This window comes from Hippopotamus amphibius, chromosome 5, assembly GCF_030028045.1.
Source record: "Hippopotamus amphibius kiboko isolate mHipAmp2 chromosome 5, mHipAmp2.hap2, whole genome shotgun sequence".
Taxonomy (NCBI): Eukaryota; Metazoa; Chordata; class Mammalia; order Artiodactyla; family Hippopotamidae; genus Hippopotamus; species Hippopotamus amphibius.
Window position 1 is genome coordinate 17,851,901 of NC_080190.1, and position 144,179 is coordinate 17,996,079.

At 37.3% G+C, this 144,179-nt stretch overlaps 3 protein-coding genes across 7 annotated transcripts in view; 1 reads left to right on the top strand and 2 right to left on the bottom strand.

Annotated features, from left to right (window-relative positions):
* Positions 1–15,910: 15,910 nt before the first annotated feature.
* Positions 15,911–72,141, bottom strand: NHLRC2 (NHL repeat containing 2). Of its 2 annotated transcripts, none has more exons than XM_057734898.1 (11): positions 71,747–72,141; positions 68,601–68,753; positions 53,982–54,437; positions 51,730–51,851; positions 43,307–43,436; positions 31,303–31,402; positions 27,778–27,856; positions 26,294–26,416; positions 25,176–25,385; positions 22,607–22,826; positions 15,911–17,730 (listed from the first exon to the last, which is right to left on the bottom strand). In XM_057734898.1, exons 1-11 carry the CDS (start codon positions 71,922–71,924, stop codon positions 17,474–17,476), a joined length of 2,028 nt encoding a protein of 675 aa, XP_057590881.1. In that variant the 5' UTR covers positions 71,925–72,141; the 3' UTR covers positions 15,911–17,473. The 2 variants fall into 2 exon arrangements, with proteins under 2 accessions (XP_057590881.1, XP_057590880.1); XM_057734897.1 differs by having other exon boundaries at positions 27,625–27,856.
* A 159-nt stretch (positions 72,142–72,300) lies between these two features.
* DCLRE1A (DNA cross-link repair 1A) lies at positions 72,301–95,606 on the top strand. Of its 4 annotated transcripts, XM_057737370.1 has the most exons (11): positions 72,301–72,405; positions 72,930–74,042; positions 75,468–77,162; positions 78,593–78,726; positions 80,140–80,258; positions 83,075–83,215; positions 84,704–84,849; positions 85,663–85,817; positions 90,853–90,994; positions 92,008–92,193; positions 92,663–95,606. In XM_057737370.1, the coding sequence occupies exons 2-10, from the start codon at positions 73,577–73,579 to the stop codon at positions 92,166–92,168; spliced, it is 3,159 nt and encodes a 1,052-aa protein (XP_057593353.1). In that variant the 5' UTR covers positions 72,301–72,405; positions 72,930–73,576; the 3' UTR covers positions 92,169–92,193; positions 92,663–95,606. The 4 variants fall into 4 exon arrangements, with proteins under 4 accessions (XP_057593353.1, XP_057593351.1, XP_057593354.1 ...); XM_057737368.1 differs by lacking the exon at positions 92,663–95,606 and having other exon boundaries at positions 92,008–92,565; XM_057737369.1 differs by lacking the exons at positions 72,301–72,405; positions 92,663–95,606 and adding an exon at positions 72,439–72,499 and having other exon boundaries at positions 92,008–92,565.
* A 31,696-nt stretch (positions 95,607–127,302) lies between these two features.
* Positions 127,303–144,179, bottom strand: part of PLEKHS1 (pleckstrin homology domain containing S1) — a 22,972-nt gene continuing 6,095 nt past the window's right edge. Inside the window, exons 3-13 of the mRNA XM_057736304.1 lie at positions 141,424–141,512; positions 141,206–141,312; positions 140,752–140,886; positions 138,808–138,883; positions 137,790–137,906; positions 135,853–135,978; positions 133,270–133,382; positions 132,563–132,769; positions 131,790–131,891; positions 130,412–130,547; positions 127,303–127,696 (exon numbers count right to left, since the gene is read on the bottom strand). Of these exons, the coding sequence (XP_057592287.1) occupies positions 127,517–127,696; positions 130,412–130,547; positions 131,790–131,891; positions 132,563–132,769; positions 133,270–133,382; positions 135,853–135,978; positions 137,790–137,906; positions 138,808–138,883; positions 140,752–140,886; positions 141,206–141,312; positions 141,424–141,512 (1,388 nt within the window). The 3' untranslated portion in view covers positions 127,303–127,516. The remainder of the gene's footprint in view (positions 127,697–130,411; positions 130,548–131,789; positions 131,892–132,562; positions 132,770–133,269; positions 133,383–135,852; positions 135,979–137,789; positions 137,907–138,807; positions 138,884–140,751; positions 140,887–141,205; positions 141,313–141,423; positions 141,513–144,179) is intronic.

Genomic DNA, 144,179 nt, shown 5'->3' on the forward strand with positions numbered 1-144,179 from the left:
AAAAATTCACTAGATCAAGAGAATGAGAAGTCAAGCGACAGACTGGGAGCAAATATTTGCAAAAGACTTATAAAGGACTAAAAAGTCAATAAGAAAATGCACAACCTGATTTTAAAAATGGAAAAAAACCTGAATAGACACTTCTTCAAAGAAAAAATACAGATGGCAAATAAGTATATGAAAAGATGCTGCTCATTACATGTAATCAGGGAAGGGCAAGTTAAAACAAGAACGAAATATTACTACATACTTATTAGGATGGCCAAAATCTAGAACACCAATGAGACCAAAAGCTGATAAAGATGTGCAGCAGAAAGAACTCTCATCCATTACTGGTGGGAATACAAAAATCGTACAGCCATGTTGGAAGACAGTTTGGCAGTTTTTTTTTTTACCAAACTAAACATACTCTTACCATACGATCCAGAGACTGCACTCCTTGGTATTTACCCAAATGAGCTGAAACCTTATATCTACACAAAAACTTGCACACAGATGTTTAGAGCAACTTTATTCAGAATTGCCAAAACTTGGAAGCAACCAGGATATCCTTCAGTAGGTGAATGGATAAATAGGTTGTGATACATCCAAACAATGGAATATTATTTGGCACTAAAATAAATGAGGTATCAAACCATGAAAATACATGGAGGAATCTTAAATGCATACTACTAAATAAACCAATCTGAAAAGGCTACATGTTGTATAATTCCAACCATATGGCATTCTGGAAAAAGGGAAAATCATAGAAACAGTGAAAAAATCAGCAGTTGCCCAGGGTTAGGTGGGAGGAAGGATTAATAGTAAGAGTACAGAGGGTTTTTAGGACAGGAAACTATTTGGTATGATACTGCAATGGTGGTTACATATCATTACACATTTACCAACCCACAGAATGTACAACAGCAAGAGTGAACCCTGGTGTATGTTATGGACTTTGGGTGATAATGATGCGTCAAAGTAGGTTTATCAATTGTAACAAATGTACCCCTCTGATGTAGGGTGGGAAGCTGTGCATGTGTTGGGTCAGGGGATGTATGGAAACTTTGTATTTTCTGCTTAATTTTGCTATGAACCTAAGACTGCTCTAAAAAATAAAATCTATTAAAAAATTCACTAAAGAAGCTCAACTGTAGATTTGAACTAGCAGAAGAAAGAATTAGTGAACCTAAATATATATAAAGAGAAAGCATGCCAGCTGAAGAACAGAAAGCAAATAGAATGAAGAAAAATGAACTCAGCCTCAGAGAAATAGGGGAAACCATCAAGCACATCCATATACACATAATGGAAATACTGGAAGGAGAGGAGAGAGAGAAAGGAACAGGAAAAAGAAAAACCCAGAAATAAAAAACTTTCCCAATAACCTACACATCCAGGAAATTCAGTGGACTCCAAGTAGCATAAATACGGAGAGATTCACAAATAGACATATCATGGTAAAAATGATGAAAGTCAAAGACAAGAAAAAAAATCTTGAAAGCAAGAAAAAAAAAAAAAAACTTGTCACATACAAGGGCATCTCAATAAGATTAATAGCTGACTTCTCAGCAGAAACAATGGAGGCTAGAGACTGGGGAATATCATATTCAAAGTGCTCAAAGATAAAAACTGTCAACCTGACAAAGTCAGTATAGACCCCACAAATTGAAGGATATGGTCCACAACAAGACTGATCTTATGTCAGATCAACTGAGTGCAAGCCTGGGGAGTTTAATAACTTACCAGGACAAGCCACTGAACTCAGGACAATACTATAGTTACATGCAAATGAAGATACATGTAGCACGAGTTCTGGGAGGACCCCAATCACAGAGCTTCAATGCCTTCTCCCAAGGGCATCAGTGTATCTCACCCTCCTGGCACATTAATGTGTCTACTAAACAGGAAGCTCTACCAATCATGCCCAGAGTTTTTATCATTATATAGGCATAATTTATTGGACCCTGGCCATGTGATTGAACTCTATCTCCAGCTCTTTCCTCCCCTCTCCTCCCTAGTGGTCAGGAGGTCAGGCTGATATCATGTGGCTCAAAGTTCCAACCCTCTAATCACATGGTTGGTCTTTCCAGCATGACCAGCCCCCATCCTGAAGCTACCTAGGGGCTCACTGTGAGTCTAATAACTTGTTGGCATAAACTTAGGTGTAATCCAAGGGGCTCATAAATAACAAAGATATTTCATCACTCAGGAAATTCCAAGGGTTTTAGAAGCTCCATGCCAGGAACCTTGGGCAAAGACCAGGCAAATTGTTTGTTATACAACAGTCATGGTGCATCATTCTTTTTATATGTTGCTAAATGCAATTTGTTGGTATTTTTTATTGAGAATGTTTCCAACTATATTCAGAAGAGATATTGGTTTGTAGATTTCCTGTGATGTCTTTGTCTTGTTTTTGGTATCAGGTTCATAGAATGAATTGGGAAGTATTCTGCTATTTTTTGGAAGAGTTTTGTGAAGAATCGGTGTTAATTTCTCTTCTAACATTTGGTAGAATTTACCAGCGAAATCATCTATTCTTAGAAAATTTTTGTGGGAAGTTTCACAATTAATAATTCAACCTATTTAGCTGTATGACTCTTTTAAGACTTGCTATGTCTTCTTGAGTCAGTGTCAGTCATTTTTGTCTCTGGAAAGTTGTCCGTTTTATCTAAGTTAAATTATTCTTATTATTCCTTCATAATTCTTTTTACTTCTGTGAGTTTAGTAGTAATGTCCCCTCTTTCCTTTCTGCTTCTTTGTGTCACTGTTCTGGAGATGGAAGTAGGGATAGTGCCGTACATTTTTGGAGCGACACTCATGCTTTGTGAGAATGGCACTGGGTGGGGTAGTAGCCTCTGGTCTTCTTAGCTTGCGTCTTGTGCTGTGGAATCTCTGACGAATGAATGAGTTGGGTGAGGTGTTCAGGGCCCCAGTGTTCTTGGCTTGCAATTCCTGGGGTAGAGACTCTACTATATGAGTGGGGCTGGGTGAAAACAGGCAGCCCATGACCTCTTAGCTGCACTCACCTGAAATGTAGCCTTTTCAACAGAGGCGGGTGGGGGCTGGAGAAGAAGAATGCAGGCAGCCTGCCCTCCTGGGGACTTACTGCAGCCCTTACCTGGGAACTGGGGAGAGGGAGTTCAGTCTTCTCATATCCATCTGGGGCAAAGGGAGCAAGGGAATGGGTCATGGCTCTACTGCTGTGGATTCTTGAGGTTTTACTAGATTTTCTTGAATAAATGTTTCTTCCTTTGCTGTATGTGATTGGGACAATTTACAGAGATGGTTATTTATAGATAATTTTCACCAGTTATGGTTATTCACTGGAGAGAGGGTCCTCAGACCTCCTCGTGTGATATTCCAGAAGTTTGCCTAGTCACCAGCATTAGTTTGCCTTTCTGCAGAATGCGCTTTAAGTCTTGGCTTTATAACTTTAGATGGCTGTGAACAGTTCGGGGAGGGCTGGCAGAAAACAGGAGACTAAGAAAGACAACATAGGAAGCATATATGTGGGGAATTTATAGTGAATTGAAGAAGATGTTAAAATATGACATGATTAACTTTGAAAAGAGAAGGTTAAGTTTGTGAAGAGCTTAGTACATGTTCACTGAGCAACACACAGTTGGAATGCTTAAGATGCAGAGCAACACACATAGATTGGACACAAATAATCTGGCAGAGCAAGACACATAGATTGGACACAAACAATCTCTTTGCACCGTTGTTACGTCATAGAACACACTGCCCATAAAGGTTGCTGAATAGCACTTTAAAACGGACTGGATCCTTAATTTCAGATGGTTGATCTTCTGAGTGACTGAAATGCGGCTTCCCTATCACCACATTCATTACAGTAGAATTTGACAGAGGCTTTTGATTGACATAAATTAAAAATAACATCAGTGTTGTGCCTTTGACCTATAACACTGAGCCAGAGCGGAACGCCCACAAATATTTTAAAATTTTTAATAGCAAAGTGCAATTAAACCAAATGAGGTTCAGGGCCACGCGGATGATTATTTTGTTCTTCCTCCAGAAAGTTAAACAAATAAAAGCAGCTGTCTTTTCTACTTGACTTTTGGCAAAAGGCTCAGTGAGGCGTGTTGCTGCCCAGACTGGGGCACAGGGTAAACAGCCTCATTAGATCCCTGGCAATGCTTGGATCCTTAGGGAATGTCAGCTTCCTGAACATGGGTAAGCTATTGTTTTTCCCTTTCCAGGATGAGGAGATAAACTATACTTCAAATATTTATCATCCTTATTTTGCTTACTCTAGTAAGGAAATTGATTGTGGTGTCATTTCAAATGAAATGCCAAATATAGAACAATTTCAATTTAAAAAGATAGATGTTAGTGAGATGCCTCTTTACAAATTAAAATCTCAAAAATATCAGGGGAAATGCATGTTCTCATGTGTTGGCAAGATTATAGAATCTGGCCTTTCTTTGGGATCCTCCCACTCTTCCCATGGCAGTTATTTCTTCAATAAGATGAAGTAGCAAGCAGGTACAGCGATACTATCTGACAGCTTCTCTAAGCAACACAAAATATACAGAACATATATTTAAATGGTAATTTGCGAAGTATGGTTAAAATTACTAATTAAAATTCTGCTCTAAGATACTAGAATTTGACTTTTGGGTCAAAAAAGGGAAAGCTAGGAACTTCATCTGGTGAAATACCCACACACAAATTATACATACTAAATTATATATATATGCCATGGTTATATGCATATAGATAATATAGTTAGACATAGTGAGTGATATATATATATTGAGTATTACAGAGTCCTAAGGCATAAAATGTGGTTTAAAGTTTGTAGAGATGTCTTTAAGCTGAAAAGCTAAATTCTATCTGAGCTAAAAGAAAGCCAAAGTCCTTTGATGAACAGCAAAACGAAGTACAATACTTATTAATGTGAAAAAATTCTCATCTTAGTTTTGCTAAAACCTAATGATTTAAAAGCTGATTTGAAGCAATCCTGTTTTATTTGTTTTGAGGGGTTTATCACCCTCTTAGAAGATAACTAGCTGCACTGACACATCCACGGATGCTGACAAAGGGTTGTTTCATGTACTGAAAGGCAAATTTCAGATTGCAGGAGTTTGGAAATACATTTTCCTATCATTTCAGTTATCCAAGTTCCTTGATTATATCTGCTCCTAAACAGCTGACAAGATAAGAATTGAGCACAAAATATCATCAATGTCTCGATGTATTCCACATGCCATGAAAAAAAAAATCACATAAGAGCAATATGGAAAGCTGTAAAGATCAAGGTCACAAATCTGTAAAATAGCACAATGACTGTATGTTGGATAGCCCACGATTCTCTATACACCTTCATTTTAATGGAGTTTAAAAATATGCTTCGTAAGGTTTCATATACATAAAGGATATTTAAAATATTTGTTGTGGCATATTCATAAGGCAGAAAAGGGAGGGGATGAATATCCAATTTTTTTTGAAACTCAAGATCTTTTTCTTAGTAAGAAATTTCTTACCTAGCTAGGAGTTCAAAAATCCAATTGCATTAGAGATTGGAGTTACACAAAATTATTTATACTAACAAAGTTACATTTGGTTACCTAAAAGTGTTTTAAATAAATTTCTGAGTCCTATTAAGAATTTGTGTATCTTTAAACGTACTGATATTTGAGTTGGTTTGTAGTGTGTGTGTTTTTAATACATTCATTTATTTATTTATTTTGGCTGCATGGGGTCTTCGTTGCTGCACGTGGGCTTTCTCTAGTTGTGGCGAGCGGGGGCTACTCTTTGTTGTGGTGCAACGGCTTTTCATTGCAGTGGCTTCTCTTGCTGCAGAGCACGGGCTCTAGGCTCGCAGGCTTCAGTAGTTGCAGCACTCAGGCTCAGTAGTTGTGGCTCAAGGGCTTAGTTGCTCCTCGGCATGTGGGATCTTCCTGGACCAGGGCTTGAACCCATGTCCTCTGCATTGGCAGGTAGATTCTTAACCACTGCTCTACCAGGGAAGTCCCCTGTAGTGTGTTTTTCATTCTAAAAAATGTTATAAAGTCCTAAGGCAAAAGCAACAAATTATTATTATTTTGAAGTAAAACTAAACAAACAGATTTTTCCATATATAGCCCAAATCAGAGAACTTCAGGTTATCTGGTTTCATTTCTGACCCATTGTGATAAATACTTGATCCAACTGTCTTACAGCCTCTGTTTGAAGACATTCATGGGCAGAGAACTCAGTGCTCTCTATGACACGAGTGACTCAATGTTTGGAGCATGGACTAGTTGTTAGTCACTGGGCTAAGCACTTTTCTAATATTACCATAAAATAATTCTATAAGGTATTAATATCCAGTTTGACAGATGAGGAAACAATGTCAGAGGTGCAGGAACTTGCTCAAGGCCATTCTGCTATCAAGTGATAGTGTCAGGCCAGCTGGCACAAAGTTGGTGTTTTAGACACGACACTATGCTGTGTGGCAAATTGACTCTCATGTTGCATGAATTCTCTTCACATATTCTAAGACAAGCATCGCAGGCTCTCCTCCCTACCGCCCCTCAACAAACCTTTTCTTGTCCAACACGCTTCCTCATATTGCTTCTCGTGACCCTCTGGCTCCCTTTACCAGGATGCGCCCAAAGCTAGCAGTGCGATTGTGGGAAATAGAAGTAATCTTTTTCCCACTTTAATTTGCTCTGAAAGGTTATAAATATTAATTTGCGAGAGTTCAAACAATACAAAAATATATCAGGTCAATAAATACTAGTCTCTCCTTATCCCCTATATAGTTATTAGGAACTTGTGTCTTTCCAATGATCTATGTATTGTTTCTCTCTATATATGTAGGCAGCCCTTGCTTTGAACAGTTCTGATCTGCACAGTTTAAATAACTATGGTTTAAATACCAACAGTTCCCCAACAACTCGGGTCCAGTTTCAGTTATCACAGTATACTAACTGTGAGTAATTACCTATGTACAAACCTCACTGCCAGCTCTTCAGCGCACAGATCACTCTGTAATAACAGGTGTGTCCCATGACCAGTGACTAATAATGTCTGTTAGTGGCTGGTCACTGTCCATGTTATTTAGGTCATGCACAGACAGAAAATCATGTAGTGTGTTGCCTTATTGTTTTCTAGTGATAGAGCCATGTGGCATTTTATAAAAGTAGAAAATCAAAGGAGGGAACTGGCCTACAAGACAAAAGGTACAGCAAAGAAGTGAAAAGTGAAAACACTGGGAGTGAAATTTGAATGAAATATAAATAAAGTTACAGAGCACACAGCTGTCCATGGGAATGTTTGATGGACTCTAGGTACACAACCAGAGAAACTTAGAGTGAACCTAACTAACGTAAATGGGGAAAGTGGCTGTGATGAAAAGAATGATGATGTCTCAGAGGAAGTGACACTGGCAAAAGAAACCCTTCACATTAAAGGAACTCCTGGAGAATATAGCACAGCACTGAAAGGACAAAGATTAAAATGTTGGTAGCTGATCCAAACTTAGAAAGGAGTGTGAAAATTTGCCAGGGCAGAGAAAAGATACTTGCTCTGTCTCATAAATTAATGATGAGAAAAAAGCAAACTGTTCAGATACTCTTTAAAAAAAAAAAATTTATTGGCCGCATTGGGTCTTTGTTGCTGCACACAGGCTTCCTCTAGTTGCCGTGAGCAGGGGCTACTCTTCATTGTGGTGCGCGGGCTCCTCACTGCTGTGCCTTCTCTTGTTGCAGAGCACGGGCTCTAGGTGCATGGGCATCAGTAGTTGCGGCACATGGGCTCAATAGTTGTGGCTCACAGACTCTAGAGCGCAGGCTCAGTAGTTGTGGCACACGGGCTTAGTTGCTCCGTGGCATGTGGGATCTTCCTGGAGCAGGGCTCAAACCCGTGTCCCTTGCACTGGCAGGCGGATCCTTAACCACTGTGCCATCTATGAAGTCCCTGTTCAAATACTCTTGATAAGTTTTCTTAACAAAGAAATAAAAACTTTAACTCTCCATATTTGTAATGCTTTAAATTACAATATGCCAAATCAATATTAATTTTTTAAATTTCCCCATACATTTATAATCAATACTAAGAGTTTTTATCATTTTTAACAAATATTTTTAAAGGTCATAAGAAAATAATACTTTCTCCCATTGATTATTAAGATTGCTTTGCAGTTTCATCTTGCATGTGTGGTCATTTTTATAATCTTGCATTATTGTACAAAGCAAAGACTGTCACTTGTGTGTGTTTGTATGTGTGTGTAAACAAATATGCACCTGTAAAGAGCTAATTTTTTTTAAGCTAGAAGTTTGTACATTTGACCCCCCTTTACCCATTTCGCCTGTCCCTCAGTTGTTCTCTGTATCTATCAGCTTAATTTTTTAGTTTTGTTTGTTCTTAGATTCACACGAAAGTGAGATCATATGGTATCTGTCTGTTGGAATTGTTTAGCTTATCATAATTCCCTCAAGGTCCATCCATGTTGGTGCAAATGGCAAGATTTCCTTTTTTTATGGATGAATAATATTCCATTGTGTTTGTGTATATACATGTATACACACACACAAACATATATATAGATCACATTTTCTTTATCCATTCATTCATAAATGGACACAGGTTTTTTCCCTATCTTGGCTCTTGTAAATAATGCTACAATGACCATGGGGGTCTATATATCTTTTCAAGTTAGTGTTTTCATCTTCATCCGATAAATAGAAGTGGAATTACTAGATCATGGGGTAGGGCTGTTTTTAATTTTTTTAGGAACCTCCATACTGTTTTCCATAATGGCTGCACCAATTTAATGCATTCCCACCAACAGTGCACAGGGTTCCCTTTTTCTCACCTATTTAATGCATTCCCACCCTCACCAACATTTTTTTTTGTCTTGTTGATAATATATGTAGTTAAAAAAGACAGGATATTTACATTATTTCTGTTGATGGACATTTGCTTCCAGTTTTTCACTATTACAATTGTTGACATACTTTTGTGCACATATGCAAGTACTCTAACAAATCAGTTTCTGTTAAGTGCAGTTCCTGGGTCTTGACATTTATGCATTTAAAATTTTGATACATATTGCCAAATAGCCCTTGAAAGAGATGTATAATTTATATTCCTTTAAACCATTATAAGAGTGTCCATTTCCACAAGCCCTCACCAAGACTTCTTAAATCTTGCCATTTTAAGTGCAAAAAGTCAAATCTATCAGTATATCCTATTGGGTTTACCTCCACAATGTGTCAATTCTACCCACTTCTCCCATACTAACCCAACTCATAATTAACTCTTTATTGCTTAGGCTAACAGCTTCCTAACTGCTTCCTCCCTCCCGGCCCCATTTCTCATAATCCATTTTTCACATAGCAGCCATAGTGATCTTTAAAAACATAAACTAGATCACATGACTCCCTGCTTAAAATTCCTTGATGGCTTCTAGCTGAGCTTTGAAAAATTAGAACGCACATCGCTCAAAATCTGGCTGCTGCCTACCCTCTGACATTGTCCCGGACCTCCTGACCCCCATCCAGTGCAGCAAGTTTGTTTCCACTTCACTGTCTTTTGTTTTCTAATGGAATGCAGGTGCACAAATTGTATTACCCATAGTCCTTGGTTTAACACTCAGTAAAAACACTCCTGAACCACTCAACACACCAGCTAGGATCTTGATACAACTCACATCTAATGGTCACTCTCATCTCCTCTCCCTGCCTCCTCCCACCCAAAGTATCCACCATTCTTAATCCGGCAGTAATCATTTCCTTGTTTTTCCTTTTTGACATAATTTTATCTATATGTATCCTAAAATATTTTCAGTTGTTTAAAATTCTATAGAAATAGTATCATGACTTATAGGATTCCAAGCTGTAAAATTATCTCATGATAATACTTAAAACAGAAGGCGTAAGAAAAGAGAAACATAGCTTTAGAGGGAAAATATTTAATCTATTTCATGAAAATAATGCACAAAGCTTGAGAAAAGAGGCATTAGTTTTCAGTATACAGTATAAACATTCTAGTTTCCTATAATCACATGTATTAATCACTTCTTTCGAGTTGGTAATGAAGGCCACTGTGCACTCATTCCAAACCATCTTCTGTTAACACATGCACTTGAAAGAGTCACTGAAAATATGCTTGAAATAAATGCAGAAATAGTTTTGTATAAAAATATATCACTCCATCTACATGAAATGCTTAAAAATGCAGACCAAGTAAATTCTTTTAGAACTTGACCATGTCTAGAAATATCAATATGTGACCCTGTAAATTGGATTTTCATTGCATTTTTTTATCTTTGAAGAAAAAAGATATAATCAAACCCTTGAAATGACAGAGATGAAGTCAGCACAGCAGACCAACTCTATTCCCAAGAATAAAATCACAACTTTATACAAACGAGGGGAAGAGTTTGAGTTTTTAAAATTTGACAAATTTATGAAATGTTACAATTTGAAAGTGATTGTGTGTATATGTATGAACGAGGGTGAGTCAAAAATTATCCACACTCTGGCTGTAGAATTTATAGACTTTTTAATATAACTTGAGTGCAGATAATTTTTGACTCACCCTGCTATATGTATGTATACATGTGTATGTATGTGATATGTACATATCACGAGCAAACTTTGATTTGTCCATAATCCACACATAAAGTAATGACAACAATTAAAACATTTCTAAACAGGCTCTCAATGCACCCTAACAGTGAAACTTCAAACTTTTAAAAAAGATTAACCTATGTATAACATAATTAGAAACGTACACCTCCAAGCAGAGAGAAATTAATTTTAAAGTCATGTAGGGAACTGTTCTCTTTTGGAAACTGACATATTAGGAATTTTAGAAAAAAAAAATTTACCACAACAAAACCAATCTACTCTATCTGTTGTTTGTGGAACCATATAGTCCACTGAAACTTCTACAGAAACTACTATACTTGTTTTCAAACAGAGGGGCCTAAGGTGTGCAGATGAAGCGTCTGCGTATTTTTACAAGTAATTCTGGATGATGAACATCAGAGGCACTTGGGGGAAAGACATTCCAGCTCCACACGAACACACAATTGTTAGTGTTGACCAGCAGCACGTCCTGCACATGCTCACAGAACGAATATATTTCTGGTGGGACTAAGAATAATGACCATAAAACCCCAAAATGGAAGATGGTTCCAAGACTGATCCCTTCTTCACTTTCAGAAAGGAACATGTCTATTTCTACCTTTCATTACCATAATTTATCAACTGTTTTGCCCTATATACCTTAACACATACTTTTCATGAGCAAAGCACACTAGATAAAGAATCAAAAATACTGCTTAAGCTGGTTCTATTCAAATCTGAGGGCTGATTTTTTTCCCCCTCTCAGTATTATGAGGTCTCATTTTATTTCAAATGTAAATATGTAACCAAGTATATTAAAAGCAAAAAGTAATAAATTCTGCTTGTCTATCTAGCTCATAAAAACAAAATCTGACAATTTTGCTTAACTGTATTACTGAAAAACACCAGGTCTGCAAGTTGCTGCTTAAAGGGGAAGGAATTCGTACTGTGCCCTGACATGTTACAAAAATGCTTTTGAGTGTATGGCTGTTCAGCGCTCCACTGTGCTTGTTCAGTGCTTTTTAGTATATGGTTGTTGGTATAGCCAGGAAGTAGATTTGGAAATAATTGCAATTCTTTCCTTTTGGTCGTGGGGCTTTCAACAGAACAAAATGTCCTTCAGTCCACTTGAGAGAGACACGCCAGTGAAGATGCTCACCAAACAAGAAATAGCTACAGTCAGGCAAGTGTTTCACAAGTATCCAGGGTTCTCACTTTCCACCTCCAACCTCTGGAAACAACTAAACCAAATCAGTGCACTAAGAAACGGAGGGGATGCAGTTAGGAAAGCTGACCACGCTGCCTCCTGTTCCGCTTTTCCGAGGCTGTGGTCAGACCGGCAGTCTCGGCCCAAAGCTGCCAGGCTGACCTGCAGTCTAATAACATGTGAAAGGGCCAAGGTCTGCTGGTCATGGAATACATACAGGAGATCAGTCCAGCCTCTAACTCTTTTTTTTTTTTTTTTTTAAATTTATTTTATTTATTTTTTTTGGTAGCCTCTAACTCTTAATGCCATGCTTTCTATTACCCTATTGCAAGGAAATGGGAAAAAAGCAAACTTTTAATTATTCGGGACAAAATCATGACTTACGGTGAATTCATTTAAACAAACTCTGTGCAACAGGAGGACAAAGAGGAGGCAATCTTGGTGATTAACGGTGAATGCTACTTCTAAAGGATGACACTGTCATTACCTTTTCAAGTTGATGTACATTTCATTATGGATTTCAGAAGTGGAATTTCATAACAATATTAACAAATTCTAGTATTTAAATTAGCAAATGATTTAAATAAAAAACATTCTTGTATTTTGATGATGATGAGTTATGTAATCAGTGGCATGTAGCATGTTACTTCATGCCTTTCAATAGTACCTACAGCTGGAATAATAGGTTGACCTGGTGAAAACTTTACTATAATAGAACTGCATATATCTGAGTCTTGGGGGTGGGGGTAGGGTCAGGTCTACACACTGCAGTGTTATTTATGAAGCTAGCAGGCAGACGACTTTATGTGTGTTAACAGACTGGCCAAACAGTGTTTCTAAAGCTCACTTTGGTTATTAAAACAATATTTTCTTAAATATGAATAAGCTTTTAAGGATTTGAGACAGTCCTGTGCTAAGATCAGTTACACTTGTGACAGGGCCTTATAATTACCTTCTGAAGACCAATTAAAATAGCATTGTTGGAACGAACACTGAAAAAGCTATTTAATTCTTTAATACATCCATCTGCCAAGAAAAACTCTGGATAATATCTGAATTTAAGAAAGAATGGTACATAAAATCTTCTGGGAAAAACAATTATACAGGCTGCTCCAAACCCTGAAGGATAACTATGTATAATGAAAAGTCCAAAAAGCTAATGTAATTAAATGGATTTACTTTAAATTTCAAAAACAATCACCACTAGGACTTTTGGGGTTCTTTGGGTTGCTTAGTTACTATATATAACTATGAAGACTTATGCTTAAAAAACAAACAAACAAAAAAAACAAAACACTTTGAGAGGCAGGCACCACAGCATGGTAGCTGAGTAGACGCACACAGGCTCAGCCAGTCCTCAATCACACTGGCGTAACTGCTTATAACTTCTTGTGTCTCAGTTTCCTCATCAGGGAAATAAGGAAAAACGGTACCTCCCTCATAAGGTGGCTGTGAGGATTACATTAGTTAACACACGGAAAGCACTTAGAAAAGTGCCAGGCACACAGTAAACACTGAATAAATTTAGCTATTATTCTTATTACTTAAACACGGCCAAAGGCTTAAGAAAGCATTCACAAAAGTACTGTACTCTTAATCCCAGTCTGTTTTCACTCTGCATCTAGGAGTAGAGCTAGGAATTAGGAGATCTGTGTTCAAATAAAAGGTCCACCACTCACTAGTCACCCTTAGTCATTCAACAAAACTGGCTGAGCAACTGCCTGCACCAGGCACTGCTCCAGCACCAGGTGTTATCTGGGGAGTGCTAATCTTGACACACGTTGTCCACATTCTAAAGCTGCTTCCTCATCTGTAAAGTGGACATAAGCTCTACCTGTCTGATTCATAACATTACTCTGAAGTTAAGAAGAGGAAAAATGCATGAAGGCACTTGGAAGATTTGGAAAAGCACCATCAGAGTATGTTCCAGGAATGTGGTTTAGAGTATGTCTGGACTCTCTCAAAGGAAGTTTATTACTCATAGTTCCAGGTCTTAAAAAACTTTTAAAAATAAAACTGTAGGTATGTTTCTTTATAACATTGTTTATAAAATAGTAATGTGTTTATTATAAAACTGTATTTCTCTTCTTGAATCCCAACTCTACAGAGAGTATTAACATATCAAACAGCTGGCAGAGAAATAATTTCCTTTAGAAACTGCAGTTGCAAAGAAAATGTGAAGCCATGTGTTTATGGTCATGAGTTATTATCATTATTATTAACTAAGCCAATAACTAGCAGTTTCATTATTTACTAACTGCTGTACAAACACTATTTCATTGAGTCATTACAGCAACTCCATAAGGCAGGTAGAGCAACCTCACTTTTTTTATAGGGCAGAATCCAAGCAACTGCAAAGTCTGTGCTCATAAACACTATGCTACATCACACAATAAAAACTCCAACAGAAAAAGCCATAATCATTTCTGTCTTTACCAAATCACACATTTAAAAGAACTGGTAGATCAAAGAGCTCTAAACTGTATTCTGATCTTTGGTAATAAAAGTGAATTCAAAAAAGTTATTATGTAACAAGTCCTTTCTGTTCAGTTCCTTTTAACTCTTTAAAGCACATTCCCAGTTGCTTTTTCTTTTAAATAAAGCACTGCTCAATGAAAAAAAAATACACAAAAGTAGAAATATTCACAATTCCACCATTCATAGTCCACCACTGACATAGTCCTTCTGCATATATTATTTTATGCAATTCATGAGCTACAAAATTTAGTTTCTGATGACTGTTCTTAAACATGATGCCAAATATAATGGCTAGACTGTTTTTAATTGGCAGATACAAACTAATACTAAATGTTGGGTAAGCAGAAAATTATTATATTATAGAGATATGTATTAATGTCTTTCCAAATTTTCCAACTATGGAAAAACAAGCAGAGAGTAACTTATTTCAGTGGTACTAGCTCCAAAGTATATTGGCCATGTGAGAAATTGAGTTGATCTTTGTGTAAGTATATATACACATACATGTATATACATACTCATAGACATATACTAAGCTTTTTTGGCTGTTTTAAGATTTATAAGCTTTCTGCAAGCCTGATAACACTGTAGCTAAATATATCCTTAGAACAGTTAAGGAGAATATTGTTTAATCATTAAACTTTATCAAAGTTACACTTATGAGTGATTAAACTGTAAAGTTTTCCCTTGTGAATAGGTTAAATATTTGCTTGAGACAGCACTTTTAAGATAAGTAAAATTCTTTTCAGAGATATCAATCCTGAGTATAAATTCAGAAAAGAGAATTTTACCATTTGTGAAATGATATCATAAACAGTGGCGGAAAAAATAGTGACAAAGCAGCAGAATAATTTAGGGCAAAGATTCGAGGTATTATGTCTAAGTGCTTGTAATGCCACATTACTGGCACTTTGATTACGGTGACTAACACTGAAATCTTTTTTTAAACTACCACTGAACATAGCTTTTGCTTTTCTTCATGCATAAATTAAAAAATATGCAGAAATACAGAAAACAGAAGTCAGACAAGAATCACAGAGTTTTTAAAAATAAACTTTCTAGTGCTTCCTCTTATGTAAGAGATTTATGTTAGTCATAACTTCTAGGAACCTATTTGTACTGCTTAATAGGATTTACAAAAAAGCATACCAATCCATCTCAATAATATTTTGAATATAAAAAATAATGCAGATTAGTGGCTGGGTAAGAATAAGAATGCTCAATAAAACCGTACTTTGAAAATCAAGACGAGCATAAGCTTAATCCTAATAGAAAACTCTGTCTAGACAAAGTGTACATTATTAACATATTCCAAGAAATATTTTTGGATTTTAGTGTACATGAAAATACATACTGTGTATGTTTGTATATAATACTGAAAAAACAATTACCAGGCATTCCTGAATTAGCAATTTAAAACTGTATATATCCTTCTTTCAGAGAGTGAAATTGTTTATGTCCTTAAATAGGAAAAAAAATTAAGCCAAACTATCCTGTCCACCTGGAAATGAGAACTATTAACAGTAAAATAAGATTAAAAAATGACTACGGCCTATTCTCCATAAAAGAGAATATTAATGTTGTACACCCTTTTATTACAGAGCATTTTTTTTATGGAGAGAAAAGGTTTAAGAGGTACTTATAATTTCAAGCAGAACTCCTTTTAACTTTACATTTATAATCTCTTTAAAAATAGCTTTAGCAGGATACAAATTAAACGAAAGTCATGACCTATGCATTTCCTTACTTCAGATTTAGGTAACCTGAATAAAAGAAGTGAAGAGTATGTTCAAAACTACATTTCAAAAAAATATAAAGATATGGGCAGATGATCATGCTTAAGAAATTACACTTCAAATTGAGCACTGGCTTTGAAGGGAGAAGGCATATTATGCTATATATTGTCTGTAAATATTTAGTGAATAATATGATTCACCTGTTGTTTTTAATCTTGTAAACTGATTAAACTACAAACATGTGGAATCATTTTTAGTAAAAACAAGCAGATGCTTTTACAATAGTTATAAAGAGAAATTATGATAAAAAAATGTTTCAGTATCTTCTGGTGACTATTTCTTTTAAGGTTAAAAAAACCCCACCAAAAACAGTGTCATCAAATCACTGTATGTTTCAGCCTTAGTATTTTAAAGTAATATATTAAGATATACTATACATATTAATAGCATGAAATTTTCACTTTGAAGGCTTGACAGTGATTTTTAAAAACAACACAATAAATGATCATAATTTAAATTCTGAATACGGGAACCAAAAAAAAAAAGCAAAACCCAGCAAATCTGCATTTAATGCTTCAACTGAACCGTAAATTTCTAAGACAGCATACATACCTATTTACATAAGATTCAGCTGCCACCATTATTTCTTTCATCATTACATGGTTTCACAGACAGTAATGTGTCTTGAAGTCCCTTTCTCCTTGAAAGTCCTAATATTTCTGTGGATTCATTCATTATTTGGTAAGACTGTGTTCACTCAGAAATAAGTTAAAGGAGTGAGTCGGTATGTCCCTAGAGACTCTATCTTCAACTTCTAGAAATACAGAAATACATTTTCTGTATATAGAAATATACCAAATATTTAACATACCATTAATGATGGTATGTTAAAATAGCAAAAAATTTATAATAAAATAGACTGTATAAATATATCTCAAATGAGAAAACTGCAGAAGAGAACAAAGAACATTTTTAACACCTAGGTACTCTTTAAGCTGCTACTGTGATGAAAAGACCTTTTTTCTGGCTTAAAAGAGACCTTACACCTTGAATGGTAGATGTCCTTACACCAACCATGGACTGGATCTTAATTTCTGTTTAAAGTTACTGTGAAATTTACACATTCAGATGTGCTGCTTGATAGAGGTGAAAAAGTTAAAATATTTGGTATCATTGTTATCAGTATTCACTGCAAATCATCTCATGATAATATTCTGTCCTATAATGTGGAAGTAAGTCTTATCCAAATAGCAGCAGATTACAGAATCATGGTTCAAATCATGGTCAGTAACTTAGCTGGTACACAGCCAGAATGAAGGAATTTGCCTATAATAAATAAATAAGGAGCAAAGCTTTATTTTAGTATCAGATGCTAGAACTGAACAATGGGTTTCTGGGTTCCCAGAGGCAGAAATAAAGTTTCTTTTCATAAATTACAGTGATGGGAGGGGATGGAGAACAGGCGGCAGTGGTTGCTAGCCAGCTTGCTAAAATATATACTTGAGTTCTACTGGAGGTATGTAGTCTTGTTGTGTATTGGTTATTTGTAAAGGCTGAGTGAACAAAATTCCCTTCATCATACAGGCACTGCCATCTGCGCTACAGTAATAAAGAAATACGCTGATAGACAGAATAGCTTCAAGTGACAAACAATCTCCAGGAATCTGCAGTGAGATTGTTGGCTGATTGGAAATGCTCTCTATCTCTCCAGATGGTATCTGTCCTTGAAGAAGCCATTCATTGCCTAGAAGATAAAAAGGTAAATTATTAAGACTATATAAGAAGTCACGTAGGAAACTGGACAAACCTTATGAACACTAGATTCACTCAATCAACAAATATTTACTGAAAGCCTCTAACTGCCAGGCATTGTGCTCTGTGTGAAGGATACAAAATAAGATATAAAAAGTTCCTAGCCTAATCTTGATATCAAACTAAAATTCTTCCTTTGAAACCTGTAAAATAAATTACAAATTTCTGCTGAAATCAAGATGAATATTGCAAATATGGTTATAGATTTTAAATGTTATAGAATTTAAAATGAAACCTATTAATAAGTTCTAGAAATAAACTTCAGAAAATAGATCATTTTTATCAGATAAAAGTATCTAGAAATACAATATGCAAACTACAAAATAATCTAGGGAATACGAATGTATGTACAACTCTGCAATGACTTTCAAGTTAAGACAATGATGAATTATTGAATATCCAAAGGTAAAAATAAAAAAGCCACTGATTTTTTTAGAAACAAGTTAACACTGAATACATTATTCCCATAGACAATGTAAAAAACTAATAGATTCTGTCTACCTCACTTCAATACATAAAACTCCTCTGAAACTTAAATACATAGATTATATAACAAAAGTCTAAGACCCACTAAAAACCTTTAAGTCTTCTAGTATTAAAGTTTTTAAAATGTCTTTATTCATTCAGTGCCTTCTCTCAGAAGGAACGCATGTGTTATATTGAGGAAGCACATACTTAGGCTGACATTCAGCATCAGAGGGGCTTAGCTATTAAAAGCCAGCGTTCGGGAAATACAGGACATGCTTTCCTGCCATCTTAAATAGAACACACTGAAGGTGATCTAACAACGTTATCAATGACTCAGGATCGTCTATACAAAAACTGGACCTTCTACTGAGTAGTGATGAACTTCTCTGTCTACTTTTAAGCTTTTCCCTCTTTCTTTTGACCTCAGGATGAGTCAACAGCCTAGAGCACCTGCCTCTACTGGTCCTCTTCATCTCTCCTTTAGTTTTTTTGCTTCTAATATTCTGTTGATTGAAAAATTAAATTCGAGAAAAATATATCAAATAAGAATAAGGAGAACGTAAAAAATGAGAATCTAAAGAGTTAAGTTCAGAGCTTTGAAACAATTCTTTTAAAATTCTCTGGACTTTTTTCTTATTCCTGGACTGAGGAATTTGTTTTATTTTAATGTTTAATATTGTTAGATAGCAGATTAGTGGGGGAACTTCTTATATTTTAAATGAAAACAGGAAAATAATAAATTATGCTATTTTAATGTCCAATTCTAGAAATAAAAATAAAACATAGTCTTTAGACAATTTTTAGATACATCACATGTAGAATTTATGAAGTTGTAACATGCTACTGGTGCTTTTATACTGCAATTTATTTATTTACTTATTTGCTTAAAACCTTCATGTAAATGCTGGCAGCTTTAAGATTACACAGACCAAAATTTAGTTAAAAATAAGTGTTATGGTCTCTAAATAACTGGCCAAGAAGAAAAAATAATATCCTTTAATCATAGGCTTACAAATGTACCCTATAAAATAATATTCAAAAAACTTAAGTTATTAGGATTCTTGCCTGAAAGCTTATTTGCCCCTATACAATAAAAATGGAAGGGGGGGAGTCAAGGAAGGGAGGGAATAGGGGGATATGTGTATAAAAACAGATGATTGAACTTGGTGTACCCCCCAAAAAATAATAAATAAAAAAAAAAAAACAAAAAAAAGCCAATATCTTGGACAAGCATTAAAATAGCTGAGAATTTTCTCTCTAGATTTCTTTCCTTTAATACTATCCATATTTTGTATTCCAATAACTTGATATTAATTAACTTGTGTATTTGACAAAGTAGTTAAAATTAACATGTTGATTTACCAATATCCTATTTAAAAAATACTCTGATCTTTAATTTCACACAGAGAAATTAAGTGAACAGTGATCTCCAAATGATGCAATGCTTTCAGACTAATGGACACAGGCAGAACAGTTGAACTAGCAGTCGAAGACTTGCTCTGAACCCACAGAGGCTTGAGGAATGAATGGCCAGGGTTTGAGTTCTTTTCTGCCCACAAAACTAGCTCCAAATATCCTCTAGCACTGCATGGCTCAACCCTCTCCTTTGTGGGGAGTAAATGGGGGTGATTTCCCCGCAGGCTCAGTCAGTCACTCCAGAGCCAGCCAGCTCTAACCCAGCAGTTCCCTCTGGCTAGCCTACCAAGATCACTCTGTTCTTTTGGTGTGGATACCAAGTGGGCAGCTGCAGGACAGTGGCTACTGCCCTGAGAATGTACCAAGGTAAAAAGGCATAAAGCCTGGATCTGGGTAATGTACAAAAGAAAAGTGTGTGAGAGGGCATGAGAGAGGAGGAGTCAGGCAGGAAATTCAAAACTGAGTGAGAACATGTGAAAGAGCGTGGGAGACTAGGACAGAGGAAGATCATTAGAGACAAGTCAGAATTTAGTTCTAGACTCCTAATATTTCACTTTAAAATTGTTGTCTACTCTGTTAGAGATGTTGGCAATAACTGCTATTAAGACAAGCAGTATACCGATTACTAACAAATTCATGAAATAAGTTCACACTGTGATTCAAACACACACCCAAATCTTTACATAATTTATAGTAATTGAATACTTTGAGAATAGACTCAAACAGGAAGTATTCTTAGATTAAAAGATCACAAATTAGTGAGGACAAAAACTCTGCCTAGATTCTAATCATAGTAATTCATTTGTATTCAATTACACATCCTCCTCCAACAATGTTTTTCTTCTACTTGAATGGCATACTTTTAAGCAATGGCTTTGGCATCCATTTTCTTGTAGCAAGCAAGTAAGTTAATGGGGCTCAAATTCTACCTCTGGAATCTCTAGAGAAGAAAACACCGCTTCAGGCTTAATAACTGGTAAGTCAAGTCTTAATGATAGTACTGAAATAAAATGACAGCAATTGAAAGCTCTAAAGCATTTGACAGACACTATCTGGAAAAGTGAAAGATAATAAAATAACCAAGGAAATGAATTAGAAAGTCTGTGTCAAGTTATTTCAGTTAAAAGCAAGAATATATTTTTTTAAAAAAATCATACTCAAGGGGAATATCAATTTAATTCTTTATAATAGAACTGTGAGATTTAGTGCTATAGTGGTAATCACAATTAATACTGGATCAGGACTCCAGAGACCTGCTGATTAAACTACTTAGTCAATACCTACACTTCTGCTCCCTAGGGCCTAATCCTGGCTGGAGAAAAACAGCCTCCATGTGGACTAGCCTGACTTTCAACTCATGACAGCAAGCCTCAAACACAGCCTTCTGGCCATTCAGCAATCACACTGTATTTCCCTCACGTAGTCACCCTTCCACCCTCCTGACCCTCTTCTTTTTTCAAACCTCCAAAACCTTCTCCTGCACCACCTCTCACTCTCAGCTGATAGCTGTGCTTCCCAATATACTATGCAAACAGAAGCAAGCAGAAAAGTGCTTCCACAAGCATCCACCCCATAGCTACCCATCTAGATCTCTGGGCCACACACTGGGTCTTCCCTCCTTATGGTGGAAATGCTGTCCCAAATTCCTGGCAAAGGCCAGCCTTCCACTTGTGCATTTTCAGGTCCTCCTAAAGGATACCCACCCCCACCACATATCATCAATTCTTTTCTCTACTGATCTCTGCCATCAATATAACACTGCTCTCTCAACTCCGTTTTCCCCTTGGCAACTGCTCTCTTTTCCCTTATCTTTTTAGTTAAACTCCTCAAAGAGCTGTCTATATTTGCTTTCTCCAGTTTCTCTTCTTCAATTCTTTTTTAACCTGCTCTAATTAGGCACCTCTTCCATCACTCTGAAATGGCTCTGGTCAAGGACATCAATTAACTATAACATTGAACCAATGATCTATTCTTAGTCCATATTTTACCTGATCTATCAATAGCACTCAACACAATTGATCACCCTCTCCTCCTTAAAACACCTGCTCCAGGAAACTACCCTCTCTTGGTTTTGCTTCTACTTGCTTATTCACTCTTCAGTCTTCTGTGCGGGTCCTTCCTCCCTGCTTTGATCTCTTTGTGCTGCAGTGCTCTAGAACAGTGCCACCAAAGTATAGTCTGTGGACCACTGCTGGTGCACAAACCATGATGAGTTGCGTACATAAACCAAGAGTATGGTTTGGAAACTTCTGTAACATCCACAGGTGTAACTGGTGGCTTTAAATTTTATATGCCTTTAAAAAATTCATTTCATTTTTAGGACTGATACCTCTAGAGCTAATCTGAGATGAAGCAGCCCAATGGAAAAGACACTAAACTAAGAACTAGTAGAGCTGGGTTCGAATTCCATCTTTTGACTTAATTCAATATATGCCCTTAAGCAAATCACTTTATCTTTCTGAGCCACTAGTCTCCTCATTTATAAAACAAGAGGCTTAGAACAGATGGTGTCTTTTGGCGCCTTTCTAATATTTAAGGACCTATCATTCTAAGACCACAGCAGTCTGCCTCACGTGAACTTGCCTAATAGCAAATGGAGGCAATTATGATTAACTCTGGGTGAGATGCACTGTTCTTTAATAAAAGAGAGAAAGAATCTCAAAGACTAAAGAAAACTGCTAAAGGTAGGTCAGATCTGGATCTTTTTGTTTTACAAGACCACCCTCAAATCCTGCCCAACTGTAGAGTAAAAATATCACATAACAAATGAGAAAAATTACGAGGATGAGTCAAAAATTATCCGCACTCCGGTTATATTAAAACTTCTATAAATTCTACAGAGTGCAGATAATTTTTGATTCACCCTCGCAGATCAAATCTCAAGAATTTATGAAATATTCACATTTGCAAGATTATTGTCGTACCTTCAGCTGACAGAAACCAGCAACTGGGTGCTCCTTCAGTTAGCTTTGTTCCTGATGGGAGGTCTAATCTTAGCTTGAACTGAAGAGTCTGTCCTGGAGATGCAGCCACTGGGGAAAGTCTAATGCCTGGAGCAGATTTAGGCAGTCTGGGTAAGGTCCTCTGTTTTTCTGCTAGGAATGGGCCATCCACTGCAGCATTTTCAGATCTGAAGATTGGGAGCTAGCAAGCAAGAGTACATCTGCTTTATAAAGCACAAGTACTTTCTAGTATTATAGAGTGAGAGAGCTTATTTTCAGACTTCAGGACAAAAATGAGGTTCTATGTCAAGGAAACTTAGTTGTCATTCTCTCTGAATCGGAATGTGTTTACTTAGAGCTCCTTATGTAGTAGGTTCAGAAAAATATTTCATCCTGGCCAAAGGATTGTCAACATTTATGAATGAAACTGAATTAAATTAACTGTCTAATATGTTTATAGATAGCAGGAAATTAAAATAAAACTATCAATTTAAGTGTAGAGGATATAATATACACCCTCTTATAATTTTCATTGTCAACTACAAGATGTCATTCATTTTAGAGATGTGAAGAGAAATGACACTTTTGATGGCAATCTGTGTTTTTATTTTAAAACACATCTTGGAAATTTCTAGAATTTTAGAAAAAGAACTCTTGCATTTTTCCAGGCAAATGTGATATATAAAGGGGTAACTTGAAATTTTATTAGAGACCATGTCCATATCTTTAAAATTAGAGGTTGTTTCTTTCAATCTTTTTTAAGTCTTGAGAAATGTGGCTTCTAGAGCTTCTTTTTTTTTTTTTAAAGCTCTTTATTGGAATATATTTGCTTTACACTCTTGTACCAGTTTCTGAGGTACACCAAAGTGAATCAGCTGTTATTTATACATATATCCCCATATCCCCTCCCTCCCACGACTCCCTCCCCCACTCCGTCCTGGCCCTCTAAGGCATCTCCCATCATCAAGTTGAGCTCCTTTTGTTATACAGCAACTTCCCACTAGCTATCTATTATACAGTTGGTAGTGTAAATATGTCTATGCTACGCTCTCACTTCGTCCCAGCTTCCCCTTCGCCCCCCCACCCCAGCCCCATGTCCTCAAGTCCATTCTTTACTTCTGTATCTCCACTCTTGCCTGTCACTGGGTTCATCAGTACCATTTCTTCAGATTCCATATATATGTGTTAGCATACAGTATTGATTCTTCCAATCTAAGAACATGGTATGTCCCTCCATCTGTTTGTATTGTCTTTGATTTCTTTCATCAGTGTCTTACAGTTTTCTGCATACAGGTCTTTTGCCTCCTTAGGCAGATTTATTCCTAGGTATTTTATTCTTTTTGTTGCAATGGTAAATGGAAGAGTTTCCTTAATTTCTCTTTCTGTTCTTTCATTGTTAGTGTATAGGAATGCAAGAGATTTCTGTGCATTAATTTTGTATCCTGCTACTTTACTAAATTCACTGATTAGTGCTAGCAGTTTTCCGGTAGAGTCTTTAGGGTTTTCTATGTATAATATCATGTCATCTGTGAAGAGTGACAATTTTACTTCTTCTTTTCCAATTTGGATTCATTTCATTTTCTTCTCTGATTGCTGTGGCTAACACTTCCAAAACTATGTTGAATAATAATGGTGAGAGTGGACACCCCTGTCTTGTTCCTGCCCTTAGAGGGAATGCTTATCTTTCAATTTAATATGGTGTATCACATTGACTGATTTGCATATACTGAAGAATCCTTGCATTCCAGGGATAAACCCCACTTGATCATGGTATATGATCTTTTTAATGTGCTGTTGGATTCTGTTAGCTAGTATTTTGTTAAGGATTTTTGCATCTATATTCATCAGTGATATTGGCCTGTAATTTTCTTTTCTTGTGACATCTTTGCCTGGTTTTGGTATCAGGGTGATGGTGGCCTTGTTAGAGTAAGTTTGGGAGTGTTCCTCCTTCTGCTATAATTTGGAAGAGTTTGAGAAGGACAGGTGTTAACTCCTCTCTAAATGTTTGATAGAATTCGCCTGTGAAGCCATCTGGCCCTGGGCTTTTGTCTGTTGGGAGATTTTTTAATCACAGTCTCAATTTCCATACTTGTGATTGGTCTGTTCATATGTTCTATTTCTTCCTGGTTCCAAATAATAAAGATTATTTGGTAATGGATTCACCATAGGAAACAAAGATTACCCATTAGTCTAAGAATCATTTAAAAAAAACCTAAAACACCCAAGATTAAACAACCCAACCCACACAGTTTGTGTGTAGTATGTGCCAGTATGTCCATACATTTAAAACCAGATCCGAATTCTCTTTTCCCTTTTCTGAAAGTTCATCAAATTCTCTCAAACTTCTAGTCTCTTTCTCAAACACTCTTGGCAAAAAAGGAATATTTATTTTAAAAATAACAGGATATCCTTGAAATAGGCACTCACTCACTACTCTCCCTACACATTTCACTTTTACCACTAGAGATGACCTAACCAAAAGTGCCTCTGTCATTGCTGAGGATCTTAGAATCTTTCTTAAAAGATGTCCTTTAACTTAAAGATTACTCACCACGGAAACTGTTTTTGTTTCTAAATCCATCACTTTAATTTGATGGTTATTGGTGTCTGCCACATACAATAACCGACCATTCTCTCCAATACACAAGCCTCCTGGTTCATTAAAAGCTGAATCGGTAAAATTGGAACCAATAACATTACTTGCATCTCCAGTTCCTGCTAATGTTGTACAGTTTTTTGTTTTTGGATCCACAAGTTTAATCTGAAAAGACAGAACAAACATTTATATATCTGAAGCTCAATTTTACGTTTGTAGTGTGGAAGAGTATAATATTAAGCAAGCCGGAGAATTCCTGATTGCCATCAGTGTTCTTAACAAACCTCAGAAAAAGAACAGACATTTCCATGTTTCCCTGAAAAACGAAACATTCAAATTATAGTCTAAGAGGAAACAGTTCATTCTGAGAGCTAAACACTATGAAATCTACAGTTACATCCTGTCTTTTAGAAGCAATCTTTGATAAAATTATTTATGGAATTAAAAAAAAATTTGTTATTCTTTCCCCTCAAAATGGGACAGAGTTGAACTGACTTTCTTTTCATGAACATCTAACACTGGCTGAGGATTTGCTACTTACGTTAAGCTTAATGATTTCCCACTGTGTTTCAATTATATTAAATTCATAGGCTCTCATCACAAAATATTAACATTTATGTTCCACTGATTTTATAAAAATAATGCGTAGTAAAAATGCAACAGAGACCAAAAAATGGAAATGCTGTTGAAAATGGAATTATTTGCTAACAGGCGCGGCAACTATGCAAAGGCTGAAAAATGTTCACTTGTTAGTTGACATATTAATTTCCCTGCTACCTGCCTTCTCCTTATTTACTTAACATGTTACTAAGCAGCTTTATTGCCTTGCAGTTCACAATTTTTGGCTATAGTCATTGGGAATTTGTTTAGTTCTTTCCTCAGCTCAGAGTACTATCACATCCTCTCTGCAGGAAAGAACCAAGAAAAGAACAGAAAGGCTTGTGTACAGTTGTCAAGGACTGTTAATCCTTGCCATATTTTAGAGTGGCAGTTGGAGGAGGCTGACAGATCTCTCAGCATTTTAAATACCACAAGTGAAAAGCAGGGTATTATATAATTCTGTCAAGACTCACCTTGTGATTGTAAGAGTCGGCCACGTAAAGTAAATTCCTTTTCTTGTCCCAAGTTACTCCAAGTGGGTGCTGAAGCTTTGCATTGATTCCTACTCCATCAACATCACCAAAAGCAAATAAATTCTTTTATTTTTATTTTTTTTAAAAAGAAAGAAATAGTAGTGCTTTGTTAGGGTATAAAGCAAAAAGATGGCTATAAATGCTACTTAAGTTAAAGGGGAAATGGTCTAATTTTATATAAATAGGGTTGGGAATTTGAAATTAGAAAAAAAATGATAGAATTCTGAACCTGAACTAACTTGTGGTGCTTAGGAATTTTACTCACAAAAAATTGCACACCTGATAGGAACAGGTCAAGTCTACTAATCTGGTGCTTTTTTCACCCTACTGCCAAATATCTAATCTACATTTTCCCCTTGCCTGGTAATCAATATTATAGCCTTCCTTTCTCCCTGAAATCTTTTTTTTTTAAGCTGTTTATTGGAATATAATTGCTTTACACTGTTGTGCCAGTTTTTGCTGTACAACAAAGTGAATCAGCTGTATTTATACATATATCCCCATATCCCCTCCCTCCTGTGACTCCTTCCCACCCTCCCTATCCCAGCCCTCTAAGTCATCACTCATCATCAAGTTGGTCTTACTGTGTTATCTGTTTTACATTTGGTAGTATATATATGTCACTGCTACTCTTTCACTTCATCCCAGCTTCCCCTTTACCCCACACCCCGTGTCCTCAAGTCCGTTCTCTACAGCTGCATCTTTATTCTTGCCCTGTCACTAGATTCATCAGTACCATTTTTTTTTAGATTCCATATATATGAGTTAGCACATGGTATTTGTTTTTCTCTTTCTGGCTTACTTTGCTCTGTATTACAGACTCTAGGTCCATCCACCTCACTACAAATAACTCAATTTCATTCCTTTTTATGGCTGAGTAATATTCCTTTGTATATATGTGCCACATCTTCTTTTACCCATTCATTGTTGGTGGGCATTTAGGTTGCTTCCATGTCCTGGCTATTGTAAATAGTGCTGCAATGCACACTGTGGTACATGTTTCTTTTTGGATTATGGTTTTCTCAGGGTATATGCCCAGGAGTTCTCCCCGAAATCTTGACATTTATATATAATCAAATCAAGTCAATTTACTTTTCTTGGTGGTTTTGTTGCTTGTGTTTCTTTATATTCACATTTCCTTTGGTGTGACTTCCATTTTAACATGGATAAGCCAAGAACTTTCTCCTTCCTAAATTTTATTACTTCACAATTGAGAAAAATAGCAAGCTTGGTAAGTGGGCACACATAGCAAGCATGAGTGCTTTCATTACCATGGGATCTCTCTCTCCTCCCACAAAGTGCTTCACTGCTCCATCTTTCAGCGAGACGGTTCTCACTGTACTGCTCTCACTATCTGCCACAAACAGGCAACTCCACGGATCCTCTGAGGCCAGAGAAAGACCTGAAGGTTGGGCAAAACCTGCCTTGTGAGGATATGCGTTATTTCGATTCTCTTCATTGCCACTTCCAGCAAATCGAAGGCAGGTTCCTTTTTTTAACTCACTAAAAAAAGACAGATTCATAGGTGAGGTCAACACTGTTATACTGTGCCAATTTAATTATTAAACAAATGAATGTAAATGATGAAGTCAATGGCGGTAGCATTATATATATATAAAAAAAACCCCAGTGATCTTGACCTAGTTAAATTGTGCAAATCACCTTTCACTGCAGTTCTTCTAATCATTAACTTATTTACCCACCATGTAAGGACCTTTCTACCTTTTTTTTTTTGACATACACAAAAGTGAAGCTATTCTCAATGGCCAGACAGGAAAACACTGACGAAGTTAGAAATAAAGCTCATATCATTGATGGGATAGTTTTTTTTTTTCCTCCAAATGATCAGAAATAGGTACAGCTGGATCCCACCTTTACTTCCTGACCTCTTCTTACCTTCATGCATTATTATATTCTGAAAGGGGATTAAAAAGATCTAGGTAATCTCTTCTAGATCTTGACAGTTTAAAGCTTAAATTTTCATTAAAAATGCTTTATTTTCGGGACTTCCTAGGTGGTGCAGTCGTTAAGAATCCGCCTGCCAATGCAGGGGACATGGGTTTGGTCCCTGCTCCAGGAGGATCCCATATGTCACAGAGCAACTAAGCCGGTGCGCCACAACTACTGAGCCCGTGCTCTGCAACAAGAGAGGCCACGACAATGAGGAGCCCATGGACCACAATGAAGAGTGGCCCCTGCTCTCCTCAACTAGAGAAGGCCTGTGTGCAGCAACGAAGACTCAACACAGCCAATAAATTTATTAAAAAAATGCTTTATTTTCTTGTATATATGTAGAGACTAGCAAAAAGAATTAAAAAGGCTAAAATTTGTGAAAGATAGCCAGGTACTCATTTTAAGACAATAAGATGATTACATTGCTTTTACTAATCAATTGTACAAATCCTATTTCTTACACTAGGGAAATTTCTATTCAAAGGACTATTATTTTGTAATGCAGAGAAAGTTTTATACCTTGGTTTATAAGTTTATGTCAGAGGACTACCATGTAAGAAAGACATGGTAGTGTCCTGGGTTGAGGGAAGGGAAGAAACTGACTTCAGATGCAAAATAATTAGAGACTATATATCATTTCCTAATAGGGCACAACATGCAAAAGTCTAAAATAACCATCAATCACTTACTGGTTGATATGACCCCAATGCTAACTTAGGTAGGGAGCAGGGAGTGGAGGCAAAGGGATACAAAATATATATATATGGCCACTTATTCAAGGAACTCATAAAAATAACCTAGTCAGAGAAACACATGCAATAATGAGTAGCCAGACAAATAAAGGAGTTATAACAATTTTAAAAAGGAGTTCCCTTAATTAAAAGGTAGAAAGAATGTGGAGAAACAATAACTTCTAAAAGCTCAGGAGTTATTACCACTTGCAGATCAGTAACCAAGAAAGTTAAAGCATCTTTAAAATTATAATATAGGTCAATGTGATCCAAATAGACACTTTCCTATTGTGAACGAGAGACAGCTCTACTTATGTGGAAATTTAGTCCACTCTTGACCATCTAGGTCCAAAGCAGCCATCACTTAGAACAGCATATTCTGGTCATCTCTGCTACTTCGTTTTTCCTCATATGTTGTTGGTCACCTCAATGTTCGGGCTAGTACCACCTCTGGCCTGGATAACAGCAATAGCCTCCTCACTGGATCTCTGTCTCTAGTACTGCCACACTCTAAATGCTGTCAAGTGTTTTTTCACAAACACAAATCACTTTTCATCTTAAAACTTTCTATAAAGGCATGTAGAATAACATTCACATCTCTTAAAAAGACTCACAAGGCACTTCATGATCTGGCTTCTACTGATGTCACTACGGTCATTTCTTGCCTGGAAAACCTCTACTCTTCCGAACTCCTTCCTACTCCTTATTAGGTTTTAGTTTAGTAGCTTCTTCCAGGAAGCCATCCTTGATACCTCAAATCTTATTTATATCAGATGTTCCTCTTATTTATGTAAGGGACAACTTCAATTTAAAGGACTACTGCAGTGATTCCTTTTACACAAAGCATCTGTACTCGTCAACTATTTTTTGTTTGTTTGCTGATCTGATTCTTCCTCTCAAAACCCACTGAGGACAGTAACCATATCTTTTTATTTTATTCTTAATATAGTAAACATATCATTTCATCCCTACTGCCAAGCACTGTGCCTAGTTTGCTTAATAAATATTCATTAGGTGAATGATTAAATGTTGCAAAACATCATACAAAGCAACACACTATTTAGAATACCTGATAATTTTGACATATATACACTAATATATAAAATAGATGACTAATAAAAATACTTTATAGAAAAATTAAAGAATAAAAAAACACTAAAAAAAGAATATCTGATATTCTGGATTATCTAGACAACTGCTCCTTTCTACTGATAAAGGTGACTGGCACTTACTAAGGTGATTTGACAGTCTTTATGTCTATGACTTTCATTCATTTATTTCTTCTGCAGACCCTTACTGAGCTCCTATCATGTAACAGATACTGTGCTAGGTACAGGGGACACAAAAGTGAACGAGAAAGGGTCCTTTTCTTTAAGAGGCAGTCTAGTAGGAGAAAACAGTTATATAAACAAATAAGTGCAACCAAAAACATAGAAGGTGAGAGAGAGAGGGGTGAGGGGTGAGAGGGAGGGAGGAAGGGAGAGATGGGAGGGGAGGGAAAGGAGGGGAAGAGAAAGGCACTACAGAAAAAATACAAGAAACTTTGTAGAGACACTACTTTTCCATCCTTATATCCGTAACAGTGGCAGTAATGCTACCTACATTTACTGTACATGCCAGGCACTAGGCTAAGCCCTTCACACATATTAATTCTCAAAACAAGACTATGACGTAGATATAAATAAGGAAACTGAGGCTTAGAAAGTTAAAGTGACTCTCCTGAGCGCATGTGGATAATAAGTGGCAGGGCCAGGACTCAACCTCAGGCCTGACAACAAAACCTGAGCTGTTAACTACTCTGCTGTGCAGTCTTCAAACATCTGAATTCATCAGGAAAATTAGAAATATGTGTTGCCTTTGCCATTCTGTTTGTGGATGTTTGGTGGGACTATTCTTCCCAAGCTCCTCAAGGTTGGGCGTGGTCATGAGCCTTACTCAGGCTGATGAAATGTGAGCAGAAGTGATGTGTGTCCCTTCTGAGGAGAAGTTTTAAGAGCCACTGAGTGACTCACCACCTCTCTTGCTGCCAGGACGACTGGCAAAGCTCCAGGCGGTGGCTGCTGCATCAGCTGGGTGGGGTGGCAGAGTAGTGCTCCCTCTCAGCAAACAAACCTTGTCTTAAGCCATGGAGAACCTGGGCTGTTTGTCATGGGAGCAGAGCCTAGCATATCCTGCCTAGTACAGTGGGTGTTATGTGGATAGGGGCTTTGGGAAAAGGAATTCTGTGAACTCCATGTTTACCCAAAGAGAGATGTTCCCACTTACTTTTTCTTTGGTAATCTGCTGCAGTCCAACAGGAGTGCCCATATCTGATGAGTCCCTGCCATGGCTATCCACAGAATGTCATCTTTTTGGACCTCTGAACCTTTATGAAAATAAACAGTAATTATTACATATGTATCTGGTTAACACAAACACTCCAAATGGTTTCAGAAATTTAAATTAAGGGAAGACAGTAGTATGTCTATAAATTATCTGATAGAATAAAGTAAAAATATTTGCAATGTTTTAACTCATTTTGGAAATTTTTCCATTTTCTTTGTGAAAGGTTTACTTCTTTAGACTTCTAAATTTACATTCACAGAAATTCAAAGTATTCTTAATAGCAAAATGTCCCTCTGCATCTCTGGGCACAGTGGTTTTTAAACATTTGATATTTTATTTGACAGAAGAAATGGGTTGAAACACACTGTCCAAAGAAACTCTGACAGTCAAGTACCTAAGTTACATGCTTTAGGAATACACGAATAGTTCTTTGAACAATTTCTCATGAAAGATCTGTGTCTTTCAATAGTTTAAGAAATGTATATTTCCACCAACTAGCTTTTAGACTTAGACTCTCAATACTACTGCTATTTAAAAATCTGTTTAATTGTTGTGAATCTTTTTCAAAAAGATATAGTTGACATGCAATGAAGCGAAGAGTACAATATGTTACAATATAGCTGTTTTCTAAAATTAGTAATTTTCCTTTTTTAGACTGATATTACAACTTATTATAATGTGACAAGGCTCTATGTCTCAAATTAATTCTATTGTTAAAATATTTAATAATTTTAATTTAAGCTGTATCCTGAGACTACTTTTACACGTAGTTGAGACACTTTCACTAAAATAATGTGGTCAGACATATATGCTAAAAGAAATATCTTGGTAAGGCTATTTTATTTGTACTTTCTTTACCTTCAAGTAGTTGTGTCCAGTAGGAATTTTTCTTCCTTAACTTGAATTACTTTCAAGTATCCTTCAATTTAACAGCAACAAAACGCTGACGGGTCAATAAACTGTGGCTGCTGTGTGCCAAGCACCTTACAGAGATTAGCACTGAAATCTTCTCAAAAGGCCCTTTTTACAGGTCCTTTACAGAAGAAACTGAGGCTCAGAGAGGTTAGGTAACTGGCCAGGATCACAGAGCTAGTAACCTGGGCAGTCCAACAGAAAAACCTATTTAACATGTTGCCTCTTTTGCTGTGTTAATTGCTATCATATGAAATCTAAAGGAAAGTAAGCTTATTTCAATTTAATTTTTCATAGTCAAATATTTTCTAAACATAAATTGTATTAAAAGTGACAATGGCATCCAGATATTCTGGGGATCAGTCTCTACTTAGTTTAAAATTAGATCAAAAACTTTTCATTATTATATTCTTTTATTTTATTTTGCCCCTGCCATGTGAAGACAAAGCTTGAAGGTGACCTTCTACAAGCCAGAAGAGAGCTCTCACCAGAAACCAATCATGCTGGCACCTTGACCTTGGACTTCTAGCCTCCAGAACTATGAGAAAATAAAACTCTGTTGTTTAAGCCACCCAGTCTGTGGCATTTTGTTATGGCAGCCCGAGCTAAGACATTCCCCTGAGAACAGAAATGAGACAAGGAGATCTGCTTTCAACACTTATTTAGCATCATACGAAGGTCCTAATTCATACAAGTAAGAAAAAGAAGCATAAAGCATAAAGATTGGAAATAAAACTGTAATCATTAGAAGATGACATGGGTTTAAAGCCTCTCTACTTTGCCAAAGAAGAGCTGTGTTGGTATATACAGGAGTGAAAGACTAAATCAGGTCTCCATTATCTACTTCTCCAAACAGGCCAGTCTAGTTCAACTAAGGTCTACATATGAGGCCAAAGCTTTATAATAATATTAGTGTGAGCACCTGTTTGGTCTTGGTCTCTGTGTACTTTTATTTCCTTTAGAAGCTAGAGGTATGAGAAACAGTGTAGAAGCAGAGGCTGTATCAGGTCAGGATGCAGGAGTTTATGGTTCTACACACCAGTTGATGAGGATGACGATGATGGGGGCATGGTGGGGAAAATGGTAACTATTCAGAACACTTCCTATGTTTAAGGCACTGAGCTAATAATAAGCACTTTACATGGATTATTTCCTTTAATTTAACAACGTTAGCAAGTCTTATCACCTCCATTTTATAAAGAAATTGAAATTCAAAGGAGTTAAATAATTTGTTGGTATTCACACACCTAAACCTCGAATAATAATCTATTAGTGAGTCCAATTCCACACTGTTAGTGTTCTGATCAGAATGAAGGAACCACAGAAGTGATCCTGTACTCTTCTGGCCAATATTCTGTTTGACCCATTCTCTTTTTCCTCCCTTCCACTCCTGCCCCATGGACTTAGCTTTGGCTTCAAGTTCCCAAGTGCATTTTAATGTGTGATCAGAAATTGAGATCTGATCTAATGTAACCATGGCTTTCTACTCCAGTATGTGTGGCTAGGTCACTCCTTCCGCCCTTTTTCTTGTAGCCTCAGTAATAGCCTATGGCCAAATAATCTCTTTTAAGTATTTTTTTCCAGTCCCTTGCCTTTCCATATTTGGTTTGGTTCAGCTTATCAACATCTCCTTCTGATTTTTATAATGAGAACTTATAGCAAACAATGATAACAGACACTTATATAGTACTTTCTATGTGCCAGGCTTTCCATATATTAATTCTCATAATTCTTACAACAAGCCTTTGAGGTAGGTACGATTAGTATCTCCCATTTAGATGAGGATTGAGGTATCAAGAGGCTGAGTAACTTGTCCAAAGTCACACAACAACTAAGACGTGAAACTAATTAGAACCCAAGTGGTCTGGCCCCAGAGTCCAGGCTCATCACTTCCTTGTTAAACTGCCACTCAGAAGTTTTTACCCTGCCTAACCATTTTACTGAAGGCTGAAGAGTTTGTTCTTGCAAATAAAATGGGAGTGAAAAAAAAAGGGGCCCCCCCCTTTTTTGTAGTAGTCTGACATTTATAATGTCTATCAAACTAATGAGAATCATGTTAATACTTATACTGTTCATCCTGGATTTTTAAATCTAAAGTATATAGTTGTATCACCAAGTATGGGTATTAGTTCCTTCTAACAAGAATGTGGCAACCATGAACATTTCAATCTTAAATTAAGAGTGCGATTAGAAAAAAAAAAAGTGTGCACTTAGAATCACTGACTTAACGGTCACAAATTAAAAATAAAAAAAGGACAATGCCAATAGCTAAAAAGGTTCTGGGAGTTAAGTATTTTTAAAGGCAAAGCCCCTCATAATTATCAGTTATCAAGAAGGATTAGTGAATTAGTTTCAGAAAATAGGAACAAAATCAGCAAATGAAATATGAACATGAAAACTACCTCCAATACAGCTTTTAAAAATTCTGTGTATTTTAAGCAACTATGATCAAAATAGATCCCACTGACTAGAACCCTCTTAATGGCATCTGTGAAACCATCCAGTAGTGTAAATGGTTTTTTTCTACACAGCTTCTAAATCTGCCCTATAAAGAAAGCCTTAATCCACTGGGAAAGAGCAACAAAGTCTGTGACTGCCAGAGCACAGGAAAAGACCAATTATAACTGCAGAGGGAAGATGAAAAAAAAACTCTCTACCTCTGGGGGAGGGGCAAGGAACTATCTTTGGCCAAAGACCCCATACTGACACCAAGTAGAGATTTCCCACTGGGGGAGAAGCAGCAAACTCTTCAAAACCACTCACAGACATAAGACAGAGTTTAGCTGCCAGAGAGAGAAGGAACAGGATTGATGAAAAAGCCTCCCTAAGACTGAGGCTGACCAGAACAACAGAGAACTCTCCCTTAGCCCCAGTGCAACCTAGTACAGAAAGACAGCAGCAGCCTATCCCTTGGGGAGCTGAAAGAGTGTGGCTCAGCTATGTGGGGTGACTAAAAGCTGAGGGTGGAGTACTAACACTGAGAAAAAGTCTCTAGCATCTAGGCCCCTGGGTGTAGGCAACAGCCCACTGCTAGAGCACTGTGAAAGCTATGGTGAACTGACACAACTCAGAGCAATAATAAAATCCAGATCCAGCCCAGCTTCTTGACTCAACCTCCCATAATGACAAATATTATTGATCTCAGTCTCTGTAGTTCCACACATGACTGGAATTTAACAAAAAATGAGAAGACACATAAAATTAACCAAAACAAAACAAAAAAACAAAAAATCATTTTCAAGAGACAAAGCAATCAACAGAAACAGACTCAGAGATGACCTGAAATTGAGATCTATGACATAGACTTTGAAATCACTATGCTTACTATGGTAAAAAATCTAGAGAAAAAGATGGCCAACATACCTAAATCGATGGGGAATTTGAGCAGATAGATGAAATCTCTAAGAAATATTAAAATGGAAATACTATTAGAAAAAGACTAGCATCAGAAATGAAAAATGCCTTCAATAAACTCATCAGCTGACTAGACACAACTGAGGAAACAATCAATGACCCTGAAGATGAGTCAAAAGAAATTATGCACACTGAAACACAAAGAGAAAAAAGGGCAAAAACCAAAAAACGAAACAAAAAAACCCCATAATATGTAAGAGTTGTTGAATGTAACATTAGAATCTAACATATGAGTAACTGAAATCTCAGAAAGAAGAGAAAGGAGCACAAAAAATATTTGAAAAGATAATGATTGAGAATTTTTCCAAATAACGAAGGACATCAAACCGCAGACTCAAGAATCCTAAGCAGGGGCTTCCTAGGTGGCGCAGTGGTTAAGAATCCGCCTGCCAATGCAGGGGACACGGGTTCGATCCCTGCCCCAGGAAGATCCCACCAAAAAGGAAAAAAAAAAAAAAAAAAAGAATCCTAAGCAGGATAACTCCTAGACATATTAATCAAACTGCCAAAAACCAAAGAGAAAATCTTGAAGGCAGCCAGAGAAAAAAATACATTTTTTTATACTAAGGAACTAGGAAAAGAATTAAATCAGACTTCTTGTTTAAACTATGTAAGCTATAACACAGTGGAATGACATCTTTAAAATATCGAAGGATAAAAAAAGTCAATCCAGACCTATTTATGGAGTAAAAACAGCTTTCAAAAATGAATGCTAATTACTTTTTCAGACCCTCCTCCTCCAAAAAAAGGGCCAATAGAAATCACTGTTAGCAGATACGTGCTACAAGAAATGTTAAAGTTAGTTCTTCAGGCAGAAGCAAAATTATTCCAGAAGGACATGGGATTTTTAAGAAAATAGCAACTTTGGGAAACAGTTTGGCAGTTTCTTATAAAATTACACATACATTTATATGACCGAGCAATTTCATTCCTAAGCATTTGCCCAAGAGAAAATAAATGTATGTCCACATAAAAACCTGTACACAAACATTTACAGAGGCTTTAATCATAATTGCTATAAACTAGATACAGCTGAAATGCTTACCAACTGGTGAATTAATAAACAAATTGTGGTACAGCTGTACAATAGAATAATCCTCAACAATAAAAAAGAACTACTGATCCATGCAACAACACGGATGAATCTCAAAAGATTATGGTAAGCAAAAGAAACCAGACATAAAAGACTATACTGAGGAACAAAAAATAGATCATTGTTGCCAGTGGATGGAGTGGATGGTGGAGGTGGTAGGAGGGAGACTAAACAGAGTCATGAGAGAACTTTTTGGGGTGATATAAATATTCTATATCTTGATTGTAGCAATGGTTATAAAGATGCTTCATAACAGAACTTACACCTAATAAGTGTAAACGTTATTTTCTGTAAATTATCTCATCAGACTAAAAAAAACCATATAAGCACCAAGTCAATGTGATGTTATTCAGATATAAAAATACAACTTTTTTAATTTTGTTAAAATAAAAATACACTAGTCACATTATATAAAATTTATTCCTCAAAAAAATTCTGTATCACCTGATTAGAGAATAAATGTATTTTAGAGCATATTAATGGAAGTCAGAGAAGCATATTATCTAAGCTGTAGATTACCAGACTAGCATACTAAATAGCTGGATTTCAATTATTAAAGGTCGAATAAGTACAACTAAATTTCTATCTATAGAAATGCTGATTAAAGGGCCAAGGAAGGTTAATGGAATTCGGGCACATATCCTTTCTGTAAATGATTTTAAATCAGGTAAAGTCTGAAGTACTTAGAGACTAGCAAGGGTTCTGACCTTTATGATAAAAAAATTCTCAGGTTATTGTCTGGCATTGAGTGGAGTCAGCACAGACTTGATATGCATTTTAGAAACATGGCAATGTTTCTGCCGGAAAAATGAATTTATTGGAGTTGTTTTTAATTATTTATAGTGCATTATAAAGTTCTGATCATATTTAGAATTATAATCAAAAATGAAAAAAGATGAAAATAAGCTGTAAAAACCACTTTATATGAATTATTTTCATGCTTTTATCACTGTAATGGCATAATTAGGTTAAATATTCAGGTACTATTGGCGGCTTCCCTGGTGGCGCAGTAGTTAAGAATCTGCCTGCCAATGCAGGGGACATGGGTATGATCCCCAGGCCAAGAAGATCCCACATGCTGCGGAGCAACTAAGTCTGTGTGCCACAACTACTGAGCCTGTGCTCTAGAGCCCGTGTTCCACAACTACTGAAGGCTGTGTGCCTAGAGAAGCCACCACAATAAGAAACCGGCGCACAGCAACAAAGAGTTGCCCCTGCTCTCCACAACTAGAGAAAACCCATGCACAGCAATGAAGACACAATGCAGCCAAAAAAATAAAAATAATAAAAATCATTAAAAAAATATTCAGGTACTATTTAAAATACAAACACACACATTTACATATTACATATATATATTTTTAAAAATGAGAGGTATCTTGAGTCCCTTTCCCTAATCTCATTTTGAAATATACTGTTCACTATCTGAGTTTATTGGTGGGGTATATATTCAACCGGATGTCTTTGTTATTTTTCACTCCCTTTAACTGATTTATTTTGTTTCCTTTTAAGGTTTAATTTTTACTCAAATATGCATACAAATGGATACATGTTCTATATAAAATTTAAATAATAACTAAACATCCACGTGCATGCCACCAGCTCAAGGGAATATTATTTGAAAACTTTCTGCATCCTTCTATGAGCATATCCTCCTCCTCTTCCCAGAAGGAATTACCAGTCTAAAAATCTGTGTTTTTTGTTTTTTCAATTTTTAAATTTTACCATGTCTGAACGGATCTCTCAATGTATACTTAGTCTTATTTGCTACTGAACATTCTATAAAAAGTGCTTTTTCCACTCAACAAATTCCCTGATACTTCTCTATGCTGTTAGCTGTAGCTGTGGTCCATTGTTTGCAGTGTAGAACAGCTTAATATATGAAGATACCACAATGCCTTATCTATTTTTCATGATTTTCTTCTTGTAATTCCATCCTCTCTCATATTCCTATGGTAGAATTTCATAAATATTCTATATAATTCTTAAAATACAAAGAACTTAAGTGTTTACAAGAACAATTTTTCCTAACCACAGTCCCCTTCAAGTTGTATTTAATCCCACATCTTTTTAAACCAGTTGTACAATTACATAAATATAGAGAAACCAATTTGATATGAATGCAAAAAGGAAGTTGTTTCTCTGAAAAACAAAGTTAATACTGTGGAAAGACTCAATAAAGGCAAGTACCTAAGTCAAATTATTAGTGAATCAGATGTGGAAAGACAATTGCAAGGACTAGGTTTTAAAAATTTCAGCCCTCAGTTTTCATTGCAGGTGTTTTAAAAACTCTCATCACAGTTTAAGGAAACCAAAACAACACATTGTGAGTGGTATAAGACAGTAAGGGTACACATGAAGAAAAGACACATTTCTACATCAAAAGACTGGTTAAAAAAATGTACATTTATAGTTCTTAAATTAAAATAAAACATTTTTAGTTTTATGATTCTCAGATTTAACAGATTTTTTTTTTCTATACGGATCGATTATCATAGCCAATCACTTCAGTAAAAGATTCTACTGGATTTATTTACTTCTACTTTTATTTCACAAAGTATTCAGGTAGTTTACCAAGAAAGAAACTCTAGTAAGACAGATAAATTTAAAATAAGAAAACTGAAGCAATAGGTAAATAGAATAGAAAAGAAAGATGCAGCCATACTAATATTAAAAAAATAAATGTCGTATTTCCATTATACTTTGCTAAAGACAAATCTAAGTTTCCTAGCAATCAATAGAACAATGCAAACACAATCAGTTATGATATTCAAATTATCCAGGAGCTTAAAAACAAACCTGGTACTTAGAAAAAAGTATAATTATCTATAACAGAAAAAAAATTCTCTAGTAGATAATTAGAGAGGTTATTTATAAGATAACTGAAATTGACAGCAAACCCTTATAGTAAAAACAGTTATTAACAAGTCCCCATAGGCCTGTGTTTCGATGAAATGCATAATTTGAAACATATACACATATAAACGAGTGTAAGATATGCTGATGGGTCAATAATTTTTTAAATGAATGACATGATGCCAAAATATAGTTTAGTAAAAACAATTGTAAGGAGAGCAAATATTCTATGATCCAATTTCCCCACACTGACAGTATACATTAATCCAGGATTAGACTTCAGAGTGATTTAAAGCAGTCACTCAAAATGTTTCGGGGTAGTACAGCAATTTGAAACTCTGATGAGAATCTGACCAATTCCCTCAAACCTTAAATAGAATTTCTGAGAAATTTAAGTACTTCACAAAATCTAACCATGAATGCCTAGGTTATATAACTCAAGGTTAAAAATTGTTGTAGTCATTGTGATTATAGGTTCTTCATATAGTACTTGAAAACTACTTTCTCTCAGCATTTTGAAAGGTGTTGAGCTTATTTAAGTGCATTCAAGATTACTCCTCTTGCCAAGTACCTGGAGTGAAGCTACTTTAAGCTGTGAGTTAAATGTGGAGCCATATGCTTTTAATTTTAATGATCTGTTGAGTTAAGGTAGGATTCACTTCCTTTGCTAAAAGCTGAGCTTAATAAAGACACAAGCCTCAGCACATCACTGCAGTTGGAAGCTGAAGTACTTGTCAACAGAGCCAATATTTTCCTTGGAAAGCAATTTGGGTACACTTTCAATACGAGACAAACAACCAGAAATTCCATGCCATAAAGCATGTCTGAAAAATTTTTAGCTTAGAAAAATATGTAAGTACTCTATTAAATAAATCCAACTTAGTAAAGCATCTGGTAAAGTACACCCTGTTTTTAAGCAATGTAAATTCTGATATATGTAACAGACTGAATGACTGGTCTCAAGTCTTTATTCCTTGTAGTAATATACAACCACACCTTTGCCGTGGCCACATTGTAGGCAAAGTGCATATCCCTGCCCCGTGACTTTGAGCTTAGTTATGTGACTCGCTTTAATGACAGTAGGTAGGCAGACACGACATGAGCAAAGGTTTTAAATGTGTTTAACTGGACTTATTCTCCTGTGGTCCTGCCTTTTGCCAAAAGAATATGCCTCAGTCAGCTACTGGCTCAAGGAAAAGGAGAAACAAATGGAGCAGATCTCGACCCCCCAAAACAGTCTGGAACCAAGCCCAGGCTCAGCCTTGATCAACTGAACCCCAACCCTGTATGTAAGTGAGAAATAAAGGTTTAGGTTTATATGAGTTTGGCATGATTTCTTACGAAGCTTTACTGTGGCAATTACTGACAGTAAATACAGCCTGTAAGATATAAAATATAAATATCAATAACTAAATTGCTATATGAACTATTAACTATAAATCATTGGGGGCTTACATACTAAGAGCAGAATTTTTTTTTCCTTGAGGAAAGGTAATAACATATCAAAATAACAATTCTCATCCACTTTGACTATTTTACTAATAGATATATTTCAGACTGTTTTTCCATCTGTAAGATTATGTTCAAATAGCTCAGATGTGTATCAAAAGCAGGGAGGCAAGACCGGTTTAAATCCGGATGGGGATGAGTATTTTTAACCCTGCAATTATTTAGAATTGCTGGTGCATGCCGATGAAAAGAAGATTGAGGTGTAGTTGGTTTTCTTACTGTTTTAAAAATCTCTCTACATATAATATATCCCCTTATTGTTTGCTCTTGGGACAGACTTCTCCTTCTACCTTCCCAACCCCTCCCCACTGTGAGCCACTGAAACAACTCATCATTATTAAGGGACCAAATTCCAAAAATGGAATTTTCAGAATTAACTTACACAAAATACCTAAATTACACATAATTAAGTGCAGGTAGTACCAGAAGTTCATTCAGTTATTTCATAAATATTAAAAGCTTTATAAAAAGTTAATCACAATGAAAAAATTAAGGTCTCTGAATTATAACCAAATTGGCATCATAAAAAAATTATTTCAAATGTAAAGTCATCCAACTAAGCTAGTGCTTAAGTCACTCTATAAGTATATTAAAATTATACAAACCATTTAGCCCCAAGTTCCATTTTCAATATAGTCTATTAACTATTTCTTCATTACTCTGGTTTTAAACATGTAGATAACCATGTCAGCAATTCTGAGGGCCAACGAAAAATAAGTACTAGTGCTCCTGGATTATCTTTTAGTCAATTAATATATAGGTAATAAAGATTGTAAAAATAAGGCAGATCTCATTCATTTTCAATTATCTACATAATTCAGTAGGATACAGTTTTTATTATTTAAATTGTTTTATTTTTTAATTTAATTTTATCTTTTCCTTCCAGTTTTATTTATATAATTGACATATATAGCACTGTATAAGTTTAAGATGTACAACATGATTTGACTTACATACATCATGAAATAATTACCATAAAGTTAGTGAATATCCATCATCCCATATAGATTAAAAAATAAAAAATAAATATTTTTTCCTTGTGATAAGAACTCTTAGGATTTACTCACCTTAACAACTTTCATACACGCATACAGCATTGTTAATTATATTAATCATGTTGTACTCTATAGCCCTACTTCTTATGTATCTTATAACTGGAATTTTGTACCTTTTGACCACCTTCATCCAAATCCCCCACCCTCTGCCTCTGGTGACCACAAATCTGATCTCTTTTTCTATACGTCTGTTTGTTTTTTGAAGTATAATACAACACTGTATTAGCTATTGGTACACAACAGTGATTTGATATTTCTGTACATTAGAAAATGATCACAAGTCTAGTTACCATCTGTCACCATACAAAGATATGACATTATTATTGACTATATTCCTCATGCTATACATTCCATCCCTGTGACTCATTTATTTTGTAACTGCAGGTCTGTACCTCTTAATTTTCCTCACCTATTTCACTCATCCCCACCACCCGCTTCCCTGTTTGCTCTCCGTATATGTTTGCTCATTTGTTTTGTTTTTTAGATTCCACATATGGTGAAATTATACAATACTTGTCTTTCTCACCCTCTAGGTCCATCCATGTTGTCACAAATGGCAAGATTTCATTCTTTTATGGCTGAGTAATAGTCCACTGTATATAAGTAAAGTTTTTTTTTAACCTACTCAAAAGAGGCTATAATAATTAAATAAAAAAATTATTGATAATAATCTAAAAAAACCCCACGGCCATTTCTTGATTTGTTTTTCACACCAGAGTAAATAAAAAGGACATTGTTCAACAGTATACTGCATGAATAATCTTTCAAAATTCTGAAACTAAAACCCTTCCAATTTAAGAATATCCAGAATTACCTTAACTGGAAGCAGCAACTAAGATGAAATTCTTTAACATTACAGAAATATATACTCTACCTTGTGTATAAAATATAATGTGTATGTAATGTGACATGTTATATATAGTGATATATTTATCTTCTATATATTACTGCTGGCTTTGTTTTTATGCAATTAACAAATCCCAAGTCACTGGTATAGAAGCATAAAGTAATTAGCAATAGAATTAATCCAAATGAATGTTCCCATATCTTAAAAATCTTTTACTTAGCAAAATTTACTTATATTTAATATCAAAAGGTTACATACCTGACCTTCCAAAAACTACATCCCAAGGAGAACTAATGGGCTGTTCTTCTCCTTTAGCTCCACCTTCTTTATCTGTACCTTGAATTCCAATGCCAGCGACAGTGCTCACCATCTCAGCTTCTAGGTCAATCTATAGAAATTAATACAGGTTTTATGCAATGCATCTATTTCCAATAGAATATATAGATAGAAAACATGTGCTTTATTTAATTATGTATGAACTTACTATACATTAATTAATATGAGTGGTTTTTAGTGTGTTAAAAAAAAAAACGTGCAACCTAAATACTTAAAAAAAAAGCTAATCAAGTACATGGTGACTTTTACTGAAATGCATAACACTCAGTCCTTTCCATTTCTCCATCCATCCATTCCTCCACTTTCCTCTTACCCCCTGCCCATCATGCCTCTACCAGAACTGTTGATCTCAACTATAAAATATTTTTGAAAATTTAAAGCAGAATCAAGAAAAACACTCGCTTCTTAAAATTGAATGTGTATATTTCAATTATGCTTGCCCAGTAACTGACACATATAGAGCTTAATATGTGGTAAGCACCATCATCCATCCATCCATCCATCCATCCATCCATCCATCCATCCATCCATCCATCCTAATAACCCTATGACTGTGATTTTGATTATTTTACAGGAAACTCAGGCACAGATCATTAAGTAAGATCCCAAGTTCCCACAGCTAGTAACTCTAGGAACTTGGATTTGAACCAGTTCTAGCTCTACCACATTATATTGTCTCTGCTTCATAAACCAAAAAAATTAATGCATTCTACTGAAAAAAAGATGCTCTGGTTTCATCTCCTGAGACACTTTCAATATTTTATCATGAAAATTTTCAAACAGAGAAAAGCTGAAAGTATACTGCACCAAACATTTATATACCCACTACCGACTATTAATAGTTCACTGACTTGCTTTATCTCATATCTTATGCAGCTATCAATCCTTCAATCTATTTACATTTTTTGATCCATTTCAAAGTAAATCATAAACATCAGTATGCTGTCTCTAAATATTTCAGTAGGCTTATCATTAACTAGAGTTCCTATTTTTTCAGAGCTCCTTTTTCCTTTTTTGAGGTAAAACTTACAATGAAATGCACAAATCTTAAATGTATCATCTGATAAATCCTCATAAATGCATAAACCTATGTAGCCCCAACTTACATAAAGATACAGAATGTTACCTTCACTCCAGAAAGTTCCCTCATACCTCTTTCCAGTCATTCTTGACCCCAGTGGCAAACAGTATTAATTTTTTTTTCCATCATAGATTAGCTGTAACTCTTCTAGGATTTCAAATAAATGGAATGACAGTAATGAACTCTTTTGTGTGAAGCTTCTTTCATTTAACACGTTTGAGACTTATTCATGTTCCTTTTTATTGCTGAACAGTACTCCATCAAAGGAATATATCACAGTTCATTTATATATTTTCTTACTGACAGATACCTGCGCTCTTTCCAGTCTGGGGACCTTTAAATAGTTGCTGTTAATATTCTTTATAAGCCTTTTTTGTGGACATGCTTTCACTTCTCTTGGGTACATACCCAGGACTACAACTGCTTTGTTACAGGGCAGGTATATGATTAGTTTGATTAAAAAACTCCCAGAAGGTTTTCTCTAGTGGTCTACCATTTTCTATTCCCACCAACAATGTATGAGAGTTCAAATCGCTCCATGCCCTTGTCAACCTATGGTGTTATCAGTCTTTTTAAATTCTAACCATTATAGTGGACACACAGTGGTACTTCACGGTGGTCTCAAGTTACATTTCCTTCTCAATTCATGGTGCTAATCCCTCTTCTATGTGCTTGTGGTCATTCCTATATCTTTTTTTTTTTTAAGGAGAATTTTTAAAAAATTTATTTTATTTATTATGTTTTGCCTGTGCTGGGTCTTCGTGTGTGAGCTTTCTCTAGCTATGGTGAGTGGGGGCTACTCTTCACTGTGGTGTACAGGCTTCTGTATGCGGTACCTTCTCTTATTATGCAGCACGGGCTCTGGGGTGCATGGGCTTCAGTAGTTGTGGCTTGCAGGCTTAGTTACTCCTTGGCATGTGGGATCTCCCTGGACCAGGGATTGAACCCTTGCCCCATGCATTGGCAGGTGGATTCTGTGCTACCAGGGAAGTCCCTAATACCTTCTTTTGAAAAATATTTAGATCTTTGGCTCATTTTTTATTAGGTTGTCTTCTCATTTTTCAGTTGTAGAAACCTTTTTATTTCACGGATACCAATCCCCTCCATAGATGTGTTTTTGTGAATTTTTGTGACTATTTTCTGACAGCCTATGGCTTTCACTTTAACTGTAAACTTTAATAAGTAGAAGTTTCATATTTAGATAAATTTGAATTTATAGTTTTCTTTTATGATTGTTTCTGTGTCCTGTCTTGGAGAAACCTTTGCCTATGTGCAAGTCACAAAGATATTCTCATGTTTTCTTCTAAAAGCTTCATAGTGCTAGCATTTACATTTAGGTCTGTGATGCATCTTGAACTGATGTTTGTATACAGTGTGCGAAGTAGCGATCATGTTTATTTTTTCCCCATGTTGGTATTCAGTTGTTCAAGCAAAATGTGCAGAAATGACTCTCCTTTCTCCCCTGACTGGCTGCTTTGATGCTTTTTAGAAAATCATGTAATTGCACAGGTGTGAGGTTACTTCTAGGTGCTGCATTCTTTTTTACTGATCTATATATCCTTATGAAAGTAACACATTATCTTGATTAGTATATAGTACAGCATTAGTAGACGGTATAGCATTATAGCAAGTCTTGAAATCAGGTAGTATAAATCTTTTAACTTTGTTCTTTCTCAATAGTTTTAGATATGATAATCCTTTGCTTGCATTTCCACATAAATTTTGGAACCCATTTGCTAATATCTACCAAAAAAGCATGGTGGTGTTGTAACTGGGACTGCATTGAATCTATAGATCAATTTAGAGCAAACTGAATTTTAATATTGAGTTTTGCAATCCAATATCAAATTAATTTTTCTCAGCAATTTTTATAGTTTGACGTATATAGTACTTATATGTATTTTTTAAAACTTATTCTAGGTATTTTATTTTGGTTGCTAAGTAAACAGAATTTTAAAATTCTATTTCCAGTTGACTATTACTAGTATATAATAAATATAAGTAAAAATAAAATAAAAATAAATAGTTGATTTTTTTATATTGACTTTGACTTTGTACTTTGCAACCTTTCTAAATTCACTTGTTAGTTAAAGTAACTTTGTACAGATTTCTTAGAATTTTCTAATTACAAGATGTCACTGACAAAGAGTTCTTCTTCCTTTTCATCCTATATATCTTTTATTTCTATTTCTTGTCGTATTATAATGGCTAGGACTTCCAACACAATGTTTAATAGGTGTGGTGAGAGTGGGGATTCTTGCCTTTTCCCCCACTCTTGATGGGAAAGTATTCAATACTTTGCATTAAGTGTAGCTGTAGGCTTTTTGCAGATGGCCTGATTTTATCATATTGAGGACATTCATTTCCAAGTTTACTAATTTTAATATGATTAGGTATTAAATGTTTTCCAATGTTTTTCTGAATCTAGTGAAGCATCATATGGCTATTATCTTTTATTCTGTTACTATGGTGAATTATGTTGATTTATTCTAGTGATATCCTCTTGCATTATTTTTAGTAGCTGCTCTATAATCTCCTGAAATTGTAAAGAATATTCATCAATGTAACTTTATATTTTTCCTGAACTCAAAATCTGCAAAATACAATCTACAAAAATCCAATAGGCAGTGGGACTTCCTAGGTGGCACAGTGGTTAAGAATCCACCTACCAATGCAGGGGACATGGGTTTGATCCCTGCTCCAGGAAGATCCCACATGCCACAGAGCAACTAAGCCCGTGCACCACAACTATTGAGCCTGTGCTCTAGAGCTCGTGAGCCACAACTATTGAGCCTGTGTGCTGCAACTACAAGCCCGCCTAGAGCCCGTGCTCTGCAACAAGAGAAGGCACCGCAATGAGAGCCCGTGCACCACAATGAAGAATAGCCCCCTGCTTGCTGCAACTAGAGAAAGCCGCGTGTGCAGCAATGAAGACTCAATGCAGCCAATAAATAAATAAATAAATTTATATAAAAAAATACAATAGGCAGCTAGGGATGGGCCCTTGAAATAGATCTTGATTTAAGAAATGTATCACAGAAACTGATAGGATAGTTTAAAAATTCCTCTTGGAAAAAGCCCTGGGCCCAGGTGATGTTACAGGGGTTTTAACAAATATTCAAAAACCATTAATTCCTATGTTAGACAAATTATTCCAAATAACAGAAAAAGAATGAAAACCAGCTCATTTGATGAGGTTAGTGTGACCTTGATTCCAAAATTAGGTGAGAACAGTACAAGAAAATATAGAGCCATTTAACTTATGAATATGAATTTTAAAATATCAAATATCAGGTAATCAAATCCAATGCACTTCAAAAAAAAATTCATGATTAGGTAAGGTTTATCCCAGGATTAAAAAGATGGTTCAACATTAAAAAATATCTATTTATATAATTAATCACATCAGAATACTAAGGGCAAAAAAGCTACACAATTATTTCCATAAATGTAGAAAATGCATTTAATAAAATCATATAATAATTCTTAGTAACTAGGAATAAAGAGTAAGTTTCTTAACTTCATAAATATTTTATTTCCCAAAGCTATGGAAAATATGAAACTTGTGGAGAAAGTTTACATGCATTTCACTTAAGACTATGAGCATGACAAAACACCCACTATTACCATAATGCTTAAAAGCAATATAGTAAAAGGAAACAATATAAAAATGAGAAGGGAAAAGATAAAACTGTCATTTGTTTTTTCAAAAAATATAATTTACTTACATGAGAAAGAAACAGAAGTTTTTGTAGAAGTGGATAAATTGATCCTAAAATTCATATGGAGTTGCAAGGGATTCAGAATAGTCAAAACAATGTTGAAAAAGAAGTAGAAGGATTCATACTTTCTGATTTCACAACTTATTAAAAGTTATAGTAATCAAAACAGTGTGCTACTGGCATAAGGAGAGATATATAGATCAACAGAATAGACTTGAAAGTCCAGAAATAAACCCATGCATATACGAATAATTGATTTTCTAATGGTTGCCAAGACTACTCAATGGTGAAAGAACAGTCTCTTCCATAAATGGTTCTGGGATAACTGGATATCCACATGTAAAAGAATGAAGCTGGACCCTTACCTCATACACATGCAAAAATCAACCAAAGATGGATCCAAGACCTAACCGTGAGAGCCATAACTATAAAACGCTTAGAAGAAAACATAGGAATAAATCTTCATGACCTTGGATTTGGCAATGGATTTTTATATGACACCAAAAATATAAGCAAGGAAAGAAACAGATAAACTGGGAATCATCAAAATTTAAAACTTCTGTGCATCAGAAGACATGATTAAGAAAGTGAAAAGACAACCCACAGAATGTGGGAAAGTATCTGAAAATCATGTATCTGGTAAGGAATTTGCATCTAGAATATATAAAGAATTCTTATAACTCAATAATAAAAAGCACAACCCAATAAAAAATTATCAAAGAATCTGAACAGGCATTTCTCAAAGGAAGATAAACAAATGGTCCATATGTATAGGAAAAGATGCTCGACACCATTTCTCATTACAGAAATGCATATTCCAAATTACAACAGGCCACTTTACACCTAATAGAATGCCTAGAAATTTAAAAATGTTAAATGATAAGTAATAGTGAAGATATGGAGAAACTGAAACCCACATACATTGCAGGTAGAAATGCAAAATGATGCAACCACTGTGGTTTAGCACGTTCTCAAAAAGTTAAACATAAAATATAAAACATATGAATCAACACTTCCAGTATTTACACACCCACCCAAGAGAAATAAAAATGTACATCCACACAAAACTTACATGTGAATTATTTACAAATAGCCCCAAACTGGAAACACCTTAAATGTCCACCAACTGGTAAATGGATAGATAAAATGTGGTTTATACATGCAATGGAATGCTATTCAGCAATACAAAGGAATTAATTACTGACGTGTTGCAGCATCAATGAACCTCAAAAACATCGCACAGAATGAAAGAAGCCAGACACATAAGACCATATATTGTATGATTCTATTTATATGAAATGTTCAAAAGAGGCAAGTTTATAGAGACAAAAAATAGATTAGGGCCAAGGGTGGGAATGGGGATTAACTATAATTGGGCATGAGGGCTCTTACTAGAAGAACGAAAATACTCTAAAAATGAGTTATGGTTATGGTTGTACAACTTGTTAAATTTACTAAAAGTTCCTGAATTATGTACTTGAAGTGGGTGACCTTTGTACTATGCAAAATATATCCCAATAAAGTTGTTAAACACACACACACACACACACAACACTACATTTTACAAGGTCACAAACAAGAACATGTGAGTTAAACATATCAGAAAGGCTGCCTATAGGTGTACTTATGTACAGGGAATGGCAGGGAAAATGGGAACGGAGGTGAAGAGGAATTTACAAACTAATAAATAAGTTATTCTAACAAGAGACAGCTTGGCATGGAACAAGGACGCTTGTGAGCTACGGATGCAGGAGTATGATCAACTCTCTGCAAATGAGACCTTAAACAAATGTAAAATACAATAAATTTTTTATATTTTTAAAAAGAGAGGAAGAAATCATAATTCTACCTCATTTCCATTTTTGTGGACACTTAACTAAGTCATAAAATATAAAAATGACTTCAAGTAACCTATATTTGTTATGATGATTATCCTACTTAAAAAGTATTTGAAATGCAGTCAGTACCCCAAAACCCACTAAGTCCTAAAGCAAGAGAAATAACATACAATCAAAAAAGGACAAGTACTCCTTGTTATGTTGTGGGCTAAATATCTTACTATTTCAATATCCTGTTAGATATCTATAACACTATGATGAATTATAGACGCATAGAACCCCAAAAAGATAAGGATAAAGAAATACTGACCTTTAAGGAGTTAGTAACATAGAAACACTTTCCCAAAGTATACAACATTATTAGTCCTATGAAAAGTTCTGCTTAAAAAGGGCTCCTTGGTCAAATAAGTTTAGAAATACTGCACACACCCATACCCACTAATGTATTCACAATATATTAGCATATTAAAATCCCTAAGAACAAAGTCTCCAAGATTTTCAAAAATTAAATGTGCTTTAATTTATAAATCCACAAAATCCTTTTCTCACGTAACATCTTTTTATATTAAGATGAATGTACGCTTTAGAAAATGCTTCATTCAACAGATGTTATTTGCTCATCAATGCATTCAACATATATCCATTAAACACCTACTGTGGGCCAGGCACTGTTTTAGGTGCTAAGGATTTCAGTAGTAAAGAAAACAAATTTTGTGCTCTCATGGAGATTTATATTACAGTGGTTATTATTACATGTTCTATATATGTTTTTTCCTATTATATGTATATTAGTTGATAATTTTGTCATATAAATGGGCAAAAATATTAAGAGAGAAATAGCAAGAAAAGCAAGGAAGTACCTGAAACAGTATGTCCAGACAGAATGGGTTAGATGAACTTAGTTACTTATTTTCCAAATAGATAGCAACTTAAAGACCAACAGATTACAGCCAAAATTCTTATCAATAAGAAATGTTTAAAATAATTACGTAATACTATGCAGTCATAGTCATGACTAACACGGAAAAAAAAAGTTATAAACAGAACGTAGAAATTATGTATGTATATTATGATTCCATTTGTTTAAAAAAGATTCTCTAGAGGCAATCCTTTCAATATAAATTGTATATGAGCAGAAAATTTCTGAAGACACAAATTTTAACAATGGTTGATGACCCCTGGGGAGCCTGAATAAATGATTAGGAGACTTTTTTACCATTATGTATTAATTCACTTTTTTAAAAACAAGATCATATATTACTTTTATAATAAGATAAAAGAAGCTTTAAGATTAATTGACAGATAAGTATTCCCAGACAAAGCATAAGAGCTGAAGGGAGGCATGAGTGGTATGCTTTTTTTTCCTGTTTGAGAAAATTTAACTGAAAAAGGACAAAGCATCACTTTATAAATAGTAGTTAGGAAAATACCTCAAAATGAGGAGCTTTTGGGTGATTTGGCACATGACTTTAAAATAAAGGATTCAAAAAACGATTTGATGAGTTTGTCTTCTGTGACAACTATAGGCTGACACACAGAAAAACAAGATACCTAAGAATAAAGTTAAAGCAAGTACCTCTGAAAAAAGCTGAATGAGGATGATCTGAAGTATTTAAGCAACACCCTCTCACTTCAAATTTTATATAGCAAGTAAATGTTTTTCTGATCAGAAGGATTAAAACTTTATTTAAAATGGAAAATTACCTTTCTTATAAGGTGGTTTTCTGTATCTGCCACATATATGATATTATTCATTATGGCTACACCTTGTGGTGAGTTAAAAGTTGACTCTGAAAATATTCCATCTTTTCTTCCAGGGTTAGGTCCTAAAAGACAAGATAGCCATAAGACAAAATTTTTCAACCTAAAAAGTTATCTCAAAGTAAAAGCGAAAAAATAAAATTTGTATTTAAAGCTGAGATTTCAATATAAATAACTTGATATTTCTATCTAAAAACTAAAATGTATCCCAAGATACCTGTTTTTCTCAAGGGTACGTTTTGCTCATGACAGGGCTTACTAGATAATGGTTACTAATATACTTCAGTAATAAAAATCAGAAGAAATTACTTTAAAAAGCATCTGAATTACCTATTACCTAGACTAGAAAGAATTAAAATTAACTCAAATGTTTTAGCATCTAGATGAATGATTTTTAACAATTTTGGAAGATAAACTCCTTTGACTATAACAATGAAAATTATGAACCCTTTCCTTACAAAAATACACATGCCCATAAAACATCACGAGCAATTTCAAGGCGTTCCTAGATCAACGAGGATCATTCAAGAGTTTCTTAATAGCCCATGAATCCCAAGTTAACAGGCCTCACTTAAACCCTAGCTCTTCCTAGCTGATGATCTGGACAAGTTCTGCGTCTCAGTTTCTCTTTTGTAAAATGGAACTAATAATATACCTAACTCATAGCACTGTGAGGCCTAAATAAGTTAATACAGGTAAAGTGCTTAGAATAATGCCAGGCATGTTTTTGTTTGCTATTATTACTATTATTAATAATACTATTATTGTTGGTGATGAGAGTTCCCTGGGGAAAAAAAGGGGAGAGTACTGTGGTCACTTCAGATAGGAAAATCCTATATACTATAACCCCCTCTCATATATTCACGAGATACATTAGGCAGAGTAAAAGATCTGAGTACAGTGGCACCACCACCACCAAAAATCTTTTAAAGTACATCTGACCAGTATTTCCTGCGTGTATCAGACCACAGAATTCTTTTTTAAAAATTGTAGAATAACTATTAATTTATCACAAAATAACAGTATTCCTAGAAACATGCTGCTGGTTTCTCTGTTTAACAAAGGAGAATATCCATCTAAATTATTCTGAAAATTTCAAAATCTATTAAAACCTTTTAACCATTGAAATGTAACTTGCTATAACATACGCTTTTTGAGTAAGAATTCTCATAACTTCCTGTTTTAAACCAAATACTAAGTTGCCAAAGCAAAATAAACAACATAGAAAACACACTCTAACAGAAACAACAAACATGAAACAAATGAATTCAAGAGCTAAGGGACTAATACCTTGGCATAGTAAGAACAGCCCCAGGGCTTAGGAATATGATTAGTTTATCTGCATCAGGAATGTCAATAGATATCCCTACTTTATGTACTAACACTGCATGTGTGACTAAAACAGGGCTGCAAAGAGATGAATTACTTTTCTCTTTGACTAATATGTTGTTAGATGTCAGTTCAGCCTGGATGAGCAGAATTAATAATGTACTTAACAGATTTTATTGATTAAGATGTCAATAAGGATCGCTTCTCGGCCTTTTGGCTAAGATCATGTGAAGATGTCAATAAGGGCCCTTTTTAGATGAGGACTAGGGAGATATGGAAGAAAATAATCTATGCCTGCAAGATACTTCTATTTTGCTACACACAACCAAAGGGAATGGATTCAGAAGTATGCTTAAGTTCTTACTGAAGGAGAGAAAAGTATAATGATATACAAGTCCTAGGTTATTTATTTTATAATCTAAGTCTCAAGCTCCTGGGTATTATCCTGGTCTTAAAAAACATATGGCTATATTTTGATGGGACGTGAAATACAATACTTCCATTTAAAATGCCCAAAATCTAAAATGTATACAATACTTTCATAAGATACAATAGTGTCGCAGTTTTTTGACAAAACAAGATGGTTTATATGAATATACTTGAAAATTAGACAAAAGATTTCCTCCTTTTGATCCTAATGGAGTTTTTTGGTTAGTTTTGTTTGTTTCTGAGGGAATGAGAAGAAATTAATTCAGACACCATACATTTAATTAACAAAATAATTCTGATGAAATTAAAAGTCAATGTATATTGCCCTTCTATAATTAGTTCTTATTTATAAATTTCAGTTTTTAATACATTTCCTTGAACTTTTTAAAACATGTATAATGTAAATTACATTATATATCATAATTAGCAAACTTTACCTCCAATGCTGTACTGAATTTGTCCATTCTTCCAGACGACCAAAATTCTATGATGTCCAGTGTCTGCTATTACCAATCTATTAGAAACATGGTCTACTGTTACTTTGCCAGGAAACAGCAATGGTGAAGGTGGCAAAGAATCTTTATAGAGTTTTATTCCAATTTTATTATCTCTGATTTGTCCCCTGTCTTTGTAATACTTTAAAGCTATTGAAGTATATAAAAATAATTTCTCTCTATCTCCTTCTCCAATCAAAGAAAACAACATGTTTCCACGGGGTCCAAGTATGATCAGAGTTGGCCAGCAGGAAACTTCTAGTTCTTGCCAAAGGCTGGCATCCGCATCATTAACCACAGGGTGGGTGATGTTGTATCGAAGAATGGCACTCTTAACATTATCCAGGACTTTTTCATTTGGAAACTTAGCCGAGTGAACACCAACAATCAGAAGACCATCTAAATGGAAAAAATTATAAGTTGAACATTATGAAGTATTAGTTTGAATATCACCATCCACATATTAGGTTTGGGGTCACTAATATGTATAAATAATCAGATTTAAAAAGAGAAGACAGAACTAAATTAGTATCTTCCATTGCATTTAAACTCATGAATAAAAAATTGACATTTAAATCTAAATTCAAACTTATACAATCAAAATCATGTAGCTATTTTAAGTTTAAAATTGTCCTTTATCTAGATAGATGTTTAAAAAAATATTCTTTATTTTCTTAGATGATGTTGAAATTTTGTAACTTTTTTCTACCTGTTTTAAACCCCTTTGAAATTCAGTTACCATGATTGCTTTTTGTTGGTATTTATCGTCACATTACCCTCTTAAATTTTTCTGACCTAACTACATTATAGATTAACAGAATGAATATGAACAAGATGTTTCCATAAGCTCTTTGATTTAAAATTCCTATTGTATAGTTCTTAGAATAAACCTTATTGTAGACAGCACAACTGCTGAAAACTGTAAACTAAGAACAACATATTTCTTTTACCTAATCAACACAGTATGTCAAGAAAATAATATAGGGGGAAAAAAAGTATGAAGTGTTAGGCTGGATTCAGAGAAAAACTCAATATCAACTACCAAGGTGGTAGAGGTAATAATAGCCATGTAAATTAGAATCTCCCAATACACCCATTAAAAACTATACAAAACCAGCATGAAGAAAAAATAAAACCACACAAGATGTAAGTACCTGACAGCTTATCCTTCCATTACAACTAGTATCTCTAAACCAAAACACATACACGCACACATACAAACACACGCCTGACAACTCAGGAAAGTAAACAAAAGCAGGTAGATTGTTAGAGCGGGGTCAGAACTTGTAAAAGCAAGTTACAGGAGGGCGAGTTTCCGGTTTTATTTTGTTTTGTTTCCACTTCCATGGCTTTGCACTAAGGATGGGTCCCAGTGAACCTGTGGAACAATTTCAAAAGATCTACTATACATGTATCTAGAATCCCAGAAGGAGAGGAGCAAGAGATTGAGGCAGAAAAAATATATGAATAATATCAGAATTTCCAAAATTTTTGTTAATAAATTCACAGAATTCAAGAAGGTTAGCACACCCTAAATAAGATAAACCGAAAGAAAACCATGTCTACATATATCATAAAGTGCTGAAAACCAAAGATTAAAACAAACAAACCCACAAACATCTTGAAAGCAGCTGAAGAAAAAAAGACACAGTGATGAGCGGTACCTTGGAGAACTAGGTAGAAAGGCAGTAGGGAGGAGTAGGAGGGACTGTGCACTTAAAATACGTGTAGTTTACTGTGTCAATTATGACACAATAAAATTCTTCAAAAAAATAGAATAAGCTCCCTGTATTCAAATTTTGGCTTTACCACTTGCTGAGTTACCTTGCGCATCAGGTTTCTTATTTATAAAATGGGAAAACAACTGTAATTGCCTCATAGGTCAGTTTTGAGGATTTAAAGAGATAATCTGTATAAGGCATTTAGCACAGTACCTAGTATACTTGTAAAACTGCAAAGAATGTTCATTATTATTACTTTTTAAAGTTATAAGTACAAAGATAACCAATACAAGAGAAATACATTTTGTATATATCAAAAGAAATTAGTAAAGTAAAACAGCAAAAAAGCACATCATGTTGAGAAACAACAAATAAAACCTAATACACAAAATAACACAATAACAATGCATAATACTTATAAATGTGAATGGGTTTAACTCATCTACTAAAAAGGATTCGGATACATTCTGTTCATTAGAGACATAATGAAAAAGTGAATCTGAAAAGCTAAAAATAAAGATATGGGTAAAAATACCTGGGCAAATGAAAATGACAGGAACACAAGGTTGTGATCCTAGTAGGTAGACTCTACCTGACAAGGTAGATTTCAAGCCCCAAAGCATTAAACGTGACAAAGGAAGAAACATTTTAATGTGAAAAGTATTCACAACAAAGATAAAACAATTAGAAATATCCACGTACCAAGCAATAAAGGAAGCAACTTAATAAGTCAGAAACATATCACTCTCAGTGCAACCCAAATCAGGTAGACAAAAAATAAGATACAGAAGGCCTAGTTACCATAATCAGTGAGGTAGATCTTATTGATACATATCAAACTACACTCTAGTAAGAAATATACCTTCCTCTCAAGTGTACATGGAATATTTATAAATACTGATCACAAAGAAAGCATTATAAAGATTACACTCTAACCACAATACAGTAAAACTGGATATTAATAACAACAAAAAAAAGTCTTTTGTTTCGGAAAAACTCATACTATTCTTGCGTTTCTCCTTTACCCTTATACTAATACCACTCACAACACTGCTAACGCCAGATGTGTGGGTTTTTTTCCCCACACTAAGCAACTGTCTACAACACCAGCTGGGTGTCCCACAATTCTGATGCCAACTATAATTAACACAAACCCCATGGGTTAAGGATAGTCAGTCACAAGACTGCCCTCCCACGTCCAACGCCAACAGCAAGTAGCAGGTCCCCAAGCTACCCACACTTCTATTCAACTTGGCTGCAAATCAGATTCCCATGACCCTTCCCTTGGATTCAATTATTTGCTAGAATAGCTCACAGAACTCAGAGAAACACTTATGTTTACTGGTTTATTATAAAAGAATATAAAATATGTGTATGAACATCCAGAGGCAAGAGATAATATAAAGCAAGGTATGTGGGAAGAGGTACAGAGCTTCCATGCCCTCTCCATGCCTGCCACTATCCCAGCACCTCCTGTGTTCACCAACTTGCAAGTTCTTTGAACTCTATACCTTTGGGAATTTTATAAAGGCTTCATCACAGAGGCATGATCCAACATTAACTTCATTTCCAGGCCCTTTCTCCTCTCTGAACATTCCAAGCTTCTACGTATGGCTTGGTCTTTCTGGTGACCAGCCCCTATCCAGGAGCCCATCAAGGATCACTTCAGAACAAAAGACAGCCCTATCACCCAAGAAATTCCAAGGGATTTAGGAACTCTGTCAGGAACTGGGGTCAGAGACTACATATTAGGGCAAAAGATGTTCCTAGTGCTCTTATCACTTGGAAAATTACAATGGATTTAGGAGTTCTGTGCTCAGGGCAGAGACCTATGTATACAGATTTTATATTATCTCACATCTTTCTACTTAGAAATTTTAAAACCCTCTATTTATCAACTTGAGTGAAAGGTGAAAAAAAAATTCAAGATTACAGTATTTCTAAAAAATAATAATGAAAATACTACATATCACAATTTATGGGATATATTTCATTCATTGACAAAAGAGAATTCAGAGCCTCTACTGACAGCCTTAAACATTTATATCAATAGAAATTAAAATAGATGAATAAATTCTCCACTAAAAAAACTAGGAAAAGAACAACAGAATAAATCAAAAGAAAGCACAAGGAAGCAAATAATAAACCAGGAATTCATGAGATACAAAATTAAAAATCCAAAATTCAGCACTCATTCCTGACAAAAACGATAAAGGAAAATAGGAATTGACAGCTATTTCCTTTCAATAGGAAAGTTAACCTTAATTACATTTACTGATGTGATGATTTACCGATCAATTCTTTCATATTACTCTATACTGTAGTTACTGTATATTATGTTACATGGACAGAGTTTATTTTGTGTGCCCTTTTCTTCTTTTTAAAGATTTGGGGGGGAGGGGTTAGAAAGATTTATGTTTTTGTTCCAGTGGTTATTTTCTATTAATACTTTTAAATCATTTTATAAAGTATTAATCCCCATTTTTCATAATCTTTTACTATCTGGTCTATCATTTTTAAAGCATCCTTTACCACTTATTACCTATACAATAATCAATAGTCTTCTATTTACCCTCTCTCCCTCTTCTTTCCATCTTTCTTTAGTTGCATTCTTTCTAATTCTGTCAGAATATATAACTTGGATTTGTATTTTGTCGATTTAACTAAGCTGGAATTGTTTTCCAGTATTCTATTTCCTGCCTAGCTCTAGGTTATCCTGAACCATGAAATATTTTGTGAGAGAACTGGACGGTGTTAAAGGCAGCAGCAGCCATATTCTCTCCTGTTGGAAGACTGGGCAGGGCACCAGGTGCTACCGCAGTTCACACACTCTGCAGCTCCTCTGCTGGCTCACCTGAATGCTTGTGGGGTAGCAGCTGGGCCCCGGGAGCTACACTAGCTCCTCCCAGATATCCTCCCTCAGCTTTTCCAACTCCTGGGCCAGGTGAGTTTTTAGCTCCATGATGAAGGGAACAAACTTATTCTTCTGGTGCCCTCATTATTCAAAGTGGAAGCTTACATGGGTTCCAGTTCATCCTTATGGGTTCTAGTTCATGAGTGTAGGTTGTAGGTTCCCCTTGCTCTCCCCTACTTCTTATCCATCTTTCCTTTTCAACTGCCTGAACTTCTGACTTCAAATTGAGGCATTAGACACAGAAGCAACAGCTATATACATGTAGACTAGTTAACCAGCTCCCACAATTACACAAGGTCAAGTGCCTTTAACAAATCCTTATTATTTCTCATTACTCCTAGTGGTCCTTCTCCATTGATCAAACTCTGATTGATTCACCAAAACTCCAAGTCCTCGTTGGCTGTAGCTCTACAAATACATGAATGATGTCTTCATTCATCCATGTGGAGTTTCCTTAGTCACACCTGGTTCTAATCTCCCTCAAGTAGATTCACCAGAAAGGGCACAGGTGCACAGTATTCTTTGAGTTCCTGGACATTCACAACTGTTCTTCTATAACCCTGATTGATACTTGAAAGGCAGCTGCTTAGATATAAAATCCTTGGTTTGTACTTCCTTAAGATTTTTAGAAATGTTGCTTCACTGTTGCCTTGGTTTGTATATTATTTGTGAAAAGTCTGTCCAGTCTAATTTACATGTCTTTCAAAGTCATCTTTTCCTAGAGGCCCTGAGGACTATTTTTAAAAACATCTTTAAAGTATACTAGTTTTACTATGATACTTCTTAGGTTGTTCTGAGTCAATGTGTCCTGGTATCTAGTAGGCCCTTTCAATATGCAGATTTAAGGTTCCTTTTATTTCTGGAATGTCTTCTTGAATTCTAATTTTAGATATTAGTTCTGGTCAGTTTTGTTTTTCTTCTTCAGTCTCCAAGTTGTCTTATGTTGGACCTCTCCCCCTAGTCTTCCAATTCAATCATTTCCTCTCTAACCCTTTTCACTTTTTTTTTTGAAGCTCATTTTCAGTCTCTAAATCTGTTTTTATACCCTGCTTTAGCTCAATGCCCCTTATAACATTTTTATATGAATTTATTATCCCTTGCACACCCTGTAATTTAGTCTTCATTTCTAATATAATTCTGACCTTTTCCTTCTGTTTCTTTTCAGGTTCAATCAACACACTGCTTTCCCCCCCCCCCCCTTTTTTTTTTGCGGGGGCGGGGGGTCCATTTCTATTCCCAGTTTTTAAATTTCTGATTCAAGACTTTTCATTATTTCTAAATACTTCTAGAGGATATGTTATTCAATATGGAGGACTGTGTTACAGTTTTTGTCAACTTTTTAATTCAGTGAGCATTTCATCAGCATTTCAACTTTGAATCACATTTTCAGCTTTTTACAGTTTTATATGGATGTGATCTGCTTTTAAATAATCCTAATCATTTTTTGGACAGAGCTCCTAGTTTAAGAGTGCCCTCTTCTGACAGTCCCCCTTTTCTGTGCAGTTTCTTTTCAGATAGCACTGCTGGAAGGAGGAATTGATGTATATATTCTTTTGTTTCTGCAGCATCCTTAACTTTTCCCTCTTATTTTTTCTTTCCCCACAGTAGACTATCTCCAAGGGAAACAACATACACCTTTACATATCTGATTGTCTTCCAGAAGCAGTGCTTCTCTGAGGCTTCTGTTCCCAGTCCCACACTCTTTCAAGAGCTAAAACTATATTCTAGTGTATCCAACCCTGTGCTCAGTATTTTGCACTTAGTGTTGGAGTTTCTCTTTCTGCAAGTAAGGGGATTACTCTGTGCTTTGCCCAAGTCCTCTGAACCACTTTATATTTTTCATGGAGTCTTTTAAGTCTCCCCCATTCCTCTTCTCGGCACCTGCAGGCTAGTAGCAGGAGGATCTTTAACAGAGTTAAGTTTATTTCACAACTGAAAGCCATGATATTCTCTGTCTCCTAGTACTGCTGAATGTAGGATCAAGTGTGGTTCTATTTATTCTCCCTGTTGTTTTTACATTTGGGGAAGGGGGGAAAGGGACATGGGGAGATTCAAAATTAGATAGCCACCATTCTCCTCCAAACCCAGAAGTAGCAGAGATAGATTTTTGTTTTTAACATCAGGTTTATTGAGATATAATTCAAAGTAACTTTGTATTTTGATAATTTGTTAATTGAGTAAGTAAATATAACGGAGTCCTAAAACCAGCCTCCAACTTAATGGAGAAAAACTAGAAGTTTTCCAATAAGATAAGGAACAAGGCAGAGGTGCCCACTGTTTCCACTACTATTTAACAGTAAGTGGGAAGGGTGGTACCAGACAACAAAATCAGACAAGTCAGTTATAGGCATAAGAACTGGAAATTTTCTTTGCAGATAATATGATAGCATGTTAGGGAAACTCCAGAGAATCAATTATAAAACTAACCCAAATAATAAAAGATTCAGGAAGTTACAGAATATAAAATTAACACACAGAAATCAGCAGACTTTATATAGCTACCAGTTGAAAGATATAATGGGAAACAAAACCCCATGTAAAATAAACAGCCATAAACATATGAAAAGACTTGTTCAACTCCACTCTAAATGCAATTTAAAACTACATCAAGGAACTTCCCTGGTGGTCCACTGGTTAAGAATCTGCCTTCCAATGCAGGGAATGCAGGTTCAATCCCTGGTCGGGGAACTAAGATCCCACATGCCTTGCACACTCTAGAGCCAGTGGGCCACAATTAGAGAGAAGTACATGCGCCACAATGAAGAGCTGGCGCAAGGCAACGAAAGATCCCGTGCTGCAACTAAGACTCGACACAACCAAATAAATACATACATATTGTATTAAAAAAAAAAAAAAAAACTACATCAAGATACCATTTCTCATATACTAAAGCAGTAAAAATGTAAAAGTATGTCAACACATTTTACTGGAGCAGCAACGGGAAAAGAGACACCATACACTGCTAGTAAGAACGCAAAATGGGGGAATTCCCTGGCAGTCCAGTAGTTAGGACTCCACAATTCCACTGCAGGGGGCCTGGGTTCCATCCCTAGTCAAGGAACTAAGATCCTGCAAGCAGCCTGGTGCAGCCAAAAAAAAAAAAAAGAATGCAAACCTGGTATGGAATATGGCAATAACAAAACTATATATAATTTAACTTTGACCCAGCAATCCCACTTCTAGAAATATACCCTTAAGATACACCACCAGCAGTACAAAAATGTATCCACAAGATCGCTCACTATTTGTAACTGTTAAATATTAGAAACAATGTAAGGGCCAATACATAGGATAGGAGAGTGGCTGAATAAATTATGGTACACACACAAAGTACTACACAGCTATTAAAAATAACCAGGAAGTTCTCTATAAACTCACATGGAGTGACAGCCAGGAAAACTGTTACATGGTAAAAGTGAAGTGCACAAAAGTGTCCATATGTCAGCTTTTATGTTAAAAAAAGAAAAAAACTTAGAAAAAAGAATGGGACAGAAAGAATGAGAAGATAGGAATGGGCAGAAGAGATGGGTGGATGGAACTATACTTTCTGTATAGTACTGACTTTCAGATCATGTTATAATTTTGCGTACTCGAAAACATATAAAATCAACAAAAATGGAGAAAGGGGGCCTAAAAATACAAACAGAAACAAAAGAATTTAGCTGTACTTCAAATGAATAACATAACCTCATGGGGGGTGGGAGGGACTAGTTTAAGTAATTTTTAAATTATTTGAGAGGGACTGGAAGCAAAGACACCCCAGTAGCAAAAAGCACATCTAGTGCCCAGGTCTTGGTTTCTCAAAACCATTCCGAATATTCAATACTAAAGGGAATCAGAGCTCCTTGGAGAAATGGCTGATTCAGAGATGGGGTTGGGAAAGTACACGATGAACATGGAAATATTTTGTTGTGACAAGTAAAGAAATGCTCAGAGAATGATAAGGACACGTCAAAAGGACACAGGTGATAGCTCGAAGGGGGTCCCATTAGTGAAATAGGGACAATTTGAAAATCAAAATAATGGCAGTGATGATTTATAATAGAGTTAAATAAGAATCCATGAGTTGAGTCCAAATATATTTTATATATATATAATATATATATACAATATATATCATAATATATTACTTCAAAAAATGTTTTTTTTTTTCTTTTGGTCAATATACCCCAACACTTCTTTGAAAAAGTGATGACTGAGGTGACATCCGAATGATTAGAAGAGGTTAACTGTGTAGAGAGCAATGAAGGAGATTCCAGGGAGAGAAAACAACACATGCAAAGGAGGGGGCAAGACAGAGACTGAAGAAGATTAATGACTAAACACAGAGAAGAAAGGGGAGCATGGGACAAAACGAGGATAAGCATACAGATAGGATCAGTCTCGTAAGTCATATTAAGGATTGAGATCTTTTCCTTGAAAGCAATGGAAGGCAGATGGAGAATGAACTATGTCTCAAAGATACTTCAAACTAAATTCATGAACTTCCCCTCCAAATCTGTCCTTCCTATAGCATTTCCTGTCAGTGAATGGCACCAATATCTTTTCAATTATACAAGCCGGAAACCCACCTAGGATCTCTCTGCAATAACCAACCAGCCCTCTCTCATCACCCATAGTTAATCCATGACCAAGTCCTATTGATCTTATCATCTATAACTGGCTTCAAGCTATTATGGTGTCTCACAGGGAACACAATAGCCTTGTCACAGATCTACTTCTTGTCTGCTAATTAGTTACCCACCCAGGAGATGAACCTATCTTTAAAAAAACCACAAATCTGATCACATCACTCTCTGGCAGAAAATCCTTCCTAGGCTTTTCCAATGAAAAACCACATGCAAAAACCACATCCCACCTCTCCAGCATCTTCTTTCACACACCCTTCTTCCCTTCTCTCAGGGTGCTGTAGCAACCAGGACTTTCTTCAGTACCTCAAGAATATCATTATTTCTCTTGCTTTAAAGCCTTGACACATAGTGTGTCACTGCCTGGAATGTTCTCACCTAATAATGTCATACCTGTGTTTTAGATCTCAGCTCAATTTTTACTCTTTAAAAAAGCTTTCTTTAATTCTTCCAGATTAGAGTAAACCTCATTAATTTGTTTTCATAGCACTCTGTAATTTTCCTTCTTAGCACTAACCAGAAACTATAAAAATATTTGTGTGGTTATTTGATTATAAGTCTTCCCCTTGTTAGACTATAATTCCTATTAATTATTTAGAGACCATACACTATTTTATTATTTACCAGCACAGTGCCTAGTACACAGTAGGAAATGAATGGACAGGACATAAATACTGAAGAAACATATCGGTGCAATACATAAATCATATCATATTATCTAAATAGAATATGTATATTGATCTACATACAACCGCCAAATAGCTATGCATCTCATTTTTTCAGTGTCAACAACCTTAAAGTAAGTATACAGAAAGTTTTCTTAAAATATTTTGCTTGTTCTATTAACCGTACACAATAAAAAAGGACATAAAAGATTCTCCCCTTTGTGGATCTTTTGCCAACACATGGATCAAAACTACTACATTTAAAGTGCAACATGGAAGGAAGAAAAGAGAGGGAAAAGGAAGAAAGAGGAGAAAGGGAGAGAAAAAGAAAGGGAAAGAGGAAAGGTGAAACCAAATAAAAAGAATAACAGCTTCTCAAATATTGGTTATAAAATAGCTTTTTAAAATCATTTAAAAAACTTCAGGGAATTCCGTGGCAGCCCAGTGGTTAGGACTCCACACTTCCACTGCAGGGGCATGGGTTCAATTCCTGGTCAGGGAACTAATTTCACGGTCTTATTTTTCAGAAATGTGTAGACACACAGATACAACGATGCATAGTAGTATGTAACATTTATATATACAGTATACAGAAGACAATATAGTTTAATCACAGGCAGTATAACTTAGCTCAATGCAAAACTAAAAATATTTAAGGAGTTTTAGACGTTACAAAACATATAGACTGAGACACTTTGAGATCTGAGAGACCGGCATGACTTTGCTAGGCAAGAAGGGGTGAAGATAGGCCAGGGGGGGCTACAACACCCTGAGGGAAGGGAAGAAGGATGTGGAAAGATAAGACTTTAGGTATTATACTAAAAGCAATGGGAACATGAAGTGAAAAAAATCAAAATCACTCAATACTAAATTAAAGCGGAGACTAGAAGCAAATTTGAATTTTTTTAAATTTCAAAACCTTACATTTCCCTGTGTCCACATTAAACACTCTTAAAGTTTGCCATATAAATTAGTCAACATTTTCATTATACTTTATTTAAGAACAAAGAATAATCAGTATATGGGCTGCTGCAAAAAGAAAGTATGAAGTGTGTACAAAAAAGAGTTAACATAATAGCAAGCCCCACTGCTACTCTTTCAAAGGCCTGCTTACAGGGCTGGTCATTGCCTGTATTTCGGGAGTGTTTCCATCATTCCCAGAACTGATAAGAGTAGCTCGTACGGCCTAAACTATTTGTACAAATAATTTGGTTTATGCTGAAGTCTTGCTTTCCTTCTGAGAGTCTGGAATTTTGGTACATGGTGCCAGGCAGAAGCTGCCTATGTGGTCAGCCCCCAACAAAAACCTTGGGTGCTGTCTCTAATGAGCTTCCCTGGTTGGAAACATCTTAAACTTGTAACAACTCCTTGCTAGGGGAATTAAGTACATCTTAGGAGACTCCACCAAGAAAGGACTCTGGAAGCTTGCTCCCGGCCTCCTCTGGATTCAGCCCCATGCGTTTTTCCCCCTTGGCTGATTCTGCTTTGTATCCTTTCGTTGCAGTAAATTATAGCCATCAGTACAACTACACGCTGAATCCTGTGAGTCCTCCTAAAGAACTATTGACCTGGGGTGGTTTTGGGAACCCTGACACAGTAAAATTGTACACTGACTCATTAAATGGTTTAGTTTCACTATAAAATTAGAAATATTCTAATTTTTAATAAAGTATAAAACAGAAAAGTAGCATATACATAATGTGAATACCAGCGTTTACTCAGCAGTATTATGGCATTTAGGTTTTTAAAGTCTGATTTAATTATACACTAACATTCACCTAGCAAGCACATTTTAAAATATGCCAAGTTTTCCTACTAGATGTTTTCTTATAAAACAAGTGCTTTTCCTTAGATGATATCCATCGTGCTACATTTGGGTATTATATAATAATATACCATTAATGTATCCAGCATAGAGGTCAAAAAAAATTAGAAACCCTCAAGGAGAAAAGGAAAAAAAAAAAACAACGAGGTACCTGTCAGTTTGATACAAATATATGTTAAATCATAATGAATTAATAACACCTTATGGCCCAGCTACATTCTTAAAAAATGTCTGAACATCAGAACCATCCATTACTATTAAGTATCTTTTTACTTTTGCTTTAGATCTTTGGCATGTATAATTTCTTTTATGCTATGTGAAAGTGATACTGGTCACCATCACAAACCCGACTTTAAAAGCTGTTTTACAGAGGAAACAGACTGAGCATTAAACTCAGCCTCTTTCAGAGTGTTTTTGAATCAAAACGCACTGCCTCACTCAGCTTAGCATCTCTGGCTTACTGATAAAATAAACTGAATATTTCATGGACTAAAACAGGCTATTGACTATCTCTTCAAGAACATAAGTAGCATTGCTGCAGATAAATTCAGAAACATATCACATAGTAATGAGGTAAGACACAGCAGCATGATAAATTAAGAGACTGGGATTAACATATACATACTACTATGCATAAAATACCTAACCAACAAGGACCTACTGTACAGCACAGGGACCTCATTCAACATTCTGCAATAACCTACATGAGAAATGAATCTAAATAGGAATGGATAAATACGTATAACTGATTCACTTTGCCGTACACCTGAAACACAACATTGTAAATCAACTATACTCCAATAATTCTTTTTAAAAAAAGACAAGAAAGCAAACTAATTTAGTGACAGCTTAATGAATGAACTTCCATGTGATAATCTGAGTATGCCTGCTTTTGTGAATATGAACTGAACTTATCTTCTAAGCAATATAAAAATCTTTTATTTCTAAGTTACCAGCATTTTTATATAGTAGCTTAATACTGAAGTAATGTTTCTTTGAAATTACAATGTTGAAAGCATTTTACTTTTCACAAGTGTATTTACATGTAAAAATAGTTATTTTTTGTCATGATGTGTTATAAAAATATTTTCAGTAAACTAGTAAAGATTGTAAGGATCCATTCTAAGAAGCCACTGAATTTGCTTCAGGTATGGGGTTAACCAATTAAGTTAACCAAACAGTCCATTAGGGGTGATCTTAGGTAGGAAACTGTTAACTTTGGGATTTTTAACCCAGTCTGTAAGTGCCATTCTGAAACACAAACATTATCGTCATCCTCCTATTAAACAAATAAATCAAAAAAAACCTTAAACATCTCTGTATTTTCAATGGATGAAAAAGTCCATTAACTTAACCATTAAGAATGTTATACAAAGCCCTTCATAACTCAGTCTGAACCTAATCTACCTTCCTCTCCTTTCACTTTTCCCAGGGGCCTCTACAATCTTGCTACACTAAACTATTTACCACTCCCCAAACCTACTCTTCTATGCTTCCCTGCTTGTTTACCTGTCACTTCCTCAGCCAGGAGTGTCCCTCCTGCCCCATTTTCATTTTCAGCTACAGTCCTGCTCATTTTTCAAGTTCCAGCTTAATTGTCTCCTTCTCTGAGAAATATTTTCCAAAGCTTCTAGGCAAAGCAAGTTAGTCCTTTCCCCATGTTCCACAGTGCTTTAATTCAACTGTTACATATTTCCTCAGCAGTTAAAGAGTACTCTGCACATAATATACACTCAATAAATGTATTTGTCACATAGACTTGAACAAGACACACAGGCATCCAAAACCTAGGAGATAATGAAACACTCATATTTCTTAAATATAGATGAATTTCTGAAAACATGATTTAGCTACTGGGAATATTTGAGTTCCTGGTAAAATCTCATTGACAGACAATTTCAAGATACAGTCCACTGTAAGTTAAAAGCATCTGAAGTTTCACTCACACTGAAGATTTTATCCAACACTCCTTTTTTTAAACTAAGTTTCAAGATATCCTTCATTTCTGTACATGTATACTGTATTTTCATCTTTACTCTCAAAAGATCAGTGATCCCCCCGTTGTTTTTAGTCACTGCAGAGGACAGCTTCAGTTAATTTAAGCCTAATTAAATGGAAACTTTAGTTTCATTTACCCCATATGCTCTCTTTTTAGAAAGAAGTAAACAAGAAAAAAATCTGAAAAAATGTCTAAGTTCTAAAGAAAATACTAAGTATAATCTCTTACATTTTCATAATTTGTAATACCATAAAAAAGTATATCCTAGTGTGCTTTGGAAAACATTAACCTTTATAAATATTTTTTAAAAGCAGGGTCAAAGAAAAAAGTATCTGTTATAATATTTTGCCTTCCAAAATACTAGTACAGGTAGTAGTTTATGCCATTTGAAATTAAAGGAAGCCTACTTGTATTTCCTAATAAGAATTTTAAACCTTTTTATGATAGCGAAAAGAGTATAAAATTAGTCACACATTTCATTCTTTTCTTTTTTTCATAGAACAAATTTAGGTAAGTCCAAATATACAAATTGACCTTTCAAAAATACTTGATCATGAAAAAGGTAAACTATGTCCTATCTTTAAAGAAAAACCGTATACTAAATGCTGGTTCTTTAGGAAAGCAAATCATTATCACTAAGCTTAACTCTTCATGAAAAGGTACGTAGAGTCCTTAATTCATAGATTAGAAATTACTTTTAGAATCACTGAAGTCTTGCCAAATGTTCATTCTCCTATGAGCAAAATGAGTCCACTACTCTTCCAGTGACTATGCCAGGACAGACTTAGAAATCAATTAAAGGGCAGATACCTTTATCTGAGTATGTGTGTTCTAATTCATGAAGATCAGGCAATAGGTGAATACAGTTTATGCAGCAGTAGGTGAAGAAATCAAGGATGACCACTTTTCCACATAGATCCTTGTAGATAGAAATAGATTCTTCTGTGTTCAGCCATTCTAATCCTGAAATTTACACAAAATAAATAATAATTAAAACTTTCCATTAAAATGTGAACCAGTATTATTTCTAAGGAAGGGATTGGGGGCAACAAGGGAGTAGGCAGCAGGAAGGGAGTGGGGTGGTAAGAGATGGGAAAGCTACTATTATGAGACAGTCTGCAAATATAGTAAGAAAATGCTACTAAATTCTTTCAGAAATGGTATATTAGTCTGTGACAGGAAGTAAGATCTACATATTTAGGTAAAAACGAGAGGAAATATTAAATATTCAAAGGACCTAACTACATCATTGGGTGCAAATGGACTACTGAGAATGAAGGTCAACCTTAAAAATAGACTAAATATCAAAAACGGACAGTGTTAAAATAGAAGGATAAACACACAAAATACCTAAGCCAATTTCATAAGAGAAAGAGCTGAAATGCTCTAGATTTGAGTGAGACCTTAAATACAAAATATTTTAAATGCAAACTTAAGCAAAACATGCTGTTATTATTATAGATTTCATGGAGGCAATATTAATATTGATGAAGAGCATGCTCCCTTCCCTCCAAAGAAAAAATAGAATCTCATTAATGTGTGCTTTTGTAAATCAAAATTTGTAATTACTTGACCATGATTTACAATTTTAACTATGCACTAAGAAGAAAAATTTTGTTAAACAAAAGCAGATTAAAAATAGAGCATCTTTGTTTAACCAATTTAAGAAAACAAAGATAAAGATAAGTTTGTTGCTTATAAGTAAATAAATGCAGCTGCTAAAACTATTAATTATACCTTGAAGCAGGTATTCGGAAATATTTTATAGAAACTGAAAGCCAAAGTTGAGTGGAACAAGTGAATAACATCTAACAACTAATAACAGCAACTGAAGTTATTCAATTAAAACAAAATTCTTAAAAAAATCTGCAAATTAAACTAGAATTTCTGCCAATTAGTCTGACCTAGTGAGGTTTTTAGGTTACAGTGAGGTCTTAATTATCCATTTTAATGAAGTGTTAATTGTATGCAAGATCAAGTGACAGTATAAAACTTCAAACTAATTATGTATATTTCAAATCCTAATTTTAAAATATTTATGAATTTGTCTCAAATTTATTTTTGCTAAATGGTCAAGTGATTTAGATTGGGGAGGCAGGTAAAGTATAATTACATGTCAGTTATTGTGCTAGGTGCTTATGAGACTTAATAATAATAATAATGCACTTTATAATAACAATATAACAAAAAGCTGCTAACAATAACATTTACTGAGCTCTCCTATGAAGTAAGAACTTTAGATATATTACCTCCAATCTACACAATAAACCTGAAAGGTAAATACTGCTTTCATTTTATAAGTGAGAAAAGTAAGGTTTGGAGAAGTCAACTAACTTGCTCAAAATCATGCAACTAACAAATGGAATAACTGGGATTTAATTCCAGGTCTGTCTGAATCCGACCATTATACCACACCGCTTCCCACAAAACAGGTTTCTTTGAAGAAATGAACAAAACACAGTGTTTCTGAGAGAGTTATGTTTATGATTTCCTGATTACAGTAACTGATAAAGAAACCAAGAAAAAACTCACATCTACTATTCTGTCCTCAATAATCAGGTCCAGCAGAAAATTTGACTATGTCAAATAACGAAGCCTGAATATTTTGTTATACTATGTATGAGTCACAGAGATCAAATCTCATAGTAATAAAATACACTCATTGTAAATACAAAGAAGAAAATAAAAACACTGGCCCAAATCCTAGTGCTGGCAGGCTCGTTTATGACAGTGTACTATATATAACTAACTTCTTACAGACTTAAAAAAAAACACATTCATGTATATAAACTTTTAAACTTATAAACTTCGATGGGATAAGCACTAAATATTTTTAGTGCTTTAAAAAAAAGCATTCATGTATATAAACTTTTAAACTTATAAACTTTGATGGGATAAGCACTAAATATTTTCTTATATAGATTAATACATTCAATTCTTTTGACAGATTTCCACAATAACTCAAGTCCATTATAGGATTAATAACAGAAAAAATAAGTACTTTTGAAGGCGAGAGCAAAAGGCTTGGAAAGACACGAGACTGTCGTCAGAGGCAAGGTTCCGACAGACCTCCCATGAGATACTGAACCCTGCCACATCCAACCAATTAACTATACATGTGGTTTCAGTGTCATGCCAGGAGACACGCCAACACCACCAGGCAAAACAATGCCAGTCCCAACCAAAGAAGGTAAAGTTTAGTTTCGTTTATCATAGCAAGATGAGCTTCACAAATAGCACTGCTGGGAATATCAGTTCCCTCGTGCTCCAAACATTCAGAGCCAGGATTCAAACCTGGAGACGGGCCATAACTGAGTCAGATTTTAAACATTAAAAGTTTCACGACTTTGAAAGGAGCAAGTATGGCACAGTTAAGAAACCCGCCGATGGGGGCGGGGGGGGGGGGTTGTCTGTATAATTCAACTCCAGGCGTTCTCAGTTGTGAGGCCCTCGGCAAATGACTTAACCGCCCTGTCCCCGTGCCTCAGTTTCCCCATTATAAAACAGGGCTAAATAAGAGCACCTCAGTGGTTCGCAGAGAGGATTAAAAATACCCTTGTGTTGAGGCCCGTGTGTGGCCCATGAGAAGTGATCAGTAACTGTTTGCTAGGATGATGCACAGAGAGGATGACGATGCTGGGCAACCAGGCGGAGAGGACAGGACGGCAAGGACACTGGAATCACTGCCAACAGGGGCCACGAAACATTCGGGGCAAGTCCACCGAGTTAACACAAGGCCCGGGCAGCTACGCAGGACACAGAGACGAAGATGCAGGTCCCCGCCCTGCACAGACCCCCGGTCCGCCGCCGCGTGGGGACGGAGGCTCGGCCGGGCGCAGCGCCTCTGCCCGGCGCGGCCGCACCACCCCGCCTCGCCCACCGCTTCGGGGGAGGGCGCCGTCCCCGAGGAAGGGGAGGTTCCGGGAGGGGTCCCCACCCCGAGGCCAGCCCCTCACCTTCCGGAAACTCGGGCACTGACAAGTCCTGCTCCCGGCCGTCCACCTTCTGCAGATACTGGTAGACCAGGCTGTCCTTCTCCTCCTGGGTGACGGCGTCGAGCAGGGCGTACTCCAGCGAGGTCTGAGCCGGGAGCAGGCCCGAGAGGCTGCCGCTCCGGGCTCCGGGCGCCGCCATGTTCTCTCCGGACGGTCCGGAGGCGGCCGCCGAGCCCGCCGGACGGTCTCGCTTGGAGGGGGAGGAAGGACGTGCTGTCCTTTGGTTTCAAAACCTCACATTCGCCTGACGGTCGGCCAGCCGCACTCCACGCTAACAGCGCTTCTTTCAAACGCTGAAGTACAAATCGACGCAGTTCCCAGGCGCGTAATTAAACTACCCCGCCCCTTCTCAATCTGCTCGCCACAGCCGAGCCTGGATGTTCAGAACACCAGATTCCACACGGAAAGGCCTCCGGGCCAGCGTGCTAGAGGCTCCAAGAGAACAATTCCCCACCCTTCACTTTGGAAATTAGCAGGTGTTAGGACTAAAATAAAACAGAATAAATTCGTAGAATTTAAAAAGGCCCTTTTTTTCTTCTCAAAGTTCCCGTTTTAGACCAGCATCAGCCGATTCGACACGACACTGGTAACACGTAGCTGTTCCCGCCAAGACGCGAAAGGTAAAAGGTTTTTAAAGTTGGGAGTGACTAAGCCAACGGTCTTGGCTTATGCACAAACGCAGCACTGTGTTACCCCGCAGTGCTGAAAATGCAGGTGCGACTAGATTGTCAGCCAAGCAGGGGGGAGGGGGGCGCGAGGGGGGCGGACTCAGCTGGAGCTGCTCCCGGTGGCGGGGGGGAGGGGGGCGAGGGTGGCAGGTGGGCGGCCGCGGGAATCCTGGCTTCTGGCTTCAGGAGGGGAGGGCGCTGATGGCGTTTGCGGAGTGGGCCGTGCTGGCAGCGCGCTCGCTCCCGGCCCTGGACGGGGTGAGGGCCCCCTCCTCTGGCCTTGCAGCCTGTTAACGCCCAAAGAGGAGGTCGAGCCGGTGGGAGGCAGGAGGCAGGTGAACCTCGGTTTTGAGGCTGCTGGAGACAGGGCAGATGGCCGCAAGGCAGACCACCGCTGCGGTCTGGCGTTAGGAGTGTGGGTGCCCCCAGTGCAAGCACAAGTTCACAGACCTGAATTTTGTTTGTTCACTGTGCAGTGTTTGTTCATTGCCGCTGGAGGAAGATAGCTGGACTGACCCGGGAAACTGAAGTTGTTGAATATCCACGAGTCATGGATAAGCGCCATTACGTTTTTTGCCAGTGACACGCATTTGATTATGGTGTGACTAGTGTTACTAGTAAACTGAAGTAGCCATTAAGTGTTTGGAACACCTGCTGAGCCTGTTGCCCGGGAACTGTGGTTGCCTTTGTGAACTATTTGCACAATGGTCCAGCTGAGAGAGAACTTACAGGAGCTTTATGACAATGTTAAAAAGCTCCTTTTAAGAGTAACCTGTTAAACCTATACTTCTCATTAGGGCTTAGTGTTCAAAGTATTAATCTTATTTTTATGAATCAGGTCCTGGAAAAAGCCAAGATACTTGAATGAAGTATACACAGTTGAAAACTCAGATGCTACCCCTTTTAATTTTATTGTGTTATAAATGGAATGGCAAGTGTTCTCAGGTATAAGGTTTGTAGTTTGCCCATATATTCATTACCAGAACTTTAGATTCCCATCAAGTTAGTGGATTTTTTGTTACCTTTTTTTTTCTCAGCAAAGTAATTCCATCAAAAATTTTTGTAACGAGACTGTCAATTTACTCAAGATTAGTGCTTCTTTAATGATCAAAATCATTTTGCCATGTTAGAAGACACTTTTTTGGAAGAAGACATCTGGGAATACAAATCCAAAAGAAAACCAAAGGCAGTACATTCAAATAATTGCTCTGAGAATATTCCAGAATCTGTTGAAAAAGTAACAGATGAACAAAAGCAGTCAAAACGAAAGAGAAAGAAAAAAAGAACTGTGGAAGCCAAAAAGAAGGTGAAGGCTCCTGAAGTGTGCCTTGGAGAAACAGACAGTCAGACTTCTGTAGCTTCTAGTCAGAACTCTAGCTGTGGAGATGGTACTCAGCAGTGTCAAGACAGGGAGGCCACTCCAGGAAAGCACTGTAGGACTCCCAAAAACAAACATGTGTCTCCAAAGATACGACCAGTTTATGAAGGGTACTGTCCAAACTGCCAGATGCCTTTTTCCTCCTTGCTAGGTCAGACACCTCGATGGCATGTTTTTGAGTGTTTGGATTCCACACCAGTCTCTGAAACAGGTAAGATTCCAAAAAAGATAATGGACTCTAAATAGTCAAAAAACCTGCATTAGGTCAGACGTATCAGTCCAGTGAAACAGGCCAGGTAAGCAGTAAACCAAAAGTGAAATGAGACACTTTTAAGTATAAATGACTTAGCCTAGAAGGAAATAAGGTAATGCATTGTTACCCTTCTTGAGAAGGGTAAAAAGATAATGGTATAATTGTAGAGAATGTTGCAAACTTGCAAACAGTTTAAGTGGAGAAATCCCTGACTGTCCAGTGGATAGGGCTCCCTGCTTCCCCTGCAGGGGGCACAGGTTCCACCCCTGGTCCCTGGTTAGGGAACGAAGATCCTGCAAGCCGTGCAGCCAAAACAAAAACCCAAAACAAACAAAAACAGAGTTTAAATGTTTAAATGCGTTTTATTATTTCATGAGTCCCTAAACATCTGATTTTTTAATGTCAATTGAGCACATACTATTCTAGATACTTTCACCTGCATAAGGTAGGTGGTATTGATATCTAATAGATGAGGGTTCTTAAAAGTTAAACAACTTGCCCATTTTGTTATCTTTTATGAAACAGACTTTTAGAGAATCATGCATGTAGTCCAGCCTTCTAAGTATGGCTGTGTTGGAGTCATTGTGCTAATTCATGTACAGAAAGAAGAACCAGGACAGGCCTGGAAATTAACATGCAAGGAGGGGGGGTATGCCAAGATGGTTTACAGATTTTCTCAATCATAATGGTATGACAGGGAATAGTTTCCAGATTATTAAAATCTTACTATTAACCAGTTTATCAAATCGAATTTCAGATCTTAGAACAGAGCCTAAAACAGCTGTTCAGACTTAGAGGGTATGAACAGCTCTAATTGAGATTATTATTACTGTTTTTGTATACAGTGTGAATATTAAATAGTGGAACCTAATTTGGCACTGCAACTGTTACACATTTGTGTTGCCTGATTAGTTAAAAATTGAGGTAGAATTTAGTCTGTGAGAGACATACCAGCCTTCTGTACTCTTTATTGCCTGAGCAACAGTGACATAGTGAAACTGATGGGATCGATTTGTAGCACCTGTTTAAGAAATTTTAAATACCTAGTGCAAGCGTGACACGCATTTTGGAGGAGCTCATATTTGTGAAAGTTTTCAGTGGGGAGAAAAAGGTATTAGTCTTAGTGTTTTTTTTTTTTGAGAAAAGAGTATTTGAAAAGAAATTTAAAAGAATATTTGATTTTAAAATTATAATTAGCATCTTGCAAAACCATATGGATTACTGTTATTGTGTGTTGATTTTTTGTTTCTATAGTTATTGTCCTAAGACCTCAAAGTCGGACTGATGACTTTTCCACTTACGTGTTAATTTGTAGTGTAAGACTGTCAACGCTTAGTCTGTGTTTTGATAAGGTAATACTTTTTTCTTTATTAAAATTTTCAGAGTGTCCTGATGGTCTTCAGTGTTCCTCAACAATTCCTTCTCATTACAAGAAATACACTCACCTCCTGCTAGCTCGAAGCAGGGCTAGCAATAGTCCTTTCCGGGGTCTATCCCATGAGTCAGGTGGGAGTTTCAATGAGATTAATTCAGGCTTTCTTTGTAGCCATAAGGAAAGATGGTCTCCATGTCAGAAACAAACAGAAAACTTTAAAAATATTTCAACTGATCCCTTGTTAGTGACACAATGTCTAAGAAAATCTCAGTCTCCAACTGAAACTGATAAAAAAATTTCCTCTTTGACAAATATCCAAACTTTTCAACAAGCTTCGCAATTTACAGAACTTGTTAATAATGGCAAACTGGTAGGAGCTGGTTTGCCTCTTGCTGAGGAATTAAAGAGTCAAAACGACCCAGAACATATAAATTTGCCATTGCCAGAAAATGACTTTAGCAACTGTGAGATCTCCTATTCTCCACTTCAAAGTGATGAAGACACTTATGATACAGATGACAAGCTGGATGATTCACAAGAACTGTTTTTTATGGAAAGCTCTAAAGATGGCAGCCTAGAAGAAGATGACTGTAGCTCCACTTTGTTTACAAAACTCCACGACCCCTTGCTGAAGGACCAGGAGAAGAGCTGCCTGAAAGTGGACAGCTTCTTAACTCAGGACAAGTACAATGAAGAACTGTATGAATGCAGCACTCCCTATGATTCACCTCAACTTACTTTCCAAAATAAGAGTATTGTTTCACCCAATGATCCCGCATGTACTGATGATAATTTTATGTTGTTTCCACCTGCATTAGCAGAGAGGTTTGCTTCTCCTAGTTACCAAGGCAATACAGCAAAACCTGATGAGCCAGGACTTCACTCACCTCAGTCAAATAAAGAGAAACAGGTAACTGAAGAATCTGCTGTTTACAACCAAACTTCTCTTCCGTTACCTAAGAGTAAAATGTCAAAAACTTTTGAAAGCCAGGGAGGAGGGTGTCATTCTTTGCACCCAACCCAAAGTAAAACTAGAGAATTACCAAGTAAGAATTTCAGTGCTAAGGACAATACGAACTCAGCATGTTTCTGCAGAAAGGCGTTAGATGGTATGCTAGGCAGTAAAGTTCCAGCTTTAAATACAGAGACATTTTCTAGTACACCTACTGCTGCTGAGTCTTTGAAAATATTGCCATCTGGCCCTAAGTGTAATGCAACACAACTTTCTCCTAAGGTAATGAAGCAAATGGATATAGGTGTGTATTTTGGATTACCACCCAGAAGAAAAGCAGAGAAATCTCTGGAAGAAAGTGTGTTAGAAGGGATGAACGTAAATACAGTTGTAAGTCCTAATGAAAAGACATCCCGGCAGTGCAAGAGGAAAGCAGAAAAATCTTTAAGTGACTTAGAAGTAGAGGCAAAGAATTTAAGTGAGAGTCAGCCCTCTGTGGAACTTTCCAGTAAGAGGTCCCAGCATCAACGAAAGAGACTTAAAAAGTCAGATTCACCGCAGGAAGGAGTACATCAGAAGAGTTCAGGTCACCTTAGCAAGACACAACCTGGAACAGTCAATTTAAGTAAAGACAAAGTCTTCATAAAATCGGCGCATGGCAGGATTCAGAGAGGGAACATGAAAACCCCAGAGTCATCTAATACGAGAGAATTACGGAAAAGGACATGTCCATTCTATAAGAAAATACCTGGTAAGTTGAACTATCAATGCTTAATGTATCTACAAAGACACAACTTTTTTGAATTTCATATTCATTGCCCGTGTTGTGTATGTGTGAAACAATTTGTTGTGTTTCCTTTTTTATACCTCATTGACCTGTAACAGATTTTTTTTGCCTATTGAATCTTTTTTGCTCCATTCAATTCAGCAAACTTTTATTAAACATATTCTATATACAAGATACTGTACTAGTTAGATATTACAGATTTGGCAAAGATTAGTATAGATCGGCTTAATACAGGAGGAAAGGCTCTCTGTAAGCAACCATCGTTAACAGTCTCAAAGCACTTATCAAAAATGCAAAGTACTAAAAAGCTTCAAAGAAGGAAAGTGTCACAGGTTATACAGGTCATAATAAATGCTAAACGTTCTTAAACCATATCATAACTTAGTTTCTCAGTCTTTTCATATTCTTATAATTTCTAATGCTTTCATAGATAAGTTAGTAGAAAAATGTGTCCTAAAATGAATTTTATTATTGAAGAAACCAGGTACCCTTCTTCTGAGAGGAACATAAAACTGCCCAAATATACTTGGTTTCAGAAAGATTTTTTTTAATGTGCTTTTTTTGATACTCTATAATTTGTTCAAAATATTTATGTAAAGAAAACCATTTATGTACATCATAGCACCAGCTCTGTTTTTAATAATTATTTTAATTAATTTTCTGTATGGTGAGTAAGCCCAGAACTAGTGGGCATGTGTGAGCAGGCCTCTGTAGAACTGTGGAGGTATGCTGATTTATCTGCATATCCCAGTCAGCGCACTTGCTTTATCTCGTGAACAAATTTCGGAACAGCTCAATTTTTTTTTTTCGTTATTGCTCCTCTAAGGAGCCTTTTCAGGCATTTTTTTTCTCTCGTTTCCCTTCCTCCTCCCCACCTCCTACAATAAAATTCAAATACTACAGATATGCTGTTTATCTGTTACTGTGCTGTGGCCCTTTGGAGGGCTAATGAGATCATTTGGGTCATCAACCATTTTTGCCCGCTAGAAGCATATCAGTATCTCCTCTATTGAGAATTCATGTTTTAGAAGAAAGTCAGCAGTCTGTCTCCTTTTGCTGTTTTGCAGAAGTAAAGGATTTTAGGTGCCCAGTAGGTATTGTGAAAACATTCAGCAAAACAAAGAAGTAACTGGTTTGTAGCTTAGTATTTTTGTTTTTGTTTTTTGTACAGTTATTCATTAAAAAAGCCTATACTGGGATATTTAGTGGAAACTTCCAAGACTCGTTTTCATCTCTAGTATCACCTTTTGCTGAATTATGTGGTATAGATTTTTAAATTGTAAAGTTAAGTTAGAAATGAGCTTTAAAGGTGTCAGAGGGTTTGCTATGTGAGCAAACTGGATAGCTTTTACTTAACTATTGCTCAAGCAGCTGTGTTGGTGTTTTTGTTGTAGGAACTGGCTTTACAGTCGATGCCTTTCAGTATGGATTGGTTGAAGGTTGCACAGCCTATTTTCTCACACATTTCCATTCTGATCATTATGCTGGATTGTCTAAAAACTTCACATTTCCCATTTATTGTAGTGAGGTAAGTTTTAGTATTCTAAATCCGGAATTTGTAGAATGCAGCAAATTTCTAACCAGTCTGGTTTAAAGAAAAGTGATTAAGATTGTAAGATCTATCATTCTTCTAGAAAATATATGAGAAAACAGACTCCACATTGAGATTCTAAAATTAAATGAGTTATTGTCAGTAGTTACAATAGATTTTTTTAAATATGCTTTATTATGTGGAAACAATAGATGAACTATTGATACTTCATGATGTACTGAAACATGTAAGTTTCATTCAGTAAATATTTACTGAATGCCTAAAAAGATACTCAAGGCAAAATACCTAACTTCAAGGAGCTTTCAGGCTGTGCATTCACAAATAGTACCCCAATAGGATCCTTATTGTAATAGAAAAGTAAACAGAATGCCTGTAAGTGGGGAGAAGAGGGCTTTACCGTGTCCTAGGCTAAGGTTAGAAAAAGTTTCACAGTGAAAGAAATACCTTGAACTAGTTATTTAAAGGTGAGCATTTTAATGTGTACTGCTAAGGGCTTTGGCTAGAGTTTGATTTTATTCTCAAGCGTTCTTGAATTACCCTCTTTTTATTAATGAAGCAGCTGAGGCTTGGAGAGGTTAAGTGGCGTGCCCCAAGTCACAGAGCTAGTAATCGCACAGTCAGAATTTATTTATTATTTATTTAGCTCTTTATTGGAATATAATTGCTTTACACTCTTGTATCAGTTTTTGAGGTACACCAAAGTCAATCAGCTGTATTTATACACATATCCCCATATTCCCTCCCTCCCGCGACTCCCCCCCACCCTCCCCGTCCCGGCCCTCTAAGGCATCATCCATCATCGAGTGGATCTCCCTTTGTTATACAACTTCCCACCAGCTATCTGTTTTACAGTTGGTAGTGTAAACATGTCTATGCTACTCTCTCACTTCCTCCCAACTTCCCCTTCGCCCCCCGCCCCCCCAACCTCGTGTCACAGTCAGAATTTAAACGCAGGTCCCTCTGATTCCAGAACCAGGCAGAGGAAAGAGGAGAGAGCCTTCCAGGTAGAGAAGAGTTTGTGTAAAGGCACAGATACCTGAGAAGTATGCCCAATCCAGGAACTTTGGATAATTCAGAATCATTAAAGACAAGATAGGGAATAACAGGAGATAAATTGAAGAAATGGGCAGGGGCCAGATCATGAAGGGTTTTGTATGTCATGCTGGGGATAATGGACTTTTACAGGTGAAGGAAGGTCAGTGACAGTGTTTAAGCAAAATTGTGACACAGTCATTTTAGATAGTTCTTCTTGGCATTCTGGAGGGTTTACATGAATATAAGTAGGAGAACCAGGAGATTATTAAGACGATTGGGTTCTAAACTAGATATGAAATAAAAGACATATTTAATGTTGTAATGTATCAGCAATAAGCACATCCTGTTTTGCAGATAACTGGCAATTTGTTGAAGAGCAAACTTCATGTGCAAGAACAATATATCCATCCATTGCCAATAGACAGTGAATGTACAGTGAACGGTGTCAAGGTTGTTTTGCTAGATGCCAATCAGTAAGTATTAAAGTTACTGTACTAATATCCTATTTTTAAATATTCAAAAGAAAAACACACTGCATGGTTATTTAAGAACTTTTTCTTGGAACTATTATGGTTGATATTTCATAAAACTTAAGTAAAATGTGTTTCTCTTTTTGAAAAAAAAGTACCCAATTACAGAATCAAAGATTAAATGTAGAGAGATTCTCTGTGTTCTCTAATCCACATTTTAATGCAGTTTAAATTACTATGCTTTACATATGAGACTGTATCTTATTTTTTTAAATCTTTTAACATAATCTTATTAAAAAAATATCTTTTAACATGTTTTTTAAGAGATAACCTTTTGCCATTTTCTTTAATATCATATAAATTAATAGCTGGTACTCCATTCAGATTCTAGAGGGGAGGTTTTTTTTTTTTTCTTTAGGAAATCCTTTAGGTTTTTGATACTAAAGACTTGGAAGATTTTTTATTGGAAATTGTTTTTCTTTTTCCCTCATTTTTTTTTTTAATGTAAAGTACTGTCAGGATTCACATTGCACCAAAATGTAACTGTCAGTCAGCTATGCGTCTTTATACTTTCCATAGAATGTTAGCCTTATGTACCTTAGAGATCATAGATGCCTAGAGAATTAAAATTAAACTAAACCTAGGTCTCCTAAAATCCAGGCCAGTGCTATTTTTTCAGGTTGCCTGTGAGTTTTTGTCTGCTAAATTTGCTGCTGTTTATTTTTTTAATCACCAATTATGTAACTCACATTCTGATTTTTTTTGGGGGGTCAACTTTATTGAGGTATAATTTACATAAATAAAATGGACCCATTTTAAATCTTTGCTGAATTTTGACAAAAGTAAACACCCATGTAATTCCCACCACAATAAAGATATGGAAAACATTCCCCACCACAAAAGATTTCTTGTGCTCCTTCCCAGTCAATCCCCAGCCCCAACTCTGACCCAGGAAACCATTGATTTGTTTTCTATGACTGTGGATTAGATTTGTCTTGTATCTGGCTCTTGTCACTCATCGTGCCTTTGAGATTCATCTGTGCTGTCGTGTGCTCCTTTTTATCACTGAGTAGTATTAATCGTATGGACACAATACAGTTATTTTATCCATTCACTTCTTGATGGACAGCTGATTTTTGTTTATTGACCTTGTATCCTGAGAACTTGCTAAACTTGCTCTTTAGTTGTTAAAGGTTTCTTGTAGATTCTTGAAAATTTTCTACATGTTATCCACAAATAAAGACAATTTTGTTTTACTTCTTTCTTTCCGTCTAGAATTATATTTTTTTCTTATTTATTATGCTGGATTAGACTTTCAGTACAAGGTTGAATAGAAGTGGTGAGAGCAGACATTTTACCATCTTCTTGATCTCAAGGGGAATGCTTTCAGTCTTTCTCCATTAAGTATGGTGTAGCAGTAGGTTTTTCATAGATGCCTTTTATCAGGTGGAGGAAAATCCCTTCTAGTCCTAGTCTGTGGGAGTTTGTAATCATGAATGAATGTTGAATTTTGTCAAATGTGTCTTTGGCATCTATTGAGGTGATAATACAGCTTTTCTCCCTATAATGTAAATGTGGTCAATGACAAAGATAAACTTAAACCAGCCTTGCATTACTGAGATGAACCCCACTTGGTCTTCATGTATTACCCTTTTTGAAAATATATAGCTGGATTTGATATGCTAATATTTTGTTAAAGGATTTTGTATCTTTTTTATAAAGCATATTGGCCTATAGGTTTTTTTGTAATTACACTTTTGTCTTATTTTGATATCAGAATAATACTGGCCTCATGAAATAGTCCCTTCTCCTCTATTTTCTGAAAGGTGTCCTGTAGTAATTATTATTATTTCTTTGCTACGTGTTTGATAAAAAACCTCTAGCAAAGTCATCAGGGCCTGAATTCGGGGGTCAGGAAGATAAGGGGAAGTTTTTAATTACAATTGTAATTATTTCCTGTGTTTTCCTAGAATTTAAAATGAAAGTTCTCTGTGTTTTGGCAGTAATTTCCAAACCCCATTATGTCAGGAGTCCCCAAGACCACTTTGAGGCTCAGTGATTCACTAGAAGGACTCACAGGACACAGAAAAGCTGTTTTATTTGTGGTTACAGTTTATCACAGTGAACAGATACAGATTAAAATCAGCAAAGGGGAAAAGGCAAATGGAGGTGAATCCAAGAGAAACCAGGTGCAAGTTTCCGGGTGTCCTCTTCCAGTAGAGTGACACAGATGTGCTTAATTCTCCCAGCAACAGTGTGTATCAACACATAGGACATGTGGCCAGATAGGGAAGCTCAACTGAGCCTTGGTATCCAGGGTTTTTACCGAGGGTCAGTCATGTACACATGTAACACCCATGCCAACTGACCTGGGCTACTCAGCCTCCAGTCCCCTAGAGCAGGAACATGTATTCACCATAGATCATACTGTTAATGTAACTATCTTATCAAACTAGTAACACATGGCCCAACGTGTCAGGCATACAGAAACACTCTTAGCAGGCAGAATATTCCAAGGACTCCAAACTTATCTCCCAAGGGCCAGCCAGCCAAGGACTATTCCTAAAGACAGGCCTTTCTTGGGGACCTGTGGAGTTTGAACAACCCTGGCATGCTGAATTATCCCTTTCCTGCAGACCAGTTTTTTTGTGTGTGACATAAATTTCCTTAAGTTAAAATGCTACATTCCTCTGTAGTACAATACTGTGTCACTGTGGTCAGCTAATAAAGTATATTAACTTGTTGATATTGAAATGAACACTCTTTCTTTAGATGCTTTGCCTCTGTTAAGAATATTCCTTTGAAATGTTTGTGTTCAGTTGTCCAGGTGCTGTCATGATCCTTTTTTATCTTCCTAATGGTCATGTCATGCTACACACCGGAGACTTCAGAGCAGATCCCACCATGGAACGTTCTCTTCTTGCAGGCCAGAAAGTCCACACACTTTACTTAGATACAACGTAAGAGAAGCTTTGTTTGTGTACCTCTTTTTTCCATCAACAGCATTTGCCCTGCATGTCATGAGTAATTTGAGCTTTTGCTTAGGTAATCAAAATGCTGACTTGTTGTCAATTCTCATTTTAAGTATTTATCAGAGGGATGCTGTTTGAAAAAACTGTATGCTTGCTTAGAAACAAATTTTAGATTGCATGGCTTAACTGACTGCAGCTCAATTTTTCTGTAATAACCTTTTGAAAATATGGTTTGTGTAAGAATCTTGTTAGTGAAACAAGGAAGAAAAATTTGGGAGCAAACTTTAGGAAAACATCCTTTAAAGTTATCCTTTCAAAGTATCTGTGTAACTATTAAGCATGACTGTGAAGAAGAAAACAGAATGAGATTCTGTCTGAATATTCAAAATTACTTTGTTCTTTTCTCCAAAAGGTAATCTATAAGTGACAACCCTGAATTCCTATGTGCTATAAACATGATGGTATAAGCTATTATCTTCTTTTATATATTAAAATACCTCATCAATTGGTCAGAAATTATGTTAACCATTTCAACCTGTTTCAAGAAGAAGTGAGTTTGCATGATGTATCTTAGAAGAGATGGTCTTTCCACAACCAGTTTTCTAATACTATAGTTAATTCTTCCATTCACCTAAATACTAGAAGAATTAAGAAAATAAAAAAAAATTTTTAACTTTTTTTTTTGTTACTTAATTCTATTCTACATACAATTCTGAATTTCTTTGTGAGTTTTTATAGGAAAAAAGACTAAATTTTTTCTTAGCAATAAGAATTGTGGCTGACAAGCAGAAACAGTTTTGAAAATTGGAAAAATATTTCTTTGTACTTGATGAGATTTTTAGTGAAAAAGTACTTAATTTTCACCTCAAATATATATAACTAGTAGTCTTAGGGTTAGTTTTTCATTGGGTGTTATTGTATTGAGGTAAACCCAACTGGATCTGCTGTAGTACTGTACATATTTCTGTATCTCCTAAGAAAAAATAACAACCAGGTGAATATTAACTGTTTGATTTAATGCTACTTCATTAAAGTCATGTTCAATTTCATTATCTTAAAAATTATATATTTTTACCAAATCAGAATTCTTTAGTTCAAAAAGATAATCCCTATAAATTGTATTTTCTTTCATAGGAATTGGAATTAAAAAAGAAGATATTAAGGTTTATAATTCACAGCTAAAATAGCTACCTAGAAATATTCTTGAAGGAAAAAAATATAATTTCTTTATTTGAGGGTGATAAAAGAAATATAATAAAAAAGTATATTGAAAATGTATAACTCCATCATAAATAATCAATAGCTGGTAACAAATATTTTAACCACAGGCACTGGTGGGATAACTGCGGTGGTGTTAATATACTCTACTGCTGTTGTATGTAATTTTGCTAAAGCTTGTTTTCTAAAATAGCACTCAACTTAATGCTATGGCTTTCTTGTTGTTCTTTTAATAAATACTGTATTTCCATATTACAGATATTGCAGCCCAGAATACTCTTTTCCGTCTCAGCAAGAGGTTATCCAGTTTGCCATCAACACTGCCTTTGAGACTGTAACTCTAAACCCACGTGCTCTTGTTGTCTGTGGCACGTATTCTATTGGAAAAGAGAAGGTCTTCCTAGGTGGGTGGTAGCTGTAGCAAATTTACATTACTGTAAGGTAAAGATCAGGTTCTTTTTTTGCATAAGGCCCTTTCTATTCTTGCACTTGATATTTATTTCCTGAAACGGTTCAATATTGCCTTTGAAGTTGAAAGAAAAATTTGATAGAGTTAGATTCATTTAAACTTTGAAAGGCTTAACTTAATGGAAACATTTGATAAGTATGTTTATGGTAGCCTTTATATCTACAAAATGTTTATAGAGCAAAAGTCCATGCTACATTAGTATTTTAGTAAACTTTGAAAGATGACTAGTGCATAGTTCTTTCACTGCATTCTTTGATGATAAACACCAATTAACTATTTTAGAGAACAGTTTTAGTTTTTGTTCCTAAGTAATTTCTGGATATGTAACTGTAGTTTGTCTAGATAGTATTGTACTATTTTGCAAAGTACTTCCATTTCTTCTTAACTGTGGTCCCATAATGTCAAACATTAAGATGTGAAATGATAAAGCCAAGGTCTTAACTCCTCCAAATTTTGTTTTTTCCCTCCTTCTACCTCTTTCCATACATCTTTTGTAATTTTTAAATACTAGAGCTTTAAAAATAAGTTCTTGACTTTCTCACAACCTGTTCCACATAGTTAACCAACTAAAGTATTCAGCCTTTTTGAATAGTTTGGTTGGCAAAAGTACGAATCTTTTTTTTTTTTTTAGCGTGAATGTTTTGAATTTCTTTTAATTTGGTAAATTCTTATTTTAAAGTTGATTAAGTTGTAATTTTTTTTTATAAGCTGTAATTTTACTATTTTTGAACTTTTCCTTTGCCTGTAGCCATTGCTGATGTTTTAGGTTCAAAAGTGGGCATGTCCAAAGAAAAATATAACACATTGCAGTGCTTTAATATACCAGAAGTGAAGTCCCTCATCACTACAGACATGTGCAATTCACTGGTTCACCTTCTCCCAATGATGCAAATTAATTTTAAGGTAAGCATTCAAGAGATATGTCTTTTTAGGATGAACTAGAAAAGGCAATCTGATGATTGTAAAGTAGAATCCTATTTTACTTGCATTTAACTTAGAGGAATTCAGTTACAATGAAGTTGAAGTAAACTTTGCCCTAGAAAATCTTCTAAGTGGAATTTTAAATGTCTTAAGTTTTTGTGTCTGTGCAGCTGAATAGAGTAACTCATTTGCCCACCAGGAGGTTAGCAGCTAGAGAACTGTCATAAAGGAAGAAACAGGGACTTCCCTGGTGGCGCAGTGGTTAAGAACCCACCTGCCAATGCGGGGGACACGGGTTCGATCCCTAGTCCGAGAAGATCCCACATGCCATGGACCAACTAAGCCCACATGCCACAACTACTGAGCCCGTGTGCTGCAACTACTGAAGCCCGTGCGCCTGAAGCCGGTGCTTCACAGCAAGAGAAGCCACTGCAATGAGAAGCTGGTGTGCCGCAACAGAGTAGCCCCCGCTCACCACAGCTAGGGAAAGCCCGCGTGCAACAAAGACCCAACACAGCCAAAAAAATAAATAAATAAAAATAAATTTTAAAAAAAGGTTTAAAGAAAAAAAAAAAGGAAGAAACAAAAATAGAAAAGCATGCAGCTCTCTGGTTGTTCAAACCTTCTGATTTTAAGATTGTTCTCCAGTTCTTCCTGGATGAGTATGGAAATGAGTAAAGAATTCTGAGGAGTTCTTACTTTTCTTCAGGTCTATTCTGTATAATATTAAGCCACTATAACATTGATACATGTTGAAAATATACTTGTGAGGATTAAATGAAATAGTAGAAGTGTATCTTAAGAGAAAGTTCTAGTTCTGAGGTATAAATTAAGATACATATGATGTGACCTCCCTGTGATTTATGGGGGCTCATTTGTCAGATTTATTCAGATCCTAAGTTCATTCCATTTACTAACATTTTGACACCTTGCAATGGAATACATCAAACCTATGTATTAAAAGCAATTCCGAACATCATGTACACCAAAAGATATATTTTTAATTTTGCTGTAATGTTTATGAAATAACTTTTAAGGAGTTTTTTGAAATAGCTTAGGTGTTGATTACTGTATCTGTCTTATAAATAATAACACTTATATTGTGTAAAGAAAATTCATATTTTAGTTCTAACCCTTGAATAAGGAAATTCTCACTGGTGTAACTACTCTTTTGTTCGTGAGAATATGGTAAAATTTTTATAGCCTATTTTCGTGAGTATATAATTCATAAAAATGTCAAGGATAATCAAGTCATAGTGTTGTCCCTTGATGTTTGAGCCAGCTTTGCAAAGGGGATAAGTTAAATTTGAGAGGCATCCAGTTTGCATGGGGGCTGATGTGAATGTTGCTTAATCATAAAGTGAACACTGATACCCTGAGGAGGGTGTAGCACATTTTTATAATTTTTATCTTATAGTCTTATTTCCTGCTAACTTAGTTTCATTTGAACAAAGTATCCATTTATGGGGACAAAGAGGTGGGAGTCAGAATATTGTGGAAGTAAAGGGACTAGACCTTTTCAAGAAAGAGTATTTAAAAGTGCCATGTGCTGCGGAGAGCGCATATGAGAAAGAATGACCTGCACAAGAACTGTTTCAGTGAAGTGATGTTGGAGGAAGCCAGGGACAGCAGAGGGCTAAGGAATGAATGAGAGAGTATACAGGTGGCCAATAAGCACATGAAAAGAGGATCAACACTGTTAGCCACCAGGGAACTGTAAAACAAAACCATAGTGAGATACCACTTTACACTCACAAGGATAGCTAAAGGAAGAAAGATAGGCAGTGCCAGTTGTTGGTGAGAATATGAAGAAACTGGAACCCTCATGCACTGCTAATGAAATTGTTAAATGGTGCAGCTGCTTTAGAAAGCAGTTTGTTAATTTCTTTAAACGTTAAACATAGAGTGACTATATGACCAGCAATTCCAGTCCCAGATATATGCCTAGGAGAATTGAAAACATAGGTCCACACAAAAACTTGTGCACAGATATTCATAGGAGCATTATTCATAATAGCAAAAACTGTTTTTTTTTTGGGGGGGGTGATGAAAATGTTCTGAAATTAGGGAGCAGTGATGATCATACAGCTTTGCGACTATACCAACAACCACTGAACTATATGCTTAAAAAAAAAAGGCAGTTACCTGCTTTGAAGACAAAAAAAAAAAAGAATATTTGAAATCATAGTATTATTTCCATTATTTGTCATATGTTGTTGGTATTGTTCAGTAGCCCTTCCTGTTCCTCCATTAAAGCGACCAGATATTAATGACATTTTTTAGTTTTGTATCTTCAAAACACAGAATAGAGCAGAAGCTGATGGTTACCATCAGGCTATATTTTAGTTAGTACTTGAAGCCAGTTTTTTACCAGCCAAAAATAGTTTTATTGCATCAGAGCTAATGGCTTTTTGTGAAAATATAAACCTGATACAATTGTGAGGGTTTCTAAGGCAGGTTTGAAAGACTTACAAACCCTGTAAATAATGCCTAGTTCAACATCCTACTTCGTTCAGCATCCAAAGTTCATATATGTAAGTATATAGTTGACTACCACTTCTGATTTAAACCTGATTGATGGGGACTTCTCTGGTAGTCCAGTGGTTAAGACTCTGCATTCTCAATGCAGGGGGCCTGGGTTTGATCCCTGGTCTGGGAACTAGATCCTGCATGCTGCAACTAAGGGCCCACACGTGGCAACGAGGATCCCACGTGCCACAACTAAGACCTGGCGCAGACAAATAAATAAATCAATTAAAAAAAAAACTGATTGATGGGATATGGTAACACAGAACAATAATGTTATTGTTATAGATGATTATTTGCATACTGAAAAAATACTTTTAGTGGCAGCTACTGAAAGCACTTTTATCACAAACTGGTTACCAGTAATCAGAGAGAGGTCATAGGTAAGGGACTTTATGTTGACTAAATCATAATAAAATTCCTCATGATAGTAGTTCTCTAGTTGTGGTTATGTACAACTAGTGGCTGTTGGCAATCTTTTCTATGTGTTTGGCTTATATGATAATATCCTATGTTTTTGTTTGTGGCACAGGTTAATGATGTTTTCATGGTGACTAATTTGTCTCATGAAAAGCAGAAATTACTTCTGATTGGGTTCTCCCAAGTGTTTTTACAGAGACATTCCTATTTAGGAATGTATAAGTTTGACGACCTGTATAAAAAGTTGGATTCTCAGTTTATAATATTACATGTATAATTGCTCTAAATCTGTTTCCTATTATTTCCTTTTCTTTGTGAGGACAGGGGAGCGAAGGATTAGTAATTAAGCAAATAGTATTACAATAGATCCTAGGCTAAGCAAGACAAAAATCTGAAAATTTGCAGGGCCAGGGATATGGTAATGAAAACTTACTTATATATTCATAACTTAAACTTTTTGGGGAGGACAGTCTTTGATAAGAAATATGACTGTTTAATGGTAAGTATACATATTAATAAGAGATCATTATTTGAGGCAAAAGAAATCAGGTTTATTAATTCACCAAATGAAATCTTAATGTCTGATAAACACAATAAACTGTTCAGCCTTTAAGTAGTAATCAAAAAGAAAAATTTGAAAAAAAATTGGTTTGTCTTCTACCAAATTGGTGTACTTTTAAAAAAGGTAATATTCCTATGCTGAGATTCAGAGAAATTGGTGCACTTCATCCTCTTGGATAGTAATGAAAAAGAGGGTAAATCCTCAACAATTTCCATTTCTAGAAATTTATACTAAAAAATGGGTCCTTTCTGAAGAGATCAATCTGTGAGTTCCTAGGTGCTGGTGGTGTAGTAGATGATGAGAGTTTTAAAAAGTTAAGAAAGGGCAGATAAAAAAAAAAAAAGACTCAGAAGGTGGTGTTTATTGATGTCTTCTCCTTAGGTTATAAGCTTCCAAAAGGTGAAGGCTGTGTCTCACTGGCTACTCTGCCATCAGCACGTGGCGTTAATACTGAAACAAATATTTATTGAATAAATGAATAGGTGGATGAGGGAATTTGTCTTTATGATTTCTTCAGAACTTCCTAACAGCATCTTATAAAAATTCAGTAGTTTAGAGTATGTATGGTTAAAGAAGGAAAAGAAGACTTTTGGAAATCCAAGATGACACTATATACAGTTTAGGCTTTTTATTTTAAATAAAATTAGAATTTTATTGTAAATTTACACTAATCCTTTGACACTCTGGGTTGAGTCCTTAGCCCAAAAGTATTAGAGGTTTTTGGGTTTTTTTTGTATCCTTCCTGCATTATTATCTTTATCTGGATTTCACTTATTTTTCAAAGGTTGAACCTTCGTCATTGATTTTCTAAGAATCTTACCTAATGTCCTCACTAATGATGACCTTAGTTTGGAAAGTTCTATTCCACTCAAGGTTTATTAGCATTTTACTTCTAACCAGAGCAGCCTGAAAAGTTTTGAAATTATTCCAGTTCATGTATAAAGGGTGGAAAGGAGTAAACACTTGGAAAGGGAACTACTAGATACTATGCATCTTAAAATGTATGTCTGTGTTGAGTTTAATGCCATTATAAAGTTATTTCCATCTTTCCATCCGTCAGTCCTCTGTTGGTTTATATGCATGAGGATATGTTTGGACTGATGTTTACCAGTGTTAATATCAGTATCTCTAAAAAGGATAGTATTAGATACCAGTATCTCTAATATCCTAGTAACAGTAGGATTTGGAGAGATGTTTGTTTTGTTTTTTGTTTTTGGTAGCTATCTGAATTATAATTTTAAAGCACATGATTACTTATCTTTAAAGTTGCCTCATCTTAGTTTTCTTAGACTGTCCTTAAGCTTGTTTAACTTTAGATAAATAAAGGAGAAAGTTTTTTTTCAGTGATTTTATTTCTGGGAGGAGCACAGCACTAGGTTTTCCAAGTTAATGCTCGCCAAGTGAAAACTCCCAGTGACTGTGCTGTTGTAACATTTGAATCATTCTGTTTTATTCCACATAACCCATCTTCATTGACCATTAAATAAATATCCTGTTTTTATTTAACAGGGTTTACAGAACCATTTGAAGAAGTGTGGTGGGAAATATGATCAGATTTTGGCTTTTCGACCTACAGGATGGACGCATTCTAACAAGTTAACTAGTATGGCTGATATTACTCCCCAGAGGAGAGGAAACATTTCAATATATGGTATAACTATTCAGTTTTTTTACTCTTAAAAAATGTTTGTAATTACTTTCATTTTTTTTAAAGCAGTAAAATTAAGATCCAAGGAAAAAGAGGGACCAAAGAATCTTTAATAATTTAACAGGTTCAAATCATTCCTCGTGCTCTAAACCTGTATCTTTAGTATGTTGTAAACTCATATAAAGGAGTATGACTGTAGTAAACAGATACTAATACAGATCAGTCCATATGAGTGATCCGTGATATGTAGGGGAGATTGTAGGACTACTTGAAAGGAGGGGTGTGTAGTGCCATTGTGTCCTGGAAGTTTAAATGACTCTATGACACTAAGAGCAGGAAGACCATGTATTAGATGTGATGACAGCAGTAGTTACAGACTTGACTTTAATTTTTTTCATCTTTGGAGGACATTTACCATTGTCCTCAGAAATTGGCTTATTACAATAATGACTGAGGGAAACATTTTTGAACCCCAGTTTACTCAAAACAGGACTCTTTCTCTGTGGTATTTGATCTTCAGTAAAGAAAATAAAGAGATTTTTTGTACTTAATTTTTTTTTTTCCCTTTTTATGTGTACAAAGCTTGGGGATGGAATCTGCTTATTTGCTCTGGAAATCAAGTCTTCTGCTTGTTACCCTTCAAATTTTGCTCATTTTTTTTTTCAGAATTTTCCTGAAATCAATAGCTGGGCAAAGTGCTTAAAGGAAATAATTATTTAGAAAGAAAAGCCTAATTATAAATAGGATTCTATAGAAATGCATATTGTTGTGTCTACATAGAAAAGTAATAGAATTTTTTAATGTTCAAAAGTTTTTGTATCATTTTAATATTTTAATCTTTATTATTTATAAAAAACAAAAAAAATACTAGCAAATTTTGTTACCAGAAAAAAACCACCAAGGATTTTTTGGCAAAAATACTCCAGATTGCTTTCCCTTTCTCTTTTATTATTCTGGGCTTGTGCAGTTTTCTTTGTTAGTTTGATTTTTAGTAGGCACTGTCTTTTGTGTTGCAGGGATTCCTTATAGTGAGCACAGTAGCTACCTAGAGATGAAACGTTTTGTTCAATGGCTGAAGCCCCAGAAAATCATACCTACCGTGAATGTTGGCACCTTGAAATCTAGGCGCACAATGGAGAGATATTTTGAAGAGTGGAGATTGGAAGCTGGATATTGATGTTACCTCAAAGAACTCAGAAGTAGTTAAGTAACTTAGGCCTGGTTTGTTAGTAGTTAAATCTTCAGTGATATGAAATATACTTTATGTGAAAAACCTCATGAAGGTCACTCACAGTTTGTTTTCTCATTTACGTTTGAATGACATGTTCATGGTGTGGAGGGCCCCTCAGCATCATCAGTGATAACTGAGATGGGTCTGCCTGGTACCCTTGTTTCTTGCCCCTCCCTGTGGGGCTGTTATATTCTGCATCCAACAGTAGGAGGGGAAACAAAGACAGGTTTGGGGACCAAAGGATTCATGATAATAAGCTAGATTGAAAGCATTATAAGTAATTACTTATCTTTAAAATTATTTAATATGGGGATATTTTTATGAAATAAAACTTTTCTATGATATGTATACTTAAATAAAAAATAATCTTAAATTTGCTGTAGTGTTGTTTGGTTTTTAGGATTTATAACTGACGCTTATGCAATTTTATAAAATTTCAGTGACAGTAATTGAACATTTGACTCTGAAGAAGATGACTCAAAGAGCCTAGATAATTATCAAGTAAAGGATGGAGAAAAGTTTGCGTGAATAGTGTTCATCTGAACTGTTTACTCAAGATATCCGATAACTAAAAGTTTAGATTGCAGTTTTTTTTTAAAGTGAGATTATGTAATTTATTTTGAATCTTGATGTCTCCAACAGAGATTAAGTAACTGATCCAAAATGAAAATTTGGGGCAATGCATGTTAAAAATGTTTTTATGGGGTTTAAATAAGGAAACGGCTAGTGTAATAAATGTGTGCATGTGTTTATATGTGTATTCTTGCATTGCCTCTAACAATGAAATTAATTTAGAGCTTCCTTAATAAATGTTTTAATGGGAAGTTTTCTGTGACGATTTCAGTCACCAGAAGGATAGTACTCTCCATGAACTTTATTTTCATAAACTTGGATTTTACTTTGTAATGGAGATAAGGGTTTGTAGGAATCATGTTTAGGGGAGGAAAAGCTTTGGGGCCCCAATAGTAATAAATCCAGTGTAACTGTGTTCTCAGTTGACTTCAATTACATATTTAAAATATTTTGACTTCTCTGGGCTTAGTATTTTAAACTTTTTATAAATCATTAATTGAGTTATAATTAGAAAAACTATATATAGTCTACAAATATAGGTATTTTTAACATAAGGGAGATGGCCAAATCATTTAAGGTAATTTTTTTTATTATTTGAGTAATAGTTTTTTCTAGAATTGTCATTTTTCTTTGACAAAAAGATTTTTCATGATTTTGAGTGTTTACTTTGGAAATCCAAGCATGTTATTTAAAAGCAGCTTCAGCCATCTTATTTTTGAATGCAAAAACATTTTTCTATACAATTAGCACCATTTATAGCAGCTTGGAATGATTTTGTTTTGCTGTTTTGCAGAACATGCAAAACCTCGTTTAGAGACCATCCCAAATATGGGATTTATTTTAAAAATAAGTCGCAACAACCAGATTTTTCAAGGCTCTGTTGAGAACTGTATATGAAATTCTTAGTTCCAATAACCTAACACTTTGGTAGGTAAAAATTTTAGATTTTAAAACAAAACAAAGGGAGAAAACAATCTACAATCAACCCAAAATAAACGGATGGCAGCTCTTGAACATCCTTAACATGTATAGAGAAGGAGAAAGAGAATTAAGCCAACAGAGGGGAAAATGCTTTACTATACATCACATGTACTTGGAACTCTTCAGAAAGCTCCTTTACACTCTTACCTGACATTGAACATCGATTTACCAGATGCAGTGACACTTGACAGGCTGTTTTCAAGTTCTCATGACTTTGATTTAATAGGAAAATCTTTTCCACTTGATGCCAATACCTTTTATTTCTAAGTTATTTATCACTTACCCTGTATTTATTAATGTACCTAAATAAGAAACTGGTTTTCAGAAAAACTAATATAAATTACTGCTTTATTCAGTTATTGAGTTATATTCCTGTGAACCAAATGCACTCGGAATTTCCTTATTTGGTCCTGAATAATCATCTCTACTAGACTAGAGAACTCCAAGTACTAATACCCAAAATTATCTGTCTTGAAAGACTATTGATATTGCCTTATAAATTTTCTGGTTGTTTTATTAATGTTCATTTAGTTCATTTGGTATTGATCTTAGAAAAATTCCAAATGTTATTTGAAATCAGCAAAATCATAAATTAATGGTTATAGATAATAATAGAATGGTTTAGGTATGAGAATTTCTCCTAGTCTGAATAGTTGGAAGCTTTTAACTTGGTAATCATTTTATATACTAATTATATTTCATCTTTCCCTTAGTATCTACCCCTTCTCCAGAAAGTAGACACACTCTTTGCTTAGGAACTCAATCCCCCATGATTTCACAGCTTTATTTTTGGTAAGCCAGAAATAATTTATGAAACACTTGTTATGGAGTGGACCAATTATACAACACCAAGCATAACACAAAATTATTCTTTTCCTAAGTAGTCATAGCTGGGCCAGAACTAGGGTGAGGCAGGAGAGATGCCTAGGATGTAAAATTTAAAGAGGCAAAAGTTAAAACTCCTTTTTAAGCCTGACCTTGCACTTGCATGACCCTGAGAGTGAGTGTCTCTTTAAACTTGACACTAGGCTATCTCTCTTGCCTCACCCTAGTTCCAGGCTCTGATTGGTAGCACCTAATTATGTCTTTTTGCTATTTTGGTGAATCCAAAATGGTTTTCTAAATAGAATATTATTATAGCTTTGTTTTTAATATACATTGAAACAAATATTGTATTCTGAATTTAGGAGAGTACATTTTCAAGAGTTTCCAGATTGATCAATATAGAGCTAATTATATCAGCACTAAAACCCAGATTCCTTTGAGATCCTTCCCCTGGAGTATAGTAAACACTTCCAAGGCAGGGCCCATATCTTACTCTTTTTATGATCTAGTACCTTTTTTAGTGTCTGGTCTGGTCCAGAGACTGTTCTAAGAGATAGTAAATGATGGATGGACCTAGAGACTATCATACAGAATGAAGTGAGTCAGAAAGAGAAAAACAAATATCATATATTAACACATATGCGGAATATAAAAAAATGGTACAAATCAACGTGTTTGCAAGGCAGAAATAGAGACACAGATGTAGAGAACAACCGTATGGACACCAAGTGGGGAAATCGGGGAGGGTTGGGGGAGAATGAATTGGGAGATTGGGATTGCCATATATACATTACTAATAAGAAAAAAAATACCAAATTGTACACTCTAAATATATGCAGTTTATTGTATGTTAACTGTATCTCAATAAAAGTTCTTAAAAAAAAGAGAGAGATAGTAAATGCTTGAGTGAATCTTGCATAAACAATGAAAAATCCATCTACATTCTAAGAATTTGACTTCCGAAATTCTGTTACATGTTTTCCTCAGGTGAAAATAGTGTGATTGCAAAAGAACCACTGAAAATAAAAATATAGTGAAACTACTCAGTTGATTGTTTTGGTATATTAATATGTCCGTTACTTCAGGGTCGGGACAGTTTAGAGAATAAACTATTTTTTGTTGAGATCTATCACCTTCATTTGTCACTAAAATCAGTCACTGAGTATTTGAATCCTCCCTCCCAGACTTTATATTCTATTAATCAATATTAGTTGTTGATTATCTGCTGTGTGCCCCACACTATTCTTGGTGTTGTGGGAAAATTAAGCATAATTCAATCTAACAAGGATTTATTGAGTGATTATTCTGTATAAGGTGAGGGGAATACAAACATGTTCTTTGTTCAGGGATTCACACATAAGTAAAACAGTCTCAAATGTCAGGAAAGTCGTATTAGGAGAGAAGGACATGTTGCTAGGCACTGTGTAAGCCCAGCCGTGATAAGTGGTATAATACCAAACACTTCAAAGGGAGAAATTAATTCTGATAAGGAAGAGTCCATAGAGAAAATGTCTTTTTATACAATCCTTAAAGATTAACAGACTTTTCATAGACTGGAGAGAAATCTAAGAGACAGCAGAGTCCTGGAGGTGTGACAGTATAAGGTGTGGAAGAGAAGATTTGAGCAATTGATGTGTTGCCGTGTGAAGCTCAGACTAGAAAGAATAGGTAGGGGAAGATGGCATACAATTCTGATAACCCTACTAAGGAGTTTGGAGGTTATTCTGAAGAAAATTGAGAGAAGATTTGGGGGCAGTCAACACATCCTTATGTGTTGGAAATGGAGTAAAAGTGAGATGTTGATATATACACACATATACATATATACAAACATATGCATATATACACACATGTGTATATAAGCAACATATACAGCTTGACAGGATAACTGGGATAAGCCTTGAGAAACATTATAATTATGGGTATCTGAGGTGTGGACATTTAACACAGAATCCTTGCCTTTGAGGAGTTTAGCATTTCCAGAGGGGGTTGGGTAAAAAGCTAATAAATGTAAAATAGTTGAGATAAATGTGTGTGGTTTTTATCTTAAGAAAGGAGAGTTTGGGGTAGGTTGGAGTTGTATGAGCTAGTTGATTAGGATACACGTGACACTCATTTAGAAACAAAATAGCATGTAAACAATTCATGAGTGATCAATTGAACTGGTCTTTAAGAAGCACATTTAAATCAAATTTGGTTTATATAAGTGCTGCTCTTCTGTTTGGGACTGCATTTTGTGGTTTAAATCCCTGTAAAGCTATTGTAGATAACACAGGGATTTAAAAACACCCAAGAACACTATTTGGTTTGTCCTACATATGATAGACTTTTTTTTCAATGAAAAAAGAAATTTCGTAAAGTCAAATTACATTATCTGTATAAGCCCCTCTACTATTTCAAAATGGAAAGCAAGCTTAAGGTCATAAAGTGATGCTCAAAGCAGTACTCTAGTACACTGTTAGATAATGTTATTAAACTGTTTTTCTAAGTTTGTCTGAAAGAGCTGTTGTGGACTTCCTGCTGAGGCTCTGAGCTCTGATTACATATCACAAGAGATAAGCAGATAAAACTGTAAATGAACTAAAAGCAACAGTGTCTGGAAGGGAAATAAAGGCCAAACACCCTTGTTTGGCTAAATCAGCCAATTTTTTTTTTATTGGTGTCTTTTATCCATGCAAAGAGTGCTAAACTCTGTTTTGTTATGTTTTTTTTTAATAGCTTTATTGAGTTATAATTCACATACCATATCATTTACCCATTTAAAGTGTGCAACTCAATGGGTTTTGGTATACTTACAGAATTGTGCAACCACCACCACAATCAATTTTAGATTATTTTTATTATTCCCAAAGAAATCCCATGCCCGTTAGTAGTTACTCCCCAAGCCTCTCCTCCCTTCCCCCCACCCAACTGACTACCACCCGCCCCCTCATCCTAGGCAACAACTAACCTTCTTTCTGTCTCTATTGATTTACCAATTCTGGTCATTCCATATAAATGGTATATAATACATGATCTTTTGTTATTGGCTTTTTTGACTTAATGTGTTCAAGGTTCATCCATGTTGTAGCATGTATTAGTACTCCATTCCTTTTTATAGCCAAATCATATTCCAGTGGTTGAAAATACCACATTGAGTTCATCCATTCATCAGCTAGTGGATATGTGGGTTGTCCACTTTTTGGCTATTATGATTAATACTGCTGTTAACATTTTGTACAAATTTTGTGTGAACATAATGTACTCATTTCTCTTGGATATATACCTAGAAGTGGAATTTCTGGGTCATATGGCAACTCTGTTTAAACTTTTTGAGGAACTTCAAATTGTTTACCAAAGTGCTTCACCATTTTACACTCCCACCAGCAAGGTATGCAGATTCCAACCTGTCCACATCCTCACCAACACTTGTTATTATCTGCCTTTTTGATTACAACCATCTTGGTAGATATGAAGTGGTATCTGGTTGTGGTTTTTATTTGCATTTCCCTAATGACTAATGATGTTGAACATCTTTTCACTAACTCTGTCTTGAAAGAGTACACTGTACAGAAAGCTCAATGAAATGGCTGTTCTAAAATATATTATTTAAACCTGAGCAAAATAGTCAGTTTTATATAGATTGTGGCCTTGATTTGTTAGAAGATGATGATGTTTAATAACGACAGGCATATAATTTTGGTCTAATGAGAATTGTTTGACTTACATAATAACAAGATAAATTTGAAATGCATAACAGCATCGCGGATATCATGAAGCGGTTATATGCAATGCAGGTAACACAGACTTACTGCCTCAGCTTGCAGAAAGGAAGCAAAATGATCTTCATAATTATAAGTTGGAAAGGAAGACGAGATAAGAAGATAGGAAGTTTTCAAATTGTGGTCGGTAACAGCAGCTGACCTTGAATAAACAATGCAATTTGTAAAAATGGTCAACAGTGTTGATGTGAATATGTAAATGTAAATCTTTATCCAGTTTTTAAACTTTAAAGTTTGTAGCATGCTATTTAAGATCTTTTATGAAGGCTAGATAATGAAATAACTTGTGTCCTGTTTAGTCTTAAATCCTCTAATTATATAATTCCTGGTTAACACCCAGGTTTTTTTTTTAAGTACATAATAAAAGCATAGTGTTTTAGGCAGTTCAGCTATTCACACGTCATGAGAAAATCAGCCAAGAAACTTATCTTTTTGTTTCAAAGCTGTTGACGTTTATATAAGAAGTCTTTCCTTATCCCAGGTTGTGTCCTAGTAATTTATTCATATGTATTAAAATTTTTAACAAGTTTCTGACAAAGAACAGGTGAGATAAGTCAGGAGTCATGAGAAGGTCAGCATAAAGTTCTTTTTGTCACCATTTGAAATCCCCAGACAAGAGGAAACAGATGGGTTTGGTTACATTATCCTTGCTGTGCCAGATACACAATTACGGAAAATGTTAAATATCCTTTTGCTACGTGTCTGTGTCTAGGCTAGGCATGATGCTTGATGTTAACAATGCTGGCCTTTCCAGCTGCTCAATATTTAATGGTAGGTAGAAGCATGAAAATCTTTTAATACATGGCATGAAAAAAAAGTTCATTTGAATCCTCATTGGATGACTTAGTTTATTCATTCAGGAAACATTTCCTGGGTGCTAATTATGTGTAAGACATCGTGCTGGGCAGAGGAAGGGGCTTGGATTCCTTAGGGGGACCAGGTAGCATTTAAAGTGGATTTTCAACATGAGTACAATTGGGATCCTCATAAAAGATAAATGCTCAGAGTGGAATTACGTCTAAAAAAAATCAAAGATGGCTGTGAAAAAGTTTCCACTGAAGGAAGAGGTAGGTAGCATCCCTATACCAAAAAACGTTTAAGTGTCCATGAAAGGAGTTCAGGCAGTTCAAAATAGAGCAGTTCAAAAACAACCAAAAAGACAGAGATAGCTGCCTTTTTACAGGGCTTGTGGAATATACAAAGTAAATGGAAACTCATAATATTGAATACATTATAGCAGAAACAGGATGGTGTGGGCAGAGACAGTATCCAAGCTGGGAGCTGAAAGATGAGGAGCATGGCCTGATTGTCCCCTCCTGGCTTTCAGACACATTCAAAGGAACAACTTGAAAAAGACATATTGGAAGCCTTTTGAATCTTCTGTAGTCTCACAAAAATGTCAAAAGAGGAGTCTTATTTTCAATGTATGTTTCCAATTTAAAAGTCATTGTAAAAGGAGAGAATTTTTTTTTTCAATAGCAATGTTTGGACTTTATTTGGGTCCAGATTTTACTAAACAAATATTTATAAAATAATCAGGGAAATTTGAACACTAACTGGATTTTTTTTAAGCTCTTTATTGGAATATAATTGCTTTACACTATTGTGCCAGTTTTTGCTGTACGACAAAGTGAATCAGCTGTATTTATACATATATCCTCATATCCCCTCCATCCCACGACTCCCTCTCACCCTCCCTATCCCAGCTCTCTAAGTCATCGCCCATCCTCAAGTTGATCTCCCTGTGTTATGCAGCAGCTTCCCAATAGCTATCTATTTTACATTTGGTAGTGTATATATGTCAATGCTACTCTCTCACTTTGTTCCAGCTTCCCCTTTGCCCCACCCCCTGTCCTCAAGTCCATTCTCTACATCTGCATCTTTATTCTTGCTCTGTCACTGGGTTCATTAGTACCATTTTTTTAGATTCCATATATATGAGTTAGCATACAGTATTTGTTTTTCTCTTTCTGGCTTACTTCGTTCTGTATGACAATCTCTAGGTCCGTCCACCTCACTATAAATAACTCAATTTCATTCCTCTTTATGGCTGAGTAATATTCCTTTGTATATATGTGCCACATCTTCTTTGTCCATTAATGTGTTGATGGGCATTTAGGTTGCTTCCATGTCCTGGTTATTGTAAATAGTGCTGAAATGAACATTGTGGTACATGTTTCTTTTTGGATTATGGTTTTCTCAGGGTATATGCCCAGGAGTGGGATTGCTGGGTCATATGTAGTTCTATTTTTAGTTTTTTGAGGAACCTCCAAACTGTTTTCCATAGTGGCTGTACCAATTTACATTCCCACCAATAGTGCAGGAGGGTTCCCTTTTCTCCACACCCTCTCCAACATTTATTGTTTCTAGATTTTTTGATGATGGCCATTCTGACCGGTGTGAAGTGATACCTCATTGTGGCTTTGACTTGCATTTCTCTAATGATTAGTGATGTTGAGCATCTTTTCATGTGTTTGTTGGCCATCTGCATGTCTTCTTTGGAGAAATGTCTATTTAGGTCTTCTGCCCATTTGTGGATTGGGTTATTTGCTTTTTTGGTCTTAAGCTGCATGAGCTGCTTGTATATCTTGGAGATTAGTCCTTTGTCAGTTGCTTCATTGGTAAATATTTTCTCCCATTCTGAGGGTTGTCTTCTTGTCTTGTTTATGGTTTCTTTTGCTGTGCAAAAGCTTTTGTTTCATGAGGTCCCATTTGTTTATTTTTGAATTTATTTCCATTATTCTAGGAGGTGGGTCAAAAAGGATCTTGCTTTGATGTATGTCATAGAGTGTTTTGCCTATGTTTTCCTCTAGGAGTTTTATAGTGTCTGGCTTTACATTTAGGTCTTCAATCCATTTTGAGTTTATTTTTGTGTATGGTGTTAGGAAGTGTTCTAGATTCATTCTTTTACATGTAGCTCTCCAGTTTTCCAAAAGGAGAGAATTCTTGAGCTAAAATGTTGATGGAATTTCAATGAAATTGGCAGATAGATCACGTTCATTTTTCTCCTCTCTATCCCAAGATTCATTAACATGGTAGTAAAGGTATTAAAAAGAAATAGATTCATAAGAGTGATCCCATCAGTGGATGAGAGATTTCAACAAGAAATTTCTGGAAGACAGGAAGAAGTCAACTGGACAGATTAGATAACAGATGTTATGATAGAGATTCTGGAATGAATTGAAACTGTGGATTTGTGTGCATATGTGTATAATTATGTAAGAGAAAAACAAATGATCCTATTAACATGAGGCACACCGAAAGCTATACTAGAAAGGAAATGGAACCTCAGTTACGCGGCTTGGTTCTGCAGTGAGCAATATTTACATACTCATGATGATGTGAACAGTGATGATGATTTGGTCGAGGTCAGTGATGTAAAGCTATCAAGGGATGGAAAAGGCGAGGATGTGAAAGAGAATGGTCACATCAGTTCCCTGCTGAACAGTCTCCCATGGATTCCAACTGCAATTAGAGTAAAAGTGAAATTCCTTACCATGCTTTAAAAATCCCCACAGCCTCTAGGTCCCTGTCTGCCTCCCTGTACCCACATCTTCCCATCCTCCCCTCCTGAACCATCGTTCAGTGACACTGGCCTTCTTTTTCTTTTTTCAACAAGTCAAGGTCTTTCCCTCCTCAGAGCCTTTGCCCTTGATCTTCCCTGTGTGTAAAATATTCTTTTTTCAGAGAATAAGTTGGTCCCTGTTACCCTCTCTGTTCTCCCACAGGAATAAAATTTTAGCTCAGTGCATGGCTGCCCAGAATAGAAACCACATTTCAAGTTTCTCTTGCAGCTAGCTGTGTCTGTGTGACTCAGTTCTGGCCAAAAGTATGTGAGCAGAGGAGATGGGAAATTTTTGAGTTGTGGCCTTATAAAGAAGGGATGCACCCTTCTCTTTCTTCCATCTTGCTGTTTGGAAGACGAATGTAGTGAAGATATCTTGGACCTTACAGAAGAGGAGCAAGGAAACAGAAGGAGCCTAGACCCCTGGCTGGCCTACCCTCAAGCTATTACATAAGGCAAAAAAAAAAATCACTTGTTTAGGCCATTGTTATAGGGTCTGTTGCATGTCTGACCCATATCCTAATTAATACCGCTCTTGCTCTAGGTCTTCATAATACAGGTTCAACTGAAATGTCATTTCAGAGGAACACTTCTTGACCACCCTACCTGACGTCATTCTTACGTACATTAAATTATTGTATTTAGTTATTTGCTTTTTAATTGCCTTTCTTGTAGAATTGAGCTTCACGAATGTAATAACCTTGTCTGTTTTGCTTGTTGCCTGGAACAGGGTCTGGCACAGAGTAATGAGTAATATGTAATAGTTGAATTATTGGCTCCATCACACTGCAAGTCAATAGATAAAATAGATAAATCAATACAAAGTGGCACACCTATATTATTTGGAAATCTAGAGATCAGTTAGGAAAAACAACAGCTAAAATTTTCTTAAACGGCTGCTTCTGGGGACCAGGACTGGAGGGAAGACCATTGGCACAGGTTGCTGTTGTTTTTTAATTATAAGCCCTTTAATACTATTTGATTTTTTTTAACTTGTGCATGTATCACTTTGGAAAAGATCAAGTTTAAAAATAAACAAATCAATAAAACACTGTGCAGTCATCACAGGGGTAGAGAAATGTTTAATGACACAGAAGTACAAAAATAAAAAGAGTAGGTTATATAACATCAATATATAGAGCAGGATCCATTTTTGAATATATATGAAGCACATATGCATAAAAAATGCTGAGTTATAGTCAATGCATATGGCAAATTCCTAACTTTAGATATAAATGGATATTCAGGTTTTATTATTAGAATCCGCTTTTTCCTGATTAACAATGTGGAATGAATATTTAAAGACTTTAGATTTGAAGAGACACCCTGTTATCGTCCTTCCTAGGCGTCCTACAGGCCACTTAATGAGCCATTTCTTGAGGAGTTTTACCCTAATCTAAGAGCAGTGAGGAGCCACAAAAATGTGTTAAGCAGAGGTGGCATGATAAGATGGGTTTCAGGCAGGTTTCTCCCCCTGTGTTGTGGAAGCGGTTTGAAAAGGCAAGCCTAGAATCAGAGCGATGATTTAGGAAGTACTTGAAGCCATCAAGGCAAGAAATGATGGTTCCCTCAAGTGGGAAAGCAGTGGTTGAGTTAGAGAGAAGGACTGTCTCAAGAACAACAGGACGATGTTAGCAGGATCAGTGAGAAGGAGGCGTGTTCACCGCTATAAGCTCCGTAAGGTCAAGGACCATTTTTACCACTCCATCCCAGGGCCAACCTAGCAAGGTTGCTGGTACATGTGGACTCTCAGTGAATATTCGTGATCTAAAGTAGAGGAAAGAATCAAGGGTGAGCTCAGAAGTCTGACTAGGTTACCTGGGTGACTGATGGGCTGTTCGCTGAGCAGTGACATGAGGGGCAGTGTGGATAGAGGGAGACCAGTGAGTAGCTTGGACTTGTTGGCTTATAGATTCCTGCTACCCATTGATGCAAAGGCAGTTGGGGAACATTTTGAGCTCCAGGGCTAGAGGATCTTGGCTAGAAATAAGTTTGAGAGTCACCAGCATACAGTGAGGAATGATGCCAATAGAGCATTAAGATCAGTTCTGAAAAATGCCTGTTGTATTTAGAACAAAGAGGTCATGAGAGATGATCACTTGGGAAGCTTAGGATATACGAGGAAATAGGGACTAGGGACCATTTTACTGTGTTAAGGAGGCAGATGCAATGAGCTACCACCTTTTCCTCCTTTTTATGGTTTTCCCCTTTTAATTTTAATGCTTCTTGAACTTGTACCCACTGCTAAATTGTCACTTTCTTATCAAGTTCCCAATGACTAATTTGGCAGCAGGCAGGTTTTTCCACTTGGTCACATTTGTAATCAGTGCACTATCAGTGAGCTGACAGCGCCTTGTTTGTGCTGGTTCAGAATGTGGCCCCGCAAAACTGGTCCTCCAAATGCTTGGCTTTTCCTACTTCACGATTACATTCACAGTTCCTGTCTGTCTTTTTCACTTTTCCTCAAATAACAATACACACACACTCAAGATCAGAAAAAGATAATAGATTTTGTAACTTTACAAGTTATGCTGCTGTCATATTTTTGACTATTGATTGACATTTGGATTGTGTATTTTTCCAAATTTTCTTGACTAAGGATATTCTCAGCACATGAATATTGTCTCTTTCCTCTTTTTTTGGCCATGCCGGGCAGCATGCAGGATCTTATTTCCCCAACCGAGGATCGAACCTGTGCCTCCTGCAGTGGAAGCTCAGAGTGCTAACCACTGGACCATCAGGGAATTCCCACATGAATATTTTCTGAATACAGCATTTCCCTCCCCGCCGCCTTTTCTTTTTTCCCTCAAGCCACTATTTCTCTTTCAGCACAGCTTCGTAATATTATTACTTTTCCTTTACAATTAACCAGCCATGCTTCTTGCTTCTACTTAAACAATGTGAAATCTCTCTTTCCCGCCTGTATTTCATGATTTTCTTTTTATAATAACTCTTGTAAGCAATAAGTGACTTGGCAAATTACATAGGAATATTAAGGGCATGATTGTTTTGTGGTAGCTTGTGCTGTGTTCAAACAAAATGTCTCTAATTGTAGGCCACCTGTTTTGTTATCAAAACATTTACTCAAATACTGCTCAGCGCCTTCTCGGTGGCAGGAACCATGTATGTGCTGTGAATGTCGATAGCAAATACAGGCCGTAGAAGCTATTCAGTAAGTCTGGGAATGAACAAGAAACCTCAGGCAGTCACTGATAGAGACAGGTGTTTGTGGGGAAGAGTATGAGATGAGATTAGACCTCACACTTGGATAACCCTGTAGATAAAGCCTTGACAGCAAGGGTGGTCCCTGCCATAGCGGCTGAGACAGGAGCAGACAAAATGATGGATGGAAGTTCTTGAGTCCCTTTTGGAGATGAACATGGGCTCTCACTCCCCATGGCTCTTTGATGATGAAAACCTTTTGGTTGGAATGGCCACCAACCAAAGGAAGAAGGAAATTTTTCTAGCTCCAATTAAACATGGTGAAATTAGCCAAGGGACCTGAGAATACTAATGTCATTGCTCAAAGGGCTCAGGTGTTAGCTCTGCAAAAATGCCATCGGTATCATCATCATACAACTTATAATTAATTTACGATTCTTTGAGAAGAGATATTGCTGATGCAGGAGGTATAGTAATGAAAAATTTTGGCTTAGTGTCCAGAGACTATAATTTAGGTCTGATTCTGCCACTTATTTTGTGACCTTGGGCAAATGAATTCACTTCCCTGAATTGCTGAAACGAGATCTGTTTCCTCTACTAGGGTGAGAGAACTGATAGATCTCTGGGTCATGGCTCTATAGTTCTATGAGTCTGTTAGCTCAGTTGCTATTTTGTTCAGAGTGTTTCATGCTTTTCCAGGACTTGGACATGATGGTTTTGGTCAAGCTTCTTATCACAATATATATATTCTATAATATTAAAATATATCAGATGAGAAAATGTTTTAAACCAATTTATTTTGTTTATTATTTAATTTAAATACACACACACACACACACACACACACACACACACATATAAATATATAAATGGCAGAATTTCCTCCCGTTTAGATTTGGGGCCTTGAAGGTAAAACAGTGGAAGAACTGATCCCTTATAGTGGTATTAACTGAAATGGTTGTATTAACTCTAAAATGGGGCCAGGAGCCAATAGCAAGAGACCAGCCCGTCAGTAAGCGAATGCAAGAGTGCGTAAGCAGACACATTCATTCTTCTGCATTCTCAGGGGCTAGTGAGCACACAGGAGCAGAGCAAATTCCCAGAGGCCGCAAGTAAGATGGATACAAACACACCAGCATTTAAACCCCACTGGTAACTGTTCACCCATTTTGGCAATGCCTATCTTCCCGACAGCTAAATAATCAAAAGATAATAAGAATTACCCTCTGTTTATCCTTAAAGGAGTCCAGGGAGACAATTTTTTCACCATTTCCTGGCTTGGTGAGAGAGGATGTTGTTAACCAACCGCCATTGTACTGGTCAGATTACAGTGTCAAGACTAACAGGGCAGCTGGTTTGCTTCACCGATAAAAGAACTAAAGACTTTGCTTGTAAATAGCTTTGTCTGTGTTAGCAACCTCTTAAATTAGCCTTGCTACCCTCGCATTCCGCAATGGCTACTTCAAAAGCTCTGCCCCTTCTTAGGCTGTGAGTCACCCTGGTGACTAATCTTGATAATCAGTTCCTGGAGGTTTGCATCGTGGCAGAGTCTTAGTGCCTGTGTGTGATGGCTTTGAATTTGGTGGGACATGGTGACTCTGTGTTCTGTGTCTGCCTGTTCCTGGTAATGGGAGTGTTTGTTTGGAGTGGGATGGGGGAGGAATGCGCCCTTGCTAGCATCTGAGCAATGGCATGCTACTGAGTTTCTCCACCACTTTACACACACCTATCGGATTCATCCTAAAAATAAGAAAGGTAATTTATTCCCAACCAATGCCAAGACTCCGCAGAGAGTGGCCTCTCCGCCTTTCAGAAGTTCTCAGTCTCACCTGTAAGTTCTGCTAGCAGTTGATACTTTCTACCTACTCCATCTTCTTAAAAATAGTCACCTGACAGACTTTGCAACAGCTTGTGGAAAAGGAGGTTGGATAGTGAAAGGAGAAAAGAAGGCAGTGCCTAAATGAGCCAAAGAAGAAGGAAGAAGAGCAGGAGGAGGGAGAGAAGAGACAGGGGAAGAGGAAGGAAAGAGGTGGAGGAGGGTGGGGGATGATGTGGAGGAGGAGGAGGAAGAGGAGGAGAGAGAAGAGGAAAAAGAAGAGAAGAACAGGAGGCGGCGGAGGAAAAGCAGGAGGAGGGGAGAGGGGAGAACAGGAAGAAGAAGCAGGCAACCAGATGATGAAATAAGACCATTTTTTGAAACAAAGCATTTGCCTTTATCTCTCTCGAGGTATCCAGAAACTTCCCTTTGTGGAATGTTCAATTCAGTCACATAAGGACTTTTTAACTTCTCATGGGTTTCTTTCTGAGCTTAGAGATCACTCGGATGACAGCTTAAAAAGGGGGTGAGTGCTGTGAAAATAGCTCGCCTTCATTCCAGGGTTTCTCAGAATATGATCTGTGGACATTTCTCGGAATCACCTGGGGTCCTAGTTTAAGAAAAAAAGACAAATTCCTGGAGCTAAATCAGTATCTCCAAGGTGGGGGGTGGGGTGGCACTGGGGATTTACACTCTGCAAGGGTTTTTTTGCTTTTGTGTTTAAGGAGGAAGGACCCAGATGATTCTTAATGCCACCAAAAACTCGTGAATCACTGCTTTAATCCATAGGACTCAGAGCTCTATTTTTCTCCCTGTAAAGGATAAAATTTAACTGTTTTTTAGCACTTGCACCATCAGCCAAGAAATGTGGGTGTTGCTTAGCTCTAAGCATCCTGAAACATTAAAGAAATATGTGTGTACAAATACTGAAAGAGAAAACAGTTGCTGCATTGCTATGACACATAGTCAGATATCATGAAAGATATCAGCATCATAAGTCACAATAAGAAACTGAGTTAGGAAGCGCATCTGGTGGCTTAAGAATGTAAGTACTATGTACAAGGAAAAAGATGACACACCTGAAAGCACAGATTGAATGAGGAAGTGGCTTTGTTAGGGATCTCTCAGCAGACTTCACTGCAGTGAATTTCTAGCACAACTGCCTTCTCTCCGCGATGGAGGCATTTTTCCCTGCCTCGTGGCGAGCACAACAGCTCATTACCCACAGTTTGCATGTTGTGGGGCCAGGAAATGCAGCTGACTTTGAATAGTACTGTAATCTGAGGTGGAAAAACATTGAGATCTAGTGCCTGGCCAGGTAGCTGGCTTTTCCCTGAAATGCAAGCCCATGTTTCTGGGTTTTCTCTGCTGTGGACTCAGTGTGCAGGGGCTTCCAGAAGATAATTAGAAATGACCCACATAGGGGAGGAAAGACAATCTACCTCATAGTGGTAGATAAAGAATCAGGTACACCTGAAAATCTGGTATCTGAGAATAACCCAAGACACAAGCAAACAAAGAACAACCTAAAAAGCCCCTATGCTTTCCATTTTGTATTCTGCAATGACCTATCTCTTAAATTTTATTTCATGGACAAGAGTAGAAGAAAGAAATTCTTGTATGTGCTTAAACTTACACCAGTGACTTCCCTGGTGGTCCAGTGGCTCAGGCTCTGCACTCCCAATGCAAAGGGCCTGGGTCTGATCTCTGGTCAGGCAACTAGATCCCACATGCATGCTGCACCTAAGAGTTTGCATGCCACATCTCAAGATCCCACATGCCGCAACTAAAGAAGCTGCATGCTGCAACTAAAGAAACTGCATGCCACAAAGAAGACAGAAGATCCCTCGTGCCACAACTAAGAGCCGGCACAGTCAAATAAATAAAATTTAAAAACTTACACCAAATTAACTCTATCAAAAATAGGATCACGTTAAATAAACAGTGGGATTGCATGGAACATTCTGAGAAGAAAACAATAATTACAGTTTTGGGTGGTCAGTAATCCACTCTGAGTGGATTAAATGAACATTTTGTGGAATGATGAATTGGATAGAAGACAGTTTTCTGATTTTTTATGTATTTATAAAGGTTTATGTTGCTAAATTAGGGAGTTTTTCATTTTTATACAATCCTTACAGGTTTTGACAAATACTGCTCACCTATTGACTCCTGTCAACCTCAAACAATAAAAGAGCTAGTTATTTTATCAGCAAAACAAGTTTATTTGGGAGCAGCAAAGAATTGCAATTCGGGACATGCAATTATGGTGAACCACATGCAAGTCTAGTAAAACAAAATAGAGGAAACTTTTATAGAGGAGAAGGGGAAGTTGGGACGGGCTGTTAATAAACAAAAAATCCATTGGAAAAAACTGGGAGTTCCAGGTATAGCGGCTTTTCATTGGCTGATTTGTAACAGTTGTCATTGATTTCTTGTCATGAATCAAGTAACAGAGCTGAAACTGACATTTAAACTTTGTAAACGTCAAGTGCTGGAATGCCTGAAATCATTACATTACACAAGGATTATTCGCAAAGCTGTCCTTCTGTCCTTGTGTTTTGTCAGCCTTTGAAATAATTAGCATGTGTGGATTTGAATCCAGTAAAAGATATGTGCTTCCTATTAGAATGAGAAAATAGTGAGAGGACGTCACTTGTATCAAGCTGGGACTTTCCTGTGATGAAGGGAACAAATATGGCCATTCTGCATCGTAAAAGCTGAGACTGAATTTTGTACCGTTCTTGGTACTGTTTCCTTCTGACTCCAAATTTTGATAGTACAAATGAAAGCCATGCCTTTTTTGGATTAAAATAAATGATATACAATAATTTCCTTTTGCTTGTCTAGTGTTTTATTATTTACAAATCCCTGTCCCACTCCTCTCACTTACCCAAATCCAGACCAATATATGAAGATGTCCTGAAAGTCCTTACTTAAAACTTTGGTTGTCAGTTTGTTCTCTTTCAAGAACCAGGTCTGGACAAGCTGGGAAAGTTCCTGGAGATAGGTTGGAATAGAAGACCCCTCCCACTTTTGTTCCACATCCTTATATCCCTCCAAATCCCACCACTTCTGCTTTTGTGTGTTCTACTCAGATTGGTAACCTAGTGTGTCGTTCCATCTTAGGGGACCTGGAGAGAGCAGAGGCAGGGGTGTGGGTAGGGGGTAGAGGCAGGGAATAGAAAGACACCACACTTTTTATTCCTTTGTTATTTCTGGCAGCCTTTCAAACCATCAGATCTTCTATAAGATATTTAGTGCCTCTTACCAATTCATCCTCTTACCAATGAATCTGGGGGTTAGGAGTGCTAGGTTGAAGTTATCATTTCGCTGCTGAGCTACCATGAGCATATTTTTTTGACTTTCTGGAGTCTTTCAACCTTACTCTGAAGATGAAACTGTTAGATCAAATGGCCTCCCATACTCCATCCAATTCCAACACTTTTTGAATGATGGAGAATCTTTGGGTGTCTGCTGTGAGTGAGACATACGAAACAGTGAGGAGGGTCAGGAAACAGAAGTCCTGGTACCCGCCCTTCCGTAACTACAGTGCATTGAGGGGTTAAGGCTTTCAACCAAGAGTCCAGTTATCAGTCCAAGGCTATGTGTTATGAAATGCACAAGCAGCTGACTGCTGAGGCTCACAATTCTGATTGCAAAGCTTGAAAATAATACTGGATACAGTTTGTAAACAAATCTGTGAGCTCTTGGGAGGCCAAATATCATCAACAGTCTTTTGCAATTTATTGGAGTAGCGACAGGCATCTGCAAATTGTAGATATTTACATAGATGAAATGCAATACTCAAAGGGGATTAGACTGCATCTCAGTAAAAATGAAATGTCCAGTCACCATATTGTAAATTTAATTCCAAGCAGAATCTTTATTAAGCCTTTTGGGGCAGGAGGACATGGGGATATAAACATTTTAAAACTCGGCTGTTCTCCAGAAGCCAGCACTCTTTCCAGTTGCTGAGAAGAGAATGTCCTATTTTAGTCACATTTAAGTAACTTAAATTGAACTATTAACTCCTTATTAGCTAGTTTGAGACACTAAGAAAAAGTCATGTACAAGTATTTAGAACAATGGCTACTTTTGTGATGAGTATTCTTAACCATACTTGGTAACAAGTCAGAGTCTTCATTAGATCAAAGCCCCTAGTATAGGGCTCTGTAAATGGGAGACCCTCAAAAAATGGTAGCTGAGGGATTGGCCTTGAAATTCCAAAATACCCGAAAGCCAACTTTAAAGAAAATAATTAGCACTTGCACATTTGAAAATTTTGTGCGGGGTTTGCATTTCAACTGTTTTTCAATCTAAGCCATATTTTTCAAGTGAGGAAACTGGGGGTCATGGAGATTAACTTGCTCAAGATCACATTGTCATGGCATCAGAATTCCTTTGCCTTTTTTAAATTCCACGGTTCTTTCCAGAGTCTTGAAAGTTTAGAATATAAGCACAGACGTAAATATAGATAGATATAGATATTTCTCTCAATAACTTTGCATTTTTTGGAAAAAAGAAGTCCTTGAGAAAGAAACATCTTTTATTCTGCGATTTCTTTTCCTCCCCTTTCCATTTTCCAGGCTTTCATATATCTTGCCTTGGTTAAATGTGTTGAACTTTCCAAATATCAGACCCAAAGATAAGTTTCTGAAAAAGTAAAAAAAACACAACCTTGAGAATAATTTTCAAGAAGTCCTCCAGTCTTTAAAGATTCTTTTTGGTTCCCAGTGTACCTTGGCTAGGTCTCTTAACCAGGGCTGGCATCTGGTCTGGTGTTTTATTTCCCTCTACTGCTACCTGCTGGTAGTAGATCTGCAATGGCATCGTCTAGACCATAGACCACATGATCGCTCATGTTTTTAGAGTCAGATTCTCTGTAAATCAGTGATTCTCAACTTCAGCTGTATATTAGAACCACATGGGATGTTTTCAAGAGTATTAATGTCCAAGCCTCAAGCCTAGAGATTCTGATTCAGTTTGTCCTGGGAAGGGGCTCATACACTGGTATTTTTTGAATTCTCACCAGAGAATTCTAAATTGTAGCCAGGATTGAGAAACACCTCAATCAATCAAATGTCACTAGTACAGATAATAGGAAGGTTAATGTAACTGTGAAAAATATGCATTCAATTTTGTCGTATTCAGCCCAGAACTCTAATTTATTTCTTACCACTAGTACAACTCATTTCAACTCTAGGTGATTTTTATGGGATTAAAAAAAATGAAATCAATTATTTTCTCTGCAAACTTTCAGGATTTTCCTCATGACTAAACAGGAATCCAGCTTAAAATAAGTTCAGCTTTATTATTTTACTGCATTTCATATTATAAGCTATGATATAAATGAATACTAAAGATAAAATGTTATGAAAAATGTATAATTCAGAAAGAGGTGGCTTGCATTTCATATTAATGTTCCTGTAAGCTTAGCATTCCTTTACCACAAGTCCACGTTAGACTAAGTCAGAGGCTTTCTTACAGTTTTAAGCAGGCAGATTGAAAAGGCAATTTATTTGAGATTGAATTTCTGTCCAATTATGAGAAAAACTGAAAATTTCGGTAGAAAATAATATAAGCTTTACACACACGCATACCCCCACATCATGTACAGATCTTATACATCTTCACAAATTACAAATGAATGGGAAAAGGAGTTTGATTTTCTTGGAAGTGATTTAATTTAACAGATAATCCAAAGAACATCTATTAGAGTAAATAAATGTTTATCCTGTGTTCTCAGGAGGTATTCCATAGGCCTGCAGGTCGGGAAATGTTTCCACACCCTAGCCAATTCCAGTCTCAAATAGCCCAAAGGAAAATACAGCATGTTTATCCTATAGATCCTCATTATTTCAGGCATGCTTTATATCTTGTCAGAACAGAATGTCAGAATCTGTCATCACCTGTACCTGTGAGGCCTTGGCACTTTGGCTGGACTTCCTGGCATTTGGGAAACTACAGCTGTGGCATTTTTTCTTTAGCTGTGTGAGCTTTCTGGAAAAAAGCCAAAATCCCAAACCAAATCAACCAACAAAAAACTCACCTGGTATCTTTCGGCCTTTAGGCCTTTCCTTAGGTTTAACATTTTTTTAAATACACACAAAATTTACAATCTTTTTAAGGAGTGTTTTCTCAGACTGATGGGGGAGAGTTGCCAATGTTAGCCTCAAGGGTAATTTTTATGGAAAAAAAAATTACGTAATGGAAAACAAACCATTACTTAACAAGAAGAATCTGAAAATCTCACTGAACTTAAAAGATTTCCAATAAATATAGCCTTAAAAAAATAAGGACATGTGAAAGAGAGGCAGAGTAAATTCATTTGTTTTTAGTCTTACTGCCTGATTTAAGTTCTGAAAATATTGTGCAATTATTTATTTCCATGGCTGAAGAAAGGAGTTACAAAACTAGGGAGATGTGATCTTGAAATCGTTTGAAAACAAGCCACCAGCCCAGTCTCTCACCCTTGTTTTATCTAGACGATTATAGTCCCATGAATATCCCAGCATTATCAATTTGGATTTAGCCAAGATTCCAATTCTGATCATTCAGAATAGATCTGGGAGCAGGGGGAGAGGGGTTAATGTGATTTTTACATTTCTATTAAAATCATTTTGTACACAGAAGGAAATCATTTCAGTGCCCTTTGATACTGAAAAGGAGACTGGCAGTTCTCAATTCCTACGATTAGTGTCAATGTCAGTCAAAATGTTATCCTTAAGATGGATTGTTCCACCTGGTTCTATTTAAAACTCAACGGAATTACTCACAGAGATCCAATCTACTTCATCAAATTGTTTGGGAGGGAAGGCTCTTTATTTGGGGGGAGGCCAGATGTGGTTTACACTGGAGAGGGATGGGAACCCAGAGAACTTCTCACTCATCCATGGTTGCACAGGGAGCCATGGTGAAGGTCAGACTACATCCAGATGTTTTGCTGTCCACCAGCACCCCACTGCCTTGGGAACCCTACTGTCGAATGCTTTGGCGACATTACTCTGTTTTGATAAATGCAAAGCTCTGCAAGTTCTTAATTTCTTGCTTTTTCCAAATGGTGCGCTGTATCATTGGAATGTTAAATTCCAGACTTTTTATATCCAAAAGATGTTGCTAGGAAATGTCTGATCCATTCCAACTACCTTGCAAATGCAGCAAAATTATGAAGTGAAAAATATTTGAGGCCTTTACAATGATGCACATGTGGGATTGTTATGTTTCAGGACAAAAGCAAGTTACTCAAGAGATTTTGCTTGCTGGGAGGGGAAAGGCAAGAAACCGCAATCTGGCAACACCCAAGATCACGGCAAATTCACGGAGGTGTTTTGATATTGTCAGCATGTTAGGTGTACTTAAATTTTTAAATGATTAATTAAAATATGTGTATTTAATCGATAGCTTAGTTATACTTAATTTTAGGGTAAGTACATTATTTTTTAAATAAGGGTATAATTAAATAGTAACCAGTATGCATACTGTGAAAGAAAATTCATATTTTATGGCAAGACAAGAAAAATTTAGACATAAAAATGTTTCTCTGCCCTTTGGCCTCCTCTCTCCCCACTACTGTGCATTGTGTATGTGCATTATACCTCGACCAAACCTCCCCATCGGCAGAAATACCTGCTTAACTGTAAAGAGCAACATTCTCCCAGCATCAGGACAACTCCTTAAAAGATAACATTCCTTTTTAATCTGGTAAGGGGCCACAATGACACTAAGATCTGGATTGTGTAAACTGTTAATAATATGCCATTTAATGCACAGCCCTCTGTCTCAAAAAACTTATATAACTGTGCCTTGACTTCTAACAGGTGGAACAATTCTCAGAGCTTTCTGAGACACTTTTCTTGGGTTAAAATCATCAAATTTGGCTTGAATAAAATTTTCCATTTCTTTCTTAGATTGCCTGATTAATTTTTCATCAACAGTATTATTTAGAAGAGTTTTTTTTTTTTAAACAAGAGAAAAACAAATGGAAGTTTATTAACTTGTATACTTCAGGTATCCAAGGGGCACCTGAATTTTCCGAGGGAAAATCAGAAGAGTTTATTTTCAATGATGTCAGTCAATAAAAATTCTTCCTAAAAAATATTGGCAGAAAATACATACTCTCTGTCAACTTTGTATGGAAAACACATCTATTATTATAATTTCTATGCTGGAGGTGATGATTTTACCAAAATGTAAGCTCTAAGAAAGCAACAGTTTGTGCTTCTTCTGTTTATGGCTACAGCTCTGGCGCCTGGAATAGTCCCTGGAATGTAATAGGTGCTGGAAATATTTGTTGAACCAATCGTTTTTCATAAACAAACACAAATTGGACAGCAGCTAGCCAGGACTGGAAATTTGGAGGATTTACCAAGGCCAAAGAGCATTTAATACTTGCTTCTTATTCCCATTTTCAGGTTGAGGTTGGTCATTGATCTGGGGATAAGGACAGGATTTCGGCTTTGACTTTGATTTGTATTTTTCAAACTTTCAGCCCGTGTGTTTGCAGCCCCATGTTCACCTTGCCAATCTGTGATGCCTGAGGTGGCAATAGAAAGAAGGGTTATATTTCACCCACTTTTATATCTTCAGGATGTCTTGCACATAGTAGGTTTCCAATACACATCTACAGATTTGCATTGAACTATGCAACTTCAGTTTTAAGAGTAGCTTTCTATTTTTCTTGGCAAATGTTAATCTGGGAAAGTATCGACATAAGGACTGAGCGCGTAGACATACTGTTATTCAGTCCTGCCGCAATGATTAAGTTTGGTTTTATTTCCAACCTGAAATGAAAAGCAGTTCACATATGAGAAACTGCTGTCCAACTCCTCTCCACCTGCCAGTCATTTTTTAAAAAGTGTTATCTGCATAATTCTCCATGTTGTTTTCCAATGGATTTATGTCTTATTAAGATACTTTGATTAAGTATTTCAATATGGGGGTCCAGGTAGGTGGCCAGGAAATGGCTAAGCTTGCTCTGTGCTGCCCCAACCTAATCAGGACTCACAGTTGGGGGTTGCGTGGTGGAATTTTCATATGAGGGCATCAGGGGGATTTGGGCACTCAAGGAGAGGGGACAGGGAGTGGACTTCCCCACCTCCTCACCACACCTGCCTCTGTCCATTTATATTCCTCAGAGTGAGAACAGTGATTATTATTTAATGCTGACTTTCAACACACTTTACTTCCTTTCCAAATGGTAATCGTCACATCTAGAACCATGGGATCCAGAATTTTTCCATCTGGAAAAACTTATCTTTTGCTGGGTATTCATTTTGGTCTTTGATAATTGGCATCCTGAGAACGTCAATGCAATGTGTGATAGCAGTTTTGCCTGATGGTCACTGACTCTTCAAGTGATTGCTGCATACTCTGGGCACAAACTCCCACCAAGTGTTGGGGGCCCCAACCTTGAAGGAACAACATTTATGCCCTGAAGTTGGATGATAGGTTGACTGAGCTCTTGCCATTGCAGATGAATGAAAGCAGATGTGGATGCTTCAGAGTGTGATGGTCCTCTAAGAATAGTCCTCTCTGAACCGGAAAGGACCAGTGGTCAAAAATGGCTGAATTTGAAGGCAGATCACTTCTTGACCCCTAAAGCCACATAGTCATAGCGCTTGATTCTTCTATTTTGTGCAGGGAAGTGAGAAAGTGACTTCTTATATCATGTCACTTCTATATTGGAGGTCTAGCTTTAAATTCTTGAATTGCTTAGAACACAAAGACTGAATATATGATCGAATCAAAGCCTCTAGAGAACCAAATTCTCTGATACACTAACATGTAGAAAGAGTTGTATTTGTTAAAGAGCTCAAAGAGAAGAACCAAGAGCTACAAGCCTGGGAGAAAAAGATAGAAAGAAAAAATATCAATAGGCACATGAAGAATGAATTTAGAAATTATAGTGATAATAAAAAAAGCTGGCACCCTTTGTTAAATGAAATTAAAAGAAATTTGGACTACAAATTTCTATCTTCCTCTAAAGAATCCTTGGGAACTGTGTCTCTGTGAAGCACTTCACCTGGCTGCCAACTACCAGATGGAATTAAAGATATAAATCTGCTTATTCATTGTCAATCTCTCACTGTTGTTTTTTCAATGTGGAATAGTAAAGTTATTAAGTAAAAAAGTTATTAGATATTAACTTTGAAAAAAGGAAGAAAAGATCATTTTCAAAAGGGAAGAAAAGTAGATACAGGAAACCACCTTGATTTTATGATGATATCAGGATAAACAAACAAAAATGAAATCTATTGACATTGGCAAAAATACAGCGATGCAGTGAATACCCGGAAAAGCTCAAATCAAATAAGTTGGGATTGTTGTTCCATCAAAGTGTAGGAAGTTAGGGGAAACTTAGGGGAGATATCTTTAAGGTGTTGCATTGCTTAACATTTTGTGGGTAAAATTAGTTCACATAGACTGATAATCTCAGTGACTACAGAGGCCATGTGGTTTTCCATAGTCCTCTGAATAACCTCTCTTTAACATGTGCCATCTTTCCTGGTTAGTCAAGAGCATGGAGTCAGACTCCTGGTTCTACCACTTAATAACTGCGTGACCCTGGGCAAATCACTTCATGTCTCTGATCCTTAGTTTTCTCATCAGTAAAATGGAGATACTCAAACAGCTAACCTCATAAAATTAGTGCGAGGATTAAATGAAGTACTGCTTACAAAGTGCTTGGCACACTTCCTGCTTTGTAATAAACGCGCAATAAATAGTAGTTTTCTTTATCTTAATGTGCACTGCTCTTTTCACTATGATGCTCATTTCAAACTCATTTTTCTTCTTTTGTTCAGTCTGCTCTCTCCCTTGTCTTTCCAAATCTCATTCATCCTTTTAGTCCCAATTTATCCCTCTTCTGTTCCAAGGGGGCTTCTCTGAGAACATTAGCTTACGTGTATGTTATCTTCCTCTAAATTCCTGCAGTACTTCTTGCTTATACAGTAGATTTTAGCACTTAGATACAGTCTTTCTCATGTTACACAATACATGTTTCATGATAGCCACATCTCCCCAAGTGGATTTAGAGTGACAGGTCTGATAGGGTTACAAGGGTTCCTTAAAAGATTAGGCTATCATTTGTCTAAAAAAGGTGGTATCATTCCCATTTTACAGATGTAGTAATTGAGGCCAAGGAGGTGAAGCGAATGTTCCAGGCCCAAGGTCAAACAGAAGCTAGGTGACAGATCAGTGGGACCCCAAAGACTGTGCCTCATAAGGTGGTAGTGGGTTTTGGAGTCAGGTCACCTGGATTTGAATCTGTGACCTTGGGACAATTACTTAACTTCTTTGAGCTTCATTTTCCTCATCTTTAAAATGAGGTTGGTAGGGTTGTTGAGAAGATTAAGTGGCATAATGCATAGAAAGCAGTGCCTAGTGTTGTTGAATAGACAGATGCTCAAAAAACAAGACCCCTTTCCATTCCTTTCTACAGCTTAAAGAATAAAGTAGGTATCTTCTACAACTGCTAAGCTCCGAATCTTATTAAGCAGCACTGAATAAATACTCTTTCATTGACTCAAAAGAAAAGTGGAGGGTTTCTGCTGATGACAAATATTAGAACTCTATCATCCCTCGCATCTTTGAAGTATCAGCGCTAAGAGCTCATGTTCATAACCTAAACCAAGTGGAGACTTGGGGTGCTGCGGGCATTGTAACTGCACTTTGGGGAAGGCTCCGTATTATGAGACTGTAACCTCATATCTCACTTTAATTCGACATGCACTTACTATTCTGAGCACTCTTAAAGATCCTAACAATATAGAAGTGACCAAGATACAGCTACACTTACAAAGAATCCACAGACTTGTATGGAATAACAGATATGTTGACAAAAGGAGTAATAGATTCACATGCTACAGAGGAAATGAATACAAATTGATGTGGAAACATGGATGGGGCAATCAATCCTACTTCAGAAAGGGAGGCAAAGAGAGAGAGTAGGATGACATTTGAGCTGGACCTTGGGGGTAGAGTGTTTTCCAAGTAAGTGAATACTGTGTTGAAAATACTCACAGTGCTGTGATTCGCTTTACTCTTACTTTGCATTTAATTCCTGCATCACAGAGAGTTAACCAGGCAGTTCTGATGTGGTTTAAATGATCCGGATTGTCGTCTATACTCTCAAATTCAGCAAATTAGGAGAGAAGGATTGCAAGGGGGAGGGGATGGGGGAAAATGCTTTGAAGACGATGAATTCTGTGCAAACGTCTAACAGCCAACATGTGAAGAGGAGCATCTTTCCTAAACTGATGGTGACACTAGTATCAAGTCTATTTATACAGCTCCGTAAATAAATACTGCATTAAAAATGTTCACAGCATTGCCTAATAAATCCACAACCCAGCTCAAGTTTGGCTTATGTAAGCTGAGCGGAATCCTGGCAGAGCTTTTGTGATTTCACCCACTTTGTTTGGAAGTGTGAGATATTAATTAAAGAAAAGCTAGATTACAGCATCCAGGCTGATTTGAGCTGGCAGCATCTTGCTAGCCATCTGTAATTGATTAAGACCAATTTCTTCCTAAATCTCCCTCTTCTTGAGTTCAAGTCCTACTCCTCCTCCACACGCTCATTCCTAGAGCTTCTGATCTCCTAACTGAATCCTCTTGATTTGGGCATTGTTTAGGCTTTGGGAAGACCTTTTTACTACAGTGTTAAATTTTGTGTGATTTTTTGTGGCAAAATAATGGGATTGCAAAACAAATTATGAGACAGCAGGTTGGATTAGCATATAAGGCAAAAAAACATTTGATCAAGGAGTTACCTTTCCTTGGAGCACACGAAAATCCTGCCGGCCCTAAGTATGACTCTCAACAAAAGTTCAGAGTTATGTTTTCTCAGCAGTTCCTAGAAGAAGACTTTAGAGGAGGGAATAAAATTTCTGGCCCCTTTAACCAGTATCAGTAGCTACTTTGATAACTTAATTATGTTGTTTGTTTTGTATGATTTATTGTTATCTTTCCTCATTTTCTGTAGTTTAGCTCTGCACATCCTGCCCTTCTAAGCACTGAGTGCATTCTTGTCCTCTCTCACCATCCTTCTGCTCTAAGACTTGTATAGTCATTTACACCTTAGTATGAATGAGACTTTAAATGTGATTCCTGGTCCTTGAGGTACTTTTATCTTAAGATTTGATGGTAATAAGAATTAACACCTATAAAGGAATTAAAGATTATTGTTAATCAGGTGATCAACTGTTTCTTACAACGAGATACACTTATTATTTTCATGTGAAGCAATGTTTTAGAAAAGACTGCTTAGTCAGTCATGGGAAAGGCTGCTCCTGCTTTATTCTCCATCAACTATAAGTGAACCCTATCTTCAAGGTTGGGGGGATGCCTTGATATCCAATTTCCCTACCCTAGTTTAGAGCCTATGAGGGAAAATTTTCTTTTATATTTTTAAAATTGAGATATAATTTGTACACCATAAAATTCACTTTTTTAAAGTGTACAATTCAGTGGTTTTTCGTATATCCACAGAGTTGTACCACAATCACCACTATCTAATTTCGCAGCATTTTCACCTTGAACCCATTAGCTGTCGCTCATCATTATCCCTTCCCCCCGTCTCTTGGCAACCATTCATCTACTTCCTGTCTTTATGGATTTGTGTATTGTGGACATTTCACGTAAACAGAATCGTATAGTATGTGGCCTTTTGTATCTGCCATTCTTCACTTAGCACGTTTTCAAGGATCATCTATGTCACAGCAAATATCAGTTCTTCGTTCCATTTTATGGCTAGATGATATTCCATTGTATGGATATATCACATTATATTTATTCGTACATCAATTGATGGACATTTCCACTTTTTGGCTGTTACGAATAATGCTGCTATGAACACTCATGTTCAAGTTTTTGTGTAAACATATATTTCAATTCTATTTAGGAAAATTTTATCCCTAAGCAATTTTTACTCCCACATTCTTAATTAGCCTATCACCTCCCTGAGGGAATGTATTTTACTCCTGTTGATATCACCAGCGCTTAGTACAGTTCTCTGAACCTAAGACATGCTTAAAAAGTGCTGATGGTGACAATTCAAAGGGCTTGGATAGTGTAAGGATTAAGGAGTTCTACAAGACCTTGAGAATTTCTTTGGTCCTGCCAGTTACATTCTGAGGTCTATGCACTGGTGGTTTGGCCTGTTCTAGAAAATCAAGTAAATTTCATTCATTCTTTCATAGGTAAAATTTCACCCCTCACACCACGTGATAAATAAATAAATAAATAATCACCCTTCCTAGGAGGCTTTCCCCAAACCAACCAAATGGGATTAATCTTTAAGCCTTTTATTCATTTAACTGAATTTGTACTTTAACAAAGGATTTAGGGCTATTGGACTTGCCTTGCAGTTATCTATGCATGTGTTTGTCTTACCCCCACTTGATGAAAAGGTTTGCAAAGTCAAAGATGCTTTATTACTCATCTCCTGTCCAGAGTTCTAGACTAATGCCTTTGTCACTGGAGCTGTGCATTGCTTGTTAATTTGAATGTTATATGAAGCCAGATGGCCATCTAAAAGGAGGGCGGTAGAACATGCCAACCAGTCATAACAGGAGCCTCCGTAGTATTCCCCTGGTTCCTGGAACAGAAGGTGTCGACTTTTATGGCTCTCCTGGGCAAGAGGCCCAGTAGATGAGTGGATATTATTGAAATCAGAGATGTATGAAAAATCTGAGTCATTCCACACACTCCTTGTCCGCACCTGGACAGGGCGCTCCATGCTCGCTCCATGCTCACTCCTCTCTGTGTCACTGTCGCCTGTGGATTACCCTCTTGCAGAGCTCAGGTCCCCTCCTCCTCCGAGAAGCATTCAGTGTGATGTAGAGTTAGACGTGTGACCTCCAAAGCCAGCCTGTCTGGTTTCCGTTCTGACTCTGTCATGTAGCTTCCATAGCCTTGAGCAAGTTATGCAGCTTCGCTGTGCTTTGGTTTCCCATCCAAAACATGGGGGTAGTGACAGTCCTGGTTTTACAAAGCTGTTGTAGGATTCACTGGTGTGTGTACGCTCACTGGATGTTGGTCATGATTAGTACTCCAGCCCATCACCATCTCCTTCCTCTATCACCATACAGTTTGGTAGTTAATTGTCCTCTAATTTTTCTTATAGAGTGATTTTACATGGTCCCCCACTTGTTTTTCCAGAACAAATTGAGAACCAAGAAGCTGGCAAATAACAGTGCCTCTGCCACCACCATCAAGATAACTGAGCACCGCAAATTAATGTCACAGAACACCTGTACTAGAAACAAGTGGGCTCTACTCATAAAACCTCTTATACTCACACTCATAGCCTGTTAACTCTCAGTGTATGTATTGTGAGAACACAAGGCACCATCTGCCTCCCCAGCCCATGGCATAAACAAAAGCAGTCCAGGATCATTTGCTATAAGAACAATAAAAAAGAGATTAGCACAATATTGTAAATCAACTATACTTCAATTAAAAAAATAAATTAAAAAAATTAAAAGAAAAATAAAACCATGCTTTTAACAATGGACAGGTCATACAGACAGAAAATCAATAAGGAAACACTGGCCTCAAATGACACATTAGACCAGATATGTGTGTGTGTGTGTGTGTGTGTGTGTATAAGAAAAAGTCTTCCATGTCCTGGCACTTCTTAGAAAATACTTCGACTGTGGTAAAATAATGCCTATCACCATGACCCTTAGGAAGAAGAATTTGAGAAGGCAAAAGAATGTAGCAAATTTCAGAAAGATTATGATAAACATAATTTAAAATGTAAACTATACAAGAGTGACTTCTCAAGTGACATCAGGTAAACAAGAGATCACAGTTTGGTCATTTTCCTTCTTTTTTTTTTTTACTATGTCATAAGCTCTTGTTAAAGAGTTTCAGATCTCGTATATCTTTCGTGTCCCTAGGGAAGCTCCCAAGTCAATATTGAGTAGTCCATAGAAACCTGTTAATTGCTGAGAAAATAGCTTACATTAAAAGGCCCACAGTTTGGCTTTTAAATTAATTGGATCTGACCCTACACTAAAAAAAAAAGTTATACAAATCATTGATATGAATATTTTACCTGAAAACATTATCAAAATAGAATAATGCTTATGCATTGGTATTTAACTCCACATTTAGAGATGCCCTCTTTCAACATGTATTTACTGAGCCCTTGTCATGAGCAGTGCGCTGCATTTACATGCTAGGAATACGGTAGTTAGCAAGATGCCAGTGAATTGTTTCCCTCTGAGGGGTGTAACATTCTAGAGCAGGGCTGTCCACTAGAACTTTCCGCAATGATGAAAATACTCTCTATCTGTGATATCCAGTACTGTAGCCACCTGCCACATACGACTACTGCACAATTCCAGTGTGGCTAGGACAACTGAAAACCTGAATTTTACATTTTATTTAATTTTAAATAGTTTAAAAATTTAAAGTCACACGTGGCTAGTGGCTACTGAATTAGGCCGCCCACCTCCCGAGTCCAGCACTGTGAGTGCAAAGTTCACTTAAACCCTGAGATTTCCAGAACCATCCAACCAGTGTTGATATTGAGAATGGCTCCTGAGGTCCTTCCAGATCCTTGCTCGCTAGACAAAGGCTTCATCAACTTGGATGTTTTATAGAGCTTTTTCAATAAAACACATTTTTTGCATATCTGTAAATTCAACTTCACGAAAGAACTCTGAGTTAATCCACCTTCTGAATCTGAAAGCCCTTTCCCTTTGGGCTTGTTTATGATAAGTTTAAATTCTCCTTATCATCCCAAGGGAAAGCACTTGGCACAAACCCTGAAGAGAAAGGGGTGGGGCTGGGGAGACTGTAGTGCTTCAGCTTCTCAGCTGATTAAAGAATTATTTTTGCTCCCTACTCCCTACCTGTCTTCTCCACCACCCCCATCTCATCAACTTGCACGCACACGCATGCACATCTTTGTAAGCACCTTTCTGGAATCCATGCTAATATGTCAGCAGCTTTGAGTCAGGATGGGTGTATTTGGCCCTGAGCGTTCATTGCATGTCTTACCAGCTGCTATTTAGATTTCACTCTGAATAGTTTGTGTCCTCAGAAGGAAGAACAAAGTGGAAAGATACAGATGCCCTCTGAGGCCTGTTCTAGAGGCATGATGCAACCATGAGGAAGAGAGAGTGGCTGAGAGGTGGCAGCTCCAAAAGCCCTGCTGGAAAGTTGAACAAGTGCAGAAAAGATGTCGGCCTGGAAGCTGGAGGTGCCACGTGGAGCTGGGGAGCCCGGGCAATTCTCTTCACATTGTCAGCTCTGGTTTCCTCCCCAGCAAGACTGCAGTGCTGCACCAGATTCAAGCCCAGGATATATGATGGCCAAGACTAGCTTACAATCCATTCTCGTTACCTCCTTTCATCCGGAAACATGCCCAGAACAGGGCTATCCCTTGCAGGAACAGCTGGGTCCATCACTCTGCATCCCCCAGCTCCGCCTTCACTCCCAGTCATCCATCTGGAATTGGGTCAGAATGAACATCAAGGGCAGCTCTGGAAGGGGAAGGTCAAGGATGACTCTATGCACCGAGAATGGGTAAGGATGTGGCTGGGGTGCACAGGGCGAGGAGGGTCCCTCCTACCCTCTCTGCTCTGATGAATTACATTTCTATGAGGCACACGTCCTTTTTGCCTTGGCCTTGAGGCTTGCCCCCATCTCTCAGCAGGCTGTCCTGTGGTTCTCCTGACCGAGTAACAGAAGACTCCAAAAGCTGAGTCTGGGACAAATGCCTCAGCTAGCAGATTTCTGGGCCAGTTCAGTCACCAGCTTTCCTTGGGGCCACTACCATTGCTGGGAGGAAGAAGAGCTGTCATTGGGCTGGACCTAGATTAAATAAATCATGGGAAAGAGTGGCTGGCTTACGGCTCTGGGAAGGGGAGGTGCAGAGGAGTGAAACTGGACCATAAGGAGCAGCCCGCAGCCCCACCGCGTTACTCTCCATCCTAATGTTTCCACACCTCACCCACCAAATGGCGTGCGGGGACAGAGTCAGGACAGGTTGCTTCTTCCCGGTCCTGGTTATGACACTGCCCAGTGGCAGAGAGCAAAGAGTGCAAACCAGGCTTCTCTGCTCAGGAACAGAGTCCTTTTCTGCAGGGGGCGGGGCGGGGTGGTCGTCACCAGCCTCTCCCTGTGACCCTGGGGACTGATGCTCTCCCCCAAAGTGCTCCCTGGTCCAGCTGTGGTCCAGTCACCTGGGAGTGGTTGTTAGAATGCAGATTCCAGGGCCCCACACAAGAACTACCTAATCAGAATCTTTGGGTTGGGGGAAACGTTGAAATCTGCCCTGAGACATCCTTTGGGGAAACAGAATGCTCCTGTGCGAGAAGCCCCTAGGGCAGGATCTTCATAACAAGAACCCCAGCCAGTTTAGCTGCAGTTGGGATGTCCTGGGATGAAGAGAGGGCCAGGAGCAGGCTTTCCACCCTTACTGTACAGGGAAAAGCGTGGACTGGGAGCCAGGAGTCCCGTGTTCTCCCAGCACTTCCATGAGGCATGGAAATGCATCATTGCCTTGTCTTCAGGCTCTTCTTCCACTCAGTGGGGGAGGCTGAGGAGCCTGGAAGCTAAGGCTTGTCCATCCACTTCATTTCAGTTTAAATGTCTGGGCAAAACAGGAGAAGGACTTTTTGGCCTCAAAAGAGTGTACCCACCCCCATTGTTGATTCCCAGGCAGTTTTACTTTTATGGTTTTTTTATTTCCTTCACTAAGATGGCTTGGTTTCAACTTATGAAGTTTTAATATATAAATATATTTAAGTATCTATCTGTATATCTATATCTATATAATTTATTTACCACACCTGTATTTTTCATTATAAACATGCCATATGCTCACAGTTAAAAAAAAAAAAAAAAAAGAAGAGAGAGAGAGAGAGAAATCCAAACATGACAGAAATGCCTCCCCCCAATGGCCAACTGTGATCCTACTTCTCAGGGATGATTCTTATTGACAATTTGATGTGTGTTCTTCTAGAAAAAAGTACTGTCCAAGCAGCAGCAGCATAACGAACCTTTACGGAGAGGCTACTCCATGTCAGGCAATGTGTCAGGTGTTGCATGTGTATCACCCATCTCAACCACATAACAACCCCTGTGAGGCAGGGATTTCTCTCCCTAATGAGGGTTGGGAAAAGTTTATATGCACCAACAGCAGTCATTTATTTTTGTAAAAGGGGGATGATGTTACACCTACGGCACTGCCACTGACTTCTTTCATTCTTAAGATATGGTGAACATCTTTCCTAATCCCGTAAAACGTTGAACATCTGCAGAATGTTCAATTATATGAACTCATCATAGTTAAGCAATTCCCAAAGGACGGTTGTTGTTCTTACAAACAATGCTACTGTGAACATTTTTTTAACAGATATTTTTGTGTATTTGTGTATTTCTGTAGGATAAATTTCTAGAAGTAGAAACAGTAGGTCAATATATACACATATCAAATCACTGTACAATAGGCCTTAAACTAGTACAATGTTATATGTCCGTTACATCTCAATATAACTGGAAAAAAAGTAGTGTCTTAATGCCACTCTAGCTTTACAAAGAAAAAAAGAAAGAAAGAAAGAAACAGTTGGTCCAATAGGACATGTGAATGAAATTTTTAATGCTTTTCTGTACAATCTAGATAACAGAAAATGAACTGTATTTGAGTGTCTCATCTATGTGCTGAAGGTCTTTTCAAATCTAAATCCAAATACAAAGTGGGGATCAGGACATCTGTTTCTCAGAGCTGGTTTCAGATTCTTGGTTCTGCCACTAAATAGCTATGAAACTGGGAGCCGCAAAGAAAATATATCATTAAATGTCTGAGGCCTTGATTTCTTCCTGTGCGAAACGGCAACACAGTAAGATCTAATTTCCGAAGCCCTCTTTTGCTCTACCATTCCCCGATTTGATTCACCCTTTCGTTCTCTGCATTTGTTTTCTTATTTATGAAAAAAAATCTTGATCCTTTCGGCCTTTCAGATTAACAAGTTAATGTAGCATTAGTTAAGACCTTTCGAACTTACAAGTGCCAAGCGGTTCTCTTATTGCTTGTACAGCCAGGAAACTTTGCTGGACACAACCTTAAAACGGCTTTGACTTCTAAAATTGTTCCCGGGTTTTTAAGAAAGCAAGATGATCATCAAATCCAAGAGGTCACTGTGTCTCGGCATTCTGGACGTGATGAGTAGCAGAAGGTGTTTGGGAAGGCTGATATGGTATCACATCTCTCTCGGGAATCTTGGCTTCCTGGAATGAGTATTTCCAACTGTCCATTCCCTAACAAAGAAGAGATTGTGTGCACCATGACCTCACAGAACACACAGCACATTTTAGATGAGAAACTTACCCAATCTCTGTCTGTGGTGTTTGGGACAAATCTGAGATAATAAGGCCTTACATTTTCACTGTGTCCCACAGTCATTATCCCACTTGGGCCTCTCAACACCCCTGATGCAATAGCCAGAGAAGGGGTGGTTATTCCCGTTGTTAAGATGCAGATGGAGAAATTCAGAGAGATGTGCTGATTGCCAGCTATCACACAGCAGTGAGGGGCAGAGCCCAGTGCAGAGTCCAGGCCCGCCTTCACTCGGCAGCAGTGGGCCCCAGCACGTTACTCTTCAGATCCTTTCTGCTGACCCTTTTTAATGGCTGGACTCCTCTTCAGTGTCCTCTCCAGTACAGACGTATCCAGTTGGGGAGGTTGAACACCTTGGTCTTGTAAGTGGCATGTACAGGCTATTGAGTGGAATTTCTCTGAATTTGGGATCCGACCGATGGTGAGTTTTACTTTCTAAAACATAAGAAAGAAGAACATTAAATGACTAAAGATTATCCTTAGCACTGTTGGTTCTCAGTGTCAATCTGTCCTCACTCATACCCTTTGAAGCTGGTTTTGAAGAAAATCTGGGCTGGAAGAAGCCAGGCTGACTTACATTGATATATTCAGGTGGAAGACGAGATTTTTACTTTCTGGCCTCCACTGGCCTGAGCCTTTAGGGCAGATCCTAGAGTACATCAGTCCTGCCCAGATGAGCCCATTTGTACCAAGAATTAAAAAGCCTCTTGAAACTGGAGAATCCAATAAGACCACCAGACAGGACCAGCCGCTGGCAGAATTGGGAGGAAACTGAAGTTCTATGTGTTTCTCCTACAATCTGGCATCTCCTCCCCTTTCACACACATATCTCCTCTCCTTCTTTTTAAAATCTCACACTCTCTCCCCTCCCTGTCCCTAACCCAGGCTCACCCCAAATTCCCATTTCTGTCAACTCCATTCTCAAAGATGGAACGTACATCTGCTTGGTTCAGCTGCTTTAAAACATTAGGGGTCTCTGACTGCCCCTCCTTCCACATCTCCCCATCTTACAACATTCTTTTTCCTTTCAGGGACAGCTATTTGAATTGTGAAAATGACCGGATACTTGTTTTCAACATAAAGAAATAGATCAGGAATGGTAGGAGTGGGCAAGTTGGGGAAGTTTTTGCTCTTTCAACAATCATGTTAGTGAACACCATGTATTTCTCAACAGCATCCAGGAGAAAGGGGGAGGCAGAATGAGCCCAGAAGAAATGCTGTCGGCCTCTCCCATGCCAATGACTCCACAATCTGGAAGGCAGTCTTGATAAACTGCAGTCAGCGATGCCCAGGTAGAGTTTCTGGCTCTGTTCCTGGGCAAAAACCCTTTTCTTGGCTTCTGAGCTCATGCCGAGGTCTCTGGATCAGCACATTGTTTGATAACTTTCAGAAGATTATATTGAGCACTTGGACCCAGAGTGGGTCTTTGGCAGAGGAAATATATTATGGTTGCTAGATTCTTGGGCTGGACTCCAGAAAGCTCCCTCTTTTCCACCACACAAACTCCTACCCTAGTTGTCAAAGCCCAAGTCAAGCATCCCCTTCTCTGAGACACGTTTCTGGCCTCCCTCAAATAGATTAACTTCATTCTTCCTCTATGATCACATGGGCCTCTGTTCGTGTCTCAAGACACATACTGCACCTGTAACTAGCACATAACATACCTGTTTTATCCACTAATCTGTAAGCTCCTTAATTTCAGGCTGAGGCCATTTTTGCAGCTCTAGGACCTAGCAGAGAATCCAGCATACAATAGATGTTTGATAAATGGTGAGTGAGTGAATAAATGAAGGAATGAATGAATCCTTGCTCTAATACTATTTATGTATCTTAGACAACTCGCTTATTCTTACTAAGTTTCCCCATTTAGACAGTAGGGGCAGTGGTACCATTTGTCTAACCAACAAGGTTACTGTGTGATGCAGAAGAGATAAGACATATTTAATCATAAACTCTCAGAGCTGGAAGAAATTTGAGAGATCTTCCAGTACAGTGGTTTTTAGAAATTTTAAACCAAGTTACCGTTTCCTCAAGGTGGGGTAACAGGAAATTCCAACATGAACAAATGATGATACACATACACGCTCTCTCTAGCTGAAACCCTGAACACCCTTTTCCTCTCCTCAACTCCAGTTCCCGTCTTAGGGGTCCAAGAAATACAGTTTGAAAACCAACCCTCTTTCACTTTAGAGAGAAGACACTGAAACTCACTTGTCAGAGAATGAAGTGACTTTCCCAAGGTCATGTGGCTCACCAGAAATAAAAACAGACCAGAAAAGGAGTTAACAATATGGAGACTGTACTAATCGGCAGAAATATGGTGAGCCTTTTAATGACATGCATACTTGGCATATAGTCACACGTTCAGTATAATTCTTATAATAGCTCTATGAGGACGGTATACTGATTTCTAAGGTGAGGAAATGGAGGCTTAAAAAGCTAAACCTGTTCAGCGCTCCCCAGCTGATAGCAGAAGAAGTAAAAGTAATAATAACTGTATATAATACACGTGTGTGTGTGTATATATATATATATATATTTTTTGCATGCACTGCACAGCTTGTGGAATCTTAGTTCCCCAACCAGGGATCGAACCAACGCCTCCTGCAGTGGAAGCCAGTGCCAGCTTGGAGTCCTAACCACTGGACCGTCAGGGAATTCCTAACAGTAACTATACTGAGCACCTAATATGTGCCCATCACTGTTGTAAGCATGTTATATATTATCTCATTTAATTCTCCAATAATTAGTATTATCACTATCCCTGATTTTACAGAAGAGAAAATTGAGCCACCATTTCGTTAAAGGGAGTGGATGTAAACCCTGATCCTGCCTGATTCCAGGCAGCTCTTTCTTGCCACGGCATGCTGTGTCTGTGGTCTTGAACCCAGCTGTTCGATCTCCTAGCCCAGTACTCTCTCCAAATACTACTTGATATGAAGGAATTTTAAAAGGGCCCTAAAATAACATTCTTGTTATTTTGATGTATTGTATGAAGTGTTATTTACACTTCTTATTCTCTTATTTACATATGGTCGCTGAGGATTGAAGAGTCTCATTTGTCTTCAGAGCACAGTGCTGTACAGACACCATCCAAGACCCTGATCTTCTTCCTTCTTGCCCTGGCCAGGGCCAATCCGCAGGACTTACCTCCCTCTGGATGGACCGGCAGAGAAATAAGGAGCCCTCCTCCAGGCTCCGGGGCTTTAGGTCATTCACAGCCAAAAGGTGATCTCCATGAAAAAATAAGCATCCCAGGCGCGGAGGGCCATCCCACTGAGCCACACTGCAAAGGAGGTACAGCATCCAACACAAGTGTGAGACGGTGCTTGCTGGGAGTGCAGGGCACAGATGGGGACACAGATGGGGCTCCTTGCTCTAGTCTATTCTACTGCTACTATTACTAGTTTCTTTAGCTATATTGCACCACATCTGAAGTAGTCAAACTCCTTTTTCTATTTGGAATATTCTTTTCTCTATCATTACTCTTGGAGCCTGAACTTTCCTGCAAAGTTCAGCTCCAATGATACTGCCTATACAAACCCCTCCTACACTACATTTCCCTTACCTTAATGTCTCCTGCCTCTGGGCTTCTATTGCATTGTGTGAGCCCCTCACTTATTGTATATTTCAATCAAATGCATTTTATATTTACTTGTTTATGTAGCTGTCTTTTTCACCAGGCTGTGAGACCCCAGAAGTATGGTATCACCTTAAAAAATTTTTGTATAACCCCATAAAGAGAAGATGCTAAGTATTTATTGAAAGTGGGCACTTAATGATTACACAATGAATATCTAATGAACAAATAAATGAATGAATAGATGAGCAAGCTCAGGCATAGAGAAGTCTGTAGTTTCCGTCAAATATGCATTGAGCCTTAGATAGTGGAGAGTTTGGAAAAATGTGAAGTTGTGGTTCCTGCCCTCTTATAGAACTTATAAGACAATAGATGTGTGACATTTACATTAACAAGCTTTCTTCTCTTAGAAAACTGTAATCTTCCATCAAAATGAATTACAATGTCTTTAAAAGAATGTAGAATCAAATAAACAGTGATCATTCTAAGAAAATTCTCTGCCACACAGTCTTCTTTGTCTAAGTTCCTGATCAGCAGGTTCTTAGCTGGTGTCTGGAAGTCTTCAACCCTGATATGCATTTTTCTTTTAGACCTTAGATTCTTGTTGAGTTCACTAACTGCATTCATTCATCAAATACTCACTGCTCATTGCTTGGCAATGATTTCCTTAGACCATATGTATTCCTGCCCATTTTCCCTCACCTTCAAGAAATCAGAAATTGACTGCTTCCTGGACTATTGGGTCCTCCTATACCCACCCACCTCCCAGCTGTCCTATACAACAATATCCTTATTTCTGTCTCAATTGAAGACCTTTTGTGACAAGGGCAACACAAGAGTCTGAGTTCGCCAGAAAATTTTGCCACATACAGTGCTTCAGGATATAACTATTGTCTTCATGTCATCCAACCCCATTCATAATCAATAACCCTCACATCTCCTACCTACCATATCCGTCCTGCAGCTTCTCTGAGAGATAGATAGTTGATGATGTCAGGAGGAGAAAGGAACACATTCAGTTTCTCCACTTGGCTTTCATCAGAGATGTTACTACAAGATAAGACGTTTGTAAAAGTCAGGCAACTGTCTCTGGCTCTGAACTGTACCTTCTGAGTGTACTTTGCCTCCAGTATCCGAGCCGATTTTATTGCGTTAAAGATTGTCCAAGCATTTGGAGAATATAAATGTAAGTCACTCATTCATGCCCTCCCCACCCCTCTTGGGATGTGGTGGTGATGGTAGGCAATGGAAAAGGCATAAAAAATGGACTAAAATCATTATATATCACATCAGTTTGCACATTTCTCCACAGAAGGAGACACTGAAAAGAGTTAAAATTGAGAACAATTTCACCAAATGTTCTCGGCATCATTTAAAACCCTAACGTTCTCCCTCCTAGTCTAAAACCAAACCTCATGTGACTTGCATGCCCATAATTTTAACAGTAAAATCTGCATGACATGCTACCCAGACCAGAGTGATCCAAGGTTCCAGAACCTGAAAGACCAGAATTTTTTAAAGTGTTTGAAAATGCCACCCACAGCCCAGGGGACTGCTGTGCTTCCAACTTTGGTACTCACTGTCCTTGGTTACAACATCAGTGAGAAGGGCAAGCTGGTCGGATTCTTGGCTGAGTTGGATATTAAAGTGTGAATTCTGAGTACAAATGGAAGCCTGCCTTGCTCTACGGGCCCATAAAGTTTTAGAAATGAGAACTTTACTTGATTAGTATAGACAATTGCACAACACTTAGTGAGGCCGATCCCCGTTTGTCATTCGCGATTTGCGCTTCCGTATTGGTAGGCGAGAGACTGGAGCCTGTTTCTGAGCCTTGTCCTTGCAGGTGAAGCTCTCCATTCTGGATCCCTGCCAGGGTCTTGGATTCCTCCTTGCCATCAGTGGACTCATGGGACGTCTCCTTGAAAACACTAGAGTGTAAGAAGTTAACACAAACCCTTTTCAGCATATCTATTTACAACTTTCTGTGGTGTGTGAATCAGATTTAAGTAGCTAACAGCCATGTGAAAACTAACAAGGTTTTGACGTATGTCCAACCATCAGAATCCCAGCCACGGTTAGAATCAAATCCAATAAACTTTCCTTCTAAAAATGGATATGGAGTCAAAATAGCCCTTTACATTGGGAGTGTTTGGAGACAGACGTCAGCAGGTGAGCGATATAAATGCAAAATAGAAAAGAACTGCCCCAGGAGACATAAAATGTCTCGAGGATGTCACGAATGGTTTTCTATGGGTAGAGAAACCATTCTCACTTTTTCTTGTTTTGAGATGACTGAATAATGTGTTGAACTTGGTCTATAGAAATGCTTTTGTACTACTATATCAATTATTTAGATGAACTGGCAGCAATTGTTCTAGAACAGTACATTAGCTAAGATCAAATTTTAGAGTATGGCAGTTTTGCTTACCAGGATTTCATTGACATGTAATGATGCTCTACTGCCTTGGAGACCTGGTCCGGACTATCAGGTGCAATGGGTTCAACGGGTTCATCAGAATCATTGGCAGCAATATTATCCAACTGTAGACAAGAGGCAGAGATGTAAGGATGCAAGTCTATCCATAAGCCCGGTACCTCGTCACCCTACCTGATGGCTCTGGTCCCTGAGACAGTAAGTATGTCTACCGTTGGATGAACACTGGTGCTCATTTTGGGACAATGAACCAGTAAAGCATGTGGCAGACTCCGAATCTGTTTCCTTCTCTTGGATTCCCCACAGTCCTCATACAAGTGTTCTATTGGACTAAATTGCTATTTATTTTTCAGTTTCATCACTAGGCACTTAATGACATGAACTTTTTTTCCCAACTAGTGCTGTTATAGAATCACCTGACTGGGTCAAAGTCTCCGACAGAGTGCAGAGCTGGCATTGGGCCACTCTGCTCACAGGCAGTCAAGTTGCTTCAAGGGGCTGTAAGAATTCTGGAAAATACTGTCCTCTGGGGGCTCCCCACTAGCCCATCAGAACTAAGTCATTTGGGGCAATGGTTTCTTAGAAACCCTAAGAGCTTTCGGTTGCCTAACAAATTAACCGTTAACCATCATTGCAACACTCCGTTCCAGTCAAGCCAGTCTTTCCCACTACGCCCCCTGCAAATAGTGCTCTTCTAGGGCCCATTCCATGCTGTTTTCTTCACCTGGAATGCCCCTTTTCTCTTCTGTCTAATGAAGCTGTATTCAAGCCTGGCCTGAGATCCCATAGCCCCCTGCAACTGCCTCAGCCACTGCCAGCCTTCCCCTTCTCTGAACTTCTATGGCACAATGTTGTACTTAATTTTTATAATGGTCTTCTAACTTAGTTTTAGTTGCCTTACTAGACTTGGCATCTCGTAAAGTACCCAGCAAATGCCGGACATATGGCTAGTGCTAAGTACCACCTGACTGGTTGGTTGGACTGTCATGAAAGGCTAGTTGCTGTCACCATGTCCCAGAAAGCACTGGTGTGAAAAAAATTTTTGGTGAAAGCAGGGTCCTGTGGTCAGATGAGCTTGGGGAACACTGTGTGTTGTATCCTGCTTGGCTATTTATAATACACCACTGCATACTAAAGGCTCTGAGAATTCTGCAGTGAAGAAGCTTGTGTAACTTACTTTGATTTGGTGTTTCCGGAACTTATTTGACCTCAGAATGCTGCTTATGTACGAACACGTGTCACCATCTTGTAGAAGAACCCAGTCTGGGACATGCTGCATCCTTCCCCCCAGTTTTGTCTTCCTACCTCCCATCTTCATTCTCTTCTTCCTACTGTCCGCCTTGAATATAGCGGCTGGGTTAAGAGTACTAGAAGATAACTTGGTTTTGGCCCTTCCTGAGAACCCACCACTGCCCCTTGTGCTGCCTGCAGCATGAAGCCAACCTGGCATTCAGGACCCATCATGATCTGGCTCGTTTTTCTGGTTGTTGTGCTTCCCGCTCCCCCCGCCCCCTGCCTCCCCCAACATGCCGCTCACTCATGCTAGGTTAGAGCGCAACTAAACAATTCAACATACGTGTGTCAAATGCCATTTTGTGTCTTGAAGCCCTCCCTGACTCCCATGGAGACAGAAAATCTGTCTTTTTTCTATTGCTTCCAGAGCTCTTTAAAAAAAATTTTTTTTAATTGAAGTATGGCTGATTTACAATGTTGTGTTACTTTCTACTATACAGCAAAGTGATTCAGATATGTGTGTGTGTATATATATATATACACACACGTAAGATGTTACAGAAAAACCCAAGTGAACTTTTTGGTCAACTCAATATATGTGTGTGTGTGTGTGTGTGTGTGTGTGTGTGCACGTGCACGTGCATATATATATATATATATGTATATGTATATATATATATATAATATACACACATTCTTTTCCATATTCCTTTCCATTATGGTTTATCACAGGATGTTGAATATGGTCCCCTGTGCTATACAGTAGGACCCTGAGCTCTTTGACCACATCTCTGGTGGAGCATCGTCATGTGGTAACTGGAGAGACTGTGAGCTCTGAGGGCAGACGTGATACAGGTCCTTTCTGGCAGCCACCATGCCTAGCACAGCACAGGGTTAGCACACAAAAGGGAGAATTCCAAATGATCAATAGACTGGCTGGTATACACAATTTCTCACCCAAGGATATAGTGGTGTCTGCTCATATTATTATTATTTCTTCCCAGAATGCAGGAAGACTCCTCAGGTCAATCCCTCAAGTCCAAATTTGGCCTATCATGTGAGGTCAAACGTCATCTCCATGGAACCTACCCTGGCCTCTGTGTGGAAGTCAGCTCGTCCCACCTACCACCCCTTGTGCCCTCCTAGCATTTTACAAGCATTGCTCTTCAGCATGGAGCCTTTTCTGTCTTGTATGACAGTTGGTTCCTATTAAAGTGTCAACGCTGTGAGCACATCACCTGTGTCTGATTCCGAGCCCAGCCTAGCGCCTCTGGAACAGTGCCTGGCAAGGGTTCAGTAAATATTTGTAGAAGGAATAAATGACTAACGAACAGAAGGGGTTACCTCTAAAAGAATACTTCGAGGATTAACGTAATGACTCTCTTCTTCTGTATCTTGAGGGGTCTCTGAAAAGAAGGCCTGCGGTAGATGAGCTTCTCTGAGTTCTGGAGGACTTTTCTTCATTAAATGCTGAATTAAGAAAGGAAGAAAGAATGAGCGCTTTTTCTTTTTCTTTGCAAGAGACGGAATTAAACCACATGTTTTCTGGAAAAGGCATAATAGATAACTGGGCTGAGAACAATGGGCATCTTCCAAGGTTACATACAGAAGCCCACACAATTTGAATTTGCTTCTTGAGTCTGGGTCACCACTGATATAAAAATATAAGCCCATCTTTCAGGCTTTTCTCTACTATTGGGTCCTGTAACAGAACAAGTAATTCTCTCTGGTGGGTTGTGTTCCAAGTCACTAAGCTCCGCCATAGAGGCCTCCACCCTCATTTTCTTCTAGTTTTCACCCAGTGCCATCTAAGAAGCTAATTAGGCCAGGGTCCAGGCACTGCACCTTTTCCCTTTCTGCTCACTATTCCTCTTTTGTGTTCTGCTTATATACGTCTATTGTTTCCATAGCGATGCCATTTTGTAGCATTGATCATCTGATAGTATGAATTATAGGCTTCAAGGTGATCCAGGTTCAACCAATTACTGCTTCCCTCCCTAGTAGAAACAGGACAGTCTACAAAGTAGCTGCTTTGCCTGGCAGGAAAATTGTTTTGAGTACAATTCAATTCTTCCAAGCACAATGCCTTAGAGCAAGGTGGGTGAGGAGGTTGAAAAAACCCTGAATGTTCTCTTGGAAGTCCTTGAAAGAAAGTGATTAAAAAAAAAAAAACAAAAATACCCAGATGTATTTAAGTTGTGTCCATTTTTCTAGCTCCAAATTCATGGAGCCAGGTCATGCTGAGTCAGGGATGAGGAAGGTTTCCCACTCTATTTTAGAAACAACAACGACAACTCCCAACGAGGTAGATGGTACTCTTAACGGAAGCTGATTGGAGAATCACTGGATTGGAATACATAGTGTGAAAAGGCAAAATGACCAATAGTATTATCTTTAGGGAGAAGGGGTATCAGGAGTGAAAAGCAAGAAGCATTTACTGGAAAGAGTTATCGTTCACAACCCCACTTCCTACCACCTTCCCTACAAATAACAAATGATGTATTTGGCTTGGTGCATTTGATATGCTACAAAAAGCTTTTAAAATAGTTGGAGAGCTTCCAGCTAGATAAAACAGGAGGCTATGCCCTACTAAGACGTGCCTGGTACCCAGGGAAAAGGGAAAGTCAATGGTTACATCTCTAAGGGACAAAATAGCATCCATGGCAGAAGAAAAAAACAGCCTGTTTGTTAATAATGTCCAAAATTGGGAAGATTGTGAATCCAAGACAGCTGAGAGCACAATTACAAATCACTTTCAAGGGGCAGATGTATTGATATTATATTTTTTCCCTCCAGTGGACTTCACACACACACACACACACACACACACACACACACACACACACGGAGAAGTAAGACTGATTTAGGTAAATATAGGAAATTAATCAGAACTCTGATTTTGTACCAGGAGGATGGTCAAGTGGGGTTTGGGGAATTTTTTTGCAGAAGCAATCTCTGCCCTGTGGGTGAAAGGAAGGAAAGGCTACCAGCCAGACCCCTGTTTAGCTGGGGGGATCCCCACCCAACATACCAGACGTACCTGGATGCATATCAAAGAGCATCCAAAACGAGTGAATACATTTAGAGGTGAGCAGGGCCAGCAGGGCCAGCAGGAAGGCTCATCATGGTAGGGGAAACACGAAATATAGGATAGGTCCTAGGACGAACAATCATTCTTACGGTGGGTTAGACTTTGAGGAGGGTGTCAACTACATTGGCTTTTGAAGCATCTGCTGGCTCCCAGGCATGGCATCCTAAGAAGGAGAGGCACGTCTGATTACCATGTTTGGAAGACTGTTTCTTGGTGTAGCGGTGCTCACAGCCTCCGGCATGCGGGAAGGACCAAGGAGAGGGCTGGGGTCGGAAGAGGGCCTTTTATCACCCAATGAGAGTTTCTCCTCCTTATGAAAAAGGAATATTGGAATCAGGGCATGATTGATCCCTGGTCTAGAACAAAACAACAGCCTGGTCACGGGCATCTCTGCCTCCAGTCTTTGACCACTAACATCTATATTGCTGGCCAGCGTCCTTCTGCTAAGATAAGAGCTGAGCATGTCCCTCTCCTATTCCCAACCCCCTGAGGACTCCCAGCCTCGCCTTCAGAGATCCCCTAAGTTTCCCTCAACCTGTCCTTTCAGTGCTCTGTCCTTCTGTACCCCACCCCTTTGCTCTAATTATTTGAGTCCTTATAGACACACCTTGCTTTCCCCTTTTCCTTGGCCTCTGCTTTTGTTGTAAACATAGAACAACCTAGAAACCATGTCAAAATGATACCTAGAGACCAAAGTTTCATTTATAAAGATCTGTCCTAGGAAAGGACTTAGGTAAATTAGCAAAGGTTCTAATCAAGTATATAAACAACTTAAAATTTCTGGCACTTACATCAACGAAACGTTATATTGAAAATGTAAGATAGGTGAAAAGCATTTTTATAGAAACCACCCTGGACTTAGTCATTCAAAAGGTAGTTGTTATGTGCCTTGAATAACAATGATGGAAAATACTGGCGTTTCAACCACTATTAAAAAATGCCACAGTTAACTTTCACTCCTCCTACTCCAATAATGAAAATCTGAAGTGTCTATATTGTTGTATCTTAGCTCTCTTGCAGAACACAAGAGAATTTTTTTTCTATTGTTAATCATAAAAATAACAAGAATGTACATGTTCTCACTTATTTATTCCTTGTATTAATGCCAGTTGCTAAGGAGAAAAAAAAAAAAAAAAGCTTGCTTTGTTTCCTTGTGAAAGAGGACTGTGTTCAGGTGCCCTGTGATGTTATTAGTGATATAGAGTCACCTCTGTACTCTGGTGCGCTGCTTTTATACCCCGGCAGAGTGCTGACAAGAAGGAGACCCAGTCTTTAATCTTCTCCCTGTTGAAGGAACAAACTTTCAGCTGGCATGTGGCAACAATGGCGCCTGCGCTCCTTTTGAACCGGAGAAGGATTCTTTTATTAAGATTGGAACAGGCAGTGGGGGTAGGTACTGGGGAAATAAGGATTTTTTCCTGAGTAGCTTAAATGGCCCCCTGGCTCCTCACTACCTCCATGCTCACACACTAGAATTAACCCTCATGCCACCTCTGTGAGCAAAGCTCAGAGAAAAGGGAAGAAAAGTGGAAAGTAACAGCATAATCACAGGGTTTGGCGTTTTTGGCTTTGACACGGTTTTCTTTTGTGTTCTTAAGCAGTCCCGTAACCCGTCAGCGCCATTGTATGTAGCTATCCAGGTGTGCCTCCCTTTAGGCAATGCATGTGTTTAAGAAGGATGTGTTTGAACAGATGTATATAAATCACATCTTTTCTATTGACTCTCACAACAATTGAAAAGAAAGCTCTTTGGGCTTCCTAGGTGGCGCTGTGGTTGAGAATCCGCCTGCCAATGCAGGGGACATGGGTTGGATCCCTGCTCCAGGAAGATCCCACATGCCGCGGAGCAACTAAGCCCATGCGCTACAACTATTGAGCCTGCCCTTTACAGCCCATGAGTCACAGCTATTGAGCCCATGTGCTGCAACTACTGAAGCCCACGCGCTTAGAGCCCGTGCTCCACAACAAGAGAAGCCACGGCAGTGAGGAGTCCACACACCACCACGAAGAGTAGCCCCCACTCACCGCAACTAAAAGAAAGCCCGCGCACAGCAAAAAAGACCCAGCGCAGCCAGAGGAAGAAAGAAAGAAAGAAAGAAAGAAAGAAAGAAAGAAAGAAAGAAAGAAAGAAAGAAAGAAAGAAAGAAAGAAAGAAAGAAAGAAAGAAAGAAAGAAAGAAAGAAAGAAAGAAAGAAAGAAAGAAAGAAAAAGAAAGAAAAAGAAAGAAAAAGAAAGAAAGAAAAAGAAAAGTAAGCTCTTTGCTTTGGGATTGATCTGCAGCAGATCAAGTTTCTTCATATCGATACTTTGGCCTGAGCACTTGCTGCCTCCTCTCACAGCCTCCTTCCCCAACTTGAGCCTCTCTGTCAAGCAGAGAATCATCTGCAAAGAATCCATGAGGCATCTTTGCCAGCACCAGGAGCCCCTCTTGAAGACTGAAGGGTCCTTCAGGGATGAACACAGCCCCTCCCTAACACATGTGGCTTGGACAGATGTCTGTGTATTGGGTTCTTGTATATAAAATGCATCCGGGGTGATGATGAGTGTTATGGGTTGAATCGTGTCTCCCCTAAATTCACATGTTGAAATCCCAATCCTCAGTACCTCAGAATGTGACCTCATTTGGAATTCAGGCTGGGTTGCTGCAGATGTAAGTAGTTAGGATGAGGTCAGACGTCCTAATCCAATATGACTAGTGTCCTTACAAAAAGGAGAAATTTGGACACAGAGACCTACGTGCACGTAGGGAGATCACCATGTAAAGACCGGAGGTTAGCTGCCACAAGGCAAGGAACTACCAGAAGTTAGGAGAGAGGCCTGGAACAGATCTTCTCTAGAACCTTCAGAGGAACCATGGCCTGTGACACCTTGATTTCAGTCTCCTAGGCTCCAGGACAGTGAGACAACAAATTTCTGTGGTTCTAAGCCACCCAGTTTGTGGTACATTGTTATGGCAGTCCTAGGAAATGAATACTGTGATTTGTCAAGGTATTTTAACACATAATAAAGACCGCCAAGATGGAGTTTAAGGTTGCGGCCATGGGTTTCTATTCAAGGCATGTTTGTTGTTTATTGGTTTAAAATATTTGTGTTTGTCCATTTGTTTTTTTATTTCGCATACATGAGACACTCTGTGTTATCTTACTACTCACCTGTCATGGCCAATGAGGAAGTATTCCCTGTTAGTGGTCCTAATGGACATCACTTCATCAGGATGGCATTTAAACATCTTCTGTACAGATTGCATTTTTTCTTGGCTACTGATGCCAACTTCTATACTGGAATTGCTGTTAGATATAAAGTATTAAACAGATGCAACAACAAAATTAGGAAGAAAATTAATGTTTTTTTGTTAAGATTCAAATCGAATAAAACTTTAGATCTGGTTGATCAATACTTTGACAATTGTCCAATAGTTTTAGAAAATAAGTTTCGGTCTGGTTTATCACTGATTGAAAACACTTTGTTCAGCCTAAAACTGAATTCAAAAATTCCTATTTCAGTTGGATTCTTGGTTCTACAAATTAACATTTGCTAATTTTTTCTAATTTGCATGAAACGTGTTAGTATTTGTTGTTATAAACATTTTCTTGATTGGATACGCACCGATCAATTTCAACAGACCCTCGGTAATGATGGTCTTTGTAATAGGAAAGGCTAAAGCTCTTTTCCCCACTCTTTGACAGGATGAAAAACCGCTTTTTCCAAGAGGTCTGAAAAATGAAAACATTTTGCAGCTCAGTTAAATCTCCAAGGAAGAGAAAGGATTTTAAAAATGCTCAGGAGGTTGGTGGGAGGCCTGTTAAATCTCTGTGAATACTTACCGCAGAGAAGAAAAGCTGAGGAGGTGGTGATTTAATAAAGTAATCTTGTTTGCAGACTTCATTTTCATAATATAATGTAAATTGTTTGCCTAATAAAAGAAAGTGAACAGGACTCAGTCTGTTCCCTATAAATTTCTGAGAAGAAATGCTTCAATTGGAAAACACTGTTTACCTCTGGAAAGGTCTTCAAATTATTCAGTTATGGAAAAGAACATCTATGATAGGCCAGGAGAACAAAAAACCCAGAACCAAGTGTGTGGTTCTTATTCATCCTGTCAGGACCTTCATTCAGATGACATTTAGAAACTCTTTAATTCACACCTGTCTGGTTCTCCGTCTCTGGGGGATGCCGTTAGCTCTCTAGATGCGAGCAAAGTTTTGTCTCCATTCCTGTTGAAGCAGCAAGGTAATTCTGCCTTGCCCTTTGACTTGCCAAACAAAAGCAAAACCACCTGCTATTGAAAACAAGGTGGCAAAGTGGTTAAATAGGAGGTTTCCAAAGTGTTAACTGCTTCTCTGTAAGGATTGAAATACATAGGCAGGTTTGATTTTTTTCTATATTTTTGAAAATGTCTGCTAGAAATAGGTACTGCTTTCATTATTTAGAAAAAAATTAATATTGCTAAAATAAAATTTACTTAAAAAAGAAGACCTTGGCTTTGCTTTTACATCCAGGCTATAGTTCTAGATTGTCCATGGTTTGGTAAAACACAGCCTTTACTAAAGAATTAGGGCTTCTTTATAAAGTGAAAACAGAATCAAGATTAGGTAGTACAGCTGATGGAGACATTACACTCATATTCAGTAATTCTCAGACAGCCGTCCTCACCTTCCCTCCCTCTCCTCCTTCTGAAGCAACTCTGCCTGCTCCCCTGATTCTCTCCACCCCTGCCCTCCCAGGAAGAAAAAAGGGAAGAGGAAAACAGAGGGGAAAAAGGAAAAAGTTTTAGCTCCTTTATTTAATGGTTGTGTAGCTTTGGACAAATTCACGGATTTATTTACTGAGCAAATATTTACAGAACACCTAAATCACTAAATTTCCCTCAGCTTCCTCATTTGAGATGCACGTGAAAAATAAAGCAGGACAAAGGGCATCATAAGCACTGCCATCCCTGACCTGCACCCTGAGAGGAATTCAGGATGAAAAACAGGGTGAGGCACTCCGTGATCTAGAGAAAGAGTCTCCATAGAGAGTCAGATGTATCTCAGGAAGAATTTTAATGAATCCAAATTCTCGTGTCTTCCCATACATAGGTGAGCACTAGATTCATTAACGTGAGATATCCGTTCTTTGTGACTAACAGTTAGCTTTCACTGAGACGTATTTTTGACTGCATGCATTTTCTAGCCAAAAATCATATATAAGCTGGTTTCTGTGTTACTGCTTCAGAGCAGTTCCCTAGAGCTACAGAGAAGCTGTCTCTTAGGAGAGAAGGGGAACCCTGAGTGGCTAGAACAGAGTGAGCCAGGTAAGGAAGAGAATGGTATAAGATGAAGCCGCAGATGGGTCCTGCAGGACCTGGTAGACACTAGCTCACGGTAGAGTTTGGATTTAATTTTAAAAGCAATGGACACCACCACCCATGGATTAGCCTTGCCAAAAACAGAACAAAAAAACACTGAAACAATCTCATCCACCCTCTAGATCCAAATTGTAGGAAATACAGAAAACAGATAAACTTGTTAAACAGCACACCAGAGAGGTGATCAGCAAAATTCAGTCTCTCGGGGAACTTAAGGGACAAAATTTCAGTGTTTTCATCCTTGTATAGATCATTTGTGGCCCTGAACATCTTCACCTGGATTTCCCATAAACGTCTTTCTCTCCTCCTTTTCTCTCAGGTGCCCTAGATCACTTGGTGGCCCCAACATCTATCTAGCCTCCCCTCCTAGGATACTTGGAGTCCTCTTAAACTTTCACTCTTCCATCACCCTTCTGTCCAGTCAGTCATCAAGTCATGGCCATTTTGCTTAGTTAATACTTCCGGGACCCACCCCTCGCTCTCTGTTCTGTCACCACTGCCTTCCAGACCTTCATACATTTCAATGCATGAATTGAAGGCCTGCATACGATTTTCACTATGCTGCTTCAGTGGCTGTTTAGACTGACCCTCTAATTCCATTCTTGGCATCTTCAAATCCATCCTTGACATGGCCCTGAGAGTAAATGTCAGATCTGACCAGTTTCGTACTTTGGGCAAAGATAAAATAACAGGAACTGGATTTACTCTCCTGTCTGAAACCAATAAAAAATACAAAATAAATAAAATAATGGTTTTCAAGACACTGGTCATAGGCAATACAAGTCACGGATCCCTAAAAGACAGGAAACAAACTAGGGGAGCCTTACAGTTTCCTGGACAGAGTTTCCAGTCCACAGCACAGGAAAAGGGAACTGAGGTGGGACCAGGTGGACCCCTGAGCTGAGGAAACAGAGCTGAGGGTTCAGGGAGATCAAGGCAGCCAGAGCTCATAGGACAGAGGAAAGAGCTGCACACACACAGAGAGAGAGAGAACCCCAGAGGCATTCATAGTGTCCCCTTCAAGTATTCACGAATATTAACCAGTGTATGTGTGTGGGGAAACCACCCAAGGCCAGAGAACGAACTGTTAGGAAAAATTAAAGGCAACAGTGCCCACTGCTCCACTGGGCCAGAAAAAGTGCTTCTTCCCTGCAACCAAACTGGCAAAAATGATCATTTATGGAGCACTGGGTAGAGTATTCAAGAAGGTCTTAGCTCTGTGCTTATTAGAGG

What these genes read in the sequence shown, in the direction of transcription:
- NHLRC2 (XM_057734897.1), bottom strand. Translation starts at nt 71,924, where the DNA reads ATGGCGGCGCCCGGAGCCCGGAGCGGCAGCCTCTCGGGCCTGCTCCCG. An exon ending in AGTGCCCGAGTTTCCGGAAG is followed by an intron (nt 68,754 to 71,746) that starts GTGAGGGGCTGG and finishes TGTAAATTTCAG; the next exon opens with GATTAGAATGGCTGAACACA. An exon ending in AAACAAAAACAGTTTCCGTG is followed by an intron (nt 22,827 to 25,175) that starts GTGAGTAATCTT and finishes CTTGCTTGCTAG; the next exon opens with CTCCCAATCTTCAGATCTGA.
- DCLRE1A (XM_057737370.1), top strand. Translation starts at nt 73,577, where the DNA reads ATGTTAGAAGACACTTTTTTGGAAGAAGACATCTGGGAATACAAATCC. An exon ending in GTTTTGCTAGATGCCAATCA is followed by an intron (nt 80,259 to 83,074) that starts GTAAGTATTAAA and finishes GTTTGTGTTCAG; the next exon opens with TTGTCCAGGTGCTGTCATGA. An exon ending in AAAAGAGAAGGTCTTCCTAG is followed by an intron (nt 84,850 to 85,662) that starts GTGGGTGGTAGC and finishes CTTTGCCTGTAG; the next exon opens with CCATTGCTGATGTTTTAGGT.